The sequence below is a fragment of the Epinephelus lanceolatus genome, chromosome 16 (assembly GCF_041903045.1).
Source record: "Epinephelus lanceolatus isolate andai-2023 chromosome 16, ASM4190304v1, whole genome shotgun sequence".
Classification (NCBI taxonomy): Eukaryota; Metazoa; Chordata; class Actinopteri; order Perciformes; family Serranidae; genus Epinephelus; species Epinephelus lanceolatus.
The window spans coordinates 246,145-379,389 of record NC_135749.1 but is presented as its reverse complement, the minus strand read 5'-3'; the positions used below and the strand labels follow the sequence as shown (position 1 = coordinate 379,389).

General features: G+C 45.3%; 9 protein-coding genes and 1 long non-coding RNA gene across 14 annotated transcripts; 2 read left to right on the top strand and 8 right to left on the bottom strand.

Moving 5' to 3' along the window:
* Positions 1-13,520: 13,520 nt before the first annotated feature.
* Positions 13,521-33,078, bottom strand: LOC117263073 (uncharacterized). The gene is made up of 2 exons (XM_078175780.1): positions 31,142-33,078; positions 13,521-20,281 (listed from the first exon to the last, which is right to left on the bottom strand). Exons 1-2 carry the CDS (start codon positions 31,431-31,433, stop codon positions 18,558-18,560), a joined length of 2,016 nt encoding a protein of 671 aa, XP_078031906.1. The 5' UTR covers positions 31,434-33,078; the 3' UTR covers positions 13,521-18,557.
* A 136-nt stretch (positions 33,079-33,214) lies between these two features.
* On the bottom strand, positions 33,215-42,938 carry LOC117263074 (uncharacterized). The gene is made up of 2 exons (XM_078175783.1): positions 40,371-42,938; positions 33,215-35,613 (listed from the first exon to the last, which is right to left on the bottom strand). The coding sequence occupies exons 1-2, from the start codon at positions 40,660-40,662 to the stop codon at positions 34,328-34,330; spliced, it is 1,578 nt and encodes a 525-aa protein (XP_078031909.1). The 5' UTR covers positions 40,663-42,938; the 3' UTR covers positions 33,215-34,327.
* LOC117264017 (RNA/RNP complex-1-interacting phosphatase-like) lies at positions 41,711-52,847 on the top strand. 3 transcript variants are annotated; one of them, XM_033637809.2, is made up of 2 exons: positions 41,711-41,818; positions 51,725-52,847. In XM_033637809.2, the coding sequence occupies exon 2, from the start codon at positions 51,737-51,739 to the stop codon at positions 52,529-52,531; it is 795 nt and encodes a 264-aa protein (XP_033493700.1). In that variant the 5' UTR covers positions 41,711-41,818; positions 51,725-51,736; the 3' UTR covers positions 52,532-52,847. The 3 variants fall into 3 exon arrangements, with proteins under 3 accessions (XP_033493700.1, XP_033493701.1, XP_078031920.1); XM_033637810.2 differs by lacking the exon at positions 41,711-41,818 and adding an exon at positions 50,986-51,122; XM_078175794.1 differs by lacking the exon at positions 41,711-41,818 and adding an exon at positions 51,209-51,268.
* LOC117264111 (uncharacterized) lies at positions 44,659-50,985 on the bottom strand. The gene is made up of 2 exons (XM_033637932.2): positions 50,577-50,985; positions 44,659-49,656 (listed from the first exon to the last, which is right to left on the bottom strand). The coding sequence occupies exons 1-2, from the start codon at positions 50,845-50,847 to the stop codon at positions 48,008-48,010; spliced, it is 1,920 nt and encodes a 639-aa protein (XP_033493823.1). The 5' UTR covers positions 50,848-50,985; the 3' UTR covers positions 44,659-48,007.
* Positions 52,848-52,880: 33 nt separating the features above from the next.
* Positions 52,881-60,260, bottom strand: LOC117264016 (uncharacterized). The gene is made up of 2 exons (XM_078175789.1): positions 59,969-60,260; positions 52,881-54,005 (listed from the first exon to the last, which is right to left on the bottom strand). Exons 1-2 carry the CDS (start codon positions 60,159-60,161, stop codon positions 53,101-53,103), a joined length of 1,098 nt encoding a protein of 365 aa, XP_078031915.1. The 5' UTR covers positions 60,162-60,260; the 3' UTR covers positions 52,881-53,100.
* Positions 60,261-60,321: 61 nt separating this feature from the next.
* dnai2b (dynein, axonemal, intermediate chain 2b) lies at positions 60,322-66,667 on the bottom strand. The gene is made up of 12 exons (XM_033637631.2): positions 65,791-66,667; positions 65,525-65,686; positions 64,504-64,625; positions 64,284-64,426; positions 64,081-64,194; positions 63,862-64,001; positions 63,587-63,709; positions 63,273-63,496; positions 63,045-63,180; positions 62,815-62,961; positions 62,518-62,742; positions 60,322-62,375 (listed from the first exon to the last, which is right to left on the bottom strand). Exons 1-12 carry the CDS (start codon positions 65,971-65,973, stop codon positions 62,316-62,318), a joined length of 1,779 nt encoding a protein of 592 aa, XP_033493522.1. The 5' UTR covers positions 65,974-66,667; the 3' UTR covers positions 60,322-62,315.
* A 2,575-nt stretch (positions 66,668-69,242) lies between these two features.
* Positions 69,243-83,665, bottom strand: lrp12 (low density lipoprotein receptor-related protein 12). The gene is made up of 11 exons (XM_033637632.2): positions 82,894-83,665; positions 80,636-80,692; positions 80,348-80,483; positions 77,541-77,743; positions 77,211-77,458; positions 76,982-77,131; positions 76,672-76,893; positions 76,184-76,450; positions 73,560-73,762; positions 73,336-73,468; positions 69,243-72,924 (listed from the first exon to the last, which is right to left on the bottom strand). The coding sequence occupies exons 1-11, from the start codon at positions 82,943-82,945 to the stop codon at positions 71,980-71,982; spliced, it is 2,616 nt and encodes an 871-aa protein (XP_033493523.1). The 5' UTR covers positions 82,946-83,665; the 3' UTR covers positions 69,243-71,979.
* LOC144467365 (uncharacterized) lies at positions 82,716-84,279 on the top strand. The gene is made up of 2 exons (XR_013493608.1): positions 82,716-82,909; positions 83,784-84,279. It is a non-coding gene; the product is annotated as an uncharacterized LOC144467365 (long non-coding RNA).
* A 3,255-nt stretch (positions 84,280-87,534) lies between these two features.
* Positions 87,535-101,780, bottom strand: ntaq1 (N-terminal glutamine amidase 1). Of its 2 annotated transcripts, XM_033636283.2 has the most exons (6): positions 101,656-101,780; positions 90,824-90,923; positions 90,150-90,200; positions 89,902-90,053; positions 88,231-88,355; positions 87,535-88,138 (listed from the first exon to the last, which is right to left on the bottom strand). In XM_033636283.2, the coding sequence occupies exons 1-6, from the start codon at positions 101,715-101,717 to the stop codon at positions 87,996-87,998; spliced, it is 633 nt and encodes a 210-aa protein (XP_033492174.1). In that variant the 5' UTR covers positions 101,718-101,780; the 3' UTR covers positions 87,535-87,995. The 2 variants fall into 2 exon arrangements, with proteins under 2 accessions (XP_033492174.1, XP_078031623.1); XM_078175497.1 differs by lacking the exon at positions 88,231-88,355.
* Positions 101,781-106,101: 4,321 nt separating this feature from the next.
* Positions 106,102-122,730, bottom strand: bop1 (BOP1 ribosomal biogenesis factor). 2 transcript variants are annotated; one of them, XM_033636153.2, is made up of 15 exons: positions 122,562-122,730; positions 120,232-120,426; positions 120,066-120,149; positions 112,129-112,283; positions 110,574-110,691; positions 110,165-110,479; positions 109,853-110,014; positions 109,674-109,754; positions 109,438-109,507; positions 109,217-109,349; positions 107,267-107,450; positions 106,895-107,186; positions 106,729-106,813; positions 106,538-106,645; positions 106,102-106,422 (listed from the first exon to the last, which is right to left on the bottom strand). In XM_033636153.2, exons 1-15 carry the CDS (start codon positions 122,688-122,690, stop codon positions 106,269-106,271), a joined length of 2,265 nt encoding a protein of 754 aa, XP_033492044.1. In that variant the 5' UTR covers positions 122,691-122,730; the 3' UTR covers positions 106,102-106,268. The 2 variants fall into 2 exon arrangements, with proteins under 2 accessions (XP_033492044.1, XP_078031739.1); XM_078175613.1 differs by having other exon boundaries at positions 120,232-120,428; positions 122,573-122,721.
* Positions 122,731-133,245: the final 10,515 nt, after the last annotated feature.

Here is a 133,245-nt window from a genome sequence, read left to right as displayed (position 1 = left end):
CAAAAATGACGCCCAGGTTCTTCACACATTGTGAAGGTTTAAAATCTTGTAGTTTTGGTAAAAGTTTATCTCTCTTGCCTTCAGGACCAATAATTAAAACCTCTGTTTTGTCCTGGTTGAGCTGCAGGAAATTCACTGCCATCCATGACTTGATATCTAAAATACAGTTAAAAAGGGCATCAATTGGCCTTGTGTCATCAGGAGACACGGCCATGTACAGCTGTGTGTCATCTGCGTAACTGTGGAAGCTGATGCCGTGCCTCCTGATGACGTCCCCAAGGGGAAGCATATATATGGGGGCGGCAGTAGCTCAGTCCATAGGGACTTGGGTTGGGAACCGGAGGGTCGCCTGTTCAAGTCCCCGTCCGGACCAAATATGGAGCATGGACTGGTGGCTGGAGAGGTGCCAGTTCACCTCCTGCCCTTGAGCAAGGCACCGAACCCCCCAACTGCTCGGGGCGCCTGACCAAATGGCAGCCCCCTCACTCTGACATCTCTCCACTTTGTGCATGTATAGGTCCTGTTTGTGCATGTGTGTGTCTTTCAGACCTGTGTGTAATTGACAAGCGAAAACACTGAATTTCCCCTCAGGGGGATTAATAAAGTAAATAAACTTAAACTTAGATTAAAAAGAATTGGACCTAAAATTGACCCCTGGGGCACCCCACACCTGATTTCATGTGTTCTGGAGGAACATGTATCCATACTTACAAAGAAACAACGATCTGTGAGATAAGAGCTGAACCAGTTAAAAACAGTACCAGAGAGGCCGACCAGGTTTCTGAGTCTGTTTAATAAATTGTGGTGATCTACTGTATCAAAGGCGGCGCTTAGATCCAGTAGTACCAAGACTGTGAGTTTTTGTGAATCAACATTCAACCTGATATCATTTAAAATCTTTAACAGGGCTGTCTCGGTACTGTGGTTCATCCTAAAACCAGACTGATATTTCTCTAAAATATTGTTTCTATTTAAAAAAAATCATTTACTTGTTTAAAAACCAGTTTTTCTAAAATCTTACATAAAAGCGGTAAGTTGGATACAGGTTGGTAATTATTAAACATGTTGGGATCTAAATTACTCTTCTTCAGAAGGGGCTTCACCACTGCCGTTGTGAAGGCAGCGGGGAAGACACCCGTCTGAAGAGAGTGATTCACTATATTTAAAATCTGTTCCTCAAAGAATCCATAAAATGTTTTTAAAAGCGATGTGGGAATCGGATCTAAAAGGCAGGTTGTTGGGTTTACCTGGGAGAAAACTCAACCAAGTGTCCTCACATCAACCAGGACAAAACTCTCCAGTGTTTCCTCAGGTAAAAGCAATGATCCAGGTGTGTTAAAAATGACATTCTGTTGGGATAAAAGACTGGACCTGATATCATCGATTTTACTTCTGAAGTGGTCTGCAAAGTCCTCGCAGAGGGCATCTGTTGATATGTTGGACGGTTTATTAAAATTGGTGCTGGTTAAAAGATCGAAGGTGGAGAAAAGAAATTTGGGGTTGTTTTTATGATCGGAAATGAGTTTTGAAAAGTGGGATATTCTTGCCTGTTTGACTGTTTTATTGTAGGATTTGAGTTGTTTGCGTAATATTTCAAAATGAACTGTCAGTTTGGTTTTTCTCCACCTCCTCTCTGCACTCCTGCATTTTCTTTTCAGTCTTTTGATATTATCATTTCTCCACGGGGGTGTAGGTTTTGTTTTTATTGTTTTGGTTAAAAGTGGAGCCACTGAGTCAAGTGTTGACTTTAATTTACTGTTAAAATTGTCCACAATAAAATCACAGGGTGCAGGTAAAATTTCTGCAGGAGTGCTCTGTAAAATCTGGATAAAATTTGCAGCCACTTCAGAAGTTAGGTAGCGTTTCCTCACTGTTCTCACCGGGGCCTCCTGATGGCTAAAACTGGTGATGTTAAAATACACACAGTAGTGGTCAGACACAGCCAGGTCAACAACAGAGGACACACCAGTGGACAGGCCATAGGTTATGACCAGGTCCAGGGTGTGTCCTCTGTTGTGAGTTGGCTGTGTGACGTGCTGTTTAAAATCCATGCAGGTTAAAAGGTTTAAAAATTCTCTGGACATTGTATCAGAGGTATTATCAACATGTGAATTAAAATCACCAGTTATTAAAATTCTGTTATAGGTGGTGTGTATGATTGTTAATAGTTCTGAAAAATCTTAAAATCTTAAACATTTTAAGAATTTCTGGTGACTGAAGCAGTTCCGCCTCCTTTTTTCTGAAATTCTGCCTGGGATGGATGTGGATGTGGGAGTGGGTTGGGGATGAACCAGAGAGGAAAGCAGGGGGCGTGTGCTTCCAATGTACGTCAGTCACATGGTGAGTTGTGGCATTGAAAAAACGAATATTCCTGATGATGCTGTCTCCAAACAACACGGTGGAAGGAGGGAAAAGAGGATGAAGAGGAACAGGATGGGGATTGGGTGACTCACGTGAGGCAGGTGGACGGGGGGGGGGGGGGGGGGGGGCAGGAGCTGTGGTGACTCAGCTGTCCCGGCCCGGGCAGGAGGAGCGCCATCTCGGCTGTGGGAGAGGAGTCCCCGGGAGCGTCTTCGTACAGCCTCCTTTAGGAGCCTCCAACGCGCCGCGTAAGCCGATATCCGGGATGGGAGTCGGTGGTCGGGTCCTGCAGCCGCGGCACTCCGGTCCACAACAGGTGCCAGCGAGGAAGACGCGGATCCATCTGTGCCAGTGCCTGCAGAGCCAGTGTCTGGATCTCCGTCCGATGCCAAGGCGCTGTAGCGGTTTGACAGGCTGAGGCGCGGAGGTGAGGCAGCACAGCCAGGGGCTCTCTTACCCCTGTCGACCACCTCCACCCAGGAGGTGTTGAGCTGGAGGACGGTGGAGGCCAAGCGCTGGGATCCCAGTGCACCGTGTCCTGAAGGGCCGCCGTGAGTGAGGCGATCTGGAGCGACTGTTCATGAGCCACCTCCTGGAGGGCAGTCAGCATGGAGGATTTGTCGTTTAGCTCACCAGAGATCTTTTTGTCTGCTTTTACAAGCAGGGGGTCCACATCGGCGTGCATAGATGTAGGCTATCGCTGTGCTGTCAGCTGGCGGAAGTTTTCCCATCTGTCAAGCAGGCCGTGTCTGGCTGTTAAAACCCCTAATGCTTGGACATCCAGTGATTAAAATAACATCAGATTAAAAGAGATAAATAACAACAAAAATAAAAACAACTGATGTCCAAGCAGATAGCTTAAAAGTAACTCCAAAGCTTAAATAAATCAGTTTAAAATCCCGGGTTAGGGAGAGCACAGACAGGCAGCTACAGACGCCGACACATGCGCACATTGACCCCATGAGAACAACGTTAGAGCGTTACAACCCTATCCTGCCCTTCTACTTCCTCAAGCTTATTTAATTCCAAACTTTTACACAGATTATTATAATTTATGACTGCAAACTTTTTATTCTCACCCCACACTTCTATTGTCACGTACTCCTGCTCCTGTCCTACACCCACCACTCTATATGGGATTCCCTGTTACAAAAGTTACACAACCTCCACCCACACCTTCCATGTCCTCGCTAACCCCATCCCCTGCCTTCCTGTCAGAACCTACAAGGAACCGTGTAGGAATCCCGTTCCGGGCCTATACAGGCCATCGGTCGGTTTTCCAACACTCTGTTCCCCCTCCCTTCCTACTGCTAATGCTACCCCCTCCCACCGCCCGCACCCACAGTCAATGTCTTGTCTTGCAAAACAGTTATTTACACAGTTTGTTTTGGCTTGTTGTTGTATTCCAAACTACTTTCAAATTTACCTCCTACTGCTCCACTCGATTGCTCCCGCTACCATCCGTTTGTCTACAGTGTTTTCTGCTCATCTCACCTAGCAGCCCTTCCGGGTCAGCTGCTGTGCGTCTTCTTCTTCTTGACGTGTAATGGCGGCCAACCAGCTTTCAGGTGCATTACCACCACTGGGTGGACTGGAGTGTGGAGCGGAGCCCTATTTCAGAAAGCAGGCTCAAAAAACTCTGATCCTGATCTCTGAGCTGACTGAGCCTGAGCTGAGAAACAGAACAGCTGATCACAATCAGCTCTGAGTATGTTCAGCCTGAGGGAAGCGCGTTCACGGCGAGGACCAACAGACATCATCAGTAGAGTGCAGATAACATGATCCCCAGTGGCAGAAAGCAGAAAGCCACTTGTTGGATTATGTCATCCACAATCGACGTCTGCAGCTGCCCGTCTCTGCTCTCCCTAACCCGCGATTTTAAACCAACTTATTTTAAGTTTTAAGTGACTTTTAAACTATTTGATTGGACCTCAGCTGTTTTCAATTATCTCCTTGATCAGATTTGATCTTTTTATCACTGGATGTCCAAACATCAATGTTTTAACAGCTCAACACCACCCAGCCTTTGTTGACAACCATGGGAAAAAATTCCGCCAGCTGACAGTTCAACCAGGAAATAATGGATATATATGGATATATTCCCCAAACTTTTCTGATGATGTCACACTGATGATGTCATGCTGAAGATGTCACACTAGGATTAGTCTGAGTGGGTGTAAGTTCACTGCATAGATCAGCCTCTCATTGGGCGGAACGAGCCACCTGCTGAAGTCCCGCCCTACCACCTCCGGTTGTGTAGCAGTTTTCAACCGTTTTCAACACGTCCTTTACTAACTTTTGCGGTGTTTGATCTTGCGGGGATGTAGCCATTTTTCTGCCATGGTTCGCGTCCTGTAGGCGATATTTTTATGGGCGTGTTACACCAAAACCTGTTTCCCTCCGGCAATATTTTTGCAAGCGCACCGTTGCTGTGGCACTGCCCAGAATGATTGTGATTGGTTGAAAGAAATACAAGCAGCCGGGGCGTTTTTTTCTCCAATCTTAAAGTGAGAGTCGGCGCAGCCAGACCTTTCTTTTCTTGAGAAAGGTCTGGTGAGCGAGACTACACTAGGATATTCTTCAGTCAGTCCTGTTGTTACCTAGCCTGGAAATCTAGACCCAAATCTAGAAAGATTTAGGGTCTGGCCATAAGTAATTAAAATGGCCCAACTCGAACAGCGGCACCAAGCATGCATTTGTAAATATCACTGCACGTAATTGGATAACACTACGACCAATCAGAACAATACACGGGGTGACGTATATGCTTAGCTACCAGCGGAGCTAACTGGTAGATTAGACTCTTGCCGTATCCGGTTGGCAAAACAGCAAAAATGTCCTTCTTGAAAAGAAAAGATTCAAGTGCCATCTTCTGTTCCTCTTTTAGGCAAGGCAAGGCAAGGCAAGGCAATTTTATTTATATAGCACCATTCATACACAAAGCAATTCAATGTGCTTTACAAGAGAAATACGTTATGATAAAACATTAAAGGAACAATAGATCATTAAAAACAAAAGCTAAAAGCAAGAAAAACAGTGCAGAAAATGCATTTAAAAAGCAAACATAAAGCAAAAGCAACAGCAGACAAATATAAAAACAATAGCTACAGATTATCCTAACAATAAGTTACATATCTAGTTCACTGGTAAGCTGCAGTAAATAGTAATGTTTTAAGCCCTGATTTAAATGAGCTGACAGTTTCAGCCGACCTCAGATATTCTGGAAGTTTGCTCCACAGGCGGGGAGCATAGAAACTAAAGGCTGCTTCACCTTGTTTGGTTTTGATCCTGGGAACACTGAGTAAACCTGTTCCAGATGATCTGAGGGGTCTGGATGCTTCATAACGTACAAGTATATCAGAGATGTATTTAGGCCCGAGACCATTTAGTGCTTTATAGACAAGTAACAAGATTTTAAAGTCTATCCTTTGACACACAGGAAGCCAGTGCAGTGATTTAAGCACTGGTGTGATGTGCTCCACTCTCTTGGTGTTGGTGAGGACTCTGGCAGCAGCGTTCTGGACGAGCTGCAGTTGTCTGATTGATTTTTTACTTAGGCCTGTGAAGACACCGTTACAATAGTCCAGCCTGCTGAAAATGAAAGCATGAACAAGTTTTTCTGTATCTTGTTTAGACAGAAATTCTTTTATTCTTGCTATGTTTTTAAGGTGGTAGTAGGCTGATTTAGTAATTGTCTTAATGTGACTATTGAAATTTCAGGTCTGAGTCCAGAACTACACCAAGATTTCTGGCTTGATTTGTAGGTTTTAGTGTCATGGCGTCAAGGTGAGCACTGACTATTGATCTTTGTTCTTTGGGACCCAAAACAACCATCTCAGTTTTGTCTGTGTTTAGTTGTAGAATATTCTGGCACATCCACGTATTGATTTCGTCAATGCACTTATTTAGTAGATATAGGGGACTGTAGTCATCTGGTGACACTGTTATGTAAAGTTGTGTGTCATCTGCATAAGTATGGTAGGAGATGTTATGATATTCCATAATCTGAGCAAGAGGGACCATATAGATGTTGAACAGAAGAGGCCCAAGAATGGACCCTTGAGGAACTCCACATGTAATCTTTGTTCGCACAGATTCAGAATTGCCAAGTGACACAAAGAAATCCCTGTCTTGTAAAAAAGATTTAAACCAATTTAGCACAGTGCCAGAAAGTCCCACAAACTTTTCTAGTCTGTCGAGCAGTATGTTATGGTCAACTGTGTCGAATGCAGCACTGAGGTCCAGTAATACCAGAACCAAAATCTTTGATGCATCACTGCTCAGATGAATGTCATTTAAAACTTTTACAAGTGCAGTCTCAGTGCTGTGATGTGCTCGAAATCCAGACTGAAAGGCATCAAAGGAATTGTTTTGCTCCAAGAAGGTGTTAAGTTGCTGAAAAACAACCTTTTCAATGATTAGAGAAAAAGCCAAGTCTAACTCGTTCATTGTAGCGGCCAAAGCCGTTTCAAACAGCTGGTGTTCATCTGTAGCCATCTTGCAATGTTTACTGACTGATTCCGGACTTCGTCGTCGCAGCACTGTCGTCATTTGTTTAGCTCGCCTCTGGCCCGCCTATATCAGATACATTGATGTGATTGGTTCAGCTCGGTTTCATGGGCATAGGTAATGAGCATCATTACTGATTGCCAGAGTGACTCGCTGAGCAAATTCAAATTGTGCTCTTGCGAGAACTCTGGATTTCCAGGGTAGTTGTTACCTCCCATGCTTGTTTCTTCATTACAGCTGTGGGTTCCGTCTGACACAGTGTGAACACACTCGTCACTTCCTGTTCTACAGAGACTTTAACTTCAATCTGATGTTTGTAAATGAGATCATGATGCATCAGTGCCACCAGCTGGTGTGGAGGGAGAGTCAGAACTCTACAGTCACCAGAAGGATATGACATCATTCTGCCTGTTAATCAGGACTCTCAGTCCTGAGGAGACGAGACTCACATAGTCTTCAATCACTTCTTGAAACTCATCTTATAGATTTGGACTTTTATGTGATGTTAGAAGTTACCTGTTAGCTATTAGCTGTTAGCTCAACTAGTACTACACTACTGAGAGGAGTGAATGTGGAGAGACAGAACATGACATCTGCAGGAGAGCTGGTAGCAGCTAGCTGGTAAGTGTTAGCAGTTAGCTGTTAGTTAATACCTGTTAACAGTGAGCTGTTAGTTTATACCTGTTAGCTGTTAGCTGTTAACAGTTAGTTGATACCTGTTAGTTTATACCTGTTAGCAGTTAGTTGTTACCTGTTAGCTTATACCTGTTAGCTGTTAGTTGATACCTGTTAGTTTATACCTGTTAGCTGTTAGTTGATACCTGTTGTTACCTGTTAGCTGTTAGTTGATACCTGTTAGCTGTTAGTTGATACCTGTTGTTACCTGTTATCAGTTAGTTGTTTGTTTATACCTGTTAGCTGTTAGTTGTTACCTGTTAGCTTATACCTGTTAGCTGTTAGTTGATACCTGTTAGTTTATACCTGTTAGCTGTTAGTTGATACCTGTTGTTACCTGTTAGCTGTTAGTTGTTACCTGTTAGCTTATACCTGTTAGCTGTTAGTTGATACCTGTTAGTTTATACCTGTTAGCTGTTAGTTGATACCTGTTGTTACCTGTTATCAGTTAGTTGTTTGTTTATACCTGTTAGCTGTTAGTTGTTACCTGTTAGTTTACACCTGTTAGCAGTTAGTTGATACCTGTTAGCTTATACCTGTTAGCTGTTAGTTGATACCTGTCAGTTTATACCTGTTAGCTGTTAGTTGTTACCTGTTAGCTTATACCTGTTAGCTGTTAGTTGATAGCTGTTGTTATCTGTTATCAGTTAGTTGTTTGTTTATACCTGTTAGCTGTGAGTTGTTACCTGTTAGCTTATACCTGTTAGCTGTTAGTTGATACCTGTTAGTTTATACCTGTTAGCAGTTAGTTGATACCTGTTAGCTGTTAGTTGTTACCTGTTATCAGTTAGTTGTTAGTTTATACCTGTTAGCTGTTAGTTGTTACCTGTTGGCAGTTAGTTGTTACCTGTTAGTTGTTACCTGTTGGCAGTTAGTTGTTACCTGTTAGTTTATACCTGTTAGCTGTTAGTTGTTACCTGTTAGCAGTTAGTTGTTACCTGTTAGTTTATATGTGTTAGCTGTTAGTTGTTACCTGTTAGCAGTTAGTTGTTACCTGTTAGTTTATACGTGTTAGCTGTTAGTTGTTACCTATTACCTGTTAGCAGTTAGTTGTTACCTGTTAGCTTATACCTGCAGTAGCTCAGTCCATAGGGACTTGGGTTGGGAACCGGAGGGTCGAGTCCCTGTCCGGACCAAATATGGAGCGTGGAGTGGTGGCTGGAGAGGTGCCAGTTCACCTCCTGGGCACTGCTGAGGTGCCCTTGAGCAAGGCACCGAACCCCCCAACCGCTCGGGGCGCCTGACCAAAGGGCAGCCCCCTCACTCTGACATCTCTCCACTTTGTGCATGTATAGGTCCTGTTTGTGCATGTGTGTGTCTTTCAGACCTGTGTGTAATTGACAAGCAAGAGTGAAAACATTGAATTTCCCCTCAGGGGGATTAATAAAGTGAATAAACTTAAACTTAGCTGTTAGTTGATACCTGTTAGTTTATACCTGTTAGCTGTTAGTTGTTACCTGTTTACGCGTTTATCTCATTATTAGACTCCATTGGCTTCAGTCAGGGTGTACATGAACCCACTCATTGTTTTAAACATACCCTCGATCTAGTTCTGACGTATGGAATTGAAATTGATAACCTAAAAGTCTTTCCACAGAATCCCTCGCTATCGGATCATTATCTGATTACTTTTGATTTCTTTTTACCCGATTACACGCCACTCAGCAACAGTTACTATACTAGATGTTTATCAGATAGTGCTGTCGCAAAATTTAAGGAAAAGATTACTCCATCGTTAAATTCAATACCAAGTCCCTCAGTAACAGAGGTTTCCTGTACCGACTTTCATCATTTTGTCGATAGCGCCGTAGGCTCGCTGCGAGCAACACTTGACTCTGTAGCTCCTCTTAAAAAGAACTTAAAAAAGCAAAGAAAGTTCGCTCCTTGGTATAACTCTCAAACCTGTAAGTTAAAACAAATATCGCGAAAAGTTGAAAGGAATTGGCGATTAACCAAACTGGAAGAATCTCATTTAATCTGGACAGACAGTCTCAAAACTTATAAGAGGGGCCTCCGCAATGCCAGAGCAAACTATTACTCAGCATTAATAGAAGAAAACAAGAACAACCCCAGGTTTCTTTTCAGCACTGCAGCCAGGCTGACTGAGAGTCAAAGCTCTATTGAGCCTTGTATTCCTTTAGCCCTTAGCAGTAATGATTTTATGAGCTTTTTTAATGACAAAATTCTAACTATTAGAGGCAAAATTCATGACCTCCTGTCCTCAGATAGTACCTATCTCACCTCAAACACAGCTGTAAGACCTAATATATATTTAGATTGCTTCTCCCCAATTTCTCTTCAAGAATTGACCGCAGTGATTTCTTCATCTAAATCATCAACGTGTCTCTTAGACCCCATCCCAACTAGGCTACTTAAGGAGGTCTTTCCTTTAGTTAACACTCATATATTAGATATGATCAATATATCCTTATTAACAGGCTATGTACCACAGTCTTTTAAGGTAGCTGTAATTAAACCTCTACTAAAAAAGCCCACCCTGGATCCAGAGGTGTTAGCCAACTATAGACCAATATCTAATCTTCCCTTTATGTCAAAGATCCTTGAGAAAGTAGTCGCAGACCAGCTGTGTGATTTTCTCCATGATAATAATTTATTTGAGGAATTTCAGTCAGGATTTAGAGTGCATCATAGCACTGAGACAGCTCTAGTTAAAATTACAAATGACCTTCTGATTGCTTCAGACAAAGGACTTGTCTCTGTACTTGTTTTATTAGCTCTTAGTGCAGCGTTTGACACAATTGACCATCAAATTCTACTGCAGAGACTGGATCACTTAATTGGCCTAAAAGGTTCTGCACTAAGCTGGTTTAAATCTTATTTATCTGATTGTTTTCAGTTTGTTGACGTTCATAATGAATCATCCTTACGTACCAAAGTTTGTTTTGGAGTTCCGCAAGGTTCTGTGCTCGGACCAATCCTATTTACTCTATATATGCTTCCTTTAGGTAACATCATTAGAAATCACTCTATAAATTTCCATTGTTATGTGGATGATACTCAGTTGTATTTATCTATGAAGCCAGAAGAAAGTAATCAATTAACTAAACTCCATAACTGCCTTAAAGACATAAAAACTTGGATGAGCACCAATTTCCTGATGTTAAATTCAGACAAAACTGAAGTTATTGTTCTTGGCCCCAAACAACTCAGAGACTCTTTATCTGATGACATAGTTTCTCTAGATGGCATTGCTCTGGCCTCTAGCACTACCGTAAGAAACCTCGGAGTAATATTTGATCAAGATTTGTCTTTTAATTCTCATTTAAAACAAACCTCACGGACTGCATTTTTTCATCTGCGTAATATTGCGAAAATTAGGCCTATCCTGACCCGAAAAGATGCAGAAAAATTGGCCCAAATTGTTAGCTGTTAGTTTATACCTGTTAGCTGTTAGTTGTTACCTATTACCTGTTAGCAGTTAGCTGTTACCTGTTAGTTTATACCTGTTAGCAGTTCGTTGTTACCTGTTAGTTTATACCTGTACGCTGTTAGTTGTTACCTGTTAGCAGTTAGTTGTTACCTGTTAGTTGATACCTGTTAGCGGGGATTTGTTACGTATTAGCAGTTAGCTGTTAGTTTATACCTGTTAGCTGTTAGTTGTTACCTGTTAGCAGTTAGTTGTTACCTGTTAGTTTATACCTGTTAGCGGGAATTTGTTACGTATTAGCAGTTACCTGTTAGTTTGTACCTCTTAGCAGTTAGCTGTTAGTTGTTACCTGTTAGTTTATACCTGTTAGCAGTTAGCTGTTAGTTTATACATGTTAGCTGTTACTTGTTACCTGTTAGCAGTTAGCTGTTAGTTTATACCTGTTAGCTGTTAGTTGTTACCTGTTAGCTGTTAGTTGTTACCTGATAGCCGTTAGCTGTTAGTTTATACCTGTTAGCTGTTAGTTGTTACCTGTTGTTACCTGTTATCAGTTAGTTGTTTGTTTATACCTGTTAGCTGTGAGTTGTTACCTGTTAGCTTATACCTGTTAGCTGTTAGTTGATACCTGTTAGTTTATACCTGTTAGCAGTTAGTTGTTACCTGTTATCAGTTAGCTGTTAGTTGTTACCTGTTATCAGTTAGCTGTTCGTTTATACCTGTTAGCTATTAGTTGTTGCCTGTTGGCAGTTAGTTGTTACCTGTTAGTTTATACCTGTTAGCTGTTAGTTGTTACCTGTTAGCAGTTAGTTGTTACCTGTTAGTTTATACCTGTTAGCTGTTAGTTGTTACCTGTTAGCAGTTAGTTGTTACCTGTTAGTTTATACGTGTTAGCTATTAGTTGTTACCTATTACCTGTTAGCAGTTAGTTGTTAGCTGTTTGTTGTTACCTGTTAGCTGTTAGCAGTTAGCTGTTACCTGTTAGCAGTTAGCTCATACCTGTTAGTTGTTACCTGTTAGCTGTTAGTTGTTCCTTTTTTACCTGGTAGTTCAATTTCAATCAATCAGATTTATTTATAAAGCCCAATATCACAAATCACAATTTGCCTCACAGGGCTTTACAGCATACGACATCCCTCTGTCCTTAAGACCCTCACAGCGGATCAGGAAAAACTCCCCCCAAAAAAACCCTTTAACGGGGAAAAAAAACGGTAGAAACCTCAGGAAGAGCAACTGAGGAGGGATCCCTCTTCCAGGACGGACAGACGTGCAATAGATGTCGTACAGAACAGATCAACATGATAAATTAACAGTAATCCATATGACACAATGATACAGAGAGAGAGACAGAGAGAGAGAGAGAGAGACAGAGAGAGAGACAGAGACAGAGACAGAGAGAGAGAGAGAGAGAGAGAGAGAGAGAGATGCAGGTAATGACAGTAGCTTACAACAACATTATTGAAAGTAATAATATTATAGTTATAGTTCTGGCTACTGTGGTACAATATGTTGAAAGTATGTATTAATATCTGGCAGTATACATGTGTGACAATAGTCATATGTGTATAATCACAGTAGAAGTATGACTAATGATTCGGGATGGGCAACACAAGCAAAAACAGTATTCGAAAATCGTGGCAACTATTCGACTATTTTTCGAATAATTGCCACCCCCGAGCCACGCACACAGAGATCCATTCATCTTTAACGGCCCGAACATACTCGGGCGGAACGGACTCCGCTGGAGGTCCTGTACGTGCACACCAGTGACTGCTCGGCATGTATTTTTCACATCGCGGGGATTTTTCACGGACATTTTTACAGTTAACTACAACGCGGAAGTGCGCTCGACTATGAAAGCCCGAATGAATGCGGACATACCTCACAGAGTAGTAGTCTCTGCATGTTTCTCCTGTTTGTAGAAGAGCATCAAACTAGCTGGTAGCCCATCTCACACCGCTGTAGCAATCCTAGACTGCCCTCGTGTGGTTAGGAGCTGAATTGCATGTCAAATAAAGGGGGGGGGGGGGGGGGAATAAGACGGCGAATAGTAATAGTCGCATTAAAAAATCAATTTTTCAAAAATAAAACGACTATTTGAAATTCAAAAATCGTGACCCATCCCTACTAATGATAACAGCAGCAGCAGCAGCTGTTAGTTTATACCTGTTAGCTGTTACCTGTTAGCAGTTAGTTGTTACCTGTTAGCTGTTAGTTTATACCTGTTAGCAGTTAGCTGTTAATTATATGCCGTTCACAGTTATTTATTAGCTGTTAGTGTCTAGCAGTTAGTTGTTAGCTCTTAGCAGTTAGTAGCTAATTATCATTACCTCTCAGTAGCCGGTAGACACAGTAAACAGCTTACAGAGGTTACATTGATTCACACTGTGATGCGTTCAGGCTCTGTTCAGTATGAATGAAAACTGGTTGAGGGTAAATTATATAACTTTGTCATGATGTGTTCAGGATCATCCTGTAAAACGTAGCTTCTAGTGATAAAGTTGAATAAATCTGTTTGAAGGAGAAAATGTGTCGAAGTTTTACAGGAATATAAAAGAGACATCAGAAAGATGAATGATGATGGATCAGAAACAGTAAAAAAGACTTGATTTATTGAGTATTAGAACACACGTGCGACATGTTACTGAGAGACAATCAGCTCAATGGTCTGTTGTAACATTTGTCCATAAATCAATGAGGGTGTGTTCAAACATTACCAGACTCAGTGGATTTTTTTTAACTCAGACATCAAAGCATGTCTCCAAAATGTTTCTGCAGCTGACCAACAGGAAGTCGGCCATTTTGAATTAAATCTGTAATTTTGGTGCATTTTTGGCCATTTCCGGGGGTCGTACTTTAACAAACTCCTTCTATAGATTTGATCCAATCAAATCAACTTTGTCCGAACCATCTTCAGACCTTCGACATCCAAAGTTGATAGAAGCTTGAGTTCTAGTTGAACCGTGTGACTGTGGTGAGGTGTCAAACTTCCATCTTTTGCCACCAAACAGGAAGTAGTTTATAACTCCAGCATACATGGTCCAAACTTCCCCAAACCTCACAGGATTGATGACAGTCCCGCCCTGAACACATCTACATGTCAGTAATTAGTGATAAATATAGCGCCCCCTACTGGCTACAGGAAATGTCATGTTTAATACTTTGATAGTCATCTTCTATAAATTGACCACATCCACCTCAAACTTGCTCAAATAAGCCATAAGACGTTAATGACGCTTTATTTTGGAAACTATGCGGTTTCCTCGAAGGGCGTGGCTGAATTTTGATGTTTCGCCGTGATGATAAACATTGCTGTAACTTGACTCCATGTGGGCATATCTTGCCAAAACTTCACACATTTGCTGTGAGGGTCATAAGGACAGAGGGATGTTGTATGCTATAAAGCCCTCTGGGGCAAATTGTTATTTGTGATATTGGGCTTTATAAATAAAATTAATTGATCGATTGATGATGAGTCCCCCCCAGAAAACATCTGTAAAGGAATTCTGAATCACCACCATAGCACCACCTACTGGTTACAAAGAAATTACTATTTTCATTCTTTGATGTCCCAAATTTGCTGATAAAAAGTAAAAAAGTAAAAAAAAATAATAATAGAAAAAAAAGGTCAAAAATTAAGCTCTTGAGTTTTCATCAAACGCTGTCACCATGGCATCGCCTTATTAGCCATAAAACACAAAGTTGTTTTTAAGGGGCAAGGGATGGTTGAAAACTCACCAAACGTGGCATACACATCAGAGGTTCCAAATTCTGATATGATTTTTGTGCTTTGATGTGCCAAGATGGCTCAACAGCGCCCCCTAGAAAATTTCAATGAAACAGCCCCTGAAGCTGGTTTGACCTGCATGTATGAAACTTGGTAGGCATCTGTCACACTCTAAGACGTACAAAAAAGCCTCTTGGAGCCATGCTCCAAACCCAACAGGAAGTCCGCCATTTAGAATTTATTTGTGCCACTTTTGTGCAGTTTTGCCCATTTCCAGGGCTCGTCAATTAAAGAACTAGTCCTAGAGATTTTATCAGATTGACTTCAAACCTTGGTCTGTTTTTTAAACAGCTTTAAAGCTTATTTTAGGGAGCCTGATGCATAAGGCCATCAAAAATAGTCAATTGGAATATTGGACATAACATATATGACAGTACAGTAACATTTACATCCATACTAATAACATAAAACAAATAACATAAAACACAAAAGACAAAAGCATCCCCCATTCACTGGTTTGGGTTTCAGTCCAGTGTTATTTTATATGTAACTGTTTAGGACATTATCCTTTCGAGTTTTCTTAAACGCAGATAAAGAGGTGAGTTCTTTTATGGTGTCATCAAGCTTATTCCATATTTGAGGGCCCCTGCAAGTCACACTCATGCTGGCACTTTTAAGGCGTCTGCTCTTCCCCACAATAAGATGTTTGTGTGTAGTATGGTGCTCATGCAGAGGCCAACAAACCGCAACAAGCTCAGTTAATCTTTAGTTGACATTATGTATTACTTGGAACATCAAGCATGCATTTTGGTAAACATTAAAATCCAGTAGTCTAAGGAGACCATATCTGTGGAACAATGGACGTGTAGGAGCATTAAATTAAGACCAAGAGATGTCATTGATGACAGTCCTGCCCTGAACAGATCTATATCTCAATATTCAGTGAAGAGTACAGCGCCACCTAGCTGAGACATCTTTTATGACACTTATTTTTGGATTGACCTGCTTGCAGCTTTAATTATTATTATTATTAGGGTCCAGGCAGCTAAGCTGCCAGGACACTATTGTAATCCTAGTTCTTCTTCTTCTTCTTTCTTCTTCTGAGGAAATCATACTTCCCATGGCTGAAAACTCAGCAAACTTTGCACAAGGGTCCAGTCTCATGCCAGATATCCTCAGCTGTAAACTCAAGCCAATAGTCCTGATGGTGGCGCTACAGCAAGCGTCTAAAGTTCAAAACTTTGAAAATTCATAACAAATCAACCATACGTGCTACAACTTCACAACTTTCATCAAACTGTAGCTCCAATACTGAAGAAACTTTTGTACATTTAAACCTATTAAAATTATGAAGTCCATCATTCTGGTTTTTTTTTCAAAAACTGTAAAACTTCTTAAACCTATCTCCTCCCACAATTTTTATTGAAAATTGAGCCTACAGTGCATCAAAATGTTTGACTGTAAACGGTACTGTAAACATGTACATGCAAATTCTTGCTAAATAAATCTTCAATGTTCATGAAAAAAAAGACAAAATTCTAGAGTCATGGTAGATGATGTGTGGCAAATTTCAGAATTTTATCTCAAAAACTGAATTTTTGACAGCATTTTGAATTTTGCTCTAATGTGAACAATTGGAGTCAATGTAAAAATGGCAAATTTAAACATCAGTTTTTCACTTATGGAGCAAATCAATCACTGTTACAAACAAATTACCAACATCTCCATGCTGTCTAGATGCAATATGTGTATTTTCAGATTTTTGTCTTAATAACTGAATTTTTTACAGTGGTTTCAAATCTGCCTTTCAATGCACGGACAGCTACTTTCCTACACAATATTGAATGGCTTACTCAGTTTGTGAAGCTACTGTTGAGTTGCTACTTGCCAATTAGCTCAGAGCGGTAGATGACCGTCTTAGGTTCCAGAGGTTGTGGATTTGAGCCTTAACTGGTGCAGAATCCACATTGTAATGTAAACATCTTCTTGTGCTCCAGCTTATTGCTTAAAATTGCCTGAGCGTGACTGATCACTGTGCAGCATCTTCAAGTTTTATTCTGCCAGAAAATCTGCCTTCTCATGCTTGAAAATAAACCAAACTTTGCACAAAGATCCAGTGTCAATGCTTCAGTGTGAAACCATCTGAGGCTTCTCACTTTGCACATAGCTCAACTAGTTAAACATCAGTTTTTCACTTATGAAGCAAATCAATCATTGTTACAAACAAATTACCAACATCTCCATGCTGTCTAGATGCAATATGTGTATTTTCAGATTTTTGTTTCCATAACTGAATTTTTTACAGTGGTTTCAAATCTGCTTTTCCATGCATGGACGGCTGCTAAACCTGCACGTCTGGCTTAGTCAGTTTGTGAAGCTACACATGAATTGTCACTGACTAATTAGCTCAGTGAGATAGAAATTGATTCTTAGTCTCAGAGGTTGTGAGTTCAAGCCTCAGCTGATGAAAAAGGCAGATTGTGTTGCTAAATTCCTAAATGTCTTCCAATTCTTCTGCTTGTTGCTCAGAATTGCCTAAAAATGCCCGGACCCGACCCATCTCTGCGCAGCAGCTATAATTATTATTATTATTATTATTATTATTATTGTTCAAAAATGTTTGCGCAAATTCCCATGAGATGGTACATCATAGAGACATGAAATTTTCATTGATGATTGGAAGTTGTGTGCAAACACTGATCAAGCTATATAACTGCCGATCAGCCAGATAAGAGCGCTATAATTAAGGTTATGTCGTTTTGAAAGGCCACCACCCTCGCACTGTATGTCAGATTGACTTGAAATTCGACACACATGGTCAGGTGAATGTCTTTGAGAATGCTTTGAGAACCCTCAAGGTCCGCCCACTAGCTTGCCCGCCATTTTTAATTTTTTGAAAACACATATTTGACGTCTCCTCCTAAGTCGTAGGTCCGATTCATACCAAAGTTTCTGTGAATCATTTTTGGCCTATGGTCATCAAACGTTCCCAAAAGCTTTTTCATATTTCTGCTTTTTGAAGATACTGATCAGTGATCTTTAAAGGGGGCGTGGCTTAGCACATAACTCCACAACCTTTGGTCCAATCATCACAAAACTTGCCAGTGAAGAGGAACCAGGCGCATATCCTAAAAGATACATTATGTGACCACTAGGGGCACCATAAATACAAAAATGGGCGTGGCCTACCACAAATGAGATTATAAATCAGAAAGTGACCAATCATTACAAAACCTGCAGGACAGGTTAAATAAAAACGGTGGTCAGTAGGGAGTGCCACCAGTTCCAACCAAGTGCAGTAACTTCTCACAAAATTTGTCCATAAATCAATGAAGGTTTGATCAAACATCAACAAACTCAGTGGATTTCTTTTAACTTAGCCATTAGAGCATGTCCTCAAAATGCCTCTGCAGGTGACCAACAGGAAGTGACAGAGGAGGACATGGCCCCATAGGGATTTGGGCTGCGTCCTGAATGTCAGAGATCCTGATCCTACCCAGTGCTCAAGTTTTAAAGATCAGTGCTGGTCTGAAACTCATCTCAAATCGGTCTCAGGATCCTGAACCACACTGAAATCAAACCATGGCAATTTTGTGACGTCAGCAAATATCATTAGTCGTCCAGTTGTCCTCTTCACCGTCCTCAAAGGACGTTACATCTGCGGTGGACAAACGGACGGATGAATTCAGACGGCAGGTTGATCAGGATGTTGACTCGTCTGCTGTGATCCAACATGGCCGCTCAGACGGCTACTTCCTGTGTCTCCCTTCAGGCTGAAGTGAAACAGCGGGAGGACAAAGCAGACACGGTAGATTCCGTCTCTTACAGGACGTCACGTTAACACAAGCTGAGCATGAGACATAAACACAGCTGAGACCAGAAGACTCAACCGACCTGTCTCTACTTCGTGTCTCTGTGAAACTTCATGTGATTGTTGAAGCTCTGCCTCCAAGTGAAACTTTTCCCGCAGACAGAGCAGCTGAACGGTTTCTCCCCTGTGTGTGTCCTCATGTGGACCTTCAGGTGTCCACTCTCAGTGAAGTGGTTCCCACACACAGAGCAGCTGAAGGGTTTCTCTCCAGTGTGGATCCTCAGGTGTTTCCTCAGCGATCCGCTGCACGAGAAATATTTCATACACACTGAGCAGCCGTACGGTTTCTCTCCGGTGTGGATCCTCAGGTGTTCCTGTAGGTTCTTCTTACGGCGGAACCTCTTGGTGCACTGAGAGCAGCTGAACGGTCTCTCTGCGAGGTCGCTGTTGTGGACTTCGTCTAAACTCTCTGTGAAGTCGGGAGCGACTTCAGTCTGAACGTCAGCAGAGTCTGAAGTTGCCGGAGGCTCCGCCCCTGTGCTCTGGTCAGGTCGTGAAGAGTCGTTGGCACAGCTGTGGTTCTTCAGGTTAAACCGCCATGCAAATCTTTTGCCGCAGACGCAGTAGAGAAAGCGTTTCTCCTCCGTGTGGACACTGGTGTGGTCAGTCAGACTTCCTGTTTGTGTTAACCCTTTCTCACAGAAGGAGCAGCTGAACGGTTTCTCTCCTGAGTGCGTCTTCATGTGCGACTGCAGGTTCTCCTCACCGCAGAACATTTTCCCACACTCAGGACAGATGAATGACTTCCTGTCACTGATGGAGACTGACGGAGGTTCTCTGGTTTCAGTCTCAGTCTCGGAGGAGTCTGACGTCTTGTCATCAGAGTCTGATCCTCCATCAACTGCCAAGTCGCCTGCTGGACGCTCGCTCTGACTCTGCAACGACTCGTCAGTACACCTGTGGCTCTTCAGTTCATGACGCCATGCGAACCTCTTGTCACAGACGCAGCAGCGGAAACGGATCTTCCCCGTGTGGCGCGCCATGTGTTGGATCAGATATCCTCTCTGAGTGAACTTCCTGCCACAGACGGAGCAGCTGAACAGATGATCGTCAGGGTGAGCCCCGCCGTCTTTCCTCAGGTGGTGACTGTAGCAGAGTTTTTTATCGCACTCGGAGACACCCCCGGCGGCTGAGACACACTGATGAGGCTCCGCCCCTCTGTGGATGCCCATGTGTTGGACCAGGTATCTCCTCTTAGTGTATTTCTTCCCACACACAGAGCAGCTGAATGGTTTCTCCCCACTGTGTGTCCTCATGTGAGTCTCCAGGAATCCGTTCTTTGTAAACTTCTTCCCACACTCGGAGCAGTTGAACGGTTTCTCAGGTGAATCACATCCTGTGTCGTTGACAGGAAGTTCATCATCGACCTGAGAGTTTAAACCTGACGGAGGTTCTCTGGTCTCGTCCCAGTCGTCACAGCTGACTTCGATTTCAGCAACTGAGAACTCTCCGGTCCTGTCATCAATATCTGGACCTGAGTTCCTGTCTGGTCCTGGTCCTCCACAGTGGTGTCCCCCAGACTGAGGTGTCTCTTCATCATCTTCACTCTTCACAGGGACAGGAGTGAATGTGAACTTGGTGATATCAGCCTCCTCCAGCCCTTGAAGCTGCTCTCCCTCCTGACTGCTCCACAGTTCCTCCTCTTCCTCTTTAATGTGTGGGGGCTCTGGGTCCTCCTGGTCCACACTGGAGCTCCACTCCTGCTGCTCAGGGGGAACCTCTTCTTTAACCACCAACAGCTGCTGCTGGACCTCTGCACCAAACAGGAAACAGAGACAAACTGTCATTTGATGCCAGGTGAGCAACCTGACACACTGCAGGATATAGTGCCCACACAACTCTATTTTCACACATTTTAGTCTTTTTTTGGACATTTTATCAATACTTTTTCAGACATCTTTTGTTTATAAACTTTTTTGAGATTTCATCAGCAATTTCTTTTGACATTTTTTTTTTAATTTTTATTAAATTTTTAAGACAAAAATAAACACACACACACACCAAAATTAACACAGACTTAAGAAAAACAGCCTCATTCCCATGACATAAACAGCAGAGCTCACAGTATATGTTTCAAAAGTCCAACAGCTCAGCATCGTCTATCGAAAAGTTCATAAATTGACCCATTCCAGGGGTCAGGCCTGAATATATATATATATATATATATATATATATATGTATATATACACACACACACACACACACACACACATATATATATATATATATATATATACAAAAAGAAAAGAAAAAAGAAAACAGAAGAAATGGTGTTGGAGCCAAAGCTAGCAGGGGATCACACACCACTGTGTATCCATGGAGAAACTCTTACAGGTATCTTGGTGTTCACCTCGATGACCTTTTCAGTTGGCAAGTCCATGTAGATCATCTGTGTTCTCATTTGCAGCAAAGACTGTACTTCTTGCGCAGACTCAGTGTTTGGTGTCAATCAGAGAGTAATGTTCTTATTTTATCAGGCTGTTTTGCAAAGTATTCTCAGGTATGGCATGTCAGCATGGTATGGTAATCTATACATCTAAAATCAAGAATCACTCGTCTGACACAAAGTGCCATGAAAGTGATAGGGAGGTCTGAAAGGCTCCCCCTGCAGGCTGTTTATGAGCAGTGTGTGCTCAGACAGGTACAGAGAATCTTGTCTGATGAGACCCATGTCCTTTACTCTGAGTATGAACTTTTACCATCTGGCAAACGCTACAGACTTCCCCTCTGCAGGCTGAATCGTTTTAAGAATTCATTTTTGCCTACCTCAGTCAGGACTGTAAGTGCTTCTAAAGCCATAGGTGTTGTGCAGTAATGTTGAGGAACATGGTAGTTCTGTATTGATGTGTGCAAGAGTGTGTGTGTTTGTATATGTTTTAAAGATTACAGTATGTTTGTGTGTTTGTATAGATCTCATGCAGATCATGTGTCAGGGCTATGATGCATCATATGCAATATGTGGCCTGTGGCCTAGATTTGTATTTTCATTTATTTATTATTTATTCACCATGGAAGCAGCTACATGTGCCAGCACTGGAGTCCCAGTTGAATTTCCCCTAGGCGACACTAAAGTGTATTTTATCTTATTGTGCATTATGTGTTAATTAAACTGTGGAGTAGCCTCGTGCTGTTTTCTACAGTCAATGGATTTTAAAAAAATTTAATGAGAGCTGAGGCTGGAATCAAACCTGAGCTGTTGACATGGTGTGAGCAACCAGGTGAGTCTCATGCACTTATTAACAGTTAACTATCTTTTACGCCCCCCCCCCCCCCCCCCCCCCCCCTTCTCCATCACCACAGCGTTGGACGATAATAAATGTGCAGTTGTCGTGTTCTTGGACTTTTTGAAAGCGTTTGATTCAACAGATCTTACCTTTCTTATATCCAAACTTTAGTGTTTCAGGATGTGGTGATCAGCTGGTTTAGTGATCACCTGAGGAACAGAGATCAATCTGTATTTATAAATGCTATAAATGGTATGTCAAATAAAATCAAACCATACTGCCGCATGCCTCAAGGCTCTGTACAGGGGCCTCTTTTATATCTGATAATGCGTTACTCCTCCTCTGTGCTGATGATCCTCATATTGTTCTGTTACAAGAAAACCTCAGTGCCTCGATCAGAGTAGTTGATTTAAACCCCGTAAAGGACTGAAAATACCAGATGTTCTTAACAAATTCTGTAAATCAACTCTGATGTCATTTCATATCCAATAAGACAAGAACAAACCAGACTTAAAATCAGCTCCTATGATTTTTGTTTTCATCATGTTCATAAAAACAGCAGCAACAAAATAATCACACATGAATTAAGCATGAAAATATATAAAATATATGAAATCAGGTTACAAGTCTGATTCAGATTCTGTTACAATATTAATAGAACTAAATCAAATCTACCACTAATTACACATTTAAAAAATGTCCCCTGGGATCTTTATGTATAATTCAACTCTAATCATCAGGCTGTAACCTGTGACAGGCTGTTCTATCCCAAATATATTGATAAAATGTCTAAAAAATATTATCAAAATATCTGAAAAAATCGTAATAAATGTCCAAAAAAGGTGGTGAAATGTCTGAAAAACATCCAAAATGTTAACAAAATGTCGCAAAAATATTATTAAAATATCTGAAACAATACTAATAACATATCAGAAAAAATGTAGACACGTCTGAAGAAATGTTTATAAAATGTCTGAAAAACATTATTAAAAGTTAGAAAGAATTCTGATAAAATGCCTGAAAAATGTTGATAATATGACCAAACATATTAAAAAATATATTATGATAATGTCTGAAGAAAATATAACATGTCTGAATAACTTTATTAAAATGTTCAAAAAGTGTTAATAAAATGTCTAAAAATAAATGTCCAAAGAATATTATTAAAATTTATTTTTTTTAATAAATATCGGAAAAAAATCTGATAAAATGTCTGGAAAATATTATTATGTCCCAAAAATTATAATAAAATGTGAAAAAAATGTTGATAAAGTATCCAAAATTCTTATTTAATTTATTATAATTAACAATATTTTTATCAGTAAATTAAAGATTATGAAAAGGTACTGTGCCGATGCTGTGACGAAACTTTGACCCAGACCGCTGCTGGAGCAGAAATCAAACACATCATTATTCTATATCAGAATCACGAAAACTTTATTGTATTTTAGAGATGATGACTCTCGTTGTTTTGACATCATCACGTTTTCAACGACACCGTTAACTTCAGAGTGAATCTCCTCACGTAAACGTTTTCTCCCACGTGGACGTTCACACTTCGCAGCCGAGTGGTTTCTCTCCTGTGTGAGTCCCCATGTGTCTCTTCAGAGAACTATTATATCCAAACTTTTTCCTGCACTCAGAGCAGCTGAACGGTTTCTCTCCCCTGTGCGTAATCATGTGTTGGACTAAATGTTTATTTAGTTTAGTTTATTTACTTTATTAATCCCCCTGAGGGGAAATTCAATGTTTTCACTCTTGCTTGTCAATTACACACAGGTCTGAAATACACACACATGCACACCCACCATGTCAATCAATCAATCAATCAATTTTATTTATAAAGCCCAATATCACAAATCACAATTTGCCTCACAGGGCTTTACAGCATACGACATCCCTCTGTCCTTATGACCCTCACAGCTGATCAGGAAAAACTCCCCAAAAAACCCTTTAACGGGGAAAAATGGTAGAAACCTCAGGAAGAGCAACTGAGGAGGGATCCCTCTTCCAGGACGGACAGACGTGCAATAGATGTCGTACAGAACAGATCAGCATAATAAATTAACAGTAATCTGTATGACACAATGAGACAGAGAGAGAGACAGAGAGAGAGAGAGAGACAGAGAGAGAGACAGAGAGAGAGAGAGAGAGACAGAGAGAGAGATGCAGGTAATGACAGTAGCTTACAACAACATTATAGAAAGTAATAATATTATAGTTATAGTTCTGGCTACTGTGGTACAATATGCTGAAAGTATGTATTAATATCTGACAGTATACATGTGTGACAATAGTCATATGTGTATAATAACAGTAGAAATATGACTAATGACTAATGATGGCAGCAGCAGCAGGAGGCATCTGGCAGGACCACGGCAGCAGCACAACCACACACGTCACGCTGTCCAGGCACCGCTGTGATATGAGTTAATCTGAGAGACAGTGGAGCACAAAGGCTCCGGAGAAGAAGCCGAGTTAGTGACATCCAGAATGGCCGAGTTAGCAAGATGCAGTAATAGAATACGAGAGAGAGAGAGAGAGAGAGAGAGAGGGAGAGAAGGTGCCCGGTGTATTATAGGGGGTCCTCCGGCAGACTAGGCCTAAGTCAGCCTAACTAGGGGCTGGTACAGGGCAAGCCTGAGCCAGCCCTAACTATAAGCTTTATCAAAGAGGAAAGTCTTAAGTCTAGTTTTAAATGTGGAGACGGTGTCTGCCTCCCGGACCGTAACAGGAAGATGATTCCACAGGAGAGGAGCCTGATAGCTGAAGGCTCTGGCTCCTGATCTACTTTTGGAGACTTTAGGGACCACGAGTAACCCTGCGTTCTCAGAGCGCAGTGTTCTGGTGGGATAATATGGCACTATGAGCTCTCTAAGATATGATGGAGCTTGACCATTTAGAGCTTTATAAGTTAACAGTAGGATTTTAAATTCAATTCTGGATTTTACAGGGAGCCAGTGCAGAGAAGCTAAAACAGGAGAAATATGATCTTGTTTCTTAGTTCCTGTTAGTACACGTGCTGCTGCATTCTGAATTAGCTGGAGAGTTTTTAAGGACTTACTAGAGCTACCTGATAATAGAGAGTTACAGTAATCCAGCCTAGAGGTAACAAAAGCGTGGACCAATTTTTCTGCATCTTTTCGGGTCAGGATAGGCCTAATTTTCACAATATTACGCAGATGAAAAAATGCAGTCCGTGAGGTTTGTTTTAAATGAGAATTAAAAGACAAATCTTGATCAAATGTTACTCCGAGGTTTCTTACGGTAGTGCTAGAGGCCAGAGCAATGCCATCTAGAGAAACTATGTCATCAGATAAAGAGTCTCTGAGTTGTTTGGGGCCAAGAACAATAACTTCAGTTTTGTCTGTATTTAACATCAGGAAATTGGTGCTCATCCAAGTTTTTATGTCTTTAAGGCAGTTATGGAGTTTAGTTAATTGATTATTTTCTTCTGGCTTCATCGATAAATACAACTGAGTATCATCCGCATAACAATGGAAATTTATAGAGTGATTTCTAATGATGTTACCGAAAGGAAGCATATATAGAGTAAATAGGATTGGTCCGAGCACAGAACCTTGCGGAACTCCAAAACAAACTTTGGTACGTAAGGATGATTCATTATGAACGTCAACAAACTGAAAACGATCAGATAAATAAGATTTAAACCAGTTTAGTGCAGAACCTTTTAGGCCAATTAAGTGATCCAGTCTCTGCAGTAGAATTTGATGGTCAATTGTGTCAAACGCCGCACTAAGATCTAATAAAACAAGTACAGAGACGAGTCCTTTGTCTGAAGCAATCAGAAGGTCATTTGTAATTTTAACTAGAGCTGTCTCAGTGCTATGATGCACTCTAAATCCTGACTGAAATTCCTCAAATAAATTATTATCATGGAGAAAATCACACAGCTGGTCTGCGACTACTTTCTCAAGGATCTTTGACATAAAGGGAAGATTAGATATTGGTCTATAGTTGGCTAACACCTCTGGATCCAGGGTGGGCTTTTTTAGTAGAGGTTTAATTACAGCTACCTTAAAAGACTGTGGTACATAGCCTGTTAATAGGGATATATTGATCATATCTAATATATGAGTGTTAACTAAAGGAAAGACCTCCTTAAGTAGCCTAGTTGGGATGGGGTCTAAGAGACACGTTGATGATTTAGATGAAGAAATCACTGCTGTCAATTCTTGAAGAGAAATTGGGGAGAAGCAATCTAAATATATATTAGGTCTTACAGCTGTGTTTGAGGTTAGATAGGTACTATCTGAGGACAGGAGGTCATGAATTTTGCCTCTAATAGTTAGAATTTTGTCATTAAAAAAGCTCATAAAATCATTACTGCTAAGGGCTAAAGGAATACAAGGCTCAATAGAGCTTTGACTCTCAGTCAGCCTGGCTACAGTGCTGAAAAGAAACCTGGGGTTGTTCTTGTTTTCTTCTATTAATGCTGAGTAATAGTTTGCTCTGGCATTGCGGAGGCCCCTCTTATAAGTTTTGAGACTGTCTGTCCAGATTAAACAAGATTCTTCCAGTTTGGTCAATCGCCAATTCCTTTCAAATTTTCGCAATATTTGTTTTAACTTACGGGTTTGAGAGTTATACCAAGGAGCGAACTTTCTTTGCTTTTTTAACTTCTTTTTAAGAGGAGCTACAGAGTCAAGTGTTGTTCGCAGCAAGCCTACGGCGCTATCGACAAAATGATCAAAGTTGGTACAGGAAACCTCTGTTACTGTGGGACTTGCCATGTCCATTCTTTAAAAGTTTTCTGACAGACCAAGCGGCAAAATGGTTTCTCTCCTGAGTGAGTCCTTGTGTGTCTCCTCTGACGCGTCTTGGTGCCAAATCTTTTTCTGTATTTAGAGCAGCTGAACGGTTTTTCTCCTGTGTGAATTATCATGTGATCCATCGGAATCTTATTATGCCCAAATTTTTTCCCACACTCTGAGCAGCTGAATGGTTTCTGTCCCGTGTATGTTCTCATTTGTCGGCGTAGCCTTCCGCACGCCGCAAAGGATTTCTTGCAGACAGAGCAGCTGAAGGGTCTCTCTCCTGTTTGAGTTTTAAAATGAAGCTTTAACTGTCGACTTCCCTTGAAAGCTTTTCCGCACTGGGAGCAGCTGAATGGTTTCTCTCCCATGTGACTCGTCACGTGCCGCTTCAGATTCTCCAAATGAGAAAATCTTTCTTCGCAATCAGAGCAGCCAAACGGTTTCTTTCCCGTGTGAATCCTGAAATGTTTATTCAGAGAGTTCCTGAGGATGAATCTTTTCCTGCACTCAGGGCAGCTGAACAGTTTCTCTCCTGCGTGGACTGCTGCGTGCAGAGTCACGTGTTCTTTTCAGGCAAATTTTTCACCACAAACTGAACAGCTGAACGGTTTCTCTCCTGCGTGCGTCTTCATGTGTTGCTGCAGACTTCCCCTGCTGCTGAATTTTTTTCTGCACTCAGACTCGGAGCAGCGGAACGGTTTCTCCGCCAAGTGAGTCTTCATGTGGATCTTTAGAAGATTATTGTAGCCAAATCTTTTCTCACACTCAAAGCAGTTGAGCGGTTTCTCTCCCATGTGGGAGCTCATGTGTCGGTTCAGATCCCCGTTCCGGTAAAAAAAATTTTTGTCACACTCTGAGCAGCTGAATGGTTTCTCCCCAGTGTAGATTCTTGTGTATGTCTGTAGATGTGATCGGACTCTGAAAGATTTCATAAAGACAGGGCAGCTTCTCTCCTGTGTGTGTTGTCTTGTGTGTCTTCAGGTGTGTCCTGCGACAAAATCTTTTCCCGCACTCGGAGCAGCTGAAGGGTTTCTTTAAACCTGATGGAGGTTCTCTGGTCTCCATCCAATCGTCACTGTCGTCAGTCTCAACATCAGAAGACCCTCCTGGCATGGGTTCCTCCTGTTCTTCTTTAATGTGTGGGGGCTCTGGGTCCTCCTAGTCCACCTACTCCTCCTGGACCTGCTGGTCCTCCTCTTTAACCACCAACAGCTGCTGGATGTCTGCGGGGGAGGGGAGAGCACAGATTAGCTTCTGGTTGCAGACTCTGAGTCCCTGGAGACTGGATGGAGCCGTCCAGGAATTATCCGGCGCTGCAGCAGCTGATGGAAGTAAATGGGTCAGTTCTGGTTCTGAGGTCAACTTCCTGTTCGTCTCCTGATCAATGAAAAGACACATTTACATCAGCGTTCAGACGACCACAGATCGCTGCTGGGACGTAAAAATGATTCTTCATGTCATAAACATCATGTGTTAGATCTGTGACCTGTTATTTAGGTTTTGTTTGTTTGTTTGTTGTCTAATCGTCTCGACAGCAGAAAAAAATATTTCAGAGGTTTGTGTGTAAAATTAAAAGATTTAAAGTCAAATTTGAGATTATTTGTAAAAGTCATCATTTATTGACGACATTTGTGATTATTACTGATTGATTGATTCAGCTCCGAACCCAAAGAAAAAAATGTTTACAATTATTATTTAAAATGAGTATAAATATTATTTATTGTTATCTAAAAATTGAGAAATATAAAAATCATTATTTATTGTTTAAATATAAATATGATTTAAAATTGCAATAAATAAATGTAATAAATATTTTTATATAGGTCCGAACACACACATGCACAAACAGGACCTATACATGCACAAAGTGGAGAGATGTCAGAGTGAGGGGGCTGCCTTGGTCAGGTGCCCCGAGCGATTGGGGGGTTCGGTGCCTTGCTCAAGGGCACCTCGGCAGTGCCCAGGAGGTGAACCGGCACCTCTCCAGCCACCAGTCGACGCTCCATATTTGCTCCGGATGGAAACTTGAACAGGCGACCCTCCGGTTCCCAATCCAAGTCCCTATGGACTGAGCTACTGCCGCCCCAACAGCAGGAAACTGATTTTATGAACTTGATGTTTTCATTTAATCATCTGATCATCGAAATAAAGTGACCAATATTATTAATTATTTAAATGAACTGGCATGATTTATGTTTCTCTCTGAGGTTATTAATTAATAACCATCATTTCAATTAATGAATGAAACGAGTCGTCTGTGACGGGTCGTGGTCAGGCAGCGAGGCTGAAACTTGGCTTCCATGGTCGCCACAGTCACATGACACATGGTCACATGACAAATGGCACATGACAGTTACATGACATATAGTCACATGACAGTCATGACATATGGTCACATGACACATAGTCACATGACTCATGGCACATGACACAGTCACATGGCATGGTCACATGACAGAAGGTCACAGAACACATGGTCATATGACTCATGGCACATGACAGTCACATGACACATGGTCACATGACAGTCACATGCGACATTACACATGGTCACATGACAAATGGCACATGACAGTCACATGACATATGGTCACATGACGCAGTCACGTGATAGATGTCACATGACACAGTGACATGGTCACATCACACATGGTCACACGATTCATGGTCACATGACAGTCACATGACATGGTCACATGACACATGGTCACATGATTCATGGTCACATGACACATGGTCACATGACGCAGTCACGTGATACATGTCACATGACACAGTGACATGGTCATATCACACATGGTCACACGATTCATGGTCACATGACAGTCACATGACACATGGTCACATGATTCATGGTCACATGACACATGGTCACATGACATGGTCAAATGACACACAGTCACATGATTCATGGTCACATGACACATGGTCACATGACATGGTCAAATGACACATAGTCACATGATTCATGGTCACATCACACATGGACACATGGTCACAGGATTCATGGTCACATGATTCATGGTCACATGACACATGGTCACATAATTCATGGTCACATGACACATGGTCACATGATTCATGGTCACATGATTCATGGTCACATGACACATGATCAGATGATTCATGGTCACATGACACATGGTCACATGATTCATGGTCACATGACAGTCACATGACATGGTCACATGACACATGGTCACATGACACATGGTCACATGATTCATGGTCACATCACACATGGTCACATGACACATGGTCACATGATTCATGGTCACATGACACATGGTCACATGACACATGGTCACATGACACATGGTCACATGATTCATGGTCACATGACACATGGTCACATGATTCGTGGTCACATGACACATGGTCACATGATTCATGGTCACATGACACATGGTCACATGACACAGTCACATGACACATGGTGGTGGTGTCTTTTTGCCTGACTGAGTTATTGATCAATCGTCAGCTGATCAATAACAATAAAATGAGTTTTATAGTGTTGTTTTGATGATAATTGTTATTTATTAATAGGTTCAGTCACATGACACAGAGGAGTTCATATGAATGAATTCAATATAACGATAAAGATTAAAACTGTTTGACTCTTTTATGAATGAAACATCCTCATTACATTCATACTGAACTGACTGGTTATTGATCTGATCACATATTGATCAGGAGAATCAGATAGCCTCGTTAGCTTAGGGATTACAGCATGACGTCAGCTACCCTACACTGTGACGTCATGACACTAACTACCTGTGCCGGCCCGTACCTGTCAGTGAAAAGTGTCAAACTGGTCGGCACGCGCCGTTACAGGCATTAACAGCAGCATTACACGCATTTTATAGTTCTGCCTTGACTCGACGCCGTAGGTTACGGCAAAGGCTCCACGTCGACATAGAGCCTATGCCGTAACCTACGCCATAGCCTGACGTGCACCTCCCCAGAAATGTAACTCCACAGTGTCACAGCGACGCAGACCTCCTGTCTGTCTCTGTGAGCTGAAACCATTTCCCTCAGTGGAAACAAAGCTTTGATTTACTTTAATTTCACAGATAAGAAACAATAAATTGTGAAGACAATAAAGCCTCCACTAAAATAACATTTTAAGTCTTTATCCATGTTTCATATGAGCAGAGGAAATCTCTGCTAGCTGCTAGGCTAATTTATACAATGTAAAATGCCATAGACATGTGCTAATAATGTTAGCATGTTGTATTTGTGGGGAAAATGTGTCCAGATAAAAACAAGTGTTTGTCTGTGAATGCTGCGAGTTATAGTGAAGCTGATTTGTGTTTGAAACTGTCTCTATTAAGCCATGTTTAAAGTGTGTTTAATGTGTGTTTACTGTGTGTTTAATGTGTGTTTAATGTGTGTTTAGAACCAACTAAACTTTACAGCACTTCACAGAAACCTCCGCCGCCGACTAGTGTTTTGGAGGTGTAACTGCAGAGTGACACAGACACACAAGTAAAAATGCTCACAACGGCGTAGGCTACGTGCGTACGGTCTACGCACAACCAGAAATCCCCTTTTAGCCTCTGTTAACATCCGTTAGCCCCCCCCCTCTCCCCCCACTCCTCCGGGACTGACCCGCTCGGTGCAGCCGGACTTCAGGCTTCAGCACAGCATCCAGCAGCCTCCTCTGGCGGCAGATCTCCCGCTCTGACCGCTCCACTCTGTCTTCGTACTCCGCCACGGTTTCCTCCAACAGACCGACGATCTCCTCCGCAGCCGCCGTTAACCGCTCGGTGAGCAGCGCTCTCAGCTCCGGGATCTCAGCCGCTTCTCTCGCTTTCTCCAGCCGCAGCAGGAAGTCTTCAGCGGCGGCGCTGATCCGCTCATGGACCGACACCCGCAGCAGCTGCACGGCGCACATCTTCATCCGTGTCTGCGGACAAAGACAGAGAGACAGCGGTGGAGACGTAAACACACACACACACACACACACACACACACACACACACACACACACACACACAGAGAGAGAGAGAGAGAGAGAGTACGCGTCGACGACACTTCGCTGGGACCACAGCGAAGCGGCCAAGCGAACAGCGAACCCTGCTGGAGCGGAGGGCGAACTACCGTCGGTTTCTTGCTGAAATGATTCTGGATCATAAAAGGAAGTAAATTATTATTTTAATTTAACATTTATTGTAATTAAACTCGATTGAAAATAATATGTATTTTTGATTGTTTTTTTCTACTCTCTTCATGTCGTCACCATCTCAAAACAAAGAAACAAAACAAATCTCATGTTCAACCTGAAACAAAGAAAAAAAAATCAAGAGAAGTTCTTTGTTTAAAAAACAACAACAAAAAAACTCAACACTTATAAATCAGCTGAACCTGAGTCTTGTCACTGGCACCTGGAGAACCTTTAAGAACCTCATTTTGTGTAGGAAAGGACAGAGCAGGATGTTGTTCCTGAGGAGACTCAGATCATTTGCCGTCTGTAGTGGGCTCCTCAAGACCTTCTACCAGTCTATGGTTGCCAGTGCACTGTTCTTTGCTGTAGTGTGCTGGTGGGGTGGAGTTAAGACTGGTGAGGCCAACAGGCTCAACAAGCTTGTGAGGAAGGTCTGCTCTGTGGTGGGACTGGTCCTTGACAGTCTGGAGACAGTGGCTGAGAGGAGGGTGAAGGACAAAATCTGTGCAATCCTGGACAATCCCCCCCCCCCCCCTTTGCACAACGAGCTGTGGTTGACGGGCAGCTCATTCAGCCTGCGGATCCTCCCACCCAGAACTGAACGATTCAGATGCTCTTTTGTGTCCACTGTCATCAGACTGTACAACAGCGCTTTGGCTTAAGATACATCCAGCTCTGGGGCGTCGGTGGCTTAGTGGTAGAGCAGGCGCCCCATGTACAAGGCTGTTGCCGCAGTGGCCCGGGTTTGACTCCAGCCTGTGGCCCTTTGCTGCATGTCACTCCCTCTCTCTCTCCCCCTTTCACACTTGTCTGTCCTATCAAATAAAAGCTAAAAATGCCCAAAAAATATCTTTAAAAAAAAAGATACATCCAGCTGTGAACGGACCTATCTTACACCTGTCCAATATGACACTTTATCTGCCACCTGTCACTTTATTTCATTCAACACTTTGTCTGCCATTGTTTAGTAACTTTATTCATCTGATGTAGCAATTTTATTTTATCTTTTATTTATCTATTATTATCTTTAATTTTTACTTCTTATGTTATTTAATGTCCTTTGATTTTGTCTTGTGTTGCTGTGATACTTGAATTTCCCCCCTGGTGGATCAATAAAGTATATCTTATTTTATCTTGTCTTGTCAGCAGAACCCCAATAATAATAATAACAATAATAATAATAGTAATGCTAACAATAATGATTGTGATTATTATGATAATAATGCCAATACAGTATTAATGCTAATAACGCTAATAATAATTCTAATAATAGTAATGATTATAATGCCAATTGAAAAATAATAATGCTAATGATGCTAACCCTAATAATAATTATAATAATGCTAATAATGATAATGCTAGTGCTAATAATGATTATGATGCTAATAATAATAATAATAATAATAATAATAATAATATTGACCAGCTGATTCACCGTAGATTCCATCTACCTGACCTCAACACCTGACAGACTGAACTAAGGGTGAAAACAACACACTGCTAGAGACCTGTTTTAAATAAAGTTTCATCTGTTGATCACTTTTATTTCATCATCACATGAACGAGATCAACAGTAAACACATCTTCCTGTTTCTTCTCCTTCACTTTCGGTTTCTCCTTCTTCACTTCCTGTTTCCTCTGACATCAGAAACATCACATGACTCAACTGCAGCCAATAAATAAACATTATTGGTATTTAATAATATGAAGTGATTCATAAAACTTTATTGTCTGTTAACAACCTGTGTGTCCGTCAGACTGACTCTCGGATCATGTGATCAGTCAGGTGACACTGTTCTCTCCTCCCATTGGTCGGATCAAAGCTGCAGATCTGTGACTTGATTCATGTGAACAACATGATCTGCCGTAAAGTCAGATTGTATGCACACGGTTCTCAACATGGCGGTGTCTGAGCTAACAGTGCTAATGGTGTTAAACAGGGCGAAACCAGAGGTGGAAGTGTCTGAGCCAGCAGCTAACAGTGCTAACAGTGTTAAACAGGGCGAAACCAGAGGTGGAGGTGTCTGAGCTCACAGCTAACGGTGCTAGATCCATAAACAATGCTGAATGATAAACAACTCGTATGACTGACATCTAATACTAAGTTAATTAGCTTCAGCAACTGTACAGTTGACTCACAAAACCCATGCCTAGATGGGGAGAACATCGGCATTTGGCAACTTCCTGTTTCTCTGCTGATGTTACAACACGCTTCCTTCTCCCAAAAAGGGACGTGGCCTCTGCAACATTTTGAATCTGGTCATCACGTGATACCAGTGATGTTTTAACATAGGGTCACATAGGGTCACGCTAGATTTTAAATTACTGATATGAGGAACGTATGTTGTGTAATGTCAGACGTGTTTTTGGGTTTGGTTCCAAACCATTTCAAGGCCTGGAAAGAACTTTTCCAGGACCTTCCTCGCTGGAACACCGTGACAGTCGAGTCATGAGGAGCTTGGTTAATGTATCTCCTGACTGACGGACCATCACAATGTGTTTACAGGTTCAGCTTCCAGTTACTTCCGTACCATTTCCAGGCCTGGAAATAACTTTTCCAGGACCTACCTGCCCGTGGAAACTCTATCTGTAACAGTCGAATGTATCTGTGTCTCCTGACTGATGGACCATCACGATGTTTTCCCCGGTTCGGCTTCCTGTTGGACTTTATCTGAACACGAGTTTGTGGCCTTGGCCTCCCGTCCGTCGGCCTGCTGACTGTCGGCCTCCCGTCCGTCTGCCTGCTGACTGTCGGTGGCGTGCAGCTTCATGTGTCTTTTTAAATGTCCCGTCACGGTAAAACACTTGCCACAGACGGAGCAGCTGAAGGGTTTCTCTCCAGTGTGCGTCCTCATGTGGATCTTCAGGCTCCCCTTCTGGGCACAGCTTTTCCCGCAGATGTTGCAGCTGAACGGTTTCTCCCCTGTGTGGACCCTCATGTGTTTGGTCAGGTCTCCTTTCTCAGCACAGCACTTCCCACAGAACGGACAGCTGAAGGGTTTCTCCCCCGTGTGGACCCTCATGTGCTTCTTCAGGTCCGTTTTCTGGGCGCAACCTTTCCCGCAGACGGAACAGCTGAAGGGTTTCTCGCCGGTGTGGTACTTCATGTGTCGGTTGAGGTGCTCTTTGACGTGGAAGCTTTTGCTGCACACTGAGCAGGTGAAGGGTTTCTCGCCGGTGTGGATCCTCATGTGCCGGGTCATGTTCCCTCGGCCGCTGAAGTTCTTCCCGCAGAACAGACAGCTGTATGGCTGCTCTCCGGTGTGACACCTCATGTGTGCCGTCAACGACCCGCTGTCTTTAAACGACTTGTCACAGCCGGTGCAGGGAAACGGTCGTTCACCTGTGTGGTCTCTGATGTGTCGGTTTAGGTTTCCCTTCAGACTGAATCTTTTTCCGCAGTAGGAGCAAGGAAACGGTCTCTCCTTTGTTGACGAATCGCCCTCAGGGGAGTCACTGTGTTTCTGACCCTCCACGCCCGACTGGGCTTCATTTGATTGTGACCAATCACTGTCGTCAGTCTCAGAAGAGTTCAGGGAGTAGTCTTCAGTGTCTGGTAGTAAATCTGAATCCGGATGCGAGTGCCTGTCTGGTCCTGGTCCTCCACAGTCCTCTACATCAGCTTCAGAAGAGTCTCTAGGCACTGGTCCTGGTCCTGGTCCTCCACAGTGGTGTCCCTCAGACTGAGGTTTCTCTTCATCATCTTCACTCTTCACAGGGACAGGAGTGAATGTGAACTTGGTGATATCAGCCTCCTCCAGCCCTTGAAGCTGCTCTCCCTCCTGACTGCTCCACAGTTCCTCCTCTTCCTCTTTAATGTGTGGGGGCTCTGGGTCCTCCTGGTCCACACTGGAGCTCCACTCCTGCTGCTCAGGGGGAACCTCTTCTTTAACCACCAACAGCTGCTGCTGGACCTCTGCACCAAACAGGAAACAGGAAACAGAGACAGAGACGTTACATTAAACCATGATGTCATTATGGTCCTCTCTGGTTGTAGTAATGTTAAAAGTGTCATGTGGTGGTAACATAAAAAATCTGAAACACGGGACATGGAACACCGTTACATAGAAACCTCAGAGTAACAAACCGACAACGTCAGCACTGGCCACGTGTAGACCACTGAGTCCTTACCTTAAATCCTAAAACATCCCGAGACCCTGGTATGTTTTTTTTTCATTTTATATACTTTATTAATCCCCCTGAGGGGAAATTAAATTTTTTCACTCTGTTGTCATTAAGACACAGGTCCGAACACACACATGCACAAACAGGACCTATACATCAATCAATCAATCAATTTTATTTATAAAGCCCAATATCACAAATCACAATTTGCCTCACAGGGCTTTACAGCATACGACATCCCTCTGTCCTTATGACCCTCACAGCTGATCAGGAAAAACTCCCCAAAAAACCCTTTAACGGGGAAAAATGCATGCACTCCACACTAAGTGGAGAGATGTCAGAGTGAGGGGGATGCCCATGACAGGCGCCAGTGCCTTGCTCAAGGGCACCTCGACAGTGCCCAGGAGGTGAAATGGCACCAGTCCATGCTCCATATTTGGTCCGGACAGGGACTTGAACAGGCGACCATATGGTTCCCAACCCAAGTCCCTATGGACTGAGCTACTGCTGCCCCTACCACCTGGTAGGGTCCCCCAAGGCAAGTGGGTCCCTGATGGAACAGGTAAAACGGAGCTCAAGTACCTCACCCGGTACAGGGACCCCCTCTGGAGCCAGACTTGGGCCGGACTGGCCTCGTGTGACGGCCTGCCCCTCTGTCTGCTCACTGGCTTTCTCACTTCCTGGGTGAAGTTGTGGGCAGGTTGTCAGGCCAATTTGCCTCACCTGTGTGTATGTGGACCAGGATATTTAAGGGCTGTCTAAGCTGGCATTCTACCTCTTGCTGCTTCCAGACTTGGGCTTGGTTCTGGGTTTCCACCTGCCATGGGGAACTAAGTATTGTTTCCTCCTGCATTCAACACTTTCACACAGCACACTCCACTCACCCATACACTGCATACATGACTGACACTTAACATAAAATCCCACTCATACTTTTTTGGTTTATTATGATCTTATTTCAACTTAAATGATTTACTAATAAATTATATTTTGATTTGGTACTTCATGTGTGGACTCCCTTTTTGCCACTAACTGGCCAGTTTGTGACCGTAGGGACAGGCAATTTGGTCTGATGCATTGTGTGCAGGAAGGGGCAAGGATGACACTGTTATGTAAAGTTGTGTGTCATCTGCATAAGTATGGTAGGAGATGTTATGATACTCCATAATCTGAGCAAGAGGGAGCATATAGATGTTGAACAGAAGAGGCCCAAGAATGGACCCTTGAGGAACTCCACATGTAATTTTTGTTCGCACAGATTCATAATTGCCAAGTGACACAAAGAAATCCCTGTCTTGTAAAAAAGATTTAAACCAATTTAGCACAGTGCCAGAAAGTCCCACAAACTTTTCTAGTCTTTCGAGCAGTATGTTATGGTCGACTGTGTCGAATGCAGCACTGAGGTCCAGCAATACCAGAACCGAAATCTTTGATGCATCACTGCTCAGATGAATGTCATTTAAAACTTTTACAAGTGCAGTCTCAGTGCTGTGATGTGCTCGAAATCCAGACTGAAAGGCATCAAAGGAATTGTTTTGCTCCAAGAAGGTGTTAAGTTGCTGAAAAACAACCTTTTCAATGATCTTTCCTAAAAATGGTAGGTTTGATATGGACCTGTAGTTATTTATTACTGAGGCATCCAGATTAGGCTTTTTTAAGAGAGGTTTAATGACTGCAGTCTTCAGGGCCGTTGGGAAAAGGCCTGACTGAAGAGAACAGTTGACTATCTGTAGTATATCTGATGCTATGCAGTTAAAAACATCTTTAAAAAAAGCTTGTAGGCAGAGTGTCAAGGCAGCAGGTAGTGGACTTAAGGTTTCTAACTATGTCTGTCAAAGTAGCATAATTTAATGGGTGAAAAAGTGCCAAATTAACTGGAGTAGTCTTATGAGGCACAGGTGAAATAGCCACTGTGATGGAGTTACAGACTGTCTGTCTTATCTTTAAAATCTTGTCTGTGAAAAAAGAAGCAAAGTCATTGCATGCCTTGGTGGATAGCAGTTCAGGAGGCACTGACGCTGATGGGTTTGTCAGTCTGTCAACAACAGTAAATAAAGTCTGTGCATTGTTGTTATTTTTGTTGATAATCTCAGAGAAAAAGAACTGCCGCGCCCTTTTTAGCTCCAAGTTATAGATGTGCAGACTTTCCTTATAGATGTCATAATGAACCTGGAGTTTGGTTTTTCGCCACCTGCGTTCTGCTTTTCTACATTCTCTTTTTTGAGCTTTTACCTGTGTGGCGTTCCTCCATGGTGGTTTTTTCTTACCAGAGACAACTTTGACCTTCATGGGGGCAATATTGTCCATAATATTCATAGCTTTAGAGCTGAAACTATGAACCAGATCACTGACAGAGACTGAGGGCAGAGCTGGTGTGGGTATGAAATCCTTGGTGAATAGTGTACAGGTGTTTTCGTTGATATAGCATTTTCTGATTACCTCTGTTGTACTTTTACTGGTGTCAGCGGAGATGGCCATTTTAAAGAAAACACAGTAATGATCAGAAAAGGCAACATCAGTCACCACAACCTCAGAAATGTTGAGCCCTTTGGAGATAATTAGATCTAAAATATGTCCCTTATTGTGTGTTGGCTCTGTTACATGCTGGGAAAGTTCAAAGTTGTCCAGGATGTAGAAAAGTTCTTTCGCACTGCCATCTTTGGGATTATCAATATGAATATTAAAATCACCCACTATAACAACACAGTCAAAATCAATACAGACAACAGACAATAGTTTAGAAAAGTCATCAACAAAGTGTGCACTATATTTTGGAGGCCTGTAAATGGTTACTAATACTGCTTGACAGGAGGATCTCAACTGCAGTGCAACATATTCAAAAGACTCAAACTTCCCATATGACAGCTGTTTGCACTGGTAAACATCCTTAAATAAAGCGGCTACTCCACCTCCTTTCCTAAGTTCTCTAACTGAGCTGATAAAATGGAAGTTTGGGGGGCTGATTCAATAAGTACTGCTGCATTGTTGTTTTCATTTAACCAAGTTTCAGTTAAAACATAAAATCAAGGTTTCTCTTGATAATAAAGTCATTAATTAATAGTGACTTGCCAGCCAGAGATCTGATATTTAATAAAGCTAAGTTTAGTGTACTAACATTGTCTGACACAGTCTGTGGCTGACGCATAACTGGAGTCAGATTAGATAGAGCAGCTGTGCGCTTCGAGTACACATTGTTTTTCCTGATGCTAGTCAAAACAGGAATGACAGACCTTGGAGATGACTCTGGCTGATGCTTTTCAATTTCAAGATGTGTTTGACCATGCCACCGGCTATTTAAGAGCGCCGGTATGTTTAAGGAAGCGGCATGGGGTCTGACTCATCTCTGACAGGCACCTGAGTGATGATGTCTAGGGCTACTATTTAAAGGGGAACTAAACGCCCCTCTCTGGGCATTACTCCGCCCACAGCTTGATTTCAAAAAGTTCAGAAAAGATAGGCGGAGCTGAGGGGGGGGGGGGGGGGGGGGGGTGAGACAGGCCAGTGGCTGAGGAAGGGGGTGGAGTTAAGATTGTCCCTCGCTGCGGGGAGAGAGGTCCCTCTCCTCCGCTCCACACTTCGACTTATATTCATGTGCCGATGGTGGCTTGGAAAACCGCCCCTAACTGTGTCACACGGGCAGAAGGCAAGGCGGCCGGTTCTATTTCTCCCTCTCTGGGAGCCTGCGTGGGCTCAGAGCAGCAGCCCACCGCATCCATCCACCCCTCCCTCCCTCGCGGCTCCGCACATACACCCCCCCGAGGCTCGGCTCTCTCTGCGGACAGAATGGTTTTATAGTAAGGGACGGAGTAAAGGGAGGAGGGCAGGCTTTAGCGTGGACGGTTAGTGACGTCATTCGCCTTGAAAAAGAATCATTCGCCTCCAATGTAATGTAATGTAAATTTAAGTGTAGTAACCAGGTTTCAAGCTGTAGAGGGCACTCCACACCACATTTTTAAAATAAAATGTAGCTTTTCAACAGTTTGCACTAAACTGTCAAGATTTTGAGCAGGATCAGTCAGTAACACTACTATACAACCAGAAACAATGATTATCAGCTGAAAAAATGGTTTTAGGGTTTAGTTACTCTTTAAGAGTTCATCAATTTGACTGAGCTTTAGTGTGGCAGCTTTAACTAACTCCTTGATTGGTGAGCGTGGTTTAATATAAATAGAAGATATCTGATAAAGCATTTTGTTTGTTATTCAAAAAATAAATAAATATTAAAGAGACTTCAAGATTTTTTTTCCTGTTTTTAAGCTCAGAGTCAAACCGCTGTAAAAACTACAGCTCCCATGAAGCTTTGCTGCGGCTGCGCAGTGTGAGGCTGATAGAAGATGTGGTTGTCAGCTGCTAACTAAATATTTATTGTATAATATTAATTTAATATTTTCATGTCTCTGTCCGGTCTTCAGCGGACAGCAGGGTGTCTCGGACTGATGTCACAAAACTACAGAAACGTTTCCGGTCAGCGGAAACTTTGATGATGATGCTAACGTTAGCCTCTGTTAGCACCCGTTAGCCTGACCCCCCCCGCCCCCCGAGACTGACCCGCTCGGTGCAGCCGGACTTCAGGCTTCAGCACAGCATCCAGCAGCCTCCTCTGGCGGCAGATCTCCCGCTCTGACCGCTCCACTCTGTCTTCGTACTCCGCCACGGTTTCCTCCAACAGACCGACGATCTCCTCCGCAGCCGCCGTTAACCGCTCGGTGAGCAGCGCTCTCAGCTCCGGGATCTCAGCCGCTTCTCTCGCTTTCTCCAGCCGCAGCAGGAAGTCTTCAGCGGCGGCGCTGATCCGCTCATGGACCGACACCCGCAGCAGCTGCACGGCGCACATCTTCATCCGTGTCTGCGGACAAAGACAGAGAGACAGCGGTGGAGACGTAAACACACACACACACACACACACACACACACACACACACACACACACACACACACACACGGGGTTCCGCGTCGACGACACTTCGCTTGGACCACAGCAAAGTGGACAGCGAACCCTGCTGGAGCGGAGGGCGAACTACCACAGAAGTACTAATACCACAGAGCAGGTGTTAGAGGTCATTAGGGTAGTACTAAGGGTCTTGAAGGTGGTTCTAGAGGCCATACAGCAGGTTCTCAGGGTCCTGAAGGAGGATCTGGTGGTCACTGGGGTGGTTCTAGGTGTCCTGAAGGAGGTCCTTGAGGTCATAAGACAGGTTCTAGGGGCCCTGAAGGTGGTTCTACAAGTCATAAAGCAGGTTCTATGAGTCCTGAAGGAAGGTCTAGTTGTCATTAGGGATGTTCTAAGGGTCCCGAAGGAGGTCCTAGAGGCCATAACACAAGTTCTAAGTGTCCTGAAGGAGGTTCTAGAGGTGATAAAGCAAGTTATGAGGGTCCTGAAGTTGGTTCTAGAGGTGATAAAGCAAGTTATGAGGGTCCTGAAGTTGGTTCTAGAGGTCATTAGAATGGTTATAATCCACTAAACATTAGACATCTGATGGACGTGCAGATCATATTGCTATATTGCGTCCGTCGGTCCAAGACAGTTCTGTACCCCTACACGATGTGCAAATTAGGTCCGAAGAAATTGAAATGAATGTAAAATAACCACATTATTGTTATCAACATGATTAATAAATATGAATATGGATTATTTGTGATTAAACCATATTTCTTAAGACATAAGGTTTAATTAATATTATTATTAATATAAATTTAACTAATTAATAAAAGTAATATTTGTTTACATTTTCCTGTTTTTCCTTTCAAAAATACTGATGTGTTCTTTTTAATACAACAAGCTGAATACAGTCAACGCCATTGTGATTGGCTGAGGCAGTATGTCATCAAAACGTACCCCATAAAAGCCACTCTGATTGGCCCAGGTGCCAACTGCCGGTAAGCAAAAAGAAGAAGAAGAAGACAGGTCGCTCACAAATGGCCGCTTGGCTCTGTCCACCATAGACGACCCCTACAAGAACCCACAGCCACCTGAAATATCATCCACTAAATTGCAGGTAAGTTCGGTCAGCCCACTGTCTAGTTAATGTCATGTTCATTTATAGTGTTTGCTGTTTTAGCTTTGTTGTTTTAGCTTAGCTTAGCTTAGCTTAGCTATGCAAGTCTGGTCACTCTTCCTCTGTTTTGCTAACCCTCCTCACGGCCGTGTGCATTTGTTTTCAACAAAGCTGTTAAAAAATCAATCCGTGAAGCGGTGAATTATCATACATGCATTGTGTTGCGTGTATTTGTGTAGTTTTATCTGTGAGGGTCTTAAGGACAGAGGGATGTCGTATGCTGTAAAGCCCTGTGAGGCAAATTGTGATTTGTGATATTGGGCTTTATAAATAAAATTGAATTGAATTGAATTGAATAAACAAGAGATTACGGGGAATGTTTTTGTCGCGGTGCCGCCAACTAGTATGGGCTCCGGTCTTACAAGGTTGGTTTTCAGCAAAGAGACGCTGCGTGGAAGTAGTTCCCTTATAAGGTACTTAAAACCTATTGTCGCTACAATTAGCATTGCATCAGCTAACGTTAGCTTTTGAACACGACCACTGTGCTTAAATGTTAACGAAAGCTTTAACGTGAACAACATTGCAAACACTGTTCAGTTGCCATCAGAGTGAGGCTAGTAGCTACCCTAGCTAAATTTGATAAGCTAACGAAAAGAACAAGCTAGTACATTTAAAATACAATGCCAACTGTCTACCATGGCTGATGGTATTGTATTAGTTGATGCATAGGCAATATATTTTTGTTTGCAGATTAGGCTTGTGCCGGTTTGATTTAAAGCCAAATATCTAACCAAACCGATATATCGAATTATATACCTAATTTTAGCACTGCGGGTCACATTTGAGCTATTTTTCCCAATAAAAGCCCATTAAAGGTGTAATGCGCGTCAAATCCACTAGGTGGCGGTAATGCTGTATTAACCGTCAATACACACAAGGTTACACAAGAAGAAGAAGAAGCAGAAGGACACCAAGACGTTAGGGCAAAGACGGTGGATAAACCAGTAATAATAGTAGTAATAGTACAGTATAGTATATACTGTATAGTACAGTAGTAATCCAGTATCTTTGGTTAGGGCAACAAACTGAATGACTGCTGACTCCCTCGCACTCTTCCCTGCCCCCAATGAAATTTGATCTCAGCAGCTTATCTTGCTGCTGAGATCAAATTTCATTGGGGGCAGGGAAGAGTGCAATGGGATGGGAAAAGCCCCCCCCCCCCACTTTAATTTTATTGTTTATATTTTTATTATTATATTTGTGGTACAGACCAAAGATGTTTTTTTATTTACTGTATTTTACTACACAGATTACGCTGACTACTCTTTAGTAGTAACTTCTCAACTGAAGTCGTTCAGTTGTATTTTTACCTTGGTGGTAGCACTTTAATTTTTATTGTTTATATTTTTATTGTTCTTATATTTGTGGTACAGACGTTTGATTTTATTAACTGTATTTTACCACACGGATTACGCTGACTACTGTTTATAAGTAACTTCTCAACTGGCGAGGTTCTTAAGTGACATGTTTGCAATAAAGATGGAAGTAAACAAGTTGGGATTGGATTGTGATTTATTGTAAACCTGACTGTAGTCCTATGTGTCCAGAAGGTGGAGGACCTGTTTCCTGCACTGGTTAATTTTCCTGTAGCTTCGTAGCTGGTTAGAAGTGGAAATGCATTACACCTTTGTATGCGTTTCCAGTTACCATCTGCTGCTGAGACAATCAAATGAAGCTATAGGAAAATTAACTGGAACAGTATGCCATCTTCTGAAATGGGACTTGTTATGCACAGAACAGAAGCAATATAAAAAAAACGATGTCTAAAACGAGTTTAAATTTGACGTAGAAAAGACGTCCACAACCACCACATTTGGACTATAATTAGCCCCGATATGGAGGTCCTGTGGAAGTCAATAATGGACGTACATTAGACGTCGGAAAAAGATGTCACCTGGCGTAATGTTCTGTACCTTCAGGGGACAAAAATTAGACGTGCAAAAATGACGTTGAAAAGACGTCGTATGGACGTGTCTTTGCACACTGGGAAGGGTCCTGAAGGAGGTTCCAGAGGTCATTAGTGTGGTTCTAAGGGCCCTGAAGGTGGTTCTGGAAATCATAAAGCAGGTTCTAAGGGTCCTGAAGGAGGTTCTAGAGGTCATTAGGGTGGTACTAAGGGTCCTGAAGGTGGTCCTAGAGGTCATAAAGCAGGTTCTTAGGGTCCTGAAGGAGGTTCCAGAGGTCATTAGTGTGGTTCTAAGGGTCCTGAAGGAGGTTCCAGAGGTCATTAGTGTGGTTCTAAGGGTCCTGAAGGTGGTTCTGGAAATCATAAAGCAGGTTCTAAGGGTCCTGAAGGTGGTTCTAGAGGTCATTAGGTTGGTACTAAGGGTCCTGAAGGTGGTTCTATAGGTCATAAAGCAGATTCTTAGGGTCCTGAAGGAGGTTCTATAGGTCATAAAGCAGGTTCTTAGGGTCCTGAAGGACGTTCTCGTGGTCATTAGGGTAGTTCTAAGGGTCCTGAAGGAGGTCCTAGAGGTCATAAAGCAGGTTCTTAGGGTCCTGATGGAGGTTCTAGAGGTCATAAAGCAGGTTCTTAGGGTCCTGAAGGTGGTTCTAGAGGTCATAAAGCAGGTTCTTAGGATCCTGAAGGTGGTTCTAGAGGTCATAAAGCAGGTTCTAAGGGCCCTGAAGGAGGTTCTAGAGGTCATAAAGCAGGTTCTTAGGGTCCCGAAGGAGGTTCTAGAGGTCGTTAGGGTGGTTCTGAGGGTCCTGAAGGTAGTTCTAGAGGTCATAAAGCAGGTTCTAAGGGTCCCGAAGAAGGTTCTAAAGGTCAACAAACAGGAAGTCTAAAATGATTTTATTATCAATACTTTGACATGAACAGGAAATTAGAGTTTGAAAACAGGAAGTGATGAATCTTCTTCTATTATTGTTGATTTTCATAAAACACAAAGATCAAAGTAACTTCCCGTTTGGACTAAATATTATTTGTTTCATCTTTCAGGGAACAAAAAGAACCATTTCTCAAATATAGGCCTACATTTATAAATATAGAAACACTCTTCTTCTCTTCTTCTTCTCACGGGTGTCACTGTGACAGACGAGGAAAATCAATGTTCAGACTCCACTATACAAATCAGCTGTTGACTTGACGTTCCCACAGCGTGCTTCATGACAGGTGGATGTCCCCATAGCATCTTGAAAGACCAGAATGCTGTGAGAACCTGGATCTTAGAACCACAGTAACAGTCAGTCTTCTGCAGTCAACTCTTTTTCCACCACATCAGTTTGGGTTCCTGAACCGGTTCTGTTCAGGATTTTGAAGCGTTGGTTCTACGTAGAGAACCAGCCTGTTTCCACCAGTTCTGGGTGGAACCACCATAATTAAAGATGGAGGGTGTTACAAATTGGGGGCCAACACTAGGAGCTAATTAGCGGATTAACTTTGGTTCTGTTATAACTGATTCTTGTTTTAAGAACTAACCGTTAACAAGAACACTGCACATTCTTCTTTTTAACGGTGATTTCTTACTAAATTTCTCCACCGTCTCTTTTCAGCCTGTAGAACATGACACGCCCACTGATGACATCACTTTTCGGCCTTCAGATAAAGATCAAAAGTTTTTTTGTTCCCGTTGAGAACCAAATTTTCAGGTTCTTAACCAGATTATGTTCAGTCCAAATGTTCTAAATGGTTCACATTGAGGTGTGAGACCTGGAGGAGAACCGGTTCCATGTTGATGGAAAAGGAGTGGTCAGACTGAGGAGGTGACATTCTAACAGGAACCTTCTAGTTCTGTTCCACGTCAATACAGTATCTGATTCTGATTCTTCTCGTGTCACTCAGATGGATCTGTCTTTGTCAGTAGAACCACTGGACAACGTTTGGTTCTCTGTCTACTAAACTAAAGAACATGCATGAGAACAGAGAACTTTGTAGAACCTGAAAGCATCGAGACCACTTCAGGTTCTGTGACATCACCAACTCCTCAGCAGTACTGGACATTTGTATAAACACACAGTGGAAATAGAATGTCTCCACCCCCGTTAGAACGTCAGGTTCTTGTGACGTAAAAAAATCAAACCAAGATAATTTGTTTCAAAACTTCCAAAATGGATCCATTCAAAATCATGTTAGATTGACTAAAGTGATTCTAATGAACCCAAATAAAGTCCAGCTGTTCTTGAAGAACTTTCCTGACACTGACTGAGTTGTGTCTCACAACAGAAGACACAAAGAGCTTCCTGAGCACTGGGGGACAAAACTGACAATACCAAGAACTGGAAGTCCCAACAAGAACTGGTCAAAAACTGCTGAGAGGCCAACAACACTGAAGGAGCTGCAGGAGGTTCTGGTTGTCTTTTACACCAACACCAGGTGTCCAGGTGAGACTGGGTCGTCTGTGGAGGGATTTCAGGACTGCAGTGTAGGAGGTGATAAGTGGTGTCATAGGCCACCTCCTCTGTTTAACGATGGGTTTATTAGGGTCAATTCCAGTTTGACGTAGATGGATTTTTTTCTCGCCTCTCATCGCTGGAAATTGCTGTCCTAGAAGGAGTGTCCCTTCTCCCTTAAAATGTAAATGGACAGTTGAGTCTGAACCTATTAATAAGGTTCATACTGTCTTCTTATTTAGAATATTTTAAGGATTTCTTATATTCAGACAGAACAGGATGTAAGGAGATGTGTTTTACCTGCTTGACAGTTTCGACTGAGACTCCAGTCTTCCTCAGAAGCCGACGTGCTGCTGACGTGTCATATATCAGCTGGTGGGCCTGACAGACCAATCAGAGGCACCATCAACCGGGACGAGGGGGCGTACACCCTCTCGCATACCTGGGATTCCCTACTCCAGAAAACGAACAACGACGCGCGAGGTGGGGTTGGCCTGACAGACTCTGATTGGTCTGTCAGGCCCACCAGCTGATATATGACACGTCAGCAGCACGTCAGATGACGCTTCTGAGGAAGACTGGAGTCTCAGTCGAAACTGTCAAGCAGGTAAAACACATCTCCTTACATCCCGTTCTGTCTGAATATAAGAAAACCTTAAAATATGAGTCTGAACCTAATGGGCCGGCTCAAGAGGCATGAAAGAATCCGTCTACGTCAAACCGGAATGACCATTGTCAATCGGAGGGGTCCTGAGATTCTGGTGGTCATTAGGCAGGCTCTGTGGGTTCTGAAGGAGGTCCTAGTGGTCATAGGAATCAGCTGTTGACTTCCTGTTTTTCTTCTTATGTGGTGACGAAGCTAAAACTCACACGGCTGACAACTTACTGACATTTAAACAGGAAGCAGAGACGCCCCCACAGCGTCTCAGGACAGGTGGACGTCCCCACTACCATTCACACCAAGACCAATCTGACCCTAACAACACATATGATGGCCGAATGGGTCAACGACTCACATGTGACCTCAGTGACTCTCTAAGGGTTCACACCCACACAGAGTTTAAAGCCTGCAGCTCCACACCAGTCCATCAGAACTGAAGAAGCTTCTGGGATGAGAGGCGAAATGTCTTCAAGAAACTCAGGCAGATCCAGTTCCTACGATACAGCACTGAAGATGATCACATGTAGAAGACATCGGGACATCATGTCACTGTTGTTCTTGGTATTTATCTGATGACTGAATGATACCTTCCAACGATGATGTTCTGGAAACTCTTTACGACTTCTGGTGTGAGACACTTTTAGACCTAGAGTTGATTCGTGTTCTCATGGCAGCATTTACAAGCGGACCAGATCAAATGCCTGCATGAGAAATCTGCTCTTGATTGGTCAGAATTTCCATGTGGGAAAAATCCAGGAAGTAAACAAAACGGTGAAGAACCCAAACAATGTGTAATGTGACTGCTGTTGGTTCGGATCCAGGTCAGAACACATTTTCACCACAAACCAGCTGCACCTGAGTTTGTTTGTAACAACCGGGCCGAGACCTTCTTTAATAGATGGTCTCAGTCCAGTTGGTTTGGTGTGTTCACACCTGCACAAACAAACTGCACTGAGGGGGCAAACCAACCGCACCAAACAGGACAGGTGTGAACGCAGCCTGAGTCAGTGTCAGGAAAGTCCCTCAAGAACATCTGGACTCAATTTTCGTCTCATCACAAGAACCCAAAGTTCTAACGGAGAGTTGTCAACGTTTTATATCCACTGTTTACTAACTGGAAGCTTCATGTGATGTCACAGCTGGATGAAGTCGGCGTGAATTCCTTCCTGTCGTTTCAGTCCAAGTGTCAGCGCTGAGTCTTTGGCAGTCTGCTCTCCGGTGTGGACCTTCATGTGCGAGTCCACGGAGCGTTTCTCCTGGTAACTCTTGCCGCAGACTGTGCAGCTGTAGGGTTTCTCGCCGGTGTGTGTTAGCATATGTCGTTTGAGGTCGATCTTCTGGACAAAGCCTTTGCTGCACAGCTGGCAGCTGAATGGCTTCTCCTTCTTGTGGAACCTCTCGTGCGTCTCCAGCGAGATCTTCTGGCGGAAACGCTTCCCACAGAGGCTGCAGATGAATGGCTTCTCACCCGTGTGGATCCTCATGTGGGAGTCCAGGTTCCCGATCTGGCGGAAGTTCTTCCCGCAGACCCGGCAGGTATAGGGTTTCTCACCAGTGTGGATCCTCTTGTGGACATCCAGGTGCTGGCTCATGGTGAACTTCTTGCCACAGACATCACAGGAGTAGATCCTGGGCTTCCCCCCCGTGTGGCTCTTGATGTGTCTCTTGAGGACGGTGTTCTCAATGAAGGTTTTGCCGCAGAACTCGCAGATGTAGGGCCGGTCACCGGCGTGCAGCTTCATGTGTCGCTCCAGGGAACCCTTCCGGGGGAAGTCTTTGCCACAGTCCTTGCAGCTGAAGGGTTTCTGTCCAGTGTGTGTCCTCATGTGGATCTCCATGTCCCTGAAGCTGATGCCGCAAATGTCGCAAATCCTACTGGTCTCCCTGTGGCTCTGGATGTGGAGCTGCAGACTCTCCGAGGACTCCGCCTGCTCGCCACAGATGCCGCAACAGCTGTCGGGGTCATTTAGATGCGTCTCAGCGTGACGCACAAAGTTCCCTTTGTTGTGGAATGCGTTTCCGCAGACCTTACAGCAGTGAGACGGCGTAAGACTCGGTTTCCTGCGCCTGCTCCTGGCGGTGGGCACGCCGTCAGACTCGTGGCTCCGGATGTGTCGCCTTAGCTCGGCGCTCTTGCCAAAACCTTTCCCGCAGACAGTGCAACTGAATGGTGTCTTTCCGCTGTGGGCCTTCATGTGTCGCTCCAGAGAGCCTGCGTGGCTGAACTCTTTGTGGCAGACGGTGCACCTGAACGGCTTCTCCGCCGTGTGGATCCGCAGGTGAGTCACCATGTTGCCCTTCTGGTTGAAGCCTTTACCGCAGACGTGGCAACTGAAGGGCTTTTCGCCGGTGTGCAGCCTCAGGTGTGTCTCCTGGGCGCGGATGGAGGGGAACTTCTTGCCGCAGACATCGCAGGTCCGGCTGCTTTCACGGTGCGTCTGGAAGTGCAGCCTCAGCTCATCGCTGGACTCCAGATGCTCGCCGCACAGACCACAGAGACAGTCAGCGTCCTTCAGGTGTTTCTCCACGTGCTTCATCAGGAAGCCCTTCCTGTCGAAGGACTTCTTGCACACTTTGCAGCAGTAAGGCGTTGCTTCTTCGTCCTCTTCCTCTTCCTCACCGGCCACATCGTCAGGAGAGTCTGGTTGGTGGTCTGGTTCAGAGAGGTCCTCTGGTCTGGAGGATGTGCTGGGCAGAGGTTCCTTCAGTTGGCCTACAGAGACGCTCTGCTTCAGATGTTCTCCTTCAGAGAGACTCCGCACGCCAACGGACAGACAGAACTCTGCAGTGAAAAACAGACGATTCCACACTCAGACCCTCGTCTTCATGGACGCAATCTGATCTCACATCTCTGCGTCAATACCAAGAACAGTTCTAACACCAGACAGACACCAGTTATACACACCTGCAGGAACCTATTTATTAGTGTCCATTAACATGAATATTCACATAGACACACAAGGAGAACACTGAGGGAAACCAGAGGGAGAACACTGAGGAGAAAGGGGGAGAAAACTGAGGGGAACAGGAGAAGAACACTGAAGGGAACCAGGGGGAACACTGAAGGGAACAGGAGGAGAACACTGAGGGGAACATGAGAACACTCAGGAGAACCAGAGGAAGAACACTCAGGAGAACAGGAGAAGAACACTGAGGGGAACAGGAAGAAGAATACTGAGGAGAAAAAGGAAGAACACTGAGGGGAACAGAGGGAGAACACTGGGGGGAACAGGAGAACACCACTGAGAGGGAACAGGAGGAGAACACTGAGGGGAACACTGAGGAGAACACTGAGGGGAAGAGGAGGAGAACACTGAGAAGATCAGGAGGAGACCACTGAGGGGAACAGGAGAAAAAGACTGAGGGGAACAATGGGGAGAAAATGAGGAGAACACTGAAGGGAATGGGGGGAACAGTGAAGGGAACAGGAGGAGAACAATGAGATGAACAATGGGGAGAAAGTGAGGAGAACACTGAAGGGAACGGGGGGGGGGGGGGGACACTGAAGGGAACAGGAGGAGTACAATGAGGTGAACAGGAGAGAAAACACTGAGGGGAACAGGAGGAGAACACTGAGGGGAACAGGAGGAGAACACTGAGGGGAACAGGAGGAGAACACTGAGGGGAACAGGAGGAGAACACCCAGTAAACGGACCGTGACGTCAGACCGGGTTTTACCGGCTCTGTTACCGGGACACTGACCTCTGCTGTCGCCTCCGATCCCTCCGGTCTCTGCGGGCTCCCCCGGTCCTCTCTCGGCCGCCTTGCAGGCTCCGAACACGGTGAAGATCCGCTCCACGGCCGCGGTGAGTCGCTCCGTCACCAGCTCCTTCAGCTGCTCCACCGCCGCGTGTCTGCGCTCCTTCAGCAGCCAGAAGATCTCCTCCGCCGCTGCCGCCAGTTGCTCGTCGATTGCAGCCCGCAGGCTCCGGTTCTCCCGGTCCTCGGTGTTCACCGACCGTTTTTTGGGCATTTTGGCGGAATTTCCACCGAACAAAGAGGAGGATGTAAACAAAAGCCACAACACTTCCGGGTTCCCCGACCCTGCGTCACTTCGTCAGGCGTCGACGACGCTTACGTTCGGGTTGTACGTCACTTGCGTCTGCGCGAGCGTGGCTCTAGGCTAACCGCATGTGAAAACACGTCGATATAAATCAGTTTAACGTCTTTGAACTTTCAGAGGTTTTTAACGTGTTCCTGTTGTTTTGTTCGTTTGCAGTGAAAACGTCACTGAAAACGTCACAGGCGGTAGGAACGTTAAACCAGAGATCATTAATAAATATGTGTGTTAAATGTTTATCAGGTAATTTAAAGAGACACAGAGCCTCAGGAACATTAAGGAACATCTGATGAGAACCAACAGAGTCCGTCCGTTAATTCGGCTAACATTTAAGGTTTTGAAATAATTAAACTGAGACTGTGGAGGGGTTTAAATACACACATCACTGCTGCAGCAAGTTATAACAAATGATACAACAAATACAAATACTCCACTACAAGTAAAAGTACTGCACTGAAACTGAAATTAAATCAGTATGTGAAGTTAAAAGTATTCAGTACAGAGTATTATGATGTGGTTTATAGTATTTAATTATTATTTACTTTAAGCAGTGTTTTATTTCAGTGGAGAACATCTGAAGTACTTTGCACAGATATTTATACTTTAATACTCAGATATGTAAAGTATTACTCTGACATCATCAGTTTTAAATAAACACTTAAATAAATGAATCAGAACCTACGGTCGTAAAAAAAAAAATAAATAAATAATGTTTTAATCTTTGCTGAGTTACAGCAACGTGTAGTTAAACAATGAGTTTTATGAATTGGGTTTTGTGTGTGTGTTTCAGGTTCCACCTCAGATGTCTGATCAGAAGAAGAAGAAGAAGAAGAAAAAGAAGGGCATCCCAGACCGATGGCTGGACTACTGTCCCGTGGGACGGAGGATCCCGGGGACTCGATTCATCGCCTTCAAGGTTCCTCTGAAGGCGTCTCTGAACAGTGGTCTCCCTGAGTCCGACTTGTTCGGTCTATGGGATCTGCTGGACTCTGTGCGGAGTCAGAACCAGGACCTGGGTCTCATCATCGACCTCACCTTCACCTCCAGGTACTACGCTCTGACCGACGTCCCGCAGTCCTGCAGCTACGTCAAGATCCCCACCGAGGGTCACCGGGTTCCCTCTGACGCCACCGTCATGAGCTTCAAACGGGCGGTGAGGTGGTTCCTGAGGGAGAACCGGGACAACGACCAGCTGATCGGAGTCCACTGCACCCATGGCCTGAACCGCACCGGCTACCTGGTCTGCAGGTACCTCATCGATGTGGACGGGCTGGATGCAGCGGTGGCGCTGCAGCTCTTCAACTCCTGTAGAGGTCACCACATAGAGAGGCAGAACTACCTGGACGACCTGCAGCGAGGCGCCAAGAGGAGCAACGCCGGCATCAACGAGACTGAGGAGAAGGAGGAGGCTGTTAGAGGGCTCGCTGTGGAGAGACCGCCACTGGCCGCCAAGGAACGGAGACAAGACGACCCGGCTGCGGAGAACCAACCAGCTGGTAACCGCCGCCACCGCTGTCACTCCCCTCCATCACCTGGGCCCGGCCCCCCTCGATATAGGGAACAAACTGAGTCTGAGGCCCCGCCCCCCAGGATATAAGGAACAAACTGAGTCTAAGGCCCCGCCCCCCTCAATACAGGGAACAATCTGAGACTGAGGCTCCGCCCCCCTCCCTGGACACACATTTTCTTTCTGTTACACCTGTGCATGAGGTGATGTCAGCTGGGCGTCAGTTTTCAGACTTGTGGTCGCCGTGACGTAGCGTCATCTTCAACCTTTTATCAGGACTTTTATGTTCAGGTTTGCTTTTTTATTTTTGAAACTTTTTTCAGTCAAAAATAAAAACTTTTATTTCCTTTTTTTCCTTTTTCCTTTTTTTAACATCACAAAAATGAATAAAAATCAACAATCCGTCGTCTGTTTCTGTTGTTAATAACAATCATGACTGTTTGTCAATAAAGTTTTATTAGAAACCAAAAAACATCTTAACTAATAAAGTTACAGTGACGACAGGAAATGACACAGACAGTTCCTTCCTGTTTCCTGTAAAAAAATAAAAAAAAAAGTCTTAAAATTTTGCATCTTGAAATTCTCCTGAAAATTTATTTTGAAAAACCTGAATTTTATTTTGAAAGTCAAAACTTTATCAAAATATTCCAAAAAAGTTTTTAGGATTCAAACTTTTGATGTCTGAGATTTAACTTTCCTTCCTTCTGTCGACTCTTCCTCATCACGTCTCCTCCTTTCTCGACGCCTCGGCTCTTCCTCGTCACGTCTCCTCCTTTCTCGACGCCTCGGCTCTTCCTCGTCACGTCTCCTCCTTCCTCGCTGCGGCGGCTCTTCTTGGTCACGTCGCCTCCCTCCTCGTTCTGTCGACTCTTCCTCGTCACGTCTCCTCCTTCCTCGCCACGGTGGCTCTTCCTGGTGAGGACACACCTGTGCCTCCTCTTCTTCCACACCTGTAGGAACGTCTTCCCACAGTCATCACAGCTCGGCAGTTTCTCGCTGGCGTGGACTTTGGTTCTGGGCTTGTGGAGGCGCCTCTCTCTGGTCCTGGTCTGGTTCCTGGTCTGGGCACTAGTCTTGGTCTGGTTCTCAGGCTCCCTCTTCTGCTTCTGGGCAGTGCGGTGAGTCTGGACGTGGAGCTTCATGTTCTCTGTGGCATCGAAGTGTTCACCGTCCTGCAGGTGAGCCTTGAGGTGGCGGAACAAGAACTGGCGGGCCTTGAAGGTGCGGCTGCAGACCCTGCAGCTGAACCCCGCTCCTTGCATTCTCTTTGGGATGAGCCGGGTCGAGGCAGACCCAGGATCAGGTGAGTCTCTGCTGTAGTCGTCGCTGTCTTCGGTCTCTGATGAGACCAGCTGGACCTCCTGATCTGGACCTGCTGGTTTCAGCCGGGCGGTCCCGATAGCAGCAGGGTCCGCAGTCTCACCTGGTCTCCGGGGGTTGTAGGTGAACTGGATTATGTCGGTCTCGTCCAGGACCTGAAGCTGGTCTTCAGCACAGACGGGTTCTTCAGGGTTCTCCTGGTCCTGCTGCTCATTCCTGCTGAGCAGCTGCTGCGTGAAGGCGTCTGAAACACACACAGAGGAGTTCATCAGTCTACGATCAAGATCCAGATCCAGGACCCCACACTGTACCCTGACCTGTACATCCTGGGAGATGTATTGATCCACTGATATGAACTGACGTCTCTCTTTATTGATGCAAAGTGAAAGATTAATGTCCTCGTCTTTCAGATTGACGTTTATTTTGAAATTTGAATTACTCGTCTGTGTCATCTCTTTTCATGCCGCTGCCCATCGTGGACGACACAAACTGAGACTGACAGGCTAGCATGGACAGTTAGCATGGTCAGCTAGCATGGACTGTTAGCATGGACAGCTAGCATGGTCCGTTAGCATGGACACCTTGCACGGTCAGTTAGCGTGGACTGTTAGCATGGTCAGCTAGCATGGACTGTTAGCATGGTCAGCTAGCATGGGCAGCTAGCATGGACTGTTAGCATGGTCCGTTAGCATGGACACCTTGCACGGCCAGTTAGCATGGACACCTTGCATGTTCAGTTAGCATGGACTGTTACCATGGTCAGTTAGCATGGACACCTTGCATGGTCAGTTAGCATGGACTGTTAGCATGGATAGCTAGTCTGCACGTCCTGGGAGATGTATTGATCCACTGATATGAACTGACGTCTCTCTTTATTGATGCAAAGTGAAACCAAAGATGAATGTCCTCGTCTTTCAGATTGACGTTTATTTTGAAATTTGAATTACTCGTCTGTGTCATCTCTTTTCATGCCGCTGTCCATTGTGGATGACACAAACTGAGACAGGCTAGCATGGACAGTTAGCATGGGCAGCTAGCATGGACAGTTAGCATGGTCAGCTAGCATGGACTGTTAGCATGGACAGCTAGCATGCGCAGTTAGCATGGACACCTTGCATGGTCAGTTAGCATAGACACCTTGCATGGACTGCTAGCATGGACAGCTAGCATGGACTGTTAGCATGGTCAGCTAGCATGGACTGTTAGCATGATCCGTTAGCATGGACTGCTAGCATGGACAGCTAGCATGGACTGTTAGCATGGACTGTTAGCATGGATAGCTAGCATGGTCAGTTAACATGGACTCCTTGCATGGTCAGTTAGCATGGACACCTTGCATGGTCAGTTAGCATGGACTGTTAGCATGGATAGCTAGCATGGTCAGTTAACATGGACTCCTTGCATGGTCAGTTAGCATGGACACCTTGCATGGTCAGTTAACATGGACAGCTAGCATGGTCAGTTAGCATGGACACCTTGCATGGTCAGTTAGCATGGACTGTTAGCATGGATAGCTAGCATGGTCAGTTAACATGGACACCTTGCATGGTCAGTTAGCATGGACACCTTGCATGGTCAGTCAGCATTGTCAGTTAGCATGGACACCTTGCATGGTCAGTTAGCATGGACTGGTAGCATGGACTGTTAGCATGGTCAGTTAACATGGACACCTTGCATGGTCAGTTAGCATGGACACCTTGCATGGTCAGTCAGCATTGTCAGTTAGCATGGACAGCTAGCATGGTCAGTTAGCATGGACACCTTGCATGGTCAGTACGCATGAACTGTTAGCATGGACACTGTGCCGCTTGAAACTGACGAGGTGCATGTCCACACGCTTACTGGCGGCCGCATCCTAAAGACCTGTGTGACTTTTCCACTAATTATTATTTTATAATTATTCATCTTAATACTGTACCTGAAGTTATATTTGAGCAAAAAGGAAAATATTTCTTAATCTGTGTCACTGTTTGTGTGTGTTTGTTTGTTTGTTTGAGATGATTATTGAAATGCTGGTTGTATCTTCATTAAAATGTTCTAATAAAGCAAAGATAGAAAATATTGCAGTATCTTGGGTGCTGTAAAGTGGTTTGAAAAAAAAAATGAAATCGGAATCGGCCCAAAAAATTGTAATCAGTCTAGTTGCTAATAATAAAGGCTTCTTGGAGGCATCCATCTTTGTTTACGTTAGGTCGTAAATGGTACAAACGCAAACGGGACGCACACCGCCAATTTAAACAGGAAGTTACGACATTTTACGACATCATCTTCAGTCTGATCGCTCGTAGCAACGTAAATGGATCACAGCATTACACTGAGGCCCCCTGACGTCACCCTGTAGCTCCGCCCCTGCCCCTCAGAACAAGGTGACTCAGAGGCTGTCCACACCAATGCAGGTATTTATATAACCGTGACTCTTTTCTCACGGTTTGGCCTTTCATCCATACGTAACCGCAGTTTTGGGCCCCTGTAACCGGAGTTATTTGTAACCGGAGTCCAGGGTGAACTTTTTGGAAAAGTCCGGTGTCAGTAGTCATGTGTGGACAGGATAACCACAGTTACTTTGTCTCGTCTCCATTGTATGACATCACAGTGTGCGACGTAAACAGAAAACAGCTGTGTTATTACACGATCCAGTGTGTGCGAGAGACGATTTGAGGATGGACCTAAACAAAATACTGCTGCTATTTAGCAGCATATCAGCACTTTGTGGCTGTATCATACAACTAACGCTACTCAACCACATCCAGCAACTGAGGCACAAGAGTGTGCTATTACGGAGACTGCTCCTGCTGCATAATAGTACGCTTGTTGTTGTTTTTCCGGTAATGACGTTTTACTGCCTTCTGATTGGCTACAATGGCCTTACAGTTAGGAGTTATATCGCCACCTACTGCTTTGGCATGTGTATTACATTGCTTGATAGTGGAATTTGCGGTGTCATGTGGACGGAGGTATTTTTATTACACCGCTTGTATGGACGCAGATTTTTTTAAAAATTGTGTGTGTGTGGGGGGGGGGGGGGGGGGGGCATCAATGCTTTTTACTGAACTAGATAGAGTAATTGCATACATGTAACCACTTACTCCCTGGAACTAATAATGCAATCAGAATTCAAGTAAGACCTTATCGTGTCCCAAAGTCCCTCCAGGCCTGGATCTAACTGGTTTAATGTAGCCGCTGCTCCTTCCATACCGACCAGCTCGATAAATTCTTCCAGCCGACTGGTTAGACTAAAACAAGATGGGCTTCGAATCTTCCAGTTCATGACAATTTTTCTTTTAGCAGCAAGACAACCGAGTGTTATATATTTAATTTCCATTGCAGATAACCCCTCTTTTTTATTTCCTAAAATGCAAAATGTAGGACATTTAGGAAAATCAACCTGGAAGGTCTCTGAAAGAGCAGCTGTTACGTCAGACCAGAAGGAATACACTGCAGGACATTCCCACAGACAGTGCATCAGGGTGCCTCTACCACCGCAGCCATGCCAGCATTTGTCTGTCAGTGCAGCATCCATTTTGTTACATTTTACAGGGGTAATATATACCCTATGCAAAGTTTTTAATTGAATTATTCTGTATCGGACAAACTTTGATACTATTGATGTATTCCATATTCTTTTCCACTTGGCTGCGGTAAGAGGGACACCCGTATCTTTTTCCCAACAAAGTTGTATTGATGACTTAACCTGATCTGTGGGTAGGCTCAAAAGTTTATATTTGACCTGACCTTTCCTGACTGTAATATCCTGTAGTTCATTGTCTATATCCTTCTGTTGCCATTGGCACCCCCTTAGACATTTTGGCTTTAATTATGGAAAATAATTGTTGAAAAAACAAAAAGGAGGCGTTGTTTAAATTATATTGTTCCTTTAGTTTACTGAATGTTAACTAATATCTTCTAGATGTTTAATGCCAGAGTTCTGCCACATGGTGTTGACTAGTGGTTTTCCTCCTGCCAAAAATAAGGGGTTGTGCCAAAGAAGGCAGGAGGGAAGAGCAGTTCCTGTAATTTTAAGCCTTTTATGGATCAATTTAATAATTCCACAAGAGTAATGGATAATAGGATTGTCCAGCCCAGCTGGAGTATTAGGATAAAACCATAAAGATGTCAAAGATATTTTATTATTTAGACTAGCAATAATTTGACCCTCAACCCATTCCCAGCTTTCTGTTATATTAGAGTTACCATATTCCCATGTGATAGTATATCTGGTGTTAAAAGCCAAGCAATATTGGTAAATGTCTGGCACGGCCAGTCCACCCTGATGTCTGGGCATTGAAAGTTTCTTTAAGCTTATTCTAGGTTTTTTATTGCTCCACAAAAAGGATGAAAACAAAAATTTCAATTCCTTAAACCAGCTTGTTAGAAACTGCATGGGTAGGGCTGATATAATGAATGCTAGTCTTGGAAGAATGTTCATCTTCAGTACCTCAGCTCTCTCCCATAGAGACATAGGTAAAGAGGACCATCTCTTTAAATCGTCTTTTATTTTCCTCAATAGGTCTGGGGCGTTTAATTCATAGATTTTTGAAATAGGAGCTATGATGTTAATGCCCAAATATTTCATTCCATTCGTTTTCCACGAGAATGGTGCATTTCCCAGGTCTGAGGAAAATGTGTTGCGGTTAAGAGGAATTGCCTCGCTTTTACTCCAGTTTATTTTATAGCCTGAAAAACTGCTGAAGGAATTGATAAGGCTCAACACTTCTGGAATAGACTGTGTAAGTTTGCTTAAAGTTAATAAAACGTCACCTGTATATAAACTAGATTTAAAATTATAGCCTCCTATTTCTATGGCAACAATTTTAGGATTGTTGCGTATGGCAGATGCCAGAGGTTCTAGGGCTAAAATAAAAAGTAACGGTGAGACTGGACAACCCTGGCGTGTAGAGCGAGTAAGGCAGAAAGGTTTAGACATAATACCACTGGTTTTCACAGAAGACATGGCACCACTGTATAGTGATTTGACCCATTTCAAAAGATTTGGACCAAAGCCAAATTCAGACAGAGTAAAGAAGAGGTATGGCCATTCTATCCGATCAAAAGCTTTCTCTGCGTCCAGTGATACAGCTACTGCTGGACTACAGAGAGAGCTTGCTTTATGAATAATATGGTAGAGTCTTCTCATGTTGTTTGATGATAATCGCCCCAAACAAAACCTGACTGGTCAAGATGGATTAAGGAGGGTATAACCTTAGACAGCCTTATAGCCAAAATTTTGGCATAAGTCTTGTAGTCATTGTTGAGAATGCTTACCGGACGCCAACTTGTAGTCTCCAACAGATCTTTGCTAGATTTTGGCAATAGTGAAATATTGGCAAGACACATGGATAAAGGCATCTCCTGATGTTCTACTATGTCATCATACAGTTTACAAAGAAGAGGAGACAACACACCTTGAAAACATGTATAATATTCCATAGTAAAACCATCTTCACCAGGGGCTTTTCCAGAGGATAATGCTTTTAAAGCTTGTTGGATCTCCTTTTCTGAAATGAGCACTTCTAAAGCCGATATTTCATGCACATCAATGGAGGGAAGATTTAAATCAGTAAAAAAGGCTTCCATTTCAGAAATGTTTGTCTCACCTTCTGAGGTATATAATTCAGAATAATACTCCCTGAATCTGTCATTTATATCCTCTGGGTCTCTGATAACTGATCCATCTTTATTATTAATTGATGATATAGCTTGGCTATTCTCTATTTGTTTCAGTCTAACATCTCGCCTGCTTTATCACCCGATTCAAAGGATTTACTCCGTAATCTATACAATATGCAGTTTCCTTATGAATAATAGTTTGAAGTTCTGATTTAACTAAAAATAACTTTTTTCAAACTCAGATCATCTGGGTTCTCCATGTGTTTTCCTTCTAGCTCTTTACATAATGTCTGCAAATTGTGTTTCTTAGCAATACTCTGTTTCTTTTTAATTGTCGAGTAGCTGATTATCCTGCCGCTTTCAAAGCTTCCCAAACCGTTTGTGTGGGTGTAACTGAGTTTATATTTAATGTGATAAATTCAGAAATCCTATGTTTAATAAGAGACAGTGTCTCTTATCAGGTAAGTTGGGTTTTAAACATACCCGTGCTCGTGTGGACTAGGCCTGACACACACCGGGTTCTCATGTTCTGCTGCTGCTGCCGGTTCACATGACAACGGTACCGTAACACTGACGTCACTCAGGTGCGAACAAACTCACCTGCGGTCGGTTGGTCCATGAGCGGTTTGTGGAGCGCGCAGAGCAGCGCGTGCTGACGGGAGATGACTTCCTGACATAGAGCCGCTTCTTCTTCATATTTAACGACGGTTTTCTCAAACACCGTCAGAATCTCCTCGAGCGTCGCGTTCAGCCGCTCAGTGACGAAGATCCGGAACTTCTGGACCCGGGACATGTTCACACCGAGAGACGAGACACACCGGAACAGAACCGGGACGCTGCTGATGCTAACAGCTAGCGGTGCTAACGGAGCAGGCTTTGTTCCTGCAACACGACGATTTCCGGTGGCCTTCACAATAAAAGCACCAGCTCAAAAACAAATGAAAACTGAAGATGTTATGATAGAGTTTTATTTATTTTTATGTATTTATAATTAAACAACAACTAGAAACATTTCAGCCTGTTAATAATTATATAACACTAAATAACAGTCTGATCCACACAACATGAATCAAGTTAGGGGCTGTTCCTTATTTTTTGGGGGGCATGTCAAAAAAATTTAAAAACAGAGGAGGGGCCTGTGTTTTTTACTTTGTCTGAGGGGCGGGACTTCCAGATTTAAGTGGTTGTCTTTTGTTATTATTTTACGCAATTTTTTAAGAAAACTTCGAATCAAAGGGTAAAGTGTACCTTTAATCAAAGCCACGTTGCTTGGCCAAATAAACACCTGCTAATGAGCTAATGTTAGCATGCTAACACATTAAACCTACATGGTGTACATGAATCCTGAGCTAATGTTAGCATACTATCACATCAGACTAACATGGTGAACGTGAATCCTGAGCTAAGGTTAGCATGCTAACACATCAAACTAACACAGTGAACATGAAGCTTGAGTTAATGATAGCATGCTAACACATCAAACTAACACGAACATGAAGCTTGAGCTAATGTTAGCATGCTAACACATCAATCTAACATAAACATGAAGCCTGAGCTAATGTTAGCATGCAAACACATCAAACTAACACAGTAAACGTGAATCCTGAGCTAATGGTAGCATGCTAACACATTAAACTAACACGGTGAACGTGAAGTCCGAGCTAATGTTAGCATGCTATCACATCAAACTAACACGATGAACATGAAGCTTGAGCTAATGATGGCATGCTAACACATCAAAATAACACAGTGAACGTGAATCCTGACCCAATGTTAGCATGCTAACACATCAAACTAACATAAACATGAAGCCTGAGCTAATGTTAGCATGCTAACACATCAAATTACCATGAACATAAAGTCTGAGCTAATGTTAGCACGGCAGTAGCTCAGCTGGGTTGGGAACCGGAGGGTCGCCTGTTCGAGTCCCCGTCCGGACCAAATATGGAGCGTGGACTGGTGGCTGGAGAGGTGCCAGTTCACCTCCTGCCCTTGAGCAAGGCACTGAACCCCCCAACCGCTCGGGGCGCCTGACCAATGGCAGCCCCCTCACTCTGACATCTCTCCACTTTGTGCATGTATAGGTCCTGTTTGTGCATGTGTGTGTCTTTCGGACCTGTGTGTAATTGACAAGCAAGAGTGAAAACATTGAATTTCCCCTCAGGGGATTAATAAAGGAAATAAACTTAAACTTAAAACATCAAACTAACATGAACATGAATCCTGACACATCAAACTTTGATGTAAGCTACTGTCATTGCCGTCTGTCCTGCATCTCTCTCTCTGTCTCTCTCTCTCTCTCTCTCTCTCTCTCTCTCTCCTTCTCTCTCTCCTTCTCTCCTTCTCTCTCTCTCTCTCTCTCCTTCTCTCTCTCTCTCTCTCCTTCTCTCTCTCTCTCTCTCCCTCTCTCTCTCTCTCTCTCTCTCTCCTTCTCTCTCTCTCTCTCTCCCTCTCTCTCTCTCTCTCTCTCTCTCTCTCTCTCTCTCTCTGTCTCTCTCTCTCTCTCTGTCTCTCTCTCTCTCTCTCTCTCTGTCTCATTGTGTCATACGGATTACTGTTAATTTATTATGCTGATCTGTTCTGTACGACATCTATTGCACGTCTGTCCGTCCTGGAAGAGGGATCCCTCCTCAGTTGCTCTTCCTGAGGTTTCTACCGTATTTTTTCCCCGTTAAAGGGTTTTTTTTGGGGAGTTTTTCCTGATCAGCTGTGAGGGTCCTAAGGACAGAGGGATGTCGTATGCTGTAAAGCCCTGTGAGGCAAATTGTGATTTGTGATATTGGGCTTTATAAATAAAATTGATTGATTGATGGATTGATTGATTGATTGATTGAACTAACATGACCATGAATCTTGAGCTAATGTTAACACGGTAACACATTAAACTAACATATTGACAGTGACACAGTGACAGCGAAGATGTCATCAGAACAAACGTTCTTCTCCTTCACGGTGACGTTCCACCACGTTCTTCTGTCACTTCCTTTTCTTCACAGACGTCTTTCTCCTGATGGAAACACAATCACACAAGATTCTGTTCCTGATGTGTTTTCTTTATTAACTGTATGTTCTCCTGGTTCTGATCCTGGTTCTTATTCAGGTTCTGATTAATGAACATTTAAAAGAAGGAAAGAGGAAGTAGTTCTGACCCGGTTCTTTAGCTCCTCCCTGTCCCTCCTCCTCCTTAGCTCTGCCTCCGTGACGGCATAGAACTCGTCCTCGGCTCTGGCGATCAGCTGATCCGGACTGTCGTCTCCGTCCTCCCGCCCCCCGTCGTCCTCTCGGCTCTGCTCCGACCGGCTGCGTTCCTTCAAGCGGATCTCCCTCTGACGCGCCTCCAGGATCTTCTCCCGCTTCGTCTCGCGCTCGAACATCTGTGGACATGTCCGTTAGTGCGTCCAACAAACACACAAACAAACAAACAAACTAACAAACAAATGTCTCACGGCGGCCAGGAGACTCTTCTCATTCCTCTGCAGTGTGGACAGTCCACTGCACACCTCCAACAGCGTGGCTCCTCCCTGCTGAGAGCCACATGCCACTAACCGCCCATTGTCCTGGAGACGGAGACTGTACAGGGCCTCGTCACACACCTGTGGACAGAGATGACATCATCATTGTGAGACGGGACAAGGATGTAGTGTCAAAGAAGTTAGGACAGGTGAGACGGACGCACCTTGAGACTCAGCGTGGGGTCGTTCTGTTTGAACAGGATGTCCCAGACATCCAACACGCCATCCATCTTGACGGTGAAGAAGACGGATGGTCTGACGGGACTCCAGCAGGCGTCCATCAGGTAGGACATCTGGTACCTGAGACAAAGTCCACAGAGACGGACAGGGTTAAATAGAGACAGGAAGTCTTCTTAATGGACTCAGAGGGAATTGCTTTAGAAGTGTCCTACTTGGTCCACATGATGGATGACTCCTTGATGTCCTCAGACCAGATGCGGGCTGTCCAGTCCCCCACCGTCAGGAAGTTCTTGGGGAAGAATGGGTTCCTCTGCAGAGCGTAGACGGGTCCATGATGTCCATCGTATGTGGAGACGATCTTCTCTGCCGGCGTCTTCGCCTTCCTGTTACAGGATACCACCACGCCCTGCTCCGTCCCCACCATGAACTTAGTGGGCTGGAGAGATGGGGGACAGGAAGACACTGAGAGACAGACTGAGAGACAGGATGGACAGAGACACACTGAGAAACAGACAAACAAACTCACCATGGTGGACTCAAACTCCAGAGACACGGCTCCAAGAGCTCGGTCCAGGTTCCCGTCCCTGCTCAGGTCCACAACCAGACGCTCTGTGGGTTCAGTCAGCCGGCGGACGTCCCACCACAGAACCTGACAGAGACACAGGGGACACTTTACCTGTCTGCCATCAGTCTATCTGTCTGTCACAGGAACAGTGTTACAGTCCACCACAGGAACAATGTTACAGTCCACCACAGAAAAAGTGTCACAGTCCACCACAGGAACAGTGTTATTAGGTGTACCTGTCCGTCGGTGGAGGTAGAAAAGGTGTCCGTCCCGGTTTTGGACTGCAGCCAGATGATCTTGTAGACAGGGTCTCGGTGACTCATCTCCACAGAGGATGTCTCCACTGGCTGACTTCCTCTCCGGGTGTCCCAGTACGCTGAAACAAACACAAGCACAGGTTCATAAAGACAGACAGAGACATCATCAATTGTCCGTCAGTCCAGACCTGAACTCACCGATCTGTCCATTGTAGCTGCCTCCCACCAGTGTGTGGGAGTCTTTGGGGTTGTAGTCGAGACAGACGAGCGGGGACACTGGCTTCAGAGACATCTCGGGTCTGTTCGGGTTCTCTGAAACAGAACATGGATCCATGAAGTGGACTCTGTGGTGGGTTGAAGTCCAGCTGCTGTCCATCTGTCCCTCTGCCTGTCTCACTCACCGATGTCCCAGATGTATGAGTCCAGGCTCAGGTCTTTGGACGTTTTCTGGAACTCGAGGCAGGAGTAGGCTGCCGCCAACTTCCTGCCGCCGTCAGGGTGCCACGACAAGCCAGTGACGGTCCGCTTCACCTCATTAGGATCTCTGTGGACACACAGCCGACCAATCAGATTGCTGCATTCAGACACTGACCTACACACTGTACCTGTCCTCTGCTGAACCTGAAGACGCTGATGGTCTTGGCGGATGGTGGCTCCTGGTTGTCCTCCACCTCGTCCTCGTCCTCAAAGTACTCCTGGTAGATGTCCACGGCGTTGTTCTGTCTGATGCAGTGCTCCATGACCTGGGGATCACGCAATGACATCACAACCAGCAGCTTCAACTATGGACACGCCCACTGAGGTAAAGTGGAGCAGTGTGGACAGAGGTAAAGTGAGACAGTGTGGACAGAGGTAAAGTGGGACAGTGTGGACAGAGGTAAAGTGAGACAGTGTGGACAGAGGTAAAGTGGGACAGTGTGGACAGAGGTAAAGTAAGACAGTGAGGACAGAAGTAAAATGGGACAGTGAGGACAGAGGTAAAGTGGGACAATGTGGACAGAAGTAAAGTGAGACAGTGGTAAAGTGAGACAGTGGTAAAGTGGGACAGTGGTAAAGTGGGACAGTGTGGACAGAAGTAAAGTGAGAAAGTGTTGACAGGTAAAGTAAGACAGTGAGGACAGAGGTATAGTGGGACAGTGGTAAAGTGGGACAGTGAGGACAGAGGTAAAGTGAGACAGTGGTAAAGTGGGACAGTGGTTAAGTGGGACAGTGAGGACAGAAGTAAAGTGAGAAAGTGTTGACAGGTAAAGTAAGACAGTGAGGACAGAGGTATAGTGAGACAGTGGTTAAGTGGGACAGTGTGGACAGAAGTAAAGTGAGAAAGTGTTGACAGGTAAAGTAAGACAGTGAGGACAGAGGTAAAGTGGGACAGTGTGGACAGAGGTAAAGTGAGACAATGGTAAAGTGGGACAGTGTGGACAGAGGTAAAGTGGGACAGTGTGGACAGAGGTAAAGTGGGACAGTGTGGACAGAGGTAAAGTGAGACAATGGTAAAGTGGGACAGTGTGGACAGAGGTAAAGTGGGACAGTGTGGACAGAGGTAAAGTGAGACAATGGTAAAGTGGGACAGTGTGGACAGAGGTAAAGTGAGACAATGGTAAAGTGGGACAGTGAGGACAGAGGTAAAGTGGGTTGTCCTCACGCTGCCCAGCTGCAGGACGCTGTTGACGTAGCTCTCGTCCTTTTCCACCTTCTTCCTGAAGCGGATGGTCTGTTCCATCTCCTGAGGGTTCACGTCTTTGGGCCACCCCCCCTCCACATGGTTGATCCCACAGCTGTCATACTCAAAGCGCTCTGTGTTCACCTGGAGAACCCATATCACTGTGACATCATCACTGTGACATCGTCATGTACTATAGTTACAGTACCTCATTACTTCAGTATTAGTCACGTGGTTCCGAAGCTCACCGTGTGCTCCGACATGTCCTGGCCGGCCTGCAGCGCCTGGTCTCGGGGGTTCTTCTGGATGAACAGCGGAGTCAGACTCGGGTCCGGAGGGACGTCCACCAGCAGCTCCGCAGGCCGGTCTGAGAAGAGACACTGTCGGCCGAACTCACCTCGGAGCTTCGTGTACACATGGACGATCTCCATCCGGTCAGTCAGGACTCAGACACCGGGAGACGGCCGCTGGTTTACGGACTAGGACACCGGGAGACAGCGGCTGGGTAAGACACCGACGGCCGCTAGTTTACGGACTAAGACACCGGGAGACAGCGGCTGGTTTACGGGCTAAGACACCGGGAGACAGCGGCTGGTTTACGGGCTAAGACACCGGGAGACAGCGGCTGGTTTACGGGCTAAGACACCGGGAGACAGCGGCTGGTTTACGGGCTAAGACACCGGGAGACAGCGCCTGGTTTACGGGCTAAGACACCGGGAGACAGCGCCTGGTTTACGGGCTAAGACACCGGGAGACAGCGGCTGGTTTACGGGCTAAGACACCGGGAGACAGCGGCTGGTTTACGGGCTAAGACACTGGGAGACGGCCGCTGTTTGGTTTGTTGTCTCCAAGCAACGGCGCCATTTTAGTTTCTTTGAATAAGATAAAATAGACCTTTATTGATCCCACAGTTGAGAAATTCCCGTGTTTCAGCAGTCAAGACGAGAAAGAGTCAGATTAAAGATTTCAAAAACTAGGCATGCGAAAGGTACAACAAATACAACAGCAATAAATAATAATAATAGTAATAATAATAATAATAATAATAATAATAATAATAATAATAATAAGCAGAGCATATTTAGTGTGTGCAAGAAGACAAGGTGGGGTGGGGGGGTGCAGTAATGCAGTGTAAAAAAAATGTATATGAACATTGCTGTGTAGGGTCCATAAAGTCCAGTTAGCCTGTTAGCTAGTTGTAGTTCAGTCTGGAGGGTTAGCCTGTTAGCTAGTTGTAGTTCAGTCTGGAGGGTTAGTGTGTTAGCTAGTTGTAGTTCAGTCTGGAGAGTTAGCCTGTTAGCTAGTCGTACTTCAGTCTGGGGGGTTAGTGTGTTAGCTAGTAGTAGTTCAGTCTGGGGGGTTAGCCTGTTAGCTAGTCGTAGTTCAGTCTGGAGGGTTAGCCTGTTAGCTAGTCGTAGTTCAGTCTGGGGGGTTAGTGTGTTAGCTAGTTGTAGTTCAGTCTGGGGGGTTAGCCTGTTAGCTAGTCGTAGTTCAGTCTGGAGGATTAGTCTGTTAGCTAGTTGTAGTTCAGTCTGGGGGGTTAGCCTGTTAGCTAGTCGTAGTTCAGTCTGGAGGGTTAGACTGTTAGCTAGTTGTAGTTCAGTCTGGAGGGTTAGCCTGTTAGCTAGTCGTAGTTCAGTCTGGAGGGTTAGACTGTTAGCTAGTTGTAGTTCAGTCTGGAGGGTTAGTGTGTTAGCTAGTTGTAGTTCAGTCTGGAGGGTTAGTGTGTTAGCTAGTTGTAGTTCAGTCTGGAGGGTTAGACTGTTAGCTAGTTGTAGTTCAGTCTGGAGGGTTAGACTGTTAGCTAGTTGTAGTTCAGTCTGGAGGGTTAGCCTGTTAGCTAGTCGTAGTTCAGTCTGGAGGGTTAGACTGTTAGCTAGTTGTAGTTCAGTCTGGAGGGTTAGCCTGTTAGCTAGTCGTAGTTCAGTCTGGAGGGTTAGACTGTTAGCTAGTTGTAGTTCAGTCTGGAGGGTTAGACTGTTAGCTAGTCGTAGTTCAGTCTGGAGGGTTAGTGTGTTAGCTAGTTGTAGTTCAGTCTGGAGGGTAATGGTGCGTTCCAGGCAGGCTTTTGAACTCGTAAGTCACGACTTCACGTCACGAGTTACGACTTTGTAGCGTTCCGAACATGGCAACCGTTTGTTTGTGCTTCCCCATTATTGCTATCGCCAAAGGTGCCTGCTCCTTGCTTATTTGAGTGAAACAGAGGAGGATAGGGTCACAGATGCTATTATAGGCTATTTTTTACGTTATCTGTGTGTTTGAAAACATATTTTGTATTGATTTATTCTTGCACTAGAAACCAGCTGTTAGAGCGGCTGCCAATAATGCGTTAACATTAGGGTTATTTTATGTCTATTTCTCACCATGTATCACCTGCATCAACACCGCATCCATAGGGCTGCCATTGTTGTTTAGAGGAGTAAGGTAATTGGTTTAGAGGGCTGTGTGACGTCAGAAACCGTAACTGGGAGTACATCGATCTGGTACGAGTTCACGGGTGGGAAGTTACGGGTTTGACTGCCGTTCCAGTGCACTTTCACGGGTTACAGGTTGTGAAAACACGAGTTACGGGTTGCCTGGAATGCACCATTAGTGTGTTAGCTAGTTGTAGTTGAGTCTGGGCGGTTAGCCTGTTAGCTAGTTGTAGTTCAGTCTGGAGGGTTAGACTGTTAGCTAGTTGTAGTTCAGTCTGGAGGGTTAGCCTGTTAGCTAGTTGTAGTTCAGTCTGGAGGGTTAGGGTTAGCCTGTTAGCTAGTTGTAGTTCAGTCTGGAGGGTTAGGGTTAGCCTGTTAGCTAGTTGTAGTTCAGTCCGGAGGATTAGCCTGTTAGCTAGTTATAGTTCAGTCTGGAGGGTTAGACTGTTAGCTAGTTGTAGTTCAGTCTGGAGGGTTAGACTGTTAGCTAGTTGTAGTTCAGTCTGGAGGATTGGACTGTTAGCTAGTTGTAGTTCAGTCTGGAGAATTAGACTGTTATTTTATTTATTTATTTTATATACTTTATTAATCCCTGAGGGGAAATTCAATTTTTCACTCTGTCAATTACACACAGGTCCGAAAGACACACATGCACAAACGGGACCTATACATGCACTAAGTGGAGAGATGTCAGAGTGGGCTGCCCTGAGCGGTTGGGGGGTTCAGTGCCTTGCTCAGGGGCACCTCGGCAGTGTCCAGGAGGTGAACTGGCACCTCTCCAGCTACCAGTCCACACTCCATATTTTTGGTCCGGACGGGGACTTGAAGAGGCGACACTCCAGTTCCCAACCCAAGTCCCCATAGCTAGTTGTAGTTGAGTCTGGAGGGTTAGCCTGTTAGCTAGTTGTAGTTGAGTCTGGAGGGTTAGCCTGTTAGCTAGTTGTAGTTCAGTCTGGAGGGTTAGCCTGTTAGCTAGCTGTAGTTCAGTCTGGAGGGTTAGCCTGTTAGCTAGCTGTAGTTCAGTCTGGAGGGTTAGCCTGTTAGCTAGTTGTAGTTCAGTCTGGAGGGTTAGCCTGTTAGCTAGTTGTAGTTCAGTCTGGAGGGTTAGCCTGTTAGCTAGCTGTAGTTCAGTCTGGAGGGTTAGCCTGTTAGCTAGTTGTAGTTCAGTCTGAAGGGTTAGACTGTTAGCTAGTTGTAGTCCAGTCTGAAGGGTTAGCCTGTTAGCTGGTTGTAGTGTCATCTGTGTGTGCGGAGCTTCCTGTCAGGAACAGACAGGTGAGGCGGGGTCCATTTGAAACTTTAATCTTAGTGCAGTTTAACAGTTGTTTACACTCAAAGAAAAAAACAAACACCAAACAAATCATGCAGGTCAGAAAAGAAACAACTACACAACAACAAATAAACACAATGAGAATAAATACACACTGTCACGCTCACACCAGGGTCAGTACCAAAATACAGAGAGGAGGAGGATGAGAATGAAGAGAAAGAGGAGGAAGAAGACGAAGAGGAAGCGTGAGAGGACGAAGAGGAAGAGGAGGTGGAGGAGGAGTGGTAGGAGGAGGAGGGGGAGGAGGAGGAGGATAAACAGGAAGAGGGGGAGGAGGAGGGGTAGGAAGAAGGGGGAGGAGAAGGAGGAAGAGAGGAGAATGAAGAGGCAGACAAGGAGAAGGAGGAGGAAGAGGAGGAGGGAGAAGAAGATGCGGACGAGAAGGAGGAGGGGGAGGAGTTTCATCTTCTGTCACAAAATGTGAATTAAAATATTTTTAAGAACATGGTCAGTCAGTGGATGTGGAACCTTCAGGGTTCTGTTCAGGTGGAACCGTTCTGCATCAGGTTCTCCACGGTCCTTAAGTGACACCATCAGAACCTCGTCTTCCTGTTAGAACCAGGTCCGTTAAAAAGAGATTGCCATGACAAGCTTGACGAGGGTCACATGACCTGAGAAAGGTAGCCCAGTTAGCGTTAGCATCAGTGGTTATCAAACTGCTTCCTGTTGATCAGGTTACGCTGACATTAGCCTGCTAGCTGCTACCTGTGGATCAGCTCTTTAGGTGACGCTAACAGAAACTAGCCTGCTAGCTGCTATCTGTGGATCATCTCTTCAGGTGATGCTAACAGAAACTAGCCTGCTAGCTGCTACCTGTGGATTGGCTCTTCAGGTGATGCTAACAGAAACTAGCCTGCTACCTCTGGATCTGCTCTTCAGGTGATGCTAACAGAAATTAGTCTGCTAGCTGCTACCTGTGGATCAGCTCTCCAGATGATGCTAACAGAAACTAGTCTGCTACCTGCTACATGTGGATCAGCTCTTCAGGTTACACAGATAACAGATATTAGCCTGCTAGCTGCTACCTGTGGATCAGCTCTTCAGGTGATGCAAACAGAAACTAGTCTGCTACCTGCTACCTGTAGATCAGCTGTTCAGGTTACACAGATAACAGATATTAGCCTGCTAGCTGCTACCTGTGGATCAGCTCTTCAGGTGATGCTAACAGAAACTAGTCTGCTACCTGCTACCTGTGGATCAGCTCTTCAGGTGATGCTAACAGAAACTAGTCTGCTACCTGCTACCTGTGGATCAGCTCTTCAGGTTACACAGATAACAGATATTAGCCTGCTAGCTGCTACCTGTGGATCAGCTCTTTAGGTGATGCTAACAGAAACTAGCCTGCTAGCTGCTACCCGTGGATCAGCTCTTCAAGGTCACGCTAACAGTAACAAGGCACCTCCACCCCTCTGGTCACATGACCCTCCTCAGAAACAAAGAGAGAATCCTTTAAAGTGTGGCACCCACAGAAGGTTCCTCTGATAAGTCTGTTGTGTCAGGACTCCATTCACAGTCGTATCATCAAGCTGGGGAGTAGGGGAACCTTTTAACGGATGCATCGAGGGAAACAACAGTGGAGTTAAAACCGTACCGACATCTGAATCCAACCAGTAACATCATCACACCCCTGGCATCTGATTGGTCTTATCAGCGCTGACATCACTGAGAGCTAATCTTTAACCTAGCTAACATGCTAACAGGTGTGGCTATAGTGTTAGCATCATGACTCCAGTTAGCTAACTGTAGTCCAGTCTAAATTGTTGGCCGGTTAGTTGGTTGTAGTGTAGCTTCATGACTCCAATTAGCAAGCTGTAGTCCAGTCTCAAGTGTTAGCCTGTTAGCTAGTTTTAGTCTGGACTGAAGTGTTAGCCTGTTAGCTAGTTGTAGTCCAGCCTGAAATATATGCATGTTAGCTAATTGTATTCTGGCCTGAAATGTTAGCCTGTCAGCTAGCTTTAGTCTGGACTGAAGTGTTAGCCTGTTAGCTAGTTGTAGTCCAGCCTGCACTAGATGCATGTTAGCTAACTGTATTATGGCATGAAATGTTAGCCTGTTAGCTAACTGTAGTCCCATCTGAAATGTATGCATTTTAGCTAGTTGTAGTCCAGTCCGAAATCTTAGCCTATTAGCTAGATATAGTCCAGTCTGTCATGTTAACCTGTTAGCTAGTTGTAGTTCAGTCTGAAGAGATAGCCTCTAAGCTAGCTGTAGTCCAATCTGAAGCGTCAGCTTGTTAGCTAATTGTAGTTCAGTCTGAAGAGTTAGCCTGTTAGCTATTGTAGTCCAGTCTGAAGTGTATGTATTTTAGCTGGTTGGAGTCCAGTCTGAAATGTTGGCCTATTAGCTAATTGTAGTCCAGTCCGAAATCTTAGCCTATTAGCTAGATATATTCCAGTCTGACGTGTTAACCTGTTAGCTAGTTGTAGTTCAGTCTGAAGAGGTAGCCTGTTAGCTATTGTAGTCCAGTCTGAAGTGTATGTATTTTAGCTGGTTGTAGTCCAGTCTGAAGTGTTAGCCTGTTCACAAATTATTGTCCTCTCTGAAGAGTTAGCCTGTTAACTAGTTGTAGTCCAGTCTGAATATTTAACCTGTTAGCTAGTTGTAGTGTTAGCTTCATGACTCTAGTTAGGTAATTATAGTCCAGTCTGAAGTGTTAGCCTGCCTGTTAGCGTGTTAGCCTGCCTGTCATCCTGTTAGCAGAGCAGCAGCAGTTCGTCGTCACTGCTCTCCGTCTTGCCCGTGGCCTCCAGACAGGCGTCGGGGATCTGAGCCGTGTGGACCATCCCACAGTGTTCACAGGGGCCGTCCCGCCCTCCTCGACAACCGTTTCCACGGTGGTGATGGGGGACGTGGCCGGTGGTGGAGGGGTGTGGCTCCAGCAGCGGCTGCCGGACGTCGCTGATCAGTGAGGAGGACGAGGAGTCAGAGTCGGAGACGGGGATCAGGAGCTCCACGTCTTCTTCTTCTTCTCTGTTTCCTCGCTGCTCCACGGCCTCAGCCCCGCCTCTTCCTGTCTCCAGCTGGCGCAGTGGGCTGTGATTGGTCCAGGTGTGGTCCTGCTGGTTCTGGCTGGCTCTGGTCAGGTTTCTGGCGAGGCGGTGCAGGTTCTGGGCCAGCCGCTGCAGGGCGGAGGTGGGCGGAGTCTGGAGCTCGGAGGCGTCGCTGTGACATTCGGGATCTGGGCTGGAGGTTACCACGGTGACGGGGCTGGAGGGGGGCAGGGCCTCTCTGGGCCTGTCATGGCCTCGGTCGCAGACGGGTGTCGGCGTCACGGAGGTTGAGGACGTCGTCACAGACACCACGGCCTCTACGGCAGTGGAGGGTGGGGTCTTCTGGGGGATAGGGGCGACAGACCCGCCCACTGCACCCATGCCTCGGTCCCGCCCCCTCTCGCCCTCAGTGTCTGTGTCGTCAGAGTCCGGAGACAGCAGGTCTGAACCAGAACTCCCAGTGCTCCCTGTCCCGGCGCTGTCCTCCAGGTCAGCTGACACCAGAGCCAATGATCCAGACCGCCGAGACCGCGAGAAGGTGAAGAGACGGCGCCACAGGTTACTATGACGACCGGAGGATGGCAGTCTGAGGGAGGTGAAGCCGAGCTGAGATCGGACAGCCAGACGGAGGTTCTCAAGGACGGACGCCTGAGGAAACAAGAAGAAGAAGACAAATATGATCAGACTGAAGAGACGGCATCACCTGAGGACCTTCAGGTTGGACTGATAGAAGGACAGTAAGACAGACAGTGAGACAGACGGACAGACAGTGAGACAGATGGACAAACAGACAGTGAGACAGACGGACAAACAAACAGACAGATGGACGGACAGTGAGACAGACAGAGGAATAGACAGTGAGAGAGACAGACGAACGTACAGAAAGACGGACGGACAGTGAGACAGACAGACAGACGAACAGAAAGACGGACGGACAGTGAGACAGACAGACGGATGAACAGAGACAGACAGACAGAGACCATCAGACAGACACACAGAAGGACAGAGGGACAGATGGACAGTCAGACAGACAGGAAGACAGACAGATAGTATGTGTACCTGGCTCCCGGAGCACACTGGGAAATCCTCCACAGGCGGGATCAAGCCCTGGGCAATCAGCTGACCATAAGAGGGCGGGGCTTCCCTCCTCAGTAGCTCCGCCTCCACTCTGGACAGTTGCGTCTCAAATGATCTGCAATGACCAATCACACGTCTCCGATCACATAGCTGGACTCCAGGTCACACGAAGCAGCAGGGACCAATCACAGGCTGAGGACACTCACCTCCGTTCGAACATGCGCAGCGAGTAGAGTTTACAGGTGCAGCCGAGGGCGATGACCAGCAGGAGGCCGCAGATGAGGCTGCCGATGACGGCAGCAGTGATGACTCTGGTGGGGACGATGACAGGACAGCTCTCCTCATCACTGCCGTCGCCGCAGTCGTCCTGAGCATCACACACCCATGACTCAAACACACAGCGGTTATTCTGAGGGAGGGTCAGAGGACAACTTCCTGTTAGCTGTTAGTCGTTACATCACTCTCGTTACATCAGTCTCGTTATATCAGCCTCGATACATCAGCCTCGATACATCTGCCTCGTTACATTAGCCTCGATACATCAGCCTCGTTACATTAGCCTCGTTACATCTGCCTCGTTACATCAGCCTCTTTACATCAGCCTCGTTACATCAGCCTCGATACATCTGCCTCATTATATCAGCCTCGTTACATCAGCCTCTTTACATCACCTTCGTTACATCTGCCTCGATACATCAGCCTTGTTACATCTGCCTCGTTACATAAGCCTCAATACATCAGCCTCGATACATCACCCTCTTTACATCAGCCTCACTGCATCAGCCTCTTTACATCAGCCTCGTTACATAAGCCTCAATACATCAGCCTCGATACATCAGCCTCGTTACATAAGCCTCAATACATCAGCCTCTTTACATCACCCTCATTACATCTGCGTCTTTACATCTGCCTCGTTACATCAGCTTCTTTACATCTGCCTCTTTACATCAGCCTCTTTACATCACCCTTGTTACATCTGCCTCGTTACATCAGCCTCTTTACATCACCCTTGTTACATCTGCCTCGTTACATCAGCCTCTTTACATCTGCCTCTTTACATCACCCTCGTTACATCTGCCTCGATACATCTGCCTCGTTACATCACCAGGGCTCGACAGTGCGAGCATTTCACTCGCATTTGCGACTAAAAATAGGTGTGTGTGAACTGTAAAAAATATTTAGGGGCACATGTGCACATGAAAAATCAGCTGAAGCAGCCTATATTTTTGTCAATAAAAAAATATGATAATCTAACTGCAAATGTTGGAGGAACTCCAGCCGCCTCCCCTCTTCCCCGTGTGACACGGTTATGGGCGGTTTTCCAAGCAGCTGTTGGCACAAGTCCCACTGTCGGCAGCGTGGAAATAAGTCAAAGTGTGGGGGAGATGGACTGGGTGGATCTCTGGGGAAGCCTGCTCCGTTCTCCCCGTAGTTCAAATAATTTCAATTCTGAGCGCAGCGGTTGGGCGGTACCGCTGCTGGGCAGGGTGGAAATAAAGCCCTTTTCACACAGAGCGCGCAAAGCGCAGACCTCCGCCAATGAACCCATTCATTGTGTATGTGCTACCGCGGTGCAAGAGCACACTGCTCTGCCGCCGAGCTGAGCGGTGCGTGAGGGGGCGCATGTTGCGGCGTCTGCGTCAGCAACGCGCTGTGACGACACCTCGGCGCCACGCGTCCAATAGCAGAGAAGAGCCTGAAGTAGACCCGGAAGCGGTCACCATGGAGCTGTAGCTCCTGAACAAGCCTGTACTCCCCCAAATCCTGTCCTCTGTGCCCTACCCCCCGGTGGGCACCGCGGAAGCTCTGTGTGAAAGAGGTTTAAGTCCTGCAGAGTTTCAGGACCTGGAGAATGTATTAGGATAGTAATAACATTATATAAGATAATCATATTGCAAAGATAATATAGGCCTATATAAGATAATAACATTAAAGACAAAATTAAATTGCAATACTTTTTCAAAACTTGATGATTTCACCTTTCTGTACATTTTGTATACAAATTCATTAAATAATTTTGCTTGTAAATGTCTATTTGCATCACGTTTATTACGGAAAACACATTATTTGATCAATTTACATTGTGCCCCTAAAGTTCTTTGTGCGCTCCTTACTTTTTCAACTTAGGAGCACATGTGCTCCTTGGGAAAAAAGTTAGCGTCAAGCCCTGATCACCCTCGATACATCAGCCTCATTACATCTGGCTCATTACATCTGGCTCATTACAACCAGTTCAATCTCTACAGAACTTGATATATTCCTGTAAAAGTCTGACATCAGCCTCGTTGCATCAGTCTCATTATTACCTCTGCTAAGGAGGTTATTTCGCCAGCGTTGGTCTGTTTGTCTGCAAAATAACTCAAAAAGTTCTGAACGGATTTTGTGGATAAAATAATGAGAGCTGCTTGGCGGAGGTCTGCGCTCTCCGAGTACTCTAGTATCATCCTCAATCGCATCTGCCTCATCACATTGCCCTCGTTTCATCTGCCTCATTACATCTGCATCGTTAAATCAGCCTCTTTAAAGGAGCCTTGTTACATCACCCTCGTTACATCTGCCTCATTACATCTGCCTCGTAACAACCAGTTCAGTCTGTACAGAACTGAATGTACTCCTGTAAAAGTCTGACATCAGCCTCATTATGTCAGCCTCATTATGTCAGCCTCGATACAACTGTTTGAATCTCTACCAAACTGAGTATACGCCTGTAGAGATCTGACATCAGCCTAGTTACATAAGCCTTGTTACATCACCCTTGTTACGTCAGCCTCGTTACATCTGGTTCCATCTGTCTATGTTCTGTATGTGGAACGTTCTGTGTGTGTGGTACCTTGCAGTGGAAGTTCCCCGGCTGACAGAAGAAGCAGTTCTTCTCGTCAGAACCGTTGGGGCAGCGGTTCTGGTAGTTGCAGCGGTCTGATCGAGGGTAACACGCTCCGTTTCTAGAACATGGGAACTCGTCCTCTTGACACGTTGAACAGTTGAGCTCGTCTCGACCGTTGGGACAGTGCCAGTACCCATCACAGCGCTGCTGCTCCGTGTAACAGCCCCAGTTCCCCCCACACGGAACCTCCCACGGCAGGCAGAAACCGTCCACCTTAAGAACAGAGACATGTTAAACAGAACCCGTCCACCTCAAGAACAGAGACACGTTAAAACTCGTCCACCTTAAGAACAGAGACACGTTAAAACTCGTCCACCTTAAGAACAGAGACACATTAAACAGAACCCGCCCACCTTATGAACAGAGACATGTTAAAGAGAACCCTGTGGTGGTTCCACAGGAAGCTGCTCTGGGACTATGATCCTGTCACACACCTGGTAGGTGACGTTGAACCCTCTGGCTGCGTTGATCTTGTCGGCGTAGAAGTGAACTCGGAGCTGACCGGACGATGACACCACGGCCACCGGCGCCCTGGAGTCGAAGGCGGTCAGCACCCTGAGGAGACGGCGAGGGTTCTCCTCCAGACCATCGTAGACCTTCACGTAGTCGCCATAACCGGTCCCATCCAGTTTGAAGTCCGTGAACCTCAGGATGACCTGCAGTAAGAGGAAGGAGAAGTTAGCGTTCAAGGAGGAGGAAGAGCTACGTCAGGGCCGTGTACAGCAGTGAGAGGTCAGAGGTCACCTTCCTGTGGTCGCCGGTGTCGATCAGCCAGGTGCAGTTACTTCCTGGAGGGTAGAAGTCGGGGTAGTTTGGCGAGCTGAAAGAGCCGTAGAAGTTCCTCAGCCACTCTCCGCAGGTTGGGACGTCACAGTCAATCTCGTCGCCCAGGTCCTGGAACACAAAACACAACTTCCTGTTAGCAGCAGCGTCGGCGGTGAGACAGCGTGTCATAGTCGGAGCGGTGCGTTACCTGGCAGTCGATGCTGCCATCGCAGCGCAGGCTGTGCGGCAGGCAGGTGTAGATGCGGGTGTAGCGGGACAGGCAGGGGAACTGGTTCAGGCTGCAGGGCTGGAAGGAGAAGGGCGACTCCACACACAGCTCCTCGTCAGAGTTGTCGCCGCACTCGTCCATCGAGTTACAGCGCCACCAGTCCGGGACACACTTCCCGTTGGAGCAGTGGAACTGGTCCACGTCACAGCTGGACGCCTCTGGTTTACCTGAAACCACACGGCATCATGGGTCACTGATGGGTTACTGAGCGCTGTCAGGTCATGTGACGCAGACAGGTCCCGGTCTCACCTGTGACGTAGGACAGTCTGAAGCCCTTCCCCGTCAGACTGTCGTCAGAGTGGAAGTGGATCCACACATGGTCCTGGGTGGAGATGTAGGGTGGAGGCAGGGCGGAGCCACAGACCCTCAGACCGTCCAGACTCCTGTAGCTGCTGATGGACATCCAGTCTGATGAGCAGCGGTGAGACCCCTGCAGGTCAAAGTCCTGGAAGCTAGGGAGGACAGGGGGGGGACAGAGAGGACACGGGGGGACAAGGAGGACACAGGTTTACCACTGACGGTCTGAGGAGCATCTTTCAGAGATGCAAACAGATGTATGGTCAAAAAAGAGAGCGCTTGTCGAAGCGAAATTCAGAATATTAAAATAGAGACAGAGCGCAACGCATCATAATCTGAAAGCCACACCCCCAAAGGGGAAACAATGCCCGCTTTCCCCTCCGCTTCTTCGCTAGTTCGCTGTCATTCTGCCTCTGCAGCCGGGCCGTCAAGTCTCCACAACTGAATTGCTAGCTAGCTAGCTAAAATTATTAGCTATAGTTAGCTAATAATTAGCTTATAAGATGTCAAAGGATAATTTTAGCACACTATGCCTACCAGAGAGGCAACGTTATATTGCTAAGCTTAATATTGCCGGTCTACCTCAGTGTCCCTTCTCCTTACCTTGCTCGTCTTGTAAAAAACATAAGCAGAAATCAGTCAGTTAACTAAATCGACCGCTACTCTTCCTCTCCGAATTCTCCCCTTACTGCAGTCCAAGCATGATGTAGAGATTCTTTTTTAAGAAGATGAGCATTTGGGCATGCTCAGCCGTTAGCCTGCTCCTACTACCGACACACGTTGTTGTTTTGAGACATGCCTCTACATGCTGGTAGATTGATACAAGGGCTAGAGCAGACCGCTGGAATGGAGTGCTTGAATCGCGGCGCGCTGGGCACAATTATAACAGAAGTTGCATTCATACTGTCAATGCTTTAGCGTAACATACACAATTACAGTTAACTATTACTCTAACAAATACATTTGGAGGGTCTGACAAAGTGTTTGCTGCACATATAGGCATACCGAGTGTCAGGATCCCACAGTTTCTTTCCAATTCAATACAATACAATATAATTTATACAACTGGATATAAATGCATGCATTTTAGGATGTTATAGTGAGTGAGTCCCTCAGGTTGTGGCAGGCAGATACATATTTAGCTGCCAGAGCAGCTGCTGTCCCTTCACCCAGCACAACTGACACTTCCTCCTCTGGTGTTAACATATGAAAGGCTGTTATGTTCTTAACTATTTCCCCAAAGTGCAAGTTTCTTATTGAAGAAAACGTGTCGCAGTAGAGGAGGAAATGCATTTCTGTCTCTGTCTCTCCTGTGGAGCAGTGAGCACATACACACTCCTCTCTGGGCAGCCATGTCTGTCTGTGTCTTCCTGTCTCTACAGCTAGTTGGTGGTCACTGAGCCTGTATTTGGTCAGGATCCGTCTCTGCTTCATATCTCTGACAGAGTGGAGATATTCTGCCAATTTATATTCTCTGTTCAGAGTCAAATAACAGTTTAGTCTGTTTTGAGTTTTTGTTTCAATTTTCCAATGTTGTAAATATAGATCTTTTGATTGATTCATAATGAGTTTTATTTTGTTGTGTTGTTTTGGAGCTGTGCTGATGGAGTCTGGTTAGTTAGCTTCACCATCAGCTGTTTTCAGGGTTCAGCTCTTGGCTTTTTAGTGCTTTGAATGGAATTGTGTCTTTTGTGTTTAGATGTGTCCAAAATGTTATTGCCCGTTTTTGAATATTAAGCAGTAATGGGAAGCGTCCCAGTTCTGCTCAGCAGGTGTTATTTGGGGTTTTCCTCTGCACGTTTAGAATTCTTCAACAGAATTCAGTGTGGACGGCCTCTATTGGCTGTTTATCCCATGAGCCATACTCCAATCCACTGAGTGGACCCCAGACCTCACTTCCATACGAGGCTATTGGCAAAATTACATAATCAAATATTTTTGTCCATATTCTAACTGGAATGTCAATGTTGAATAATTTGTTTTTTAATGCACACATTGCCCTGCGAGCTTTTTCTTTGAGTGCATTTACTGCCATGTTGAAACTTCCTGATGCAGATATGGTCAGACCAAGGTAAGTAAAATTTTTTGTGTGTTCAATTACCATATTGTTTAAAGTAAAATGGTATTTGTTTTCAAGACATCTGGGCCTTTATGAAAGATCATAACTTGGGTTTTCTTAAAATGTACATCCAAGGCCCAGTTATAGCAGTATTGTTCCAGGATGGTCAGCTCATGTTGAAGACCATCACTGGTTGGAGACAACAGAATCAGGTCATCTGCACAGAGCAAATATCTAACCTCTGTGTCAAAGAGTGTGAGGCCTGGAGCTGTTGAGCGGTTCAGCTGGTCTGCAAGTTCATTTATATACAGGTTGAATAATGTGGGCCTTAAACAGCATCCTTGCTTTACACCGCGTCCTTGAGTAAAATATTCTGTTCTTTGATTGTGAATTTTCACAGCACATTTGTTGTGTTTGCACATGCATTTAATGACATCATATGTTTTACCACCTCGTCCACTTTGAGGGATTTTGTAGAGAAGTCCTTCATGTCAAATGGAATCAAAAGCTTTTCTGAAATCTTTTGACTCTCTCTCTCTCTCTATGTCTGTCCCTGTCTCTGTCCCTGTGTCTGACTCTCTCTGTTTCTGTCTCTGTCCCTGTCTGACTTTCTCTCTTTGTCCCTGTCTCTGTCTGTCCCTTTTCCCGTCTCTGTCCCTGTCTCTATCTCTGTCTGTCCCCCTCTGTGTCTCTGGTGTACCTGATGGTGACGGTGTCCCCTGGTCTGGCTCTGATGTTCCAGCTGCAGTTGAGACGAGCCGGGTACTGGAAGGGCCAACCAGGACTGGTGATGACACCGCTGGACGCTCGCAGCAGCTCTGCCACATCCCCACAGGCTGAGACACACAGGGGGACATACAGAGAGACAGACAGAGACACACAGGGACAGATAGAGAGACAGTTAGATTCACACTGTTGATGTTAAGCTCCTTTTGACGGCTGATGTGACATCATCATGGCTGTGACATCATCGTGGCTATGACCTCACCGTTAGAGATCCCTGAGACGTAGACATTGTCGTTCCTCTGAGACGCAGTGATGCATCCTGGGAAAGAGACACAGAGATACAGAGTGTGTCAGCCAGGAAGACGAGGACGACCTTAATTCTGACATCATGTGTGCCCTCAGACTGTTGGACCGCCACCGTCCCCTTAAACCAGACGGTCCCAACAGAGGGGTCACAGGTGCACTCTGATGGACCGCCAGTGACATCTGTCTTTGTTTGAACTTTGGATATACCTCTAGAACAGGAAGTGATGTCACACTTCCTGTTGGCTCATTAGAAGAAGATGATACAGGTCCTTTCAGTAACAGGCCCCTCCCCATTCCCACTGTGTCACAGAGTGAGGTGGGGTTTATACTTCTGCCTTGAATCAACGCTGTGCCTACCCTAGGCTAATTTATACAATGTAAAATGCCATAGACTTGTGCTAACAATGTTAGCATGTTGTATTTGTTCAGAGTGTTTGTCTGCTGTCCCTGCGAGTTATACTGAAGCTGATGTGAGACTCCGCCGCTGCCCCTGGTGTTGTGGAGGTGTAACTGCAGCAGACACACCACCACACAGGTATCAGTGCACACAGCGGTGTGACTCCGTCTGCCGTCTCATCACAGTGTGTCTCCGTCATTAATTGTTTGTTTGTTTATTTAGGATCCCCATTACTTGTTACCACAGCAAGAGCTATTCTTCATTAAGGTGGAGGAGATAAACACTAACTTCCTGCTCTGCAGCAGGAACAGGAAGTGTCCTAACTTTTCATATCCACTGACAAAATAAAACTTTATCAAAGTTTATGTTCAGCTGTTTGGTTTCTGTAACATTTGTAAATAAAACATAACGGACTCAGGACGCAAGGTTTCTGTGCGACATGATATTTTATGGATTAAACAAATGAATCCCAAAAGCACAGACTCAGTGTGTGAAGGCCTGAAGGCAGCGTTAATGCTGTCTGAGGGTTTCATGACTCATTTCCTGTCCCCATCAGCTGGTCTGAGACCAGTTCAAGCTGTGTCTCAGTTCAGGCGCTGCAGCCTTCAAAGGACGCAGCATTCGCCGTCAACGTCGGCCATGTCCTTTGAAGACTGCATCAGCCAAACCACTGGTGTTCCTGTTACCGAGCAACCAGGTAAGTCAGTAAGTTAGTTAGCCCTGAATCATGGAGCCACAGATTGGTATTATATATGTTCTATTTAATACGTGAAGAGACGCCGCTCAGACCAAGAACCAGCGACCCTCCGGTTCCCAACCAGGTCCCCACAGACCGAGATACTGCTGCTACATCAGGTGTTATGGAGGTCAGTACACAACACCTGTACAGATGTGATGGGTTGAGGAACACCTGTACAGATGTGACCCTTTGAGGAACACCTGTACAGATGTGACCCGTTGAGGAACACCTGTACAGATGTGACCCTTTGAGCAACGCCTGTACAGATGTGACCCTTTGAGGAACACCTGTACAGATGTGACCCGTTGAGGAACACCTGTACAGATGTGATGGGTTGAGGAACACCTGTACAGATGTGACCCGTTGAGGAACACCTGTACAGATGTGACCCTTTGAGGAACGCCTGTACAGATGTGACCCTTTGAGGAACACCTGTACAGATGTGACCCGTTGAGGAACACCTGTACAGATGTGATGGGTTGAGGAACACCTGTACAGATGTGACCCGTTGAGGAACACCTGTACAGATGTGACCCTTTGAGGAATGCCTGTACAGATGTGACCCTTTGAGGAACACCTGTACAGATGTGACTCGTTGAGGAACGCCTGTACAGATGTGACCCGTTGAGGAACACGTGTACAGATAAAAGCCTCCTGTTGTCGGATACGACATGAAACTACTCCAGTTAGCTCAGTCATGTTGTAACTAAGACATCCGCTGGAAAAAAAATTTTTTTCACGTTGACGAGACGGTGAGCGGTCACTATGGACGCGGAGCTTGTTGTTTCTGTAGGTACACATTTCCTGGGGACACCTGCACGTCTTGGCCACGCCCCCTCCATTGTGATTGGCTAAAGCGCAGCATCGTTCAAACGCAAAGTCCCGCCCTCCCCCCCCCTCTGTAGTCGTCTTTCACACAGGGCTGCTGACAGATTCTACAATGTAAATTGCAGAATCTGTCTTGAGAGATTAGTACAGATGTGACCCGTTGAGGAACACCTGTACAGATGTGACGTGTTAAGGAACACCTGCAGACAGTCAGACTGGTAGCGTTACAGCTGTGCCTGAAAGGACTCACCTGACAGAACGAGCAGGTACACAGCACACTTGCAGCCTGATCTAGCGGCCATGATGATGATGATGATGAAGGTCAATGGACAGCTGGAGGAGCTGACAGCTGCATGTCAGACACGCGTCAAAAAACAAAACAAAACACTGAAATCTTCCCAGAAACTGCTGACACATCTGTTAGCTTAGCATCGATGTCTCTCTTTACTCGGACGAAGCTAACGAGGCTAACGGTCCGAGCTAACGCTGCTCCACCATCCAAACAAAGACTCCCGTTAGCTCCGGCTAACGGCTAACGTTAGCTGAGACTAACCGTTAGCTCCACAGTGTCGGTTTTTGCACGGCGACACATCCCGGGACAACAACCCGGGACACGGAACGGTGTTAGAATGAGAAATATAACGGAATACAGTAAGAACACACGCTAACTGCCGGGTTATTCACTAGAAGCTAACAGCTAAAGAAGCTAACGTTAACAACACTGGCCGCTTAGCTGAACATGCTAACGGAGCTAAGCGGTTAGCGAACCCGTCCTCCTCCACAACAAGGACACTAAGCCCGGACAGGGACGGCTAACCCGGATTATTCACAGCCGGCCCAGGTTCCTCTCAGCTGACCCGGGTTACACTCAGCTGACACGAGCTAACTACCGGAATCGGGCGAGAGGTTAGCAGCGCGAGCGTTGCTCCATCTTGTCGGTTTGTGTTAGCTGTTAGCCGTTAGCTTAGGTGTCGAGCGGAACAACAACAGATCAGTGTGTGATGATGCGTGTTAGCCCCGCCCCTCCACGTCTGTCCCTGTGACGTCATGAATCATACTAACTTATTAATTAATTAATTTATTTATTGTATTAAAATGCATTTATTTATTGTTTATTTCTTCGGCCTCTCTTATCATTAGATTCTCACAGACACTAAAGGCCCCGCAGAGGCTCAACCTGCCTCAGGAAATGCTGATCATGTTCTACACAGCCATCATCCAGTAAGTTCTCTGCACATCCATCACCGTCTGGTTTGGATCTGCCACCAAACTGGACAGGGACAGACTGAAACAGACAATCAGGTGTGCAGAGAGGATTATTGGGACTGATCTTCCCTCCATCCAGGACCTGTACAGGTCAAGGATCAGGAAACACGCTACAGAGCAGTGTTTGCCGAAACCACCTGTCACAAAGACGGTCTCTTCCCCCAGGCTGTCGCTCTGATGAACTCCTAACAGTCACACAGTGGCAGGTCAACAACACTGCATCCTTGTTATTGTATATCTTCTGTATATTCTGTATGTTCTTGCCTAAATTTGTGTACTTATATCATTTCTGGTACCTTGAGAGCAAATCTACCAGAGTCAGATTCCTCGTACACATGTACTTGGTGAATAAAGCTGATTCTGATAATTATTTATTATGTCTATTTATTTCTTGTTCTATCAATCAATCAATTTTATTTATAAAGCCCAATATCACAAATCACAATTTGCCTCACAGGGCTTTACAGCATACGACATCCCTCTGTCCTTATGACCCTCACAGCTGATCAGGAAAAACTCCCCAAAAAAACCCTTTAACGGGGAAAAAACCTCAGGAAGAGCAAATGAGGAGGGATCCCTCTACCAGGACGGACAGACGTGCAATAGATGTCGTACAGAACAGATCAACATGATAAATTAACAACAATCCATATGACACAATGAGACAGAGAGAGAGAGAGAGAGAGAGAGAGACAGAGAGACAGATGCAGGACAGACGGTAATGACAGTAGCTTACAACAACATTATTGAAAGTAATAATATTATAGTTATAGTTCTGGCTACTGTGGTACAATATGTTGAAAGTATGTATTAATATCTGGCAGTATACATATGTGACAATAATCATATGTGTATAATAACAGTAGAAGTATGACTAATGACTAATGATGGCAGCTGCAGCAGGAGGCATCTGGCAGGACCACGGCAGCAGCACAACCACACACGTCACGCTGTCCAGGCACCGCTGTGATATGAGTTAATCTGAGAGACAGTGGAGCACAAAGGCTCCGGAGAAGAAGCCGAGTTAGTGACATCCAGAATGGCCGAATTAGCAAGATGCAGTAATAGAATACGAGAGAGAGAGAGAGAGAGAAGGAGAGAAGGTGCCCGGTGTATTATAGGGGGGTCCTCCGGCAGACTAGGCCTAAGTCAGCCTAACTAGGGGCTGGTACAGGGCAAGCCTGAGCCAGCCCTAACTATAAGCTTTATCAAAGAGGAAAGTCTTAAGTCTAGTCTTAAATGTGGAGACGGTGTCTGCCTCCCGGACCGTAACAGGAAGATGATTCCACAGGAGAGGAGCCTGATAGCTGAAGGCTCTGGCTCCTGATCTACTTTTGGAGACTTTAGGGACCACGAGTAACCCTGCGTTCTCAGAGCGCAGTGTTCTGGTGGGATAATATGGCACTATGAGCTCTCTAAGATATGATGGAGCTTGACCATTTAGAGCTTTATAAGTTAACAGTAGGATTTTAAATTCAATTCTGGATTTTACAGGGAGCCAGTGCAGAGAAGCTAAAACAGGAGAAATATGATCTCGTTTCTTAGTTCCTGTTAGTACACGTGCTGCTGCATTCTGAATTAGCTGGAGAGTTTTTAAGGACTTACTAGAGCTACCTGATAATAGAGAGTTACAGTAATCCAGCCTTGAGGTAACAAAAGCGTGGACCAATTTTTCTGCATCTTTTCGGGTAAGGATAGGCCTAATTTTCACAATATTACGCAGATGAAAAAATGCAGTCTGTGAGGTTTGTTTTAAATGAGAATTAAAAGACAAATCTTGATCAAATATTACTCCGAGGTTTCTTACGGTAGTGCTAGAGGCCAGAGCAATGCCATCTAGAGAAACTATGTCATCAGATAAAGAGTCTCTGAGCTGTTTGGGGCCAAGAACAATAACTTCAGTTTTGTCTGAATTTAACATCAGGAAATTGGTGGTCATCCAAGTTTTTATGTCTTTAAGGCAGTTATGGAGTTTAGTTAATTGATTACTTTCTTCTGGCTTCATCGATAAATACAACTGAGTATCATCCGCATAACAATGGAAATTTATAGAGTGATTTCTAATGATGTTACCTAAAGGAAGCATATATAGAGTAAATAGGATTGGTCCGAGCACAGAACCTTGCGGAACTCCACAACAAACTTTGGTACGTAAGGATGATTCATTATGAACATCAACAAACTGAAAACGATCAGATAAATAAGATTTAAACCAGCTTAGTGCAGAACCTTTTAGGCCAATTAAGTGATCCAGTCTCTGCAGTAGAATTTGATGGTCAATTGTGTCAAACGCCGCACTAAGATCTAATAAAACAAGTACAGAGACAAGTCCTTTGTCTGAAGCAATCAGAAGGTCATTTGTAATTTTAACTAGTGCTGTCTCAGTGCTATGATGCACTCTAAATCCTGACTGAAATTCCTCAAATAAATTATTATCATGGAGAAAATCACACAGCTGGTCTGCGACTACTTTCTCAAGGATCTTTGACATAAAGGGAAGATTAGATATTGGTCTATAGTTGGCTAACACCTCTGGATCCAGGGTGGGCTTTTTTAGTAGAGGTTTAATTACAGCTACCTTAAAAGACTGTGGTACATAGCCTGTTAATAGGGATATATTGATCATATCTAATATATGAGTGTTAACTAAAGGAAAGACCTCCTTAAGTAGCCTAGTTGGGATGGGGTCTAAGAGACACGTTGATGATTTAGATGAAGAAATCACTGCTGTCAATTCTTGAAGAGAAATTGGGGAGAAGCAATCTAAATATATATTAGGTCTTACAGCTGTGTTTGAGGTTAGATAGGTACTATCTGAGGGCAGGAGGTCATGAATTTTGCCTCTAATAGTTAGAATTTTGTCACTAAAAAAGCTCATAAAATCATTACTGCTAAGGGCTAAAGGAATACAAGGCTCAATAGATAATAACCCTAACCCTAATAAATAATTAGGCAATTTATTTTATTGTCATTCCTTTATTTATGACTTATTTTACTCTTCTTTTTCTTATATTTTTTATTGTTATGCCTTTATTTTATTTATTGTTCTTCCTTTTCTTCTGCTTGTCATTAATTAATTGTATGCATTTAATCATTATTATATTTATTTCTTGCTCTTATTAATCTTTATTTGTTTCAATTTTTTCTCATTATTATTATTAATATATGCATACTATTACGCGTTTATTATTTGTTCATTCTTTTTCTTCTTGATATTAATGATTTTATTTTTATTATTCTACATTTATTCATTCATTTATTTGTATTTTCTTTATCATCGAAGTTATTTGCTGTTTTGGTTTTGTCAGGTTTTTTTAAGCTCCACTGTGCAGGTTGATTACCAAAATGTAAATAAATAACCAAACTAACAATAAGAAAATAAGATAAAAATATGTGCTATATGTCTTAATCATATCAATTAATAATCAATAAAAAAAGAATTACAGATGAACTTAAATAAAATAATAATAAATTTTCTAAACTTTCTAAACTAAAGATGGACGGATACTGAAACTCTGATGTTTTTATATAGGTGTTTGTTATTTATTCTTCTTTTGTTTCCATGGAAACGCAGAAGTCTTGTATATGAACCAACCTTTAACAGAACGTCACATGACAAACATGATCTGTCATCGTTCATCTGTAACATCTGTTTATTTCTGAGAAAACTTCGACACGTTTCTGCTTCAAACAGCTGATTTATTTATTTTACAGGACGACACTGAACACATCATGAGAACGTTTACCTTCAGCCAGTGCTCATTTTTACTGAGGAGAGCCTGAACGCATCAGTGACTCACTGCGTTCGTCACAGGTTCACAGGAAGTAGAGTCTGTTCAGTCACTTCCTGTTCAGAGCCTCTGAATCCTCTGAGTGAGGACGAGACGACCGGCTCAGACCGGTTTGATTCAGTGTGACGGGCGCCTGTCGTCATGACCCGTTCAGACCAATCAGGAGGAGGGAACAGGCTGATGGTTACCACGGTAACAGAGCTACCCGAGTGTACGTAAACACAGCGAGACTCACAGAGCTACCCGAGTGTACGTAAACACAGCGAGACTCAGCGAGACGTCAACCAATCAGCAGCTACAATGAAGAGGAAGCTGCTGCTGATGATGACGATGAAGAGTCCTCCACGTATTTCTGCAGGAAGTGGTCCAGCGTGAAGACCTCCCCCCAGCCCACGCCGGCGATCATACTGATGAAGTCGTCCAGGTTCATCTGACACTCTGAGGAGGAATCACATCACAGTGATGTTATCATGATGTCATCACACAGGTAGCATCATCATCACACATGCTGAGGGGCGGGGTCATGTGACCTGCGGTGCATATGGGGGGGTAAGGTGGGGGGGGCATCTTCCATGACCCGTCAGAGTTCTTCATGTGTGATCTGTCGGACGCAAAGTTCAACAGGAAGCAGTGGGCGGGGACGACACGCAACTTCCTGTGGGAGGAGACAGATGTGAGGTGTTTACCTGTGTTGTTTACCTGTGTTGTTCAGAGTCCTATTTCAGAAAGCAGGATCAGTGAAACTCTGAGTTTGTTCAGCCTGAGATGAAACTCTGAGTTTTCGGTTTCACAAAGCCAGCTCAGTGTAACTCTGAGTCAGTTACTATGGCAACATACTCTGTGAAGCTAACCTGCTGAGTCACAGGTTTGCTTCATGTCAGCCTGAGGCTGAGCGTGTAGCAGGAAGTAGAAACATGGCGTGTCCTTCAGTGAATGAAGTGGTGGAGGTTGAGGCCCAGTGTATTCAGAGGCTGTTGTGTAAGGAGAAGGTGATTAGAGCCTGTTTGGATGTCTCCCTGGAGGAGTGTCTATATGAAAGATACTGTTTGACCTCACACTCTGTCATTTATCTAACAATCTGTTCCACCCACATATATCACATATTACACATCCTGGATTTACATTATCATCACAGCACATTTTATGCATTGTCCTTTGATTCTTTTCTTTATAACATCAGAGACACTGAACACATCAGAGAGACAGCGGTTTGTCGGCCCGTAAGAAAAGTGTCTCTGGCTCTGAAAAGACTTTGGACCCTTGTTGTGGTTTTCCCTGGTCATAAATCACAATCCATTATCAAGGACAAGTCCTACGGGTCATCGGTAGCTCAGTGGATGGAGCGGGCGCCATAAGTATGGGAGCTTAGTCCTTGATGCAGCGGCCGCGGGTTCAAACCCAGCCTGCTGTCCTGTGCTACGTGTCGTTCCCTCTCTCCCCATAACGTTATGCTGTCCTGACATTAAAGGCAACAAAAGCCCAAAAATAATGTTTAACAAAAGAACTGCAGGTGTCTCAGTGTTGATGAGAAATGAATCTACCTGGACACATGATGAGGTCATTGATCAAGACGTCTCATATATTCAAAGATGGAACTGGCTCACTGATGGGACTCAACATCCCATAATAGCTCCATCAGCCTGATGTCCACGTCGTCATGACGTCAGGATCAGTTCCAGTCTGTTTAATATCTGTGTGTTTGATGTTGAGTTTGTGCCCAGTGTGTTTGGGCTCCATCACATTACAGCTGGATAAATTATATTCAAATATATGAACACTGTTGAGATAGAAACATGTTTCTGTATGTTAGACACATGAGCTCATCACATGACATCACATCACTTCACATATGAACACGCTCTGCAGGCTGTTCCCATCACACCTCTCTCTGTTCAGCTGATGGAGCACACTGATTTTTCATGTCTTCAAATCTCTGATTCAGCTTTGGATGAAATCAGTGGCTCTGCTTTTAACTCCACTTCCTGTCTCTGAGAGTCATGTTATCTGCACTCTGCTGATGTCTGTTGGTGCTCACTGTGACCCAGCTTCCCTCAGGCTGAACATACTCAGAGCTGATTGAACTGATTCTGATCAGCTGTTCTGTTTCTCAGCTCAGGCTCAGTCAGCTCAGAGATCAGGATCAGAGTTTGTTGAGCCTGCTCTGTGAAACAGGGCCCAGGTTGTTTACCTGTGTTGTTTACCTGTGGTAGGCGGGGTTGATGTGGCGGTCTGAGCGCAGCGCCTCAGCGGCGTACAGCGTCAGGCTGCAGGGGAACGCCAGCTCAGAGTCCAAGTCATAAACCAGAGAAGAAGAAGGCTGACGGCTGACCTGCAGCAGGATCACGTGGTAGTCCTGAAAAACACTGTCACATCATTAATGACATCATCATCACTAATGAGCTGTGTGTGACATCACACTGATTATTAGAGACGCAGTGACATCACAGACCCAGATCACCGGATGGTCCCCACGTCCAGACTTTTGCTTCCACAGAGGAACCTGACGGAGGACAGACAGAGGACACACAGATGTTCTTTAAGAACACTACAGACCTCATGCATAACAGATGTTTCAGAGAACTTTAGAGAACTATACAAAACCTCACGGTTGTTTTACAGAACCTGATGTGTTATAGGTCTGGCAGAATTATACCCAGATGTTCTGGCAGTGACATGTTCTCCTGAGTGTTCTCCTGAGTATTCCCCTGTGTGTTCTCCTGAGTGTTTTCTTGTGTGTTCTCTTGTGTGTTCTCCTGAGTGTTTTCTTGTGTGTTCTCCTGAGTGTTTTCTTGTGTGTTCTCCTGAATGTTTTCTGGTGTGTTGTCTTGTGTGTGTTCTCCCAAGTATTCCCCTGTGTGTTCTCCTGAGTGTTTTATTGTGTGTTTTCCTGTGTGTTCTTGTGTGTGTTCTCCCAAGTATTCCCCTGTGTGTTCTCCTGTGTGATCTCCTGTGTGTTCTCCTGTGTTCTCTTGTATGTTCTCCTGAGCGTTCTCCTGTATGTCCTCCTGTGTGTTCTCCTGAGTGTTCTACCGTGTTCTCTTTTGTGTTCTCCTGAGTGTTCTCCTGTATGTCCTCCTGTGTTCTCCTGAGTGTTCTCTTGTGTGTTCTCCTGTGTGTTCTCACCGTTCTGTTCTCATTAGAGATGAAAACCACCAACAGTTCCTCCAGCAGCACGGTTCTCTCCGTTGTTATGAACTCACAGAGTTTCCAAACATTTTCTTCACTGCAGAGCAAGAACAGACGACAGAACCACAAAACATCAGACATCAACAGAACCTGTCAGGAGAACCTATGGTATGTTCTACAGATAGAACCCTGTAGAACCCTGTAAGTAGAAACAGATAGAACCCTGTAGAACCCTGTAAGTAGAAACAGATAGAACCTTGTAAGTAGAAACAGATAGAACCCTGTAGAACCCTGTTAGTAGAAACAGATAGAACCCTGTAAGTAGAAACAGATAGAACCCTGTAGAACCCTGTTAGTAGAAACAGATAGAACCCTGTAGAACCCTGTTAGTAGAAACAGATAGAACCCTGTAAGTAGAAACAGATAGAACCCTGTAGAACCCTGTAAGCAGAAACAGATAGAACCCTGTAGAACCCTGTAAGTAGAAACAGATAGAACCCTGTAGAACCCTGTAAGTAGAAACAGATAGAACCCTGTTAGTAGAAACAGATAGAACCCTGTAAGTAGAAACAGATAGAACCCTGTAGAACCCTGTAAGCAGAAACAGATAGAACCCTGTAGAACCCTGTAAGTAGAAACAGATAGAACCCTGTAAGTAGAAACAGATAGAACCCTGTAGAACCCTGTAAGCAGAAACAGATAGAACCCTGTAGAACCCTGTAAGTAGAAACAGATAGAACCCTGTAGAACCCTGTAAGCAGAAACAGATAGAACCCTGTAGAACCCTGTTAGTAGAAACAGATAGAACCCTGTAAGTAGAAACAGATAGAACCCTGTAGAACCCTGTAAGCAGAAACAGATAGAACCCTGTAGAACCCTGTAAGTAGAAACAGATAGAACCTTGTAAGTAGAAACAGATAGAACCCTGTAGAACCCTGTTAGTAGAAACAGATAGAACCCTGTAGAACCCTGTTAGTAGAAACAGATAGAACCCTGTAGAACCCTGTAAGTAGAAACAGATAGAACCCTGTAGAACCCTGTTAGTAGAAACAGATAGAACCCTGTAGAACCCTGTTAGTAGAAACAGATAGAACCCTGTAAGTAGAAACAGATAGAACCCTGTAGAACCCTGTAAGCAGAAACAGATAGAACCCTGTAGAACCCTGTAAGTAGAAACAGATAGAACCCTGTAAGTAGAAACAGATAGAACCCTGTTAGTAGAAACAGATAGAACCCTGTAAGTAGAAACAGATAGAACCCTGTAGAACCCTGTTAGTAGAAACAGATAGAACCCTGTAAGTAGAAACAGATAGAACCCTGTAGAACCCTGTAAGCAGAAACAGATAGAACCCTGTAGAACCCTGTAAGTAGAAACAGATAGAACCCTGTAAGTAGAAACAGATAGAACCCTGTAGAACCCTGTAAGCAGAAACAGATAGAACCCTGTAGAACCCTGTAAGTAGAAACAGATAGAACCCTGTAGAACCCTGTAAGCAGAAACAGATAGAACCCTGTAGAACCCTGTTAGTAGAAACAGATAGAACCCTGTAAGTAGAAACAGATAGAACCCTGTAGAACCCTGTAAGCAGAAACAGATAGAACCCTGTAGAACCCTGTAAGTAGAAACAGATAGAACCCTGTAAGTAGAAACAGATAGAACCCTGTTAGTTCTAGCTAAAGTGATCATCTCTAATGCCCCACGGTTTATTTAGAATGAGAGCCTGGTCAAAGAACTGTCCCGGTTTGGTCAGATCGTGTCACAGGTGAAGATGGTGTCACTGGGCTGTAAGTCAGTCAAACTGAAGCACGTAGTGAGTCATCGCAGACAGGTGTACGTGATCCTGAAAGACCTCACTCGTGATCGCAACCTGTCTTTCTCATTTAAAGTTGATGGTTATTCCTACATGGTTTTTGCAACATCAGAGACAATGAAGTGTTTTGGCTGTGGAGCAGAGGGTCATCTGATCCGATCCTGTCTGGGGAGGAGTGGAGCGAAGCAGCCGGCGGCTGCTACCACTGCAGCCCAAGGTGGGGAGCCGCCGAGGGCTGCACGGTCTGAGGCTGCTGTTGGTGGCGAGCCACCACAGCTGGCCCACTCCAAGGGCACCTCTGTCGGCTGCGGGTCTGGAGCCTCTCCGGTCGCAGGAGGCTGAAAGTCTGGAGGTGAGAGACCTCACATGTTCTGAGACAGCAGTGAGTGAGACAGGTAAGGAGCGCAGTGACGGGGTTGAAGCCAGTGTGTCTGGAGTGAATGAGAGTGTAAACAGTGATCACGTGACAGCACAAGTCGATGCAGTGTTGGATGAGGAGATGATGAGTGATGACGACTTAAAAGACTCACAGAAAAGAAAAAGCAGCGGGTCAGGGAGAAACAACACTGAAGTGAGCAGGAGAAGAGTGAAGCTCAGTCAGGACAGAGACAGTGACTTTGTCCTGTCGCAAGAGTCTCACACTCTCTACACTGCAAATGAAATCCAAAGGTTCTTAGAGCAGACCAAAGGGCAAAGGCTCATTGGTCTCTCTCTGTCTCTCAATTTTTTCAATTTCAATAAGCTTTATTGGCATGACTGTAGATTAACAATATTGCCAAAGACATTAAAAATTTACAAATAAAGTACAATAATAAAAGTAAGTCAGAAAACTATAAAAAAAAAAAAGATTAAATATATGATATATAATACAAAATACACCAATCTACAATACAATACACCAATATATAATATAGAAAAAAAAAATGAATACAGAAAAATGTAGGTTGTGAGTTACAAGGACTGTAAATATAGACAGGTGTGTCAGGTGTTGTGATGGTTGTCCCTCAGGCTGTGGCATAACCTGACATATTTTGCTGCTGCTAAGCTGCTGACTCTGTTCTCTCCAAGGATGTGTTGCATTTTAGTTTGATCAGGCAGAGAATCAAAGTCAGTGACTTTATGTTTTATTTTTGAGAGGAAGTCGGCTCTGATGTGTTCATACTTGCTGCAGTGCAACAGGAAGTGTGTCTCTGTCTCCGCTTGTCTGTGTGGACAGAGCTCACACAACCTGTCCTCTCTGGGCAGCCAGGTCTGCCTGTGTCTGCCCGTCTCTATGGCCAAGCTGTGGTCACTGAGTCTGTACATGGTCAAAGTCTTCCTCAGTTTCTCATCAGTCACGGTGCTCAGATATTCTGCCACCGTGTACTGTCTGTTTAGAGCCAAATAACACTGAAGTTTGCTTTGCATTTTTGTGGTCGATGTCCAATAGTTAATGTAATGTTCTTTTTGTTTCTCTATAATTTGGTGGGTCCAGATTGTGTGAGGGCTGTCCTGAGGTCTTGTGCTGTTAGAGGAGCTGAGCCTCAGGACCAGCTGGCTGAGGGGGCTCTTCTCCATGCTCTCCTCTTGGCATTGCAGAGCTTTGTAGTGGTAGGAGTTGGGGTCACTTGTTTTAAGGTGTTTATAAAATTTGATGGCTCTTTTTTGAATTCTAATTAAAAGGGGGAATTGGCCTAGCTCAGCTCGGCACCCGTTGTTGGGGGTGTTCCTGTGCACTCTGAGGATGCTCTTGCAAATCTCTGTATGCAGGATTTCGATGGGGTGTTTGTCCCATTTTTCAAAATCTTGATTTGCAAGAGGACCCCACACCTCACTACCATACAGAATAATTGGTTCAATTATAGATTTGAATATTTTGAGCCAGATTCTAATGGGTATATTAATGTTTGAAGATTTCTTTATAGCATAGAAAGCCCTTCTTCCCCTCTCTCTGAGATCATCAACAGCCAGGTTAAAGTTTCCCGTGGACGTGATGTGTAGTCCTAAGTATGTGTAGTCGTGTGTGTGCTCCACCTCATGAGAGCCCAGGAAAAACCTGGTTTGGTCTCCCTGACCCCTGGGTCGTTTCTGGAATATCATAATTTTGGTTTTGTCCAGATTTACTGTCAGGGCCCAGGTCTGACAGAAGGTTTGCAGGTGATCCAGTTGCTGTTGTAGTGCTTCATTTGATGGAGCCAGCAATATGAGATCATCTGCAAAAAGTAGGCATTTAACCTGTGTGTCAGACAGAGTGAGACCAGGGATGTCAGATAGTTCTAGTGATTTGGCCAATTCATCGATATAAATGTTGAAGAGGGTGGGGCTGAGACTGCAGCCCTGTTTTACTCCTCTACTCTGGGGGAAGAAATCTGTTTCCATGTTGTTAATTTTAACAGCACATTTCATATGACTGTACATGGTTTTGATGATGTCATAGACCTTCCCCCCTACACCCTTCTCAATTAATTTTAAGAACAGTCCATCATGCCAAATTGAGTCGAATGCTTTTTTGAAGTCCACAAAACAAGAGAAGATTTTCCTCTTGTTTTGGTGGACGTCTTTATTAATGAGGGTGTGAAGGGTGTAGATATGGTCTGTTGTTCTATGTTTGGGTGTGAATCCTATCTGGCTCTTGCTCAGGACATCATGTTCTCTGAGGAAGTCTTGCAGTCGGCTGTTTAGGATGCTGCAGAACAACTTCCCCAGGTTGCTGCTGACACAGATGCCTCGGTAATTGTTTGGGTCGAATTTGTTTCCACTTTTAAAGATTGGTGTGATGATTCCTTCACTCCAGAGGTCAGGGAAATGTCCGACACCCAGAATAAGGTTAAATAATTTTAATATGGCAATGTTAAATTTATGGTCATCAAATTTTAGCATTTCATTTAAAATGCCATCAGGACCGCTGGCTTTCTTTGGCTGCAGTGCCTGGATTTTAGCCAGCAGCTCTGCTTCAGTAATTTGGTAGTCTAGAGGGTTCTGGTTGTCTTTAATGACTGATTCTAAAATTTGTAATTTGTTGAGAAGATTGTTTTGGGCCGAATTCAGGGGAACAGCAGTATACAGACTTTCAAAGTGATTTTTCCAGATGTCACCATTTTGAATAGCCAATTCTTCTTTTTGTGGTTTGCTGAAAGAGTGCCATTTCTTCCAGAAGTCATTGGAGTCAATGGACTCTTCAATTATTTGTAACTGATGCCTCACATGCTGTTCTTTTTTAGTTCTGAGTGTTTTTCTGTATACTCTCAATGTTTCCCAGTACTGGAGGCGGAGCTCAGGGTTGTCAGGTTGTCTGTGTTTTTGATTTGACACATTTCTGAGAGTTTTTCTCAGTTGTCTGCATTCTGTGTCAAACCACTCGTCATTGGTCGGGTCTCTTGGTCTGTGGTGCTGGCGCTTTTTCAGACTGGATAAGTCTGCCACATGGTCAAATATGTTGTACATGTCCTGTACAGCCTGTCTGAGGCCGTCCTGATTGAGGGGATACGAGGTGGAAAGAAAACAGTCTAAATGGGATTGAAAGATTGGATTTTTGATTGCTGTCTGATATTCGTCTTTGCTTTTGTTTGTCCATTTATAAGGTTGTTTTCTGTAGGTCAGATTGCAGGGTTCTACTGTGTGAGGGTCGTTTGCTGTCGTTTTAATGTAGAGTGTGATTTTACTATGGTCTGATAAGGGGGTTAAGGGGCTGACTGTAAATGCTCTCAGGTAGAAGGGGTCTAGGTCAGTGATGCCATAGTCTACTGTGCTGTTGCCAAGAGGAGAGCTATGAGTGTAAAGACCGAATGAGTCCCCTTGAAGCCGACCGTTAACCATGTACAGACCCAATGTTCGGCAGAGCTGCAACAGTTGCTGCCCACTTTTATTGACAGTTTTGTCAAAGTTGTTTCTGCGGGGGTGTGAAGGGAGGGGGATGCTGACTTGACCAGGTATATGTTTGTCTCCCTGTGTGCTGATAAAGTCTGGTTCTGTACCAGTCCTGGCATTCAGGTCTCCACAGATCAGTACACTTCCCTGGGCCTGAAAGTAACTAATCTCATCTTCGAGAATGGAGAAACTGTCTTCATTAAAATAAGGGGATTGTGATGGGGGGATATATGCTGCACACAGGAATACATCTTTATCTGTGGTGATAAGGTCTTTTTTGATTTTGAGCCAAATTGAAAATTCTCCTTTTTTGATTAATTCAATGTATTGTACAAGGTTTGCCTTATACCAGATCAGCATTCCCCCTGAATCCCTTCCTTGTGTTACTCCCTTTAGTTTGGTGGACGGGGACATTATCTCTATGTAGCCTGAGGGACAACCAGTGGAGACATCTCCTCTACACCAAGTCTCTTGCAGTATAAACACATCTGCATTTTCTAACTCTCTAATAAAGTCTGAGGTCCTGCTCTTAAGGCCAAGAGCAGAAGATCTCAGACCCTGAACATTCAAACAAGAGATGGCAAAAGATTTAGATTTCATTTAAAACTCAAAAGGCTGCATTTGGTGATCAAAATGAGACAAACTACTAAGTCAAAGAAAATAATTTAAGAGTATCTACATGACATATTATAAAAGGTAACAAATCAATAACTGGTATATTAAATAATCAATACTTATGTACAATGTAAATATCCTTTTATTTTTTTAAACTGTATGAGAACAAGAAATACTCTAATAATAATAATTCATACAGTGTCTATTGTGGTACCTGTCCAATCAGATGAGAGCAAAGCAGGCTGAGCATCTGCTGAATGTCCTTCAGTTCATTGTGTGGGGGGGTGGTTAAGGTTGGACCACCTGGGCATAACTCAGTGGGCCAGGGTGTGGCTCTTGTCGCTGTGGTTGGGGTGGGGCCCCTAGGGACAGGAGTGACTGTGGTCTGGCTTGAGGGGGATCATGGTTGCCTTGGTGGGGTCTGATTTGGACATGATGTGGGTGGGGCTGAGGGTGGTCTTGTCTCCATTGTGTTGGTCTGGATGTTGGTTGAGGATGTCTTGGTGTTCTGTGGGGGTTGTGGGCTGATGTGCTCTTTCTGCGGGCCGTGGATTGGTCTCTGTTGAGAGCGACGCTTTTCAGTGTTTGGGCGAAGATGGGGACTGTGCTTTTAAACAGATGGACGTGGTCGTAGAGACAGCTGATGTCCAGGGTGGGGTGGTGGGCTAGGTGGACATTGGGTCTCCGTGCACAGTCTCTGGACAGGCTGCTGTTGATCCTGTGGATGGTGTCAGGGTGGAAGTCTTTCCTTGGGAGCAGAGTGGATATGACCACTCTGCTGTTGGGGAAGGTGGTGGAGGCTTTCTCTGTCACTCTCTTGAGTGACTCTGACACCCTCTCCTGCTGGCTCCGCAGATCATTGGTGCCAGTGTGGATGATGATGTGACTCGGAGATCCAAGCCGCTCCTCTGACAGCAGGTCTATGGCTTGGTGGGTGTTTGGACACCAGATTTTAGCCACTTTGTGGGTGGGGAAAAGTTTCTTTTCATTAAGGAATTTTCCATTGGAGTCGATGAGGAGGACAATGTCTGTCTTCTCTCTCTCTGTTGTGCTGGTCTGGTGGAATGAGGGGAGGTGCTGGTCTGTGGGCTGGATGTGGAGCTGGGGGTGGAGGTAGGTTCTTGGATTGGTGGGTCCTGGCTGCTCACAGGGTCCTGGTTGTGGTCTAGTTTTTCATCCAGGTCCTGTGTAGCTCCACCTCTCTCCTGAAGCTGTTCTGACAGAGTGGTGAGTGCTCTGCTGTGCTCCTCTCTCTCTCCTCTGAGCTCCTCCACCTCCTTTGACAGAGAGGTAAGTTCTCTGCTGTGCTCCTCTCTCTCTCCTCTGAGCTCCTCCACCTCCTTTGACAGAGAGGTAAGTTCTCTCCTGTGCTCCTCTCTCTCTCCTCTGAGCTCCTCCACCTCCTTTGACAGAGAGGTAAGTTCTCTCCTGTGCTCCTCTCTCTCTCCTCTGAGCTCCTCCACCTCCTTTGACAGAGAGGTAAGTTGTCTCCTGTGCTCCTCTCTCTCTCCTCTGAGCTCCTCCACCTCCTTTGACAGAGAGGTAAGTTCTCTCCTGTGCTCCTCTCTCTCTCCTCTGAGCTCCTCCACCTCCTTTGACAGAGAGGTAAGTTCTCTCCTGTGCTCCTCTCTCTCTCCTCTGAGCTCCTCCACCTCCTTTGGCAGAGAGGTAAGTTCTCTCCTGTGCTCCTCTCTCTCTCCTCTGAGCTCCTCCACCTCCTTTGACAGAGAGGTAAGTTCTCTCCTGTGCTCCTCTCTCTCTCTCCTCTGAGCTCCTTCACCTCCTTTGACAGAGAGGTAAGTTCTCTCCTGTGCTCCTCTCTCTCTCCTCTGAGCTCCTTCACCTCCTTTGACAGAGAGGTAAGTTCTCTCCTGTGCTCCTCTCTCTCTCCTCTGAGCTCCTCCACCTCCTTTGACAGAGAGGTAAGTTCTCTCCTGTGCTCCTCTCTCTCTCTCCTCTGAGCTCCTTCACCTTCTTTGACAGAGAGGTAAGTTCTCTCCTGTGCTCCTCTCTCTCTCCTCTGAGCTCCTCCACCTCCTTTGACAGAGAGGTAAGTTCTCTCCTGTGCTCCTCTCTCTCTCCTCTGAGCTCCTCCACCTCCTTTGACAGAGAGGTAAGTTCTCTCCTGTGCTCCTCTCTCTCTCCTCTGAGCTCCTCCACCTCCTTTGACAGAGAGGTAAGTTCTCTCCTGTGCTCCTCTCTCTCTCCTCTGAGCTCCTCCACCTCCTTTGACAGAGAGGTAAGTTCTCTCCTGTGCTCCTCTCTCTCTCTCCTCTGAGCTCCTTCACCTACTTTGACAGAGAGGTAAGTTGTCTCCTGTGCTCCTCTCTCTCTCCTCTGAGAGAGAGAGAGAGAGAGAGGAGCACAGGAGAGAGAGAGGAGCACAGGAGAGAGAGAGGAGCACAGGAGAGAGAGAGAGAGGAGAGAGAGAGGAGCACAGGAGACAACTCACCTCTCTCTCTCCTCTGAGCTCCTCCACCTCCTTTGACAGAGAGGTAAGCTCTCTCCTGTGCTCCTCTCTCTCTCTCCTCTGAGCTCCTTCACCTCCTTTGACAGAGAGGTAAGTTCTCTCCTGTGCTCCTCTCTCTCTCCTCTGAGCTCCTCCACCTCCTTTGACAGAGAGGTAAGTTCTCTCCTGTGCTCCTCTCTCTCTCCTCTGAGCTCCTCCACCTCCTTTGACAGAGAGGTAAGTTCTCTCCTGTGCTCCTCTCTCTCTCCTCTGAGCTCCTTCACCTCCTTTGACAGAGAGGTAAGTTCTCTCCTGTGCTCCTCTCTCTCTCCTCTGAGCTCCTCCACCTCCTTTGACAGAGAGGTAAATTCTCTCCTGTGCTCCTCTCTCTCTCCTCTGAGCTCCTCCACCTCCTTTGACAGAGAGGTAAGTTCTCTCCTGTGCTCCTCTCTCTCTCCTCTGAGCTCCTCCACCTCCTTTGACAGAGAGGTAAGTTCTCTCCTGTGCTCCTCTCTCTCTCCTCTGAGCTCCTCCACCTCCTTTGACAGAGAGGTAAGTTCTCTCCTGTGCTCCTCTCTCTCTCCTCTGAGCTCCTCCACCTCCTTTGACAGAGAGGTAAGTTCTCTCCTGTGCTCCTCTCTCTCTCCTCTGAGCTCCTTCACCTCCTCTGTCAGAGCTGTCAGTGCTGCTAGACGCTGCTCTCTGTCCTGATGCAGCTCTCTGATCTCAGTCCTGAGCAGGCTCAGCTCTCTCCTGCAGCTGTCCCTGTCCTGCCTCAGCATGCCCAGCTCTGTGCTGATGGTGCAGGGATCAGGCTGAGCTGTGGTGGGCTGGCATGGCTGTTGGCTGATCAGCTCTCTCAGTTGTACTAGTTCTCTCTCCAGCTCTGTGAATTTCACCTTCAGTTCGGTGATGGTGCGGTTCAGCTGGGGGTCCTGGACCTGCTCTGGGCTGGTGGGCTCCTTCTCTTCAGGGGGCTGCTCAGTAGTTAGGCAGCTGGGAGCTGGGACCTGGGAACTGTCAGTGGAGCTAGATCTCTCCTGCTGGGCTCTTTCCTTTATAAGGAGGAAGTCCATCTCAAACAGTTTGAGGTTCCCCTGCACCATGATAGTCCCATTCTTGTATAAGTTTACTGTCATCATGAAAGTATCTGAATCCTCTGCTTCTTTTATTTTTATTTTCCAGCCGTTACAGATCCCCTCTTTTTTGACAGAGGGGTAGTGGGCACTGATGGCAGAGTGCCATGCTAGCGGCTGGTCTGTGAAGAGGATCAGGTTGCTGACCTCCCCGGTCTTGTAAAGATCAGAAAACAGGGTTTCTGGTCTTTCTTTTAGCAGTTTTTGTTTAAATGCCTTCCTGGCAGTCTCATTGGTTACATCAGGAGGATAGAGGAGAGGAACAGCCTCTGTACAGCCTTTGGTGGATTCCATCAGGCTCTGCTGCTGTTGAACTGCTGCTATTTAAATTCCTTGGCAACAGTTGCTAAGGGTCTTGTTTACAGCTAGCTGTGTTATGCTAGCTTAAGTTTATTTAGTGTTCAGCAATTTTTTGTTTCCTCTTTTTAAATGTTATATTTTCTTTCTGATGGTTCACTCACTTGCGTCTTCAGCTGTTTTCCTCCTCTTTGCTTGACCTTTTTTTTTTGTTGCTGGTTGGACAGTTAGTTATCATGTTGATCTGTTCTGTACGACATCTATTGCACGTCTGTCCGTCCTGGAAGAGGGATCCCTCCTCAGTTGCTCTTCCTGAGGTTTCTACCGTTTTTTTCCCCGTTAAAGGGTTTTTTTGGGGAGTTTTTCCTGATCAGCTGTGAGGGTCTTAAGGACAGAGGGATGTCGTATGCTGTAAAGCCCTGTGAGGCAAATTGTGATTTGTGATATTGGGCTTTATAAATAAAATTGATTGATTGACTGATTGATTGATTGTTTGATCAGGATATTCTCGTCCTGTTATCATTATTATTATTTCAGTCTCTGTGTTTGTTCATGTTCCAACTGAACTGTAACTGCAGTAACGTACGACGCTGTGTCACACTGATACCGTGTAGTGTGAACCCGACACAACAGTAGGCTACTCACAGTAACGGTACTCACAGTAACGGTACTCACCAGTAGCAGCTCGTGTAAACACAGTTTTCGCGGCTCGGTGTTGTTCCGTCCTCGCGCTCCATCTTTGAGTGTCACTCTGAAAAAAACTTCGTGCTAGCAAGACGTCAGATCCGGTAAAATGTAGAGCCAGCAGACATTTCAGAATAAAAGCCTCCACTGGTGAGTAGCAGGCTAAACAAATCTGACCCTCCATTTTGTGATTTAGTGGGTGTGTTCAGTCTCTCCCTGCGTTCCAAATCGCATACTTCTACTATATACTTTTAGTATGTACTGCAGCTGCCCTTAAAAAGTATGTAGTGTAGTATGCAGTATGCATACTATTGGGACACACTACATCCGCCATCACATCGCTCCCTGAACTCCGACCCTCTTGCTCACTTCCGCCGCCGTCTGTAGCGCCACATTTGAATATTTTATGTTGTTGTACTTCGGAGATGCAGCAAATCTCCTCTCGTCGAGCTCGCCAGAGTCGTGCATACTGTCGGAGGTGCCGGAGAGCTCTGTTGCTGTTATGTCGTCATGTATGTTGTTGTTTCTAATAAACAGTCCCAAGCCTATTATTAGTGACCTGTCTATTGAACTAGTCACCAGTAGGCACATTAACCCCTTCACACACAGCTCTCTGTTGCTGGCAGATGTGTGTTGTTAAATATATTAACAGCTATGCAGCTGCTGGCACTATTCTGTCTGCACGTGAAGCAGCCTTACATTCACATTACTTTTATTTGTAGTGTAACATACCTGCACATTCTTACTACATCACTTAATATGTGTTTGACTTTTACTATTTATATATTTACTAGTCTATACTGCTCATACCTGGCCCATAGTGTATTCATATTTAGTCACATTCATTCATTATTTATACCACACTTACACCACTGCCTGTACTGGTAGAATCTTCTATATTGTAATCATAGTTGAACCCTAACACTGATTATACTGTAATCACAGTAAAGTTGAATGTTGTAACCGTGTTCTTGCAAAACTGTATGATATGTGACAGTATATAATCAGATCATTGCAGTCCTAATATGTAGTGTCTTAGTATCTCAAATTAAATAAACCATGTATGAAAGGAAGTGTGGGCGTTGGTTGTACACGCAGCTCAGCGTGACGTAACTTCCGCTGCGCAAAGGATTGTGGGTCAGAATGGCCAAAGAAGCATGCTGACATGCATACTGCGAAATGTGACCGGATGTAGTAGAACATCCTGGTACTTTTGGCATACTGCATCTGACATACTATGTATTGGGACACACTAATTCTTTTTCTGGCATACTAAATAGTATGGTAGTATGGGTATTGGAACGCAGGGTCTGTCTTCTTCATTCATTGTTTCCTGTTTTTATTATGTCATTTCCTGATGTTGTGTTCCTTCATGTTTATAAATAAAGTTCTTATTTTATTTTGTTGTCACTGAAACCTTATTAGTCTTTGAAAAAAACTGTCCCAAGGAAGACACTCCAGGATCCCAAAGAGGAACCTCCAGGGTCCGTATTCACAAAGATTCTCAGAGTCCTCTCAGAGAGCTCCTAACTTAGCCTAAAACTTCCTAGCAAGGAATCTTAGTTTAAGAGTGATTCAGGAAGTTTCTGAGAGCAACTCTGAGCAAGGAGGGGACAGAAACTTTTATCTTAGTGAGGAGGTGTGGTTGACCCCGTTGCTAGGTATGACGCAGTCTTTTAAAAGCTGTGATTGGTTGTTACAAAAAGGAAAAAAAGAAAAAAAAATGCGCTCCTAGTAATGAATGGACAGTGAAATGAACCGATCATAGAACTTAGACTGTATTAAGAAATGTGTAATCGTGAAAATAATTTCATGTCATGATGATGAAACTCAGCAAAATTAAATTAATTGTTACACAGCTTCAAAATGTTTGAACATACCTCATTCACATGCCGATTATTATATTAATTTGCTTATTGTTATGTTTACTCGCCATGCTGGTAATTTTACTACTTAATCTATTTGATATTAATGGTGGACGCAGACTCAGCTGTCAGCAGTTACTGTGATTGCTGGCCTCCTTGTAAAAAGCGGTTTGATTTGGCAGAATGACCAAAACAACGAATGAAACGGAGAAAAAAATAATGAGAAAACCGAACTGGACAGAAGAGCAGTGCCTGCTGTTGGCGCAGCTCATGGAGGAGAACAAAGGAGTTTTAAAAGGGAAATTCGGTCCCGGGATCACGGCACAAGGCCCGACAAATCAGTGCGTCGTTCCCTCTCCTTTTACGCACAAGCGATGAGTGTGAGAAGCGCTGGTACGTGCTGCAATCCAAAGCAGGCGTTATTGCGTTTCTACGCTGGGTGGGAAAAGTAAGCTCATCCCTGATGAGGTCAACCACAAACATTATCCCTGCACTATCAAGCCGGTAGCGTCTTATTAAATCACTGTCGTTCAATATACAGAGAATATCTCTCCTTCCTCTCTGTCTTTCCGCCATCTTCTCTGTTTAAGACACTCTTAGGCTTCTTAAAAGTCCTCCTCCCTCCTCTTAACAGTTTTTCACCTTAGGAGCTCTCTTAAGGCCTAAGATGCTTTGTGAATAACTTTTATCTTACCAAGGGAAAATTCTAAGAAAAATCTTAGAATTTCTTAGAATGACGTCACTAAGAGCTACTCTTAGGATTCTTTGTGAATACGGGCCCAGGACTCTGAACACCCTTTAGGATTCCAAGGGAGACCCTCCAGGCCCCTTAAGAACTTCCAGGATTCCAAGGAGAACCCTCCGGAACCCTGAACATGCTCCAGGATTCCAAGGAAGACCCACCAAGACCCTGGTGACCCTCCAGGATTCAAAGGAAGACCCTCCAGGACCCTGAAGACTCTCCAGGATTCTGAGGAGGACCCTCAAGGACCCTGAAGACCCTCCAGGATCCCAAGGAGAGCCTTCCAGAACACTGAGAAACCTCCAGGATCCCGAGGAAGGCCCTCCAGGATCCCAGGGAGAACACTCCAGGACCCTGAAGACCCTCCAGGCCCCTTAAGACCCTCCAGGATTCCAGGGAGTACCCTCCAGTATCCTGAAGAGCCCTCTAGTACCATAAAGACCATCCAGTACCCTTAAGGGTCTCCAGTACTCTCAAAACACTACAGTGCACTTAAAACCCTCCCGTACCCTATAGACCCTCTAGTACCCTGATGACCCTCCAGTACCCTCAAAACCTTACAGTGCCCTAAAGGCCCTGCAGTACCCTCAAAACCCTCCAGTACCCTCAAAACCCTACAGTGCCCTTAAGACCCTCCAGTACCCTCAAAACCCTACAGTGCCCTAAAGGCCCTGCAGTACCCTGAAGACCGTCCGGTACCATAAAGTCCCTACAGTAACCTATAGACCCTCCAGTAGCCTGAAGAGCCCTCCATTACCATAAAGAACCTCCAGTACCCTTAAGACCCTCAAGTACCCTGAAGGCCCTCCAGTACCCTTTAAGGTCTCCAGTACTCTCAAAACACTACAGCGCCTTTAAGACCATCCAGTACCCTTTAGACCCTCCAGTACCCTGAAGACCCTCCAGTAACCTGAACAACCACGAGTACCCTCAACACCTTACAGTGCCCTAAAGACCCTCCAGTAATCTGAAGTCCCTCCAGTACCCTCAAAACCTTACAATGCCCTATAGACCCTCCAGTACCCTCAAAACCCTACAGTGCCCTATAGACCCTCCAGTACCCTCAAAACCTTACAATGCCCTATAGACCCTCCAGTACCCTCAAAACCCTACAGTGCCCTATAGACCCTCCAGTACCCTCAAAACCCTACAGTGCCCTAAAGTACCTCAAGTAACCTGAAAACCCTACAGTACCTTGAAGACCCTCTGGTACCCTCAAAACCTTACAATGCCCTATAGACCCTCCAGTGCCCTCGAAACCCTATAGTACCCTAAAGACCCTACGGTGCCCTAAAGACCCTCCAGTACCTTGAAAACCCTCCAGTACCGTTAAGACCCTCCTGTACCCTCAAAACCCTACAGTACCCTACAGACCCTCTGGTATCCTGAAGACCCTCCAGTACACTCAGAACCCTACATTACCCTAAAGACCCTACATTACCCTAAAGACCCTCCAGTACCCTCAAAACCCTACAGTACCCTAAAGACCCTACATTACTCTAAAGACCCTCCAGTACCCTAAAGACCCCATCGTACCCTATAGACACTCCAGTATACTCAAAACCCTAGAGTACCCTTAAGACCCTTCAGTACCCTAAAGAACCTCCAGTACCCTGATGACCCTATTTGTACCCTGTATACCCTCCAGTGCTCTAAAGACCCTCCAGTACCCTCAGAACCCTACAATATCCTAAAGACCCTTCAGTACTCTCAAAACCATAGTGTCCTTAAGACACTCCAGTAACCTGAAGACCCTCCAGTACTGTTATGACCGTCCAGTGCCCATAAGACCCTCCAGTTCCCGAAAAACTGGTTAACAACACAAACAAACAGGTGAGAAAGTTTTACTTTAATTATAATAAAAAAAAAAAAGTCATATTCTCCATGGTAACAAGATGAGATGGTATCCTAGCAACTGCTCAGTCACCTTCCTACAGTACACAGCCGGTCGGTAGATCAGTTGGTTAGTCATTCAGTTGGTCGGTCAGTTGCAGTTGCTAGGTGTAGAGGCGGATGGTGGCGTCGGCTCCGGAAGAGAAGATCCAAGGCTGTGTGGGGTGAAAGGTCACAGACAGGACGCCGAGGTCGTGAGTCATCACATGACCACGAAGAACCTTCACTGGAACGATCAATGGGTTCTGCAGCAGGTCACTGAGGAGATGGAGGACAGAAGGTCAGGGACAGAGCACCAGGGGAGCAGAGTCTGAATGAAGTACTGTGTGTAGAGTATGTAGTAGTGTGTGTAGTGTTTTGTAGTGTGTATTACTTGTAAACGGTCCCGTGACAGACAATGATGGATCCGTCGTCAGACGCTGAGGCGAACAGCGGGTACAGTCGATGATAGGCCACGCCCCTCACCGCCTTCTTATGGTGCCTGCAGACAGGAAGTGATGATAATTTCAGATGTGAAAGAGCCCCGCCCCCTGAAACACTTGAGTTTGACAGACAGATACAGACCTTAACATCCTGTAAGGTTTGGTCGACAGGTCGAGGTCGAACCAGCTCAGCCTGCAGTCGTAACTCCCACAGATCACATGATCACCTGTGGACAGAGAGACAGATGAGACAGAGGCTCTGCCCCTCAGCTGTGATGTCACCAGCTGTGTCAGGTGCGTCTCTTTACCTCCAGGGTGGACGGCCATGCTGGAGATCCATTTGGAGTTGGCCTGTAGTTTCTTGGTCATTTCCTGTTTGAGCAGGTTGTAGATGCGCACGGCGCGTTGCGTGGCCACAAAGAAGTAGGGTCTGACGGGGTGGAAGGACACGCACTGCACCAGACCTTTGTTCTTTCTGAAGGGGTTCTGGCTCCGCCTCCGGCTCAGCTGGTGGATGAACACCTGCAAGTGGCTGGAGTGATCCGGCATCACCGACGCCAGGTAGTCCCCTTTGGCGTGCCACGCCACCTGGTGGACAGCCTGAGCAGAGTGACAGTGAGCAGTTAGGACAGGACAAGTACTGAGACGGTAACGATAAGGGGACAGGTGTGTCCTCTCACTTTGGGGTGTCGTATCCTGAGACGGATCCCCTGATTAAACTCCTCCCCCTCTACGTCTGTCCAGGTCACAGGCCCCTCCCCCTCCATAGGCTCCGCCTCCTGTGGACCGGAGAGGAGTCGCTCTGACGCAGAGACAACCTGTCTGTCCCCCAGACACGGAGACAGGATCAACACAACCGAGTCCCTGAGACAAAGAAACAGACAGGAGGACAGAGACAGGTCATCAGAGACAGACAGAGACAGGTCATCAGAGACAGACAGAGACAGGTCATCAGAGACAGAGACAGGCCTTTGGGGACAGACAAAGACCGGTCATCAGAGACAGACACAGGTCATTAGAGACAGGTCATCAGAGACAGGTCATTAGCGACAGGTCATCAGAGATAGGTCATCAGAGACAGAGACAGGTCATCAGAGACAGGTCATCAGAGACAGGTCATCAGAGACAGGGACAGGTCATTAGCGACAGGTCATCAGAGACAGAGACAGGTCATCAGAGGCAGGTCATCAGAGACAGAGACAGGTCATCAGAGACAGGTCATTAGAGACAGGTCATCAGAGCCAGAGACAGGTCATCAGAGGCAGGTCATCACAGACAGAGACAGGTCAATAGAGACAGGTCATCAGAGACAGAGACAGGTAATTAGAGACAGGTCATCAGAGGCAGGTCATCAGAGACAGAGACAGGTCAATAGAGACAGGTCATCAGAGACAGAGACAGGTCATCAGAGACAGGTCATCAGAGACAGAGACAGGTCATCAGAGACAAGTCATCAGAGCCAGAGACAGGTCATCAGAGGCAGGTCATCAGAGACAGAGACAGGTCATTAGAGACAGGTCATCAGAGGCAGGTCATCAGAGACAGAGACAGGTCAATAGAGACAGGTCATCAGAGACAGAGACAGGTCATCAGAGACAGGTCATCAGAGACAGAGACAGGTCATCAGAGACAAGTCATCAGAGCCAGAGACAGGTCATCAGAGACAAGTCATCAGAGCCAGAGACAGGTCATCAGAGGCAGGTCATCAGAGACAGGTCATCAGAGCCAGAGGCAGGTCATCAGAGACAGAGACAGGTCATCAGAGGCAGGTCATCAGAGACAGAGACAGGTCAATAGAGACAGGTCATCAGAGACAGAGACAGGTCATCAAAGGCAGGTCATCAGAGACAGGTCATCAGAGACAGAGACAGGTCATCAGAGACAGAGACAGGTCATTAGAGACAGGTCATCAGAGACAGAGACAGGTCAATAGAGACAGAGACAGGTCATTAGCGACAGGTCATCAGAGACAGAGACAGGTCATTAGTGACAGGTCATTAGAGACAGGTCATCAGAGACAGAGACAGGTCATCAGAGGCAGGTCATCAGAGACAGAGACAGGTCATCAGAGACAGACAGGTCATTAGAGACAGGTCATCAGAGACAGACAGGTCATCAGAGACAGGTCATTAAAGACAGAGACAGGTCATTAGCGACAGGTCATCAGAGACAGAGACAGGTCATCAGAGGCAGGTCATCAGAGACAGAGACAGGTCATCAGAGACAGGTCATCAGAGACAGACAGGTCATCAGAGACAGATCATTAAAGACAGAGACAGGTCAATAGAGACAGGTCATCAGAGACAGAGACAGGTCAATAGAGACAGGTCATCAGAGACAGACAGGTCATCAGAGGCAGGTCATCAGAGACAGAGACAGGTCATCAGAGACAGGTCATTAGAGACAGAGGTCAATAGAGACAGGTCATCAGAGACAGAGACAGGTCAATAGAGACAGGTCATCAGAGACAGATCATTAGCGACAGATCATCAGAGACAGGTCATCAGAGACAGAGACAGGTCATCAGAGACAGAGACAGGTAATCAGAGACATAGACAGGTCATCAGAGACGGAGACAGGTCTTTGTGGGACAGACAGAGACAGGTTTTTGGGGACAGACAGGTCCTTACAAGGCAACAGCGAGCAGACAGACAGATGGGTTTGGGTTCCAGGCGACGCTCTTCACAGCTCCGCCCACCTGGACAGTCCTCATACAGCGAGACGAGCACACCTCCCAGAACCTGACGGAGCCGTCGTCACTTCCTGTTCACAAACACACACAATACACACTACAGTACTACACACAGGCTTCTGATGTGTCACTTGTCCAGGTTACCAGGTAAACTCCTACCTGAGGCAAGCCACTGTCCTGACGGAGACACACTGATGGAGCGGACCAGACCACTGTGACCCTGGTACACCTGGCCACACACACACACACACAGAGGTACATACATGATGTAAATGAGGACTCACCTGTCTAAGGGACAGGTGTCTGCACTGCACACACATCAGTTTGTTTTACATCATCATGGTGACTACATGTCTACACTGTGAGGACAGTGGACACTGTGAGGACAGTCTTACCAGACTCTGTGTTGTAGGAAACGGCTGCAGGTCTTTGGGTTTGGGCAGTTTTGGGATCAGGTCCTCTGGGTTCACATTCACCTGTGGACAGACAGACGCACAGGTACAGAGACAGGTGTTACTGGTTGGACAGCGGAACATCCTGATTGGCTGAGGGGGTTCAGGTGTGTGTCAGGTACCCTCATCTTCCTCTGACGGGGACACAAGTACAGGTCTAGGCAGCGCTCGAACCGCTCGTGGATGAAACGAGGAAACGCAGGAACCTGACGGAGGCTCGAGAACTTCCTGGGAACAAACGGCAACTTCCTGTCTGACGGATCCTGCTGCTCCCACAGAGCTCGCTGAGGGAGACAGAGACAGATACAGAGACAGGTAGAGACAGGTACAGAGACAGGTATAGGGACAGGTAGAGGCAGGTAAAGGGACAGCTAGAGACAGGTGAAGGGACAGGGGGACATGCAGATAAGTTTGTCCCTCCGGGGCTGCCGTACCTCCTCGTCGGTGAATAGGAACTCAGGTGGGGGGTTGTAGGACTCCTGGTGACCAGGTAGGGGGATTTTGGGGGCGGGCAGGTGCATCCTGTGTTTGGCCAGAATCGAAGTGTCCTCATTGGCCCAGAGGTCGTAGTACCTCCCCCTGCTGTCATCATCCTGCCGCCGCGGTTTGATCCAGCCCATCTTAATGGCGTGGACGAGTTTGGACACCTTGTCCTTCTCGACCAGAGACGGGATGAAGCTGCGTTTGTCCGCCGGGCGGTTGGTGACCGGGTGGAGCATCACGTCCCGACTAAAGAACTCCACCTGAGGCTGAAGGGAGGGGCATACACACACCTGGGGTTTAACATCCACAGCTGATGTCAGCAGGAAGGGGCGGAGCCTTATCTGTGTCACCTGAGCATACCTGGTACTCATTGAAGCTGAGGTCTCCAAACTGTCCCCTCTGCAGACGGTTCACCAGCTCCACCTGCTCGTCTGACAGCACGATGTCACTTCCTGTCTGCTTGTCATGGACCGTTCTCCTGTGGACGCACGAGGGCGGAGCTTAATGAGGTTCTGCCTCGTCTGCCATGCTGACCTACATCTCATTGTGCCCTACATCTAACTGTCACCTCCATCAAACTGTGACCTCCATCTCACTGTGACCTGCATCTGTGACCTCCATCTTAGTGTAACCGCCATCTCACTCTGACCTGCATCTTCCTGTGGCCTCCATCTCACTGTGACCTCCATCTCGCTGTGAACTGCATCTCACTATGACCTCCATCTCACTGTGACCTCCATCGTACTGTGACCTCCATTTCACTGTAACCTCCATTTCACTGTGACCTGCATCTCACTGTGACCTCCATCTTAATGTGACCTCCATCTCACTCCGACCTCCATCTCACTGTGACCTCCATCTTAATGTGACCTCCATCTTAATGTGACCTCCATCTCACTCTGGCCTGCATCTCACTGTAACCTCCATCTCACCGTGACCTGCATCTTCCTGTGACCTCCATCTTAATGTAACCTCCATTTCACTGTGACCTGCATCTCACTGTGACCTCCATCTTAATGTGACCTGCATCTCACTCTGACCTCCATCTCACTGTGACCTCCATCTCACTGTGACCTCCATCTCACTCTGACCTGCATCTCACTGTAACCTCCATCTCACTGTAACCTCCATCGTACTGTGACCTCCATCTCCATGTGACCTGCATCTCATTCTGACCTCCATCTCACTCTGACCTGCATCTCACTGTGACCTCCATCTCACTCTGGCCTGCATCTCACTGTAACCTCCATCTCACCGTGACCTGCATCTCACTCTGACCTCCATCTCACTCTGGCCTGCATCTCACTGTAACCTCCATCTTACTGTAACCTCCATTTCACTGTAACCTCCATCTCCATATGACCTGCATCTCACTGTGACCTCCATCTTAATGTGACCTCCATCTCACTCTGACCTCCATCTCACTGTGACCTGCATCTCACTGTGACCTCCATCTCACTGTGACCTCCATCTCACTCTGACCTCCATCTCACTGTAACCTCCATCTCACCGTGACCTGCATCTCACTGTGACCTGCATCTTCCTGTGACCTCCATCTCACTCTGACCTGCATCTCACTGTGACCTCCATCTCACTCTGACCTCCATCTCACTGTGACCTGCATCTCACTGTGACCTCCATCTTAATGTGACCTGTCTCTCACTGTGACCTCCATCTCACTGTGACCTGCATCTCACTGTGACCTGCATCTCACTGTGACCTGCATCTCACTGTGACCTCCATCTACTGTGACCTCCATCTACTGTGACCTTCATCTTAATGTGACCTGTCTCTCACTGTGACCTCCACCTCACTGTGGTCTCACATTGCCTAAAGAAACCTAACTGCAAGTTAGCATCGTTAGCATGCCCTCTGCAAACCAATGTGGGAGTTAGCATCATGCCAGTTAACTCACCAGTACTCGGGGTTCTCCATCTTGTCCAGGAAGTCATCGAGCTCGTCCTTGTTCCTAAGTGGTTTGTAGATCTTCTTCCCGTCCAGGTCGTAGCCAATGTGAGGGAAGTCTTTGTACCACTCCATCGGAATGTTCCCCACTGTGTTCCTGATGTCCTGAAGAACCAAACAACATCACAGAAGACAAATTGTCAGAGAACCTGGGAGGAAAACTGAGGAGAACACCGAGGAAAATACTGAGGAGAATGCTGGGTTAACATTGAGGGGGACACCAAGGGAACACTGAGAGAACATAGAGGAACACTGAGGGAACACTGAGGGGACACTGGGGAGAACACTGGGGAGAACACTGGGGAGAACACTGAGGAGAACACTGAGAAGAACACTGGGAAGAACACTGAGGGGACACTGAGGAGTACACTGAGGAGTACACTGAGGGGACACTGAGGAGAACACTGAGGGAACACTGAGGAGTACACTGAGGAGTACACTGAGGGGACACTGAGAAGAACACTGAGGAGTACACTGAGGGGACACTGAGGAGAACACTGAGGGAACACTGAGGAGTACACTGAGGAGTACACTGAGGGAACACTGAGGGGACACTGAGGAGTACACTGAGGGAACACTGAGAAGAACACTGAGGGGACACTGAGGGGTACACTGAGGGGACACTGAGAAGAACACTGAGGAGTACACTGAGGAGTACACTGAGGAGTACACTGAGGGAACACTGAGGGGACACTGAGGAGTACACTGAGGGGACACTGAGGGAACACTGAGAAGAACACTGAGGGGACACTGAGGAGTACACTGAGGGGACACTGAGGGAACACTGAGAAGAACACTGAGGGGACACTGAGGGGTACACTGAGGGAACACTGAGAAGAACACTGAGGGGACACTGAGGGAACACTGAAGGGACACTGAGGGAACACTGAGGGAACACTGAGGGGACACTGAGGAGTACACTGAGGGGACACTGAGGGAACACTGAGAAGAACACTGAGGGAACACTGAGGGGTACACTGAGGGGACACTGAGGGAACACTGAGGGGACACTGAGGAGTACACTGAGGGAACACTGAGGGGACACTGAGGAGTACACTGAGGGGACACTGAGGGAACACTGAGAAGAACACTGAGGGGACACTGAGGGGTACACTGAGGGAACACTGAGGGGGACACTGAGGGGACACTGAGGGAACACTGAGGAGAACACTGAGGGAACACTGAGGGGACACTGAGGAGTACACTGAGGGAACACTGAGGAGTACACTGAGGGGACACTGAGAAGAACACTGAGGGGACACTGAGGAGTACACTGAGGGAACACTGAGGAGAACACTGAGGGGACACTGAGGGGACACTGAGGAGTACACTGAGGGAACACTGAGGAGAACACTGAGAAGAACACTGAGGGGACACTGAGGAGTACACTGAGGGAACACTGAGGAGAACACTGAGGGAACACTGAGGGGACACTGAGGAGTACACTGAGGGAACACTGAGGAGTACACTGAGGGAACACTGAGGGGACACTGAGGAGAACACTGAGGAGTACACTGAGGAGAACACTGAGGGGACACTGAGAAGAACACTGAGGGGACACTGAGGGAACACTGAGGAGAACACTGAGGGAACACTGAGGGGACACTGAGGAGTACACTGAGGGAACACTGAGGAGAACACTGAGGGAACACTGAGGGGACACTGAGGAGTACACTGAGGGGACACTGAGAAGAACACTGAGGGAACACTGAGGAGTACACTGAGGAGTACACTGAGGGAACACTGAGGGGACACTGAGGAGTACACTGAGGGGACACTGAGGGGACACTGAGGAGTACACTGAAGGGACACTGAGGAGTACACTGAGGAGAACACTGAGGAGAACACTGAGGAGAACACTGAGGGGACACTGAGGGGACACTGAGGAGTACACTGAGGAGTACACTGAGGGGACACTGAGGAGTACACTGAGGAGTACACTGAGGAGAACACTGAGGGGACACTGAGGGGGACACTGAGGGGGACACTGAGGGGACACTGAGGAGAACACTGAGGGAACTCTGAGAAGAACACTGAGGAGTACACTGAGGAGAACACTGAGGAGTAAACTGAGGGGACACTGAGGGAACTCTGAGGGAACTCTGAGGAGTACACTGAGGGGACACCGAGGGGACACTGAGAAGAACACTGGGAGAACACTCAGAAGAACACTGAGGGGGACACTGAGGGCATACTGAGGAGAACACTGAAGAGAACACTGAGGGGACACCGAGGGGACACTGAGGAGAACACTGGGAGAACACTCAGAAGAACACTGAGGACACACTGAGGAGAACACTGAGGAGAACACTGAGAAGAACACTGAGGTGTACACTGAGGGGACACTGAGAAGAACACTGAGGGGACACTGAGGGGTACACTGAGGGGACACTGAGAAGAACACTGGGAAAACACTCAGAAGAACACTGAGGACACACTGAGGAGAACACTGAGGAGAACACTGAGAAGAACACTGAGGGGACACTGAGGGGACACTGAGGAGAACACTGGGAGAACACTCAGAAGAACACTGAGGACACACTGAGGAGAACACTGAGGAGAACACTGAGAAGAACACTGAGGAGTACACTGAGGGAACACTGAGAAGAACACTGAGGGGACACTGAGGGGACACTGAGAAGAACACTGAGGAGTACACTGAGGAGTACACTGAGGGAACACTGAGGGGACACTGAGGGAACACTGAGAAGAACACTGAGGGGACACTGAGGAGTACACTGAGGAGTACACTGAGGAGTACACTGAGGGAACACTGAGGGGACACTGAGGGAACACTGAGAAGAACACTGAGGGGACACTGAGGAGTACACTGAGGGGACACTGAGGGAACACTGAGAAGAACACTGAGGGGACACTGAGGGGTACACTGAGGGAACACTGAGAAGAACACTGAGGGGACACTGAGGAGAACACTGAGGGGATACTGAGGGAACACTGAGGGAACACTGAGGGGACACTGAGGAGTACACTGAGGGGACACTGAGGGAACACTGAGAAGAACACTGAGGGAACACTGAGGGGTACACTGAGGGGACACTGAGGGAACACTGAGGGGACACTGAGGAGTACACTGAGGGGACACTGAGGGAACACTGAGAAGAACACTGAGGGGACACTGAGGGGTACACTGAGGGAACACTGAGGGGTACACTGAGGGGACACTGAGGGAACACTGAGGAGAACACTGAGGGAACACTGAGGGGACACTGAGGAGTACACTGAGGGAACACTGAGGGGACACTGAGAAGAACACTGAGGGGACACTGAGGAGTACACTGAGGGAACACTGAGGAGAACACTGAGGGAACACTGAGGGGACACTGAGGAGTACACTGAGGGAACACTGAGGAGAACACTGAGGGAACACTGAGGGGACACTGAGGAGTACACTGAGGGGACACTGAGAAGAACACTGAGGGAACACTGAGGAGTACACTGAGGAGTACACTGAGGGAACACTGAGGGGACACTGAGGAGTACACTGAGGGGACACTGAGGGGACACTGAGGAGTACACTGAAGGGACACTGAGGAGTACACTGAGGAGAACACTGAGGAGAACACTGAGGAGACACTGAGGAGAACACTGAGGGGACACTGAGGGGACACTGAGGAGTACACTGAGGAGTACACTGAGGGGACACTGAGGAGTACACTGAGGAGTACACTGAGGAGAACACTGAGGGGACACTGAGGGGGACACTGAGGGGGACACTGAGGAGTACACTGAGGAGAACACTGAGGAGTAAACTGAGGGGACACTGAGGGAACTCTGAGGGGACACTGAGGAGTACACTGAGGGGACACCGAGGGGACACTGAGGAGAACACTGGGAGAACACTCAGAAGAACACTGAGGGGGACACTGAGGGCATACTGAGGAGAACACTGAAGAGAACACTGAGGGGACACCGAGGGGACACTGAGGAGAACACTGGGAGAACACTCAGAAAAACACTGAGGACACACTGAGGAGAACACTGAGGAGAACACTGAGAAGAACACTGAGGTGTACACTGAGGGGACACTGAGGGGACATGGAGGTGAACACTGAGGGGACACTGAGGAGAACACAGAGAACACTGAGGGGGACACTGAGGAGTACACTGAGGGGACACTGAGGTGAACACTGAGGGGGACACTGAGGAGAACAGTGAGAGAACACTGAAGGGAACACTGAGGAGAACAGTGAGAGAAGACTGAGGGGAACACTGAGGACAACAGTGAGAGAACACTGAGGGGGACACTGAGAAGAACACTGAGGGGGACACTGAGAAGAACACTGAGGGGAACAGTGATGGGGACACTGGGGAGAATGCTGAGGGGGATGCTGAGGACACACTGAGGGAACACTGAGAGAACACTGAGGGGGACACTGAGGGGGATACTGAGGAGAACACTGAGGAGAATACTGAGGGAGAACACTGAGGGGAACAGTGATGGGGACACTGGGGAGAACGCTGAGGGGGATGCTGAGGACACACTGAGGGAACACTGAGAGAACACTGAGGGGGACACTGATGGGGAACAGTGATGGGGACACTGGGGAGAACGCTGAGGGGGATGCTGAGGACACACTGAGGGAACACTGAGAGAACACTGAGGGGGACACTGATGGGGACACTGAGGGGGACACTGAGGAGAATACTGAGAAGAACACTGAGGGAGAACACTGCGGAGTACACTGAGGGGAACACGGCTGGGACACTAAGGGAACCCTCAGGAGAACACTGAAGGAACACTGAGGAGAACATGGAGGAAACACTGAAGGAAAACTGAGGGGAACACTGATTGACACCCTTAATAATAAATTCCGCCTTCAGCGCTCTCTGCCGTCCACTGAAGGGTCTACTGTTTCAGCTGCACACAGGAAATGTAACCCTGAGAACTGCCCTGCACTGCCCTGAAGAACATCCACTAACAGAACATTAGAGTACCTGAGAGCATGACTTACAGATCACTGAGATTGCTACGACAACATACAAGAGCCAGCACTAACATTCGAGAACCCTGCAGAACATTATGAAGGGCACTGAGGGAACACTGAGGGGAACACTGAGGGAACACTGAGGAGAACACTGAGGGAACACTGAAGGAATACTGACTGATAAATTCCGCTGTCAGCGCTCTGCCATCCACTGAAGGGTTCTGCTGTTTCAGCTGCACACAGGAAATGGAACCCTCTCACTGTGACCTCCATCTCACTGTGACCTGCATCACAGTGAGATCCCCTGTATCCCCTTAGTGTCCCCTCAGCAAATGGAAATGGAACCCTGAGAACTGCCCCGCACTGCCCTGAAGAACATCCACTAACAGAACATTAGAGTACCTGAGAACATGTCGTACAGATCACTGAGAATGCTACAACAATATAAAAGAGCCAAACAGTCTTTTAAAAACCCTTAAGACTGAGCACTAACATTCAAGAACCCTACAGAACAATATGAAGGGCACTGAGGAACACTAGAGAACCCAACAGAACATTAAAGAGAGCACTGGGGAACACTAGAGAACCCTGCAGAACATTATGAAGGGCACTGAGGAACACTAGAGAACCCAACAGAACATTAAAGACAGCACTGAGGAACACTAGAAAACCCAACAGAACATTATAAAGAGCACTGAGGAACACTAAAGAACCCTGCAGAACATCAAAAGAGTATTGAATAACAGTAGAGAACCCTGCAGAACACTAAAGACCACTGTAGAACACTAAAGAACCCATCAGGACATTATCAAGAACACTGACGGACACTAGAGAACCCTGCAGAACATTTTAAGGACCACTGAGGAACAGCAGAAACCCCTGCAAAACACTAAAGACCATTGCGGAACACCAGAGAACCCAACAGAACATTATACAGAGCCCTGAGGAACACTACAGAACCCAACAGAACATTATACAGAGCCCTGAGAAACACTACAGAATCCAACAGAACATAATGAAGAGCACTGTGGAACACTAGAGAGCCCTTCAGAACATCAAAAGAGTACTGAGGAACAGTAGAGAACCCTGCAGAACATTATAAAGAGCTAGGGTTGTCAAAAGTATTGATACTCTGAAAAGTATCGATACTCAAACGCTGTATCCGGATACAATACTAATTTACAAAAGTATCGATACTAACAGTGCACGCCACCTCAGCGCCTGTCGGGTGCGCGTGACGGGTCCGACGGACACGCACTGTGCAGGCAGCGTCTGGCAGGCACAGAGCCCTCGCTGCAACCCGGCTTGTTGTCGTCGCTGTGCATGCATGCACACATTTCTGTTGCTGTAATATGGCCAGCGCGGCTGCAGGAGGATCAGAGCAGCCAGTTTGGGTCAAAAATGATAAAGGAAAAAGCGCTCTTTGGAAATATTTAGTGAAGTGAACACAGCACGCTGCAGACGGCAGGTACAGCCCCTCCCCTCACTAGCAGCTGAGCAGCTGGTGTCGCCAGCATCAAACTAAAATATAACTTCTAACGTTAATGTGGGAGCTAAGCAGTAAACTTTATCAGTCATGCCCGTCTGTAACATTAATAGACAATGTTAGTTTAACAGGACAACACAATTATGTGTGTAGAAACAGGAGCATCCTGAGCCTAAACTACCAACTCTATTTGATCAGCAACGAAAATATGGTGCCAATTCACCAGAAGCACAGAAAATAAACAGGGCTGTAGATAAATACATTTGTATGGACAGATCTTGTTTCTGGTTGTTATTTATTTTGGGGGGATTTTTTGTTGTTATCATTGATGTTACTATTCTGATCTTTATTTAAAAAATGACATGCCTCTTAATTTTTTGCTGCTGTATCGAAAATGGCATCGAGTATTGAATATTTTCCTGGGTATCGATATTGAGTTTGAAATCTTTGTATCGTGACAACTCTATAAAGAGCACTGATGGACACTAGAGAAACCTGCAGAACATTTTAAGGACCACTGAGGAACACTAGAAAACCCAACAGAACATTATACAAAGCACTGCTGAACACTAGATAACCCTTTAGAACATTATGAAGAGCATTGCAGAACAGTAGAGAACCCTTCAGAACATCAAAAGAGTACTGAGGAACACTAGAGAACCCTACAGAACATTTTGAAGAGCACTGACGGACACTAGAGAACCCAACAAAACATTGTAAAGAGCACTGCAGAACACTGGAGAACCCAACAAAACATTATGAAGAGCACTGAGGAACACTGGAGAACGCAACAAAACATTATAGAGAGCACTGAGGAACACTGGAGAACGCAACAGAGCATTATAAAGAGCACTGAGGAACAGTAGAGAACCCAACAGAATACTATAAAGAGCACTGAGGAACACTAGAGAACCCAACAGAACATTATTAAGACCACTGCGGAACACTAGAAAACCCAACAGAACACTCTAAAAACCACTGAGGAACACTGGAGAACGCAACAGAACATTATAAAGAGCACTGAGGAACAGTAGAGAACCCAACAATACTATAAAGAGCACTGAGGAACACTAGAAAACCCAACAGAACATTATTAAGACCACTGCGGAACACTACAGAAACCAACAGAACATTTATAAGACCACTGAGGAACAGTAGAGAACCAAACAGAACATTATAAAGAGCACTGAGGAACAGTAGAGAACCAAACAGAACATTATAAAGAGCACTGAGGAACAGTAGAGAACCCAACAGAACATTATTAAGAGCACTGCGGAACACTACAGAAACCAACAGAACATTTATAAGACCACTGAGGAACACTAGAGAACCCAGAACGTTTAGTAACCTGACAGAATGTTTCAGACACTCTGGGAGAACCTGAAGGTGCAGTACAGAACCCAACAGAACACCGGAGACACATGTGGAGAACCCGAAAGAACCAAAAGAACGCACCTCCTCATCTGAAGAGTCATGTTTGTACTCGTCTTCTTCCTCTTTCACTCTGCCCTCCTCCTTGTTCTTCTTCTTCTTCTCTGTCTGCAGATACAACACAGCACAGGTGAGGTTCTACAGGAGAACACTGAGAACAGCAGTAGGTGAGTCACAGCTCAAACCATACCTGCTCAGTCTGCTCTGACTCCACCTCCACATCTTCTTCATCATATGATCCCTCCTCTTCGACACCATCCTCCTCATCCTCACTGTCACTCCCAGAATCCTCCAGTGCTGAGAAGACGCTGTCCTCGCTGTCAGACACATCTTCATCCTCCTCCTCCTCCTCCTCCTCAGGAGATTTGTTGATGAAGTTGAAGATCTGAAGAAGGAAAGTATAAACAGAACAGTGTAGTGTAGAGCTGGGTTGAAAAATTCAATTTAATCGATTCGAATCAATTTTCCTTTAAATGGCACAAAATCAATTCATTAATTAAAAAAATCGATCTTTTACTATAACTATTTTCTTCTGTGGACGTGTTGTACAGCTGGTAGTAGACTGCAGCAGCCTGCAGTACTATCAACCCAGGTAGTCTCACGAGATCAGCATTTAGCACCTGAGATCATGGTGAGAGATCTCGCGAGACGGCCGGACACTGAATGAAGACGGCCGGACACTGAATGAAGACAGAGCAGCAAACAGTGGTGGGAGCGCGTCCACTGAAGGCATGGGTCTATGGTGCGAGTATTTGCACTCATATTTTCCCCTGAAAATATAATGCTAATAATGTGCGCGTGTTTATTAAATGCACATTAGTTTCACAGAAAAGATTAAGAAATACCACTAAGCATCAGCACACTGCTGACTGTAGCCTCAGTTTGTGCCTCATACACATCTGCTGGTAAAGTTAACTTAGCGTTAGCAAGCGTGATAAAAGACGGCAGACGATAACGTTAACATGACAAACAGCAAGGCTAACATTACGGCTAACAAGCTAACGTACTGATGCTCCTCAGACACTCACTCACTCACACACACACACACACACACACACACACACACACACACACACATACCGGACAGCCTCTCAGTCCTTAGCCGCTAACGTTAGCTCATGTACAACACAGGTACCACACAGAAACTTTTACAAAGGGTCATAATGTGCTTCTAGTGACTGTCAAATCGCCAGCGAAGTTGTTTACACTGTGGACACGGAGAACAGCTGCCTGCTGTCATGGGACAAAGATCCTCTGAGAAGAAAGACGGTTCACTCTGCTCTGCCGCCAGGATCAAACTGGGAGGCAAAGATCCTCTCTGAGGAAGAAGGCTCACTTTGCTGCAGGGTTCACCTCATTGTTTCTCTTCTGATACAGTCAATGTGTGCATCACAACCACTGTAGTGTGTTGCACAAAAGCTTTATAAGACGGTTACAGGCAGCAAACTTATGGATGTCCTTTGTTTACATTTTTTGTAGCCACTTCATTTAAATTGTCTGCCCTGTGATTAGATTTAATTTAAAATATTTATTTTGTATGTGTCAGGTAATGTTAAATAAAAGTACATGATGACTAATGTGCTGCTTTGGGGTCAATTCTTAATGTAAACAGTATTTTAATAGTAATGCACCAGGTCAGAGAGTTCCTTGTTAAATATACTTTATTAGTTCTCAGAAAATATCTTAATGTCCAAGCAAATTTTGTATCATAATTGAAATATACTTGACTGAATCGATATTGAACTGAATTGAATTGGATCGAACTGAGTCCTTGAAAATCGAATCGAATCGATCTGGAAAATCTGAATCGATACCCAGCCCTAGTATAGCGTTATCTAGCTTTAGCTAACATTAGCATGTTTGTTTCCAGCATAGCGTTATCTAGCTTTAGCTAACATTAGCATGTTTGTTTCCAGCATAGCGTTATCTAGCTTTAGCTAACATTAGCATGTTTGTTTCCAGCATAGCGTTATCTAGCTTTAGCTAACATTAGCATGTTTGTTTCCAGCATAGTGTTATCTAGCTTTAGCTAACATTAGCATGTTTGTTTCCAGCATAGTGTTATCTAGCTTTAGCTAACATTAGCATGTTTGTTTCCAGCATAGTGTTATCTAGCTTTAGCTAACATTAGCATGTTTGTTTCCAGCATAGTGTTATCTAGCTTTAGCTAGCCGTTTTAAGCTGCTGAGCTTCTCCTGTAAACATGTTTTCACCTTCAGTGTCTCACTGTTTAAACCATAACGCTAGTCATATACACTTTGTTATATTCGGTATATTTATATTAACGAACTTCATGTGTGCCGAACTGATGATGACACGATCCTGATCCACATCACAGGTAAACCGTGTCCAAACATGATGATGATGTTCTGATGAAGAGCACCTAATATACAAAATAGACAGATTCTGAATGGAGTTCGGTTTGAATTGGCCTCTGCACACTGACTACAGGCTAGCTAACAGCTAGCCCCCAGCTCGTTCCCAGCCCACCCAGTCCTCCTCTGTCTGTCCGTGTCTCACCTCCTCTTCCTCCTCTTCCTCCTCTGTACTCCTCTTCTTCTTCTTCATCACAGTCTTCTCTTGGACCTTCTTTATCTCCTGTGCCTGAACAGAACTCCGCGTGTCTCTGCTGCTGCTGCTCTCCTCCATCACACCGCATGTGGGAACCACCACGTGACCACCACGTGGTCAGAGGTGACAACGTCACAGCGTCATCTGGTGGTCATCAACAACAATAACAACAGCAACAACACAACCGTGCTGACGTCACAGCGCCATCTGGTGGTCGTCACCTGTCATCAACAAATCAGAAACACTTTACTGATCCCTGAGGGCGAACTGTCATTGATCCTGTGACGTCAACAAAAAGAAACAAAAAAGTAGGTAAATTTAAAGTAAAATTAAATAACACAAAAGAAAATAAATGAAATAAAATGAAATAAAATAAAACAAAAGAAATTAAAAATGAAAATAGCATTAAAAGAAAATAAAATTGACTGAAATAAAATAACTTGAAATAAAACAAAACAAAATAAAATACAACAATAAAATAAAATAAAATAGATAAAAAGTAAAATTAAATAAAAATTAAATTAAACAAAATCAAATCAAATCATATCAGTTCAAACAAAACAAAATATGACACTAAACAATGAATTAAATTAAAATTAAATCAATTAAAATATAAAGATATATGTTCTGCAACAACACCAATACTTTATATACAATATATAGTGTTACTATATACACACACATATATATATATATATATATATACATAAATAAATAAATATATATATAGTGACACTAGTCCATCGACTTTGATGATGACATTGCTCCAAAAATTAAGTTCTTGTTATTGGGGTGCTTTCCGCCTATGCATAGCCATGTAGCTGTGCAGGCCGATGCGAGATCCGCAGATGTTGCCACAAGACAGGCAGGGATATCCAGCACCAGCAGGGGGAGGCCCTGCGGCACGTTGGTGCCCCTGTGCACGCCGCTGAATCCTCCTCTCTGTGGCTTGCTCCTGAAGATGAGCTATTCCCTGTTGGCAGGTGGCACACCAGGTGATGCGGGCAGCCGCAAGGGCTCAAGTGTGGGTGGACTGATGTTGCACTTCTTCAGGAGAGTTTTAAGGTGATCCTTTAAGTGCTTCTTCTGGCCCCCAACAGACCTGTGGCCTTCTAAAAGCTGGCCATAAAAGATCTGTCTGGGAAGGCGATGGGCAGGCATACGGATCACATGCCCATACTGCAATGCTGATTGTTGGTCGCCAACACTGACACAAGCTTGCATCTGGTAGTGCAGCTGCCGCAAGATGTTCTTGAACTTTGGAGGAACCCCTAACTTCCCGAGTACTTCCCATAGCAGCTCCCGATTGACAGTGTTGAAGGCCTTGGAGAGATCAATGAATGCAAGGTACAGGTCCTTGCAGTGTTCCCTGCACTTTTCCTGTACCTGTTGAGCGACAAAAATCATATCTGAGGTGCTTCGATCACGCCTAAAACCACACTGGGATTCGGGCAGAATGCTCTCAGCGTGGGATGCTAGTCGAAGTAGCATAATCAGAGCTAGCACCTTCCCAGCCACTGACAAGAGGGATATGCCTCTGTTGTTCCCGCAGTCTGCTCTGTCGCCTTTGTGTTTAAAGATTGTTATAATTTTTGCATCCAATCTTGTGGGATAACTTCGCAAGACCAGATAGCAGTGATCAGTTGGACTAATCTGTGGGTAAGGAGGTATCCACCATGTTTTAATAATTCTGCGGGGATCCCATCAAGGCCGGGGAGCGGAGTCCAAGTGGCTGACAGGGGGCAGGCAGGTTGGAAGGGTCCAGGAGGGTTTTGAAGTGCTCCGCCCATCTGTCCAGGATCTGCTGTTTGTCCTTGAGGAGGGTGGAGCCATCCGCTGATCTGACCGGTGCTAAATTCTTCCTCTGTGGGCCATAGATAGACTTGATGGTGTCATAGAATCCATGCGTGTTGTTGGTGTCAGCGTGATGTTGTATTTTGCTAGCTTTTTTCAACTACCAGTCATTCCCCATGGCTCGGAGGGTACGCTGGGTTTTGGCCCTGATGGTGTTATAATGAGCCTTCAGTGAGGTGGATTGAGGGTTGGACAGGTAAGCTGCAAGCGCCCTGTGCTTTGCCAGAAGAAGCTGGTCAATACCTGATACACTGCTGTCAAACCAGTCTTGAAGTCTCCGTGTGGTGTACCCTATAGATTCTACTGCCGCTTGGTGAATGGCAGTACGCAGGCTACTCCAGGTGGAGCTAATGTTGCTGCCAGTTGGTGTCTCTGGGATGCAAGACAGCTGGTTTGCAATCTGCTCCCTTAGCTGGTAGATGGTATCGGTGGACTTCAGTGCATCATAGTTGAACTTCCGACATGGAGCTGTTTTTCATAATGGAGGACGGAGTTCCAGGTTCAGTTTAGCTCTGATCAATCGATGGTCTGTCCAACAGTCAGCTCCACGCATGGCCCTAGTGACTCGCACCTCCTTCCTGTCAGCTTGGCGGACAATGATGTAGTCCAGGAGGTGCCAGTGTTTAAAGCGGGGGTGTTGCCAAGGGATCTTGAATTTGTTCTTTAGTTGGAACAGGGTGTTTGTGATGACCAGTTGATTTTCAGAGCAAAGAGTGAGGAGACGGAGACCATTCTCATTCATCTTGCCAAAACCATGCTGACCAAGCACATCCTTCCAAAGTCCACTGTCCGAGCCCACCCTTGCGTTGAAGTCTCCAAGAAGAATGAGCTTGTCAGTGGATGCTGTTTCACTGATGGCGGAGTGCAGGGAGGCATAGAAGACTTCCTTGCTCTCAGGATCAGCATCCAGTGTTGGAGCATAAGCACTGATGAGGATGGCATAGCAACTGTTAGTAAGGGGAACACGCCAGGTCATCAGCCTTTCACTGATGCCAACTGGGGATTCTGTGATTTTTTGCAGTAGGCTTGACCGCACAGCAAAACCGACACCACGGAGACGTCGGGAGCCTTCTGGAAGACCTTTCCAGAAGAAGGTGTAGCCTTCTCCCGTCTCTTTTAAAGAGTCTTCACCATGGTAGCGTGATTGTACTAAGTGCTGCAATGTCCATGTTGTATCTGCGGAGCTCGTGTGCAACCAACGCTGTTCTTCTATGGGGGCGACAGGTATCATCATGGGTAGCATGCATGTCCATGAGTGTTCGGACATTCCAGGTCGCACTTGTAAGTTTGATGTACGATTTTGTATAACAAAACACCATGTATAACAGCCTACGCCTTGATCAAACCCTGTGCTCCTTTTTTGTTGTTATTATAAAGGATGTATATATATATATATATATATATATGTATATATATATATATATATATATATATATGTATATATATATATATATGTATACATACTTTACTGTGAAGGTACAGTCTGTATCACTGACAGTAAAGGTACAGTCTTTGTCACTGACAGTGAAAGTACAGTCTGTATCACTGACAGTGAAAGTACAGTCTGTATCACTGACAGTAAAAGTACAGTCTTTATCACTGACAGTGAAGGTTCAGTCTGTATCACTGACAGCTGTGAAGGTACAGTCTGCATCACTGACAGTAAAGGTACAGTCTGTATCACTGACAGATGTGAAGGTACAGTCTGTATCACTGACAGCTGTGAAGGTACAGTCTGTATCACTGACAGTGAAGGTACAGTCTGTATCACTGACAGCTGTGAAGGTACAGTCTGTATCACTGACAGTGAAGGTACAGTCTGTATCACTGACAGCTGTGAAGGTACAGTCTGTATCACTGACAGTGAAGGTACAGTCTGTATCACTGACAGCTGTGAAGGTACAGTCTGTATCACTGACAGATGTGAAGGTACAGTCTGTATCACTGACAGATGTGAAGGTACAGTCTGTATCACTGACAGCTGTGAAGGTACAGTCTGTATCACTGACAGTAAAGGTACAGTCTGTATCACTGACAGCTGTGAAGGTACAGTCTGTATCACTGCCAGCTGTGAAGGTTCAGTCTGTATCACTGACAGCTGTGAAGGTACAGTCTGTATCACTGACAGTGAAGGTACAGTCTGTATCACTGCCAGATGTGAAGGTACAGTCTGTATCACTGCCAGCTGTGAAGGTTCAGTCTGTATCACTGACAGCTGTGAAGGTACAGTCTGCATCACTGACAGTAAAGGTACAGTCTGTATCACTGACAGATGTGAAGGTACAGTCTGTATCACTGACAGCTGTGAAGGTACAGTCTGTATCACTGACAGTAAAGGTACAGTCTGTATCACTGACAGCTGTGAAGGTAGAGTCTGTATCACTGACAGTGAAAGTACAGTGTGTATCACTGACAGTGAAGGTACAGTGTGTATCACTGACAGTGAAGGTACAGTCTGTATCACTGACAGTGAGGGTACAGTCTGTATCACTGACAGCTGTGAAGGTACAGTCTGTATCACTGACAGTGAAGGTACAGTCTGTATCACTGACAGTGAAGGTACAGTCTGTAATACTGACGGCTGTGAAGGTACAGTCTGTATCACTGACAGTGAGGGTACAGTCTGTATCACTGACAGTGAGGGTACAGTCTGTATCACTGACAGCTGTGAAGGTACAGTCTGTATCACTGACAGTGAGGGTACAGTCTGTATCACTGACAGCTGTGAAGGTACAGTCTGTATCACTGACAGCTGTGAAGGTACAGTCTGTATCACTGACAGTGAAGGTACAGTCTGTATCACTGACAGATGTGAAGGTACAGTCTGTATCACTGACAGCTGTGAAGGTACAGTCTGTATCACTGACAGTGAAGGTACAGTCTGTAATACTGACAGCTGTGAAGGTACAGTCTGTATCACTGACAGTGAGGGTACAGTTTGTATCACTGACAGCTGTGAAGGTACAGTCTGTATCACTGACAGTGAGGGTACAGTTTGTATCACTGACAGCTGTGAAGGTACAGTCTGTATCACTGACAGTGAAGGTACAGTCTGTATCACTGACAGTGAAGGTACAGTCTGTATCACTGACAGCTGTGAAGGTACAGTCTGTATCACTGACAGTGAAGGTACAGTCTGTATCACTGACAGCTGTGAAGGTACAGTCTGTATCACTGACAGTGAAGGTACAGTCTGTATCACTGACAGCTGTGAAGGTACAGTCTGTATCACTGACAGTGAAGGTACAGTCTGTATTACTGACAGTAGGAGAGATCAACAAAGAAGGGAAAAATGACCAGCTGCTTATAAATGTTTTTGACCTTCTCTCTCTCGTATTCTATTACTGCATCTTGCTAACTCGGCCATTCTGGATGTCACTAACTCGGCTTCTTCTCCGGAGCCTTTGTGCTCCACTGTCTCTCAGATTAACTCATATCACAGCGGTGCCTGGACAGCGTGACGTGTGTGGTTGTGCTGCTGCCGTGGTCCTGCCAGATGCCTCCTGCTGCTGCTGCTGCCATCATTAGTCATTAGTCATACTTCTACTGTTATTATACACATATGACTATTGTCACACATGTATACTGCCAGATATTAATACATACTTTCAACATATTGTACCACAGTAGCCAGAACTATAACTATAATATTATTACTTTCATTAATGTTGTTGTAACCTACTGTCATTACCTGCATCTCTCTCTCTCTCTCTCTCTCTCTCTCTCTGTCTCATTGTGTCATATGGATTACTGTTAATTTATTATGCTGATCTGTTCTGTACGACATCTATTGCACGTCTGTCCGTCCTGGAAGAGGGATCCCTCCTCAGTTGCTCTTCCTGAGGTTTCTACCGTTTTTTTTTTCCCCGTTAAAGGGTTTTTTTGGGGAGTTTTTCCTGATCAGCTGTGAGGGTCATAAGGACAGAGGGATGTCGTATGCTGTAAAGCCCTGTGAGGCAAATTGTGATTTGTGATATTGGGCTTTATAAATAAAAGTGATCACAACTACAACAAGAACTATGAGCTGGACTTTGCATTGTTGCAGTTTTACACTCCACCTACACACCTCAAACAGTCCCTTTTCCCCTGGCTGCTTATTATTCATTCATTTATTTATTCCTCTTCTTTTTTTTCTCTCCTATTTATTTGTTATTATTTATCTCTCTTTTGTTTCGGGCTTATTTGTTTACCATGTACTTTGCAATGTAACTGACAGCACTTGGAAATCAGCTCTACAGCACTTTAACTTCTATTGTTCTCCCTTATTCCAGCACTTAAACTGTCCTTACATCTACTACCAGAGTTGGTATAACGCATTACAAAGTAATGCGTTAGAGTACTTTGATTACTTTTTGCAGTAATGAGTAACCTAACGCGTTAGTTTGCTGTTTGAGTAATCAAATACTTAAGTACATTTTCAAAGAAGACATCAGTTACTTCCGTTACTTTTAGAACACTGGTCCTTCAGCTCCGAAACAGCAACGGAGCAGTCAACGTCAACGTCAGCCCTGACGTTTGGTTCTAATAACAGAGATGACGTTAAACCTATCAGTCTGAAAGAAGCCACAGAGCTTGTGGCTCGCTACGTGGTCGGAGAAATGCTGCCGTTGTCTACGGTGGAGTCTAAATAGGTGGAATAGGACTCATTGACAGACATATTTCAGACTCAGGACTTGCATTATGTAGTCACCTAAAAGCGTCAGCAGATGGCAGGAGCTACATTTGAAGCACCACACGTAAACTGTCAAGCTACTTTATCTTCCACAGGAAGTTCTGACAAATGTTTCAGAATAAAAGCCTATTTAGAAAATGGAGGGATTCTCTCAGCCGAGGTTATAAGGGGCTTTTAATTTGAAACAAGTGTTGAGTTTGAAATGACAGTGCGATATGTTAACTTTATAAAGACAACGGAGCGGATAAAAAGCAAATATACAGTACAGGCCAAAAGTTTGGACACACCTTCTCATTCAATGCGTTTTCTTTATTTTCATGACTATTTACATTGTAGATTCTCACTGAAGGCATCAAAACTATGAATGAACACATGTGGAGTTATGTACTTAACAAAAAAAGGTGAAATAACTGAAAACATGTTTTATATTCTAGTTTCTTCAAAATAGCCACCCTTTGCTCTGATTACTGCTTTGCACACTCTTGGCATTGTCTCCATGAGCTTCAAGAGGTAGTCACCTGAAATGGTTTTCCAACAGTCTTGAAGGAGTTCCCAGAGGTGTTTAGCACTTGTTGGCCCCTTTGCCTTCACTCTGCGGTCCAGCTCACCCCAAACCATCTCGATTGGGTTCAGGTCCAGTGACTGTGGAGGCCAGGTCATCTGCCGCAGCACTCCATCACTCTCCTTCTTGGTCAAATAGCCCTTACACAGCCTGGAGGTGTGTTTGGGGTCATTGTCCTGTTGAAAAATAAATGATCGTCCAACTAAATGCAAACCGGATGGGATGGCATGTCGCTGCAGGATGCTGTGGTAGCCATGCTGGTTCGGTGTGCCTTCAATTTTGAATAAATCCCCAACAGTGTCACCAGCAAAACACCCCCACACCATCACACCTCCTCCACCATACTTCACAGTGGGAACCAGGTATGTGGAATCCATCCATTCACCTTTTCTGCGTCTCACAAAGACACGGCGGTTGGAACCAAAGATCTCAAATTTGGACTCATCAGACCAAAGCACAGATTTCCACTGGTCTAATGTCCATTCCTTGTGTTTCTTGGCCCAAACAAATCTCTTCTGCTTGTTGCCTCTCCTTAGCAGTGGTTTCCTAGCAGCTATTTGACCATGAAGGCCTGATTGGCGCAGTCTCCTCTTAACAGTTGTTCTAGAGATGGGTCTGCTGCTAGAACTCTGTGTGGCATTCATCTGGTCTCTGATCTGAGCTGCTGTTAACTTGCCATTTCTGAGGCTGGTGACTCGGATGAACTTATCCTCAGAAGCAGAGGTGACTCTTGGTCTTCCTTTCCTGGGTCGGTCCTCATGTGTGCCAGTTTGGTTGTAGCGCTTGATGGTTTTTGCGACTCCACTTGGGGACACATTTAAAGTTTTTGCAATTTTCCGGACTGACTGACCTTCATTTCTTAAAGTAATGATGGTCACTGGCTTTTCTTTAGTTAGCTGATTGGTTCTTGCCATAATATGAATTTTAACAGTTGTCCAATAGGGCTGTCGGCTGTGTATTAACCTGACTTCTGCACAACACAACTGATGGTCCTAACCCCATTGATAAAGCAAGAAATTCCACTAATTAACCCTGATAAGGCACACCTGTGAAGTGGAAACCATTTCAGGTGACTACCTCTTGAAGCTCATGGAGAGAATGCCAAGAGTGTGCAAAGCAGTAATCAGAGCAAAGGGTGGCTATTTTGAAGAAACTAGAATATAAAACATGTTTTCAGTTATTTCACCTTTTTTTGTTAAGTACATAACTCCACATGTGTTCATTCATAGTTTTGATGCCTTCAGTGAGAATCTACAATGTAAATAGTCATGAAAATAAAGAAAATGCATTGAATGAGAAGGTGTGTCCAAACTTTTGGCCTGTACTGTATAAACACACAGAGGGATTAATAAATAACGGACCGTCTATAATGTAGTCTGTTTCAAATGAAGCTGGGAGCCTCTGCAGTTGTGGTGAGTAAAAGCCCCGCCGCTATTAGTTAATGTTATTACTTTATGTCCGACCGTGAGGATGTACCATTGTTTGCTAGCTTGATGCTAATGACAGTAACGTTAACTCAGCGGGTTGACAAAGTGCCTCTGCTGTTTCACATCATCATTTCCCCCTTTTACTCTGTGGTAACATCCCTAGAGGAAATATTAAAAACGCTGGGGTGTTGTTGTCATACAGTTGTCTACGGCAGCAGATCGTTCTGTGTTTCTACTGGTCAAAGTGACGGCTGTGATGGGAGAACTGGATCTCAGTGAAGGGCAAGTGGTCCATAACTTTAATTTTGGAGACAAAAAAATGTAGGATTAGCGCCCTGTGGTCCATTGGCCAATAGGAAATATAGAATATTCAAAGGTACTTTAAAAGTGCTTGAGTTACTTTTCTCAGGGAGTAACGCAGTAAAGTAACTGGTTACTTTTTTAAAAAGTAACACAGTAACGTACTTTGATTACTTTTAAAGTAACCCTTACCCAACACTGTCTACTACTGTCATCTATCACAATTGATCACAACTACAACAAGAACCATGTACTGGACTCTGCAATAGGCCCGTTTCCACTGAAGAAGTTCCTGGTACTATTTAAGGGGCAGGAACTACTACAGGAACGTCCTCTCGTTCGGCCCTCTCAACCGCCGTGTCTCCACTGAGAGAGCGGAGTCGGAGGAAGGTTCCTGTAAAGTTACAGGCTCTGGATGTGACGTAATCGTTGCACGACCATTTTGACCGGGGCCGATAGCTGTGTCTGTAATAACTCACGAAGTGGCCTGTGAAAAAAATATTTTTTCCAGCGGATGTCTTAGTTACAACATGATTGAGCTAACTGGAGTAGTTTCATGTCGTATCCGACAATGGGAGGCTTTTAACAGATGACGTCCTGATGTTAGCTTTGCTGTTAGTGTTAGCTGTCCCTGTCAGCTGATGCTTTCTAGACATCGTGATTTCCCAAAACTGAATAAATGTCACACATAGCAACACAAAACTGCTTTGCTAGCTCAATCATGTTGTATCTAAGATATCCGCTGGAAAATATATTTTTTTCACAGGCCATTTAGTGAGTTTTTTTTACATGGTGGCGGAAGCTATATGAACAAGCTAACCCTCGTCTGCTGAGTTTTAAAAATGCCGGCTATTTTGTTGCTTTCTGAGCAACACTGTCTGAGTATATCCAATCAGCACCAAGTAATCCCCAAGCCCCAGCCAGGAGTCTTTCGGGGCCGTTCTGAGTACCTACCCCGAGGCAGGGACTTGTTTAGCCCCCGTAAAAGTTCTGGAATTCTGTCCCTCGGGGGTGGTTCCTGCGGTGGAGACACGCACCAACGGCCCCGTAAAATTACCCCGAAGTTCCTGCGGTGGAAACGGACCTATTGCTACAGGCTCACACTCTATCCACACAGCGCTTACAGCCCCTTCTCCCCCGTCTGCTTGTTACTTGGTTGCACTCAGAAACAAGGCGTGAAGCTTACACATACTTAAGGCACTGGAGGCAACATGAAGTGTGCAATGCTATGTGTCACTGGGCGACTTTATACTATGACAATAAGACTGTTATGTGTTTTAATGTATTTTATATTTTGTAACTGCATATTTTATGTGTACTGTATTGATTTTTTGTTATTTTTTAGGAACTATGCTGACAAACATCTGGCAGGGGGACTACTAATGTAAATCAGCCCTTGGCTGCAATTGGGTGCATCTACATTTTCTTTTTTCTTTTTCTTTAAAAGGAATGTTCATTGATGTACACTGTCCCTTCTTAAACAAATAAATTGTTTTCCCCGGTGACTGCCACAACTTCACCTGTAGCTAGCTCTATAACTTAGCTCTAGTATCAAAGAAGAAATCTGTGACGCAAACGATTGCCAATGTAAAAGAATCTTAGTGACAGGATGATAGCTGTGCATGATATGGGGCAATAAATATGGTGGCCTGAATGTTGTTATACTTGAAAAGTAATAAGATCCCCTGATTTAATACTTCATCACATCAACGTCGGGTTCACTAAAACACGTGCCTATTTAAAAAACCAGGGATGGGAACAGGGAAACATGCCTACTTTTGATGACGTCACTGAGCAGACTGAAGCTACCCAAGGACC

Coding starts and splice junctions, on each gene's coding strand:
- LOC117263074 (XM_078175783.1), bottom strand. CDS start 40,662: ATGAAGATGTGCGCCGTGCAGCTGCTGCGGGTGTCGGTCCATGAGCGG. Junction 35,614..40,370: donor AGTCCGGCTGCACCGAGCGG/GTCAGTCTCGGG, acceptor TGTTTGGTGCAG/AGGTCCAGCAGCAGCTGTTG.
- bop1 (XM_033636153.2), bottom strand. CDS start 122,690: ATGGAGGAGAGCAGCAGCAGCAGAGACACGCGGAGTTCTGTTCAGGCA. Junction 110,015..110,164: donor TCCTATTCACCGACGAGGAG/GTACGGCAGCCC, acceptor TGTCTCCCTCAG/CGAGCTCTGTGGGAGCAGCA. Junction 107,451..109,216: donor TGTCTGCTCGCTGTTGCCTT/GTAAGGACCTGT, acceptor TCTTTGTCTCAG/GGACTCGGTTGTGTTGATCC.
- LOC117264111 (XM_033637932.2), bottom strand. CDS start 50,847: ATGCCCAAAAAACGGTCGGTGAACACCGAGGACCGGGAGAACCGGAGC. Junction 49,657..50,576: donor GATCGGAGGCGACAGCAGAG/GTCAGTGTCCCG, acceptor TTTTCACTGCAG/AGTTCTGTCTGTCCGTTGGC.
- LOC117264016 (XM_078175789.1), bottom strand. CDS start 60,161: ATGTCCCGGGTCCAGAAGTTCCGGATCTTCGTCACTGAGCGGCTGAAC. Junction 54,006..59,968: donor CATGGACCAACCGACCGCAG/GTGAGTTTGTTC, acceptor TGTGTGTTTCAG/ACGCCTTCACGCAGCAGCTG.
- lrp12 (XM_033637632.2), bottom strand. CDS start 82,945: ATGGCCGCTAGATCAGGCTGCAAGTGTGCTGTGTACCTGCTCGTTCTG. Junction 77,459..77,540: donor CAGACTGTCCTACGTCACAG/GTGAGACCGGGA, acceptor GTGTGGTTTCAG/GTAAACCAGAGGCGTCCAGC. Junction 77,132..77,210: donor ATGGCAGCATCGACTGCCAG/GTAACGCACCGC, acceptor TTTGTGTTCCAG/GACCTGGGCGACGAGATTGA.
- LOC117263073 (XM_078175780.1), bottom strand. CDS start 31,433: ATGAAGATGTGCGCCGTGCAGCTGCTGCGGGTGTCGGTCCATGAGCGG. Junction 20,282..31,141: donor AGTCCGGCTGCACCGAGCGG/GTCAGTCCCGGA, acceptor TGTTTGGTGCAG/AGGTCCAGCAGCAGCTGTTG.
- LOC117264017 (XM_078175794.1), top strand. CDS start 51,224: ATGAGAACCAACAGAGTCCGTCCGTTAATTCGGCTAACATTTAAG. Junction 51,269..51,724: donor TAATTCGGCTAACATTTAAG/GTTTTGAAATAA, acceptor TGTGTGTTTCAG/GTTCCACCTCAGATGTCTGA.
- ntaq1 (XM_033636283.2), bottom strand. CDS start 101,717: ATGGAGCGCGAGGACGGAACAACACCGAGCCGCGAAAACTGTGTTTAC. Junction 90,201..90,823: donor TCTCTAATGAGAACAGAACG/GTGAGAACACAC, acceptor GTCCTCCGTCAG/GTTCCTCTGTGGAAGCAAAA. Junction 88,139..88,230: donor CCCCCCCATATGCACCGCAG/GTCACATGACCC, acceptor ATTCCTCCTCAG/AGTGTCAGATGAACCTGGAC.
- dnai2b (XM_033637631.2), bottom strand. CDS start 65,973: ATGGAGATCGTCCATGTGTACACGAAGCTCCGAGGTGAGTTCGGCCGA. Junction 64,195..64,283: donor CTCATACATCTGGGACATCG/GTGAGTGAGACA, acceptor GTTCTGTTTCAG/AGAACCCGAACAGACCCGAG. Junction 63,497..63,586: donor TGGAGTTTGAGTCCACCATG/GTGAGTTTGTTT, acceptor CCATCTCTCCAG/CCCACTAAGTTCATGGTGGG.